This window comes from Acomys minous (assembly GCF_964271855.1).
Source record: "Acomys minous genome assembly, chromosome: 16".
Lineage (NCBI taxonomy): Eukaryota > Metazoa > Chordata > Mammalia > Rodentia > Muridae > Acomys > Acomys minous.
In genome coordinates, this window is record NC_140498.1 from 90607147 (window position 1) to 90747080 (window position 139934).

At 51.7% G+C, this 139934-nt stretch overlaps 2 protein-coding genes and 1 long non-coding RNA gene across 4 annotated transcripts; 1 reads left to right on the forward strand and 2 right to left on the reverse strand.

The window, feature by feature from the left end:
- Positions 1 to 1240: 1240 nt before the first annotated feature.
- Positions 1241 to 89726, forward strand: FBXW8 (F-box and WD repeat domain containing 8). Its single transcript, XM_084764823.1, has 11 exons — positions 1241 to 1667; positions 12049 to 12153; positions 26745 to 26909; positions 29196 to 29284; positions 40021 to 40178; positions 55701 to 55897; positions 58565 to 58771; positions 75166 to 75293; positions 85628 to 85801; positions 87432 to 87542; positions 87994 to 89726. The coding sequence occupies exons 1-11, from the start codon at positions 1356 to 1358 to the stop codon at positions 88136 to 88138; spliced, it is 1791 nt and encodes a 596-aa protein (XP_084620949.1). The 5' UTR covers positions 1241 to 1355; the 3' UTR covers positions 88139 to 89726.
- A 4971-nt stretch (positions 89727 to 94697) lies between these two features.
- TESC (tescalcin) lies at positions 94698 to 123843 on the reverse strand. Of its 2 annotated transcripts, XM_084764829.1 has the most exons (8): positions 123660 to 123839; positions 108909 to 108978; positions 102983 to 103063; positions 101747 to 101886; positions 100126 to 100187; positions 99930 to 100037; positions 96997 to 97044; positions 94698 to 94912 (listed from the first exon to the last, which is right to left on the reverse strand). In XM_084764829.1, exons 1-8 carry the CDS (start codon positions 123715 to 123717, stop codon positions 94835 to 94837), a joined length of 645 nt encoding a protein of 214 aa, XP_084620955.1. In that variant the 5' UTR covers positions 123718 to 123839; the 3' UTR covers positions 94698 to 94834. The 2 variants fall into 2 exon arrangements, with proteins under 2 accessions (XP_084620955.1, XP_084620956.1); XM_084764830.1 differs by lacking the exon at positions 102983 to 103063 and having other exon boundaries at positions 123660 to 123843.
- On the reverse strand, positions 110135 to 115410 carry LOC311586908. Its single transcript, XR_014775687.1, has 3 exons — positions 114504 to 115410; positions 112611 to 113940; positions 110135 to 110409 (listed from the first exon to the last, which is right to left on the reverse strand). It is a non-coding gene; the product is annotated as an uncharacterized lncRNA (long non-coding RNA).
- Positions 123844 to 139934: the final 16091 nt, after the last annotated feature.

Genomic DNA, 139934 nt, shown 5'->3' on the forward strand with positions numbered 1-139934 from the left:
TAATCACTAATTGGCCCCTCCCTGTGTCAATCAGTTTATTATTTGATCTTATTTCTTATTTTTCTACATAACCGTTCCAACGGATTCAGACATTCACGTAAAAAAAAATTTTTACCTCCGTTTTATTTGAATGTAAATTTTAAGAAGGCAGAGACGTGTGTTTGGGTTGAATGTAAATTTTAAGAAGGCAGAGACGTGTGTTTGGGTGTGGTGTGTGCAGATGTGAATGCTTACTTCAGGTTGGGCTGGTTCAGCAGAAAAGAGTACTTGCTGCCAAGCGTGACGACTTGAGTTTGATTCCCCGAGACCCACTGGGTGGAAGGCAAGAACCAACTCCTCCAAATCGTTCTCTGACCTACACACACACACACACACACACACACACACACACACACACACACACTAAATAAAATGCAATTAAAAACTCACTACATTAAAAAATTCTACCTTTGCATCACGTATATAGCAGCCATCTTGCTTGCTTGCTTGCTTGCTTGCTTGCTTGCTTGCTTGCTTGCTTGCTTGCTTGCTTGCTTGCTTGCTTGCTTGCTTGCTTGCTTGCTTGCTTGCTTGCTTGCTTGCTTGCTTGCTTGCTTGCTTGCTTGCTTGCTTGCTTGCTTGCTTGCTTGCTTGCTTGCTTGCTTGCTTGCTTGCTTGCTTGCTTGCTTGCTTGCTTGCTTGCTTGCTTGCTTGCTTGCTTGCTTGCTTGCTTGCTTGCTTGCTTGCTTGCTTGCTTGCTTGCTTGCTTGCTTGCTTGCTTGCTTGCTTGCTTGCTTGCTTGCTTGCTTGCTTGCTTGCTTGCTTGCTTGCTTGCTTGCTTGCTTGCTTGCTTGCTTGCTTGCTTGCTTGCTTGCTTGCTTGCTTGCTTGCTTGCTTGCTTGCTTGCTTGCTTGCTTGCTTGCTTGCTTGCTTGCTTGCTTGCTTGCTTGCTTGCTTGCTTGCTTGCTTGCTTGCTTGCTTGCTTGCTTGCTTGCTTGCTTGCTTGCTTGCTTGCTTGCTTGCTTGCTTGCTTGCTTGCTTGCTTGCTTGCTTGCTTGCTTGCTTGCTTGCTTGCTTGCTTGCTTGCTTGCTTGCTTGCTTGCTTGCTTGCTTGCTTGCTTGCTTGCTTGCTTGCTTGCTTGCTTGCTTGCTTGCTTGCTTGCTTGCTTGCTTGCTTGCTTGCTTGCTTGCTTGCTTGCTTGCTTGCTTGCTTGGTGCAAAGGTGGCAAAAACTAGGCAGAGGAGGGGCGTGGCCGCCCGGAACCGAAGAGCCGCGTTCCCGAAAGTTTCCGGTCAACGTCGGACACTTCCGGCTAACGGACGGTCCATCTGCAGCTGGCCCTCCTAGGTGACGCGTAGGCCCAGGATCGTCGAGCATGGACGAACAGAGCCTGGAGGAGTTCCGCCGGCGCTGGCAGGAGGAGCTGGCGCAGTCGCAGGCCCTGTGGCGGCGGCGGAGACTCGAGGCTGGGGAACGGCGGGCGCGGAGGCCCGAGGCGGGGGCGCGTGGCGAGCCGGCCTCGGGTTACCTGGCGCTGGCGCAGGGTCTGCTGGAGGGCGCGGGCCGACCCCCGGCGTCTAGGCCCGGCCGGGCTGACCGGAGGGATGCGTCCAGCCGCTCTCGTTCACCCCCGGACCGCGAAGCCGCGGAGCCCGAGCCGCTGGTGGACCAGCTCATCCGAGACTTGGTGAGTGTCCCGGGCCAGATGGAGCCCGCCCAACGGGACGGGGTGGGGGTGGGGGGCACAGCAGCTCCCCTTCCAGAGTCCGTGAAAGCAGTGTTGCTCAGCTGGGAGCTTTGCCTGCAGACATTTTGGGGTGTTGACAGTAAAGTGTGTGCGCACTCTTGAGCTTGCAGGATCGCCAACAGCAGCGTTCAAGACAGTCCACCACAGCCCCCTCCCTCCATAAAAGGGCTACGTGGTGAGTTTGAGAAATCCTGCTCTAGAAACGTTCTTAAACTTGTAAGAAAAGTTGGTTTTGGAGAGGAAGGTCGAGAAAAAGCACAGGACAGAATTCATATTCACCTATCTCTGTATTATTTGATTTTCCTAACAACGTGTTAACTTAAATTAAGAAGAAGAAGAAAAAAAAGAAGAAGGTGAAAGGACTACGTCGAAGCGTCCTTTGGTCAATATCTTGCGGAGGTTCTTAGCCTTTAGGGGGGCATTGGTCGAAAGCTCCTTCTCCAGCCTCCTTTACCAAGGCGGGAGAATCCAATCAAGACCCCCTGACACGGATCCCTGGCTTGCAGGTTAAGGGTGAGGCCAGAATAGAAGAAGGATTTAATGGCTTCATCTCTGCAACGTTCCAGCGAGTGGATGTTGTTTAGAGAAATAACGCAATAGAGCTGGAGAGGCAGCTGCGTAGTTAGGAGCACAGCCCGCTCTTCCAGAGTTGGGTTCCTAGTACCCATGCCTGGTGGCTCACGACCTCCCGAAAGTCCAGTTTCAGGAGATTTAATGTCTCAGGCTTCCATGGGCATTTGCACACAAGAGTACAAACAACACACACACATACACACACACACACACACACACACAATTTTTAAAACGGGTAATTTTATGCAATGGACAGTTTTATTTAAATAATACTAGTAGCTTCTGTTTTGAGTTTAAAGTATGTTTCCCCTTTCAACCAAGTGCCTTGTCTTGTGCTCTGATTTGATTTTTAAAATGGCCATAATATGAAGTAGATACTAATTCCTTTTTACAAATGGAAGGGACTCAAAGACAACGTTTTCTGCAGTGTGTCCAGGATTACCCAGCTGATAAATCCTGGGGATTAAATTTGGATTCCTGTATTTTAACTTGACCAGGTGAAGCTTGAGCCAGCCTTCTAGGAGGCCTTGGTGATACGTAGGTTTCTGAGGCACCCTCGGATCTGCTAAACGAGCAGCCCAGGAATCTGCACATTGGATGTTTGATTTGGGTATGTTGGGATTTGGATGTTCTCAGCTGTGTAGCCTCTGTTGGCCCCTGTGCTGGCCAGTTCTATGTCAACTGGACACAAGCCAGAGTTACTGCCGAGGAAGGAGCCTCAGTTGAGAAAATGCCTTCCTAGGATGGAGCTGTGGGCAAACCTGTAGGGCATTTTCTTAATTAGTGATTGATGCGGGAGGGCCCAGCTCATTGTAGGTGGGACCTCCTATGGACTGGTGGCCCTGGGCTGTATAAGAAAGCAGGCTGAGCAAGCCATGGGGAGCAAGCCAGTAAGCAGCACCCCTCCATAGCCTCAGCATCAGCTCCTGCCCCCTGGTTCCTGTCCTGAGTTTCTGCAGTGATCGACTGCGATGTGAAAGTATAAGCTAAGTAAACCCCCTTTTCACCCCCGACTTACTTTGGGTCATGGTATCATAGCAATAGAAACCCTGAGTAAGATAGACCCTAAATCCTATACATGAGACTTTTCAGGTCTCACACTCAAGCAGCATCCCACAGGGTTGCTTGTCCATCAAAGCTTCTGGCCCATGTCTGTCCGGAGATACTGGTGCAGCTGGGCCGAGTGGACGGCGGCTCTTCTGTTGGTTGCCCTCGCTCTGGTGATACTGCAGTGGAAACAACATCAAAACCACGACAGGGGCTGGGAGTGTGGCTCAGTCAGAAGAGTGCTGACCTAACGAGCCCTGGGTCAGCCCACGGTACAAGAAACTAATCCTGCACTGGGGGATGGGGGGAGGGGGACAGCACCAGCAGGAGGATCTCTGTGAGTTCAAGGCCAGCCTGGTCTACAAAGTGAGTCCAGGACAGCCAGAGAAACCCTGTTTCACACACACACACACACACACACACACACACACACACACACACACACACCCCAAACCAAACCAAAAAACCATAAACCCAGGGTATCTTAGTTATACTGCTGTGAAAAGGCACTGTGACCAAGGCAACTCATAAAAGAAAGCATTTAATTGGTGGCTTGCTTACAGTTCTAGAGGTTTAGTCCGTAACCATTGTGGTGGGGAGCAGACTGGCGTGGTGCTGGAGCAGTAGCTGAGAGCTGTTACATCCTCATCAGCAGACAGCAGGCAGAGAGAAAGTAACTGTGGGCTTTTGATAGCTCAAAGCCCACCCTCTCCTCCTGCAAGGCCTCTTACCTCCTCCTGCAAGGCCACACCTCCTAATCCTTCCCAAACAGTTCTACTAACTGGGGACCAAGTATTCAAACATTTGAGCCAGCGGGGGCCATGCTCATTCAACCCACCACACAGGCGTCACTCTGTAGGTCAGCCTGGCTTCTAACTCAGAAGTCCTTCTGCCAGTTCTGGGATCAAAGATGTGGCTGCTGTGTTGGGGAGAGGCAGGGTTTTGTTTTTTGTTTTTTTACATGATACATGTTAGAGTTTTGGGTTTTTTTTTTTAATTTGTTTTTTATTAGTCACATTTTGGAGTGTACATACCTTAACTGCACAGCTCCATGCCTTCTGTAGAATGTGCATATACTCATATCCAAAACACCTGCTCATAGGACTGGGTTCCCAACCTCTCTGCCCCTTGCTCCAGTGTCCTGACCACGCCCCCTCTTCTGACACCTCTGCAGTGTCATCAGGCAGCTTTAGTCTGAGTTCTTGTGAAGAGCATAATGGACGGGTTGGTCCTGTGGCATGGACCTGATGCTGCTGTCATCCAACACTGTGATAACCATAAGTAGTTGGGTTAGCTGTTTTGGCATTGCAGTGCTGTCGGGGACATTCTGTATGTCTGTCTTTCGGGATGTGGACATGTGGTGTTTGGTTATTTGCGCAGTAGTGGAGTTACACGGCTGTGGGCATGCAGGCCATCGTTAGAGCAATCTACCCCACAGACTTCCCATTCCTACTTGTTGGGAATGAATACAACAGAGGCAATGATGTTTTAAATGCTGGTGCAAGGGTCTGTGCGGCAGGATCTGTTTATCGTGTGCTTGTCTGGAGTTTTTAACTCAGGAGTAACTCCTGGGAAGGAAAGTGGAGTCCCCTTGGATCCTAATGCAGCCGAAGCACTGAGTGCAAACCTGCAGCTAGTTCTGTCTCCTGCCCACGCCCCACGCCTTAGCAGCAGTGCCACACTTGGGCCTCTGTTGATTGAGATGGCTCCCGTAGCCCTGGCTGGCTTTGAACATGCTGCAGCTGACAGTGGCCTTGGACTTCTGGTTCTCCAGCCACTGCCTCCCCTCCCCCCCTACCCCCCATGCAGGATTAGTTTCTTGTACCGTGGGCTGACCCAGGGCTCGTTAGGTCAGCACTCTTCTGACTGACCACACTCCCAACCCCGGCTGTGGTTTTGGTGTTGTCTCCACTGCAGTATCACCAGCGCGAGGGCAACCAACAGAAGAGCCGCCGTCCACTCGGCCCAGCTGCACCAGTGTCTCTGGACAGACATAGGCCAGAACCATTGATGGACAAGCACAGCTGAAGGGAAACTGGCGTGCCTTCTGTGCAGCCTTGCCTTATTACCCGAGCCTTTCCATAGCAGCACTTAGCTTTCTTACTTATGGGAGAGGCTTGTGAATACTACACTGGCATTTGGCAGTGTTGGATTGGCCAGCACAAGGGGTGGCACACCCGGGCCAGAATTCCAGAGGCAGTAGACACTGTCTTTCATACCCCTCTCCAAAGCTAGGTTCCTTGTGGGCAGTGGAGGCATTTCAGGTATGCTTATGTAAGCTTCTTTAGTACAGGCTTGTGACAGAGTCGCTTGGTCACATTTTGTTTAGGTAGTGTATCACATCTGACCAACAAAGACACGGATGTCGAACTCAAACTGGCCTGAAACATACCCTGAGATCTATTGATCCACGTAACGATTCCAGGAGGTGATGCTCATTCTGGGCACTGATGTAACCCAGCTGTGACCTCTTACCTCAGTCCTGCTTGTCTGCTGGCTTTCCCCACAGCAGGCTGTCCCTTCTTGAGGAGAAGATGGTCTGCCAGCGCGGCAGTGCCGGGAGAGCACAGCACCTGTTCTGTGGTGCACAGCTGAAGCTGTGTTCTTATTGGTCCAGACTGGGTCATTTGAGCAATCTTGAGCTAGTTACTGGTTGAGATTTGTCCAGCTCTGTGTCCAGTGCCCAGCCCTGTTCGTCCACAGGTCTGTACTCACGGTTGAGCTAGAGCTGGGGAGTCAGTGGTGTCCAGAGTGGACTCTGGCCTCTCCAGCTTCTCGACTGTTAGGATGATGGTAGTAGAAGCAGGCCAGTGTGCATAAGGGTTCTGGGGCCCCCAAACTCAGACTCGGACCCTGCTGCCACCCAGTTGCTTCTCTCCCAGTGTGCTGCACTCATTGGTCAACTGAGCTGGAGCAACTCCCCTGCCTCTGCTGTCTCTTCCTTTCCTATTAAGGCTCAGTTTGATTCCCTCTGCTGTGTTAACTCTCTCTGATCCCTCCAGTCCAAACTTCTCTTTTCTTCTGACTAAAATGTTCTTCTCAGTGGCATTCATTTAAAAAGTGTTATTCATGAACTAGGAGGCCTTTGTTTGGGGGCCCTTTTCCATGATGTGTGTGTGAATTGACTAAAACAAGTTTGGATGTCTTTACTGGAAGGTTCTGCTTCTTGAAAAGGTATGGTATTCATCCATCCATCCATGTATCTACTCCTCAGTCCACACTGTTGATTGAGTGGCTTGTTAGCACCAGGCACTAGTCTAAGCTCTGAGGTTACAGCAATGTGCACAACAGAGAAAGTCTGTCCTGTTTGGGTAGATACTTGCTGGGTAAACAAGTGCTCTGGAGAGAAGAAAACCTAGGCATAGTGGAGAGTGTCTTTGAGGAGCGGGGCTCGGTCTTACCCAGAGCCTCCCCACAAGGCTTTCTGGAAGGTTGAGCAGCTCGTAGAGGACTTGGGGAAGGGCTGGCAGAGATTCTCTGGTGCCAGTGCCTCTGTGGATCTGCAAGCTGATGGTCTCACGGGTCATACTCTGCACTTAGTTTACTGCTCGCAATTCTTCTCTGTTTTAAAGGATCTATGTGTGTCTGTATGTCAGTCTGTGCACAGTGGCAGCATAGCACCAGATTCCCCGGAGCTGGAGTTGCAGGAGGTTGTAAGCTAGCTGACATGGGTGCTGGGAATTGAACTTGGGTCCTCTGCAAGAGCAGTAATTGTTCTTAACCTCTGAGCCATCTCTCCAGCCCATGCAATTATTATAATTATTGTTTTATTTGTTATTAGTTTTGAGATAGGGTCTCTCTGTGTAGCCCTGCAAGTCTTAAAATTCTTTTGACTTAGGAACCCTAGCATACTTGTTTTCACACCAAGCTCCACAAGTTCTGTAGCAGATCCAGATGGTGGGATTGTGCATTCACATATGTGCGGGGCCTCTTGACCAAACAGACTCACAGACGAGGTCCAGCCCTTCATGAACCGCTCTCTTCCAGAGAGCTCCTCCTCTGCCTTCTGTCCAGCCCAGCTCCTGAGTCTCCCATCCCAGCTTTGACTCAGCTGAGCTCTGAGAGCACAGACTTCCTTCACTGGCGCGTCCTTTCCAGGCATGGGCAGTGTGCAAGGCACTGGGCAGGTTAGCTTGTGTAGGTGGAGGTTGTCTGTCCACATCTTTATTGAATACTCCTGCTTATCCTCATAGCTGGGCTTGGGACTAGGTTCGATATAAAAAGAGAAATGGGCTTTCTGTGGACTGCTTGGGAACTTAACCTCCTTTATAGCAGAGAAACAGGAAGACTCCCTGAGCGCTAAGCAGCTGGCTTACTAACGAGCCTGAGATACCTCAGGGACTGTCTCGTGTGTTTATTCTGTTTTATATGTGATGACTTATCTCCATAAAAGATTTACCTCCTCCAATACAGAGGCCTATTCTCATATATTTGCTAATAGCATCTCCCTTCCCCCAGCACTGGGCATGGCCCTGAGCTGACAGGGTTTTATACACACATTAATTTAAGCTGGGTAGTGTGCCGCCTGTACTGATATCAGGGAACTACAGAAGATGGAAGCATACGGAGTTGGCGGCAAGGCTGCCACTCTTGGTATTTGGTGTGCTTTGAATTCCTATTTGTTTGTGCAGGGAAAGGTATTTCAAGACAGAATAGGTGCCTGTTTCAAGTGTTTGAGACTTTCCCCAATCTACCTGCTTACTTTCTCAAGCCACAAGTGAAACTGGACACCATCCACTCCTGCGGTGGGACTGTGCAGTATGTGGGGGTTGAGATAAGCCCTGCAGACAGCAGGCCTCTCCATCCCAGGGTCAGTAGAGGCGGCTGTAGATCTGTTTAAGCACCACCTCGAGAGCGCCTGAGTGGCGGTCGCCCCAGAGATACGTGTTGGGAAGTGCAGTGATTTGGTTTCTTCCCTCTGCAGCAATTTGGCTCTTAGGAATTACCCCTTCTTCTACTAAACAAGAGAAGGCAGATTAAGTTTCTAAGCTGATGGCACAAAGACTGTCCATTTATGGAGCTGGGCACACGGAGGACAGATCATCCTCTCTGGGGACAGATCCCTTCACAGTTTGTCTCAGCATTTTTGGAGTGAATCCAGTAGACTTTGGGAAAATCCAGTACTCACTGACCTTAGCCGTAATACAACTCCTTTGTGTGCTCCTCCCTGGATTTTCCTATCCGTCCATGATTTAGGGCCATGGCTCTCAAGATGTAACATGCACAAAGAAGCCCTGAGAAAGATCTGTGAGCTGTGCCCATGGAATTTTGGGGCACTGGTTTCTGCGAGGTGCCCTGAACATTAAAACAAACAATGTCACATGTGATTTCAGTGTCAGGCGAGTCACTGAGAGGTAGAGATCAGTCCTCGGCACCATGGTGAAAGTCGTAAAGGCACATTGTCACCAGCGAGCTGCTTCCTTTTGTCTAGAGCCTAAGCTTGGCAAGCTTCCTGTCACTCTGGGTCAGCCGATGCTCTACAGTGTCATTTAGCCTTTAGTGTTTCTGTGCCATTCCCTCCTGAGAACATCCGTGTTGTCTGTTTGTCACGGGGTTGCCTGGTGTGTCTTGTGACTGCTCACTGGCTGTGTGCTCCATACGTTCACTGTGCACCGTGGGAGGAATGGCTGCTTGTCATCACAGGAGACCTCCGCAGCAGCTGAGCGAGTGCTTGAGTAGTTGCTGAGCTTGGGCCAGGGTGTGGCATTCAGGTCTGCCAGGCCCTGCCGCAGGGCTGAACAAGCTTGTAATGTCGTCTCTGATGAGGTGTTTGCCATGTGGTAAGCTACAAACACAACAACTTAACACTGTTTCCTCGCTGGAGGGTAGAATAACCTTGGGCCCTTGCCTGCATGCTCACATAGCACCTCAGCAGGTGCTTGGAAGGAGGTCTCTGGCGCTCTGCAGCTACACACCAAGAACTCTTGGGGACGCTTGACTCTGCCTGAGACCACTTGGCCTCCCTAGCTGGCTGGCTGGGGAAGGCTCTGCTTGTCAGAGGCCATTCCTAGCTGCAGAATCGCGTGTGGCTTGGCTGTTCAGGTCAGAGTTGAGGCTAGTGGCCTCTGTACTCAATGCACACTATCTCTGGAGGGGTTGGTGCTTTGGTGAGGCAGCCCCTCTGGCTTAAGGCGGAGTCTAGGAGGGGCTTAGCTGTGAACCAGTTGCAGGCAGCCTGCTGTCTCACCTGGGAGGATTGGCGTGATCCTGCTCCATCAGTGCAGACTGCAGCACGAAAGTCCCTATGTGTCATGAGCTGCCAGTGCTCCTTTGCTGACGGCCCTCCTTTCCCTCCCGCCATTCCCTAACCAGTGGTGGGAACAGAGAAGCTCAGCCACATGGAAGTCGGGAGGAGACTTAGAGGGTTTGGAACTGATACTGTCAGTCATGGGAGAGTTCAGAGGTAATCCTAAGAATGGCACAGTTGACATTCTTACAGTTCAGCCTGCAAACAGTGGCTGGCCTCCAGGTCCTGTAAACAACCTGCCGCAGTCTGACTGACTGTTGGTGTGGTGGCCCCAACAATGCTGGTGGTCATTGCCGCCTGCTGGGTTTCATCTTCTTTCCCCACGCACCACAGCAAACCTTCCAGAGTGGTTAGGTGCCCTTTAGGGGTGGTGATGCTGTTAGGTGTGCTGTGTGGCTCCTCCGCTGATGGACTTAGCCTCACTCTGTAGTCCTCTTGTTACTGCTGGGACTGTCTCTGCTGTAGTGTGTAAGTTACGGGCCAGTGAATCACCAACAGGCAAGTGAGAGACTGACTTGGAAGTCTAGAGCATAAGAAAGAGAAGAGGGGCTAGCATGTCCTTAAGGAGAGTGACACCCAGTCTCTGCGTGCAGAGCACCAGGGCTTGCACTTGTTCTCTGTAGGACAGCTCTCTGTGGTCCTTGGGCAGGTATCCCGAGGGCGTTAGACAGGAAGCCTGCATACCTTCAGTCTGGATACTTGGCTGATCATTTGGGATCTTGGAGCCTCCAGGTTGTGGTCCCCAGAACTGAGGCTGGGGTCAGGGAGAACAGTGGGAGGGTGGGGTCATGCTTTCACAGAGGGACTGTCTTCCATCATGAATGTGGGAAATTGGCTAATGATATACGCATTTGATGGGTGACTGTGACTTCTTCCCAGAACAAAAGCAAAAGATGGCATCTCAAGACCAGCTTGTAGTGTGGCCTATCATAAAGGAGCCCACAGGGAATAGAGCATGCCTCGCTCTGCCTCCCCCTGTCTCGCTCAGCCTCCCCCTGCCCTTCCTTTGGTTGTGTGAGGATAAAGGGACTTTTTCTTCTTGTTTCTTTACTATGTGGCTAAAGTGGTCCTCTCGGCTGCTGCAGAGGCTTCTGTAGAAGGAAAGGCAGGAGGGCATCTGGGGTGGCTTTGTGAACGATAGCCTCTCACCTTGTGTGAGCCTGCCAGGTCACGGACCAGCAGTGACTCCCACAGGGGTTGGGGTGTCTCTAATTGCATCTGGTTGGCAGTGGAGCTCCTCACTGATGAGTGAAGGTAGTCATTGTAGGCAAGGACCTGGCCTGACATGAGTTCCGGCAGCTTTGTTTCCTTAGGCAGGACCCACGCCTCCCACTTATCCTTGCAGATTTTTTCCTGTTTTTCTGTGTTACCTTCCACTGACTGAACATTCTGCCCACAGAGACTGCTCAGTGTCCTTTCCCTGGAGAGCCTTTTTGGCTATGAACTTAGTAGCCTCACTCTATCTTTGCAGCCAAATACCTTGTTTCCTCCTTCAGTCATGAGACTCCTAGTGAGTAACATGATTCTCGAGCGTTCTTTAGCCTTAGTCTTGAAAGGCTCACACTCCTTAATGCTGCAGACACTGTTTTCTGAGGTGGCTGCGTCATAGTGTGGAAACTTGTAGTGAGAGGTGAGTTAGCAACTTGCTTCCAGCCAGCAAGTCAGTGATGTCAGTCAGAGCTTATTAAAGTGCATTTTCCAAGCTTAGTCTGTGAGGACAAAGGCCACGCTGCCACTGAGAAGCACGGCCACAGAGATGGCTGGCAGGTGGGCCTGAGGGCCTTCATGTCACACTTGGCCTTTCCCATCCTCCCTTGGATTTTTCTATGTGCCAGAATCCGCATAACCTTATCTTTCAGCCGAAGCCTTTACCTCATCTCTGATTGCTTACCCTAGGGCGGGAGAGCTCTTGTTGCTGTGCATTAATAAACAGCACTGAGAACTCCTTTGTTTGTACTGGCTAACACAGGTTAAGCACTGTGAGCTCCAAGAGCTTAGGAAACCCTGAGGAGAGGTGGGCCTGCATCTCCTGCAGAGCAGCCTCCACCTTGCTCTTTCCCCATGAAAATATGTTAGTGACCCAGTCAGCGCTTTTCCAGCTGCCCCACCCCCACCCCCACCGCCACTGCCTGTGCTGGGGAGGCTTGGCCGTCCTTCGGGGATGGTGTCCTCCCTGGCCTAGGCCGGCTTTCTTGAGTACCTGTTGCCTCACCTTCCCTTACAAGTCAGGAGGTTTCTGACACACGTAGCATCTGTGCTACTCCTTCCGCAGCATCTTGGGAAATAGTCACATGGATTTCACAGTGACTGAAAGGAGGGTAGATGTGGGGGCCAGAGACCCCTGCTTCAGGTTCTCCCTGAAACAGCCCCGGCTTTGGTCACCTCAGGACTGTTCAGGGGGTGAAAGGCCTGGAAGCATAGGCTGCCCTCAGCCCCTTTCTTCTTTCTCCACAGGACGAGATGGACGAGGTCCCCTTCTTTGATGTCCAGCTGCCTTATGAACTGGCAATCAATATATTTCAGTATCTGAACAGAAGAGAACTGGGGCGCTGCGCTCAGGTAAGTGCTTGCTGACACATGTCCAAGGGTCCCAGGCTCTGACTGAGTGTGAGAGTCTCACACACAGTTGCCAGAGTTGATGAATTGCACAGCAACTTTCCTAAAGAAAGGCTGCCTGGAACTTCATTCCCATGCGATGCATACTGTCTGGGGACTGTCTTCTGCACCAGGCCTCAGTTATGGCTGAAACCCTGGGCTCTGCCTGCATTGAGCTAGCCTGTGTTAATATATCATGTGTGTTAGCACAAAGATGCAGCCCTTAAATCAGACTAGTCATTAGGGTGGCCGCTGAGGGTCAGCCCAGGGTCAGATTGGTGAAGTCATGTTTTAGATTAATAGTCTGAATTGCCCTTTGAGTGGCAATCATACCCTGAGATGAGTGCGAAGACACGTTGAGGGAAGTGCCCAGGACTGTCACCCACATCCTGTTAGCTCTGGAGCATATGCCCATGGAGTGGGACGTTGGCTCGCTTGGTTGTCTGTAGGGGTGCTGTGGGAACCCTTTCCCTGAGGAGACATAAACAAATATCTCCCCAATCCAGTTCCACTAAGTGTCACCTGGGGAGCCAGTGAGTCTATTGGGCTTCCTTACAGAGGTGAGAATAAACCTATAAAGTATAGAGGACCCCAAAGCAGCCACACCCCAGCATAGATGTGTGCCCCAGCTGCATAGGTGGAGTCCCTCCTTCAGCTAAGCCCCCACAGTTAATATGCTAGCTCCCTGGAGACTCCCTGTTAGGGCAGAATTACATACTCAAGGCTGGGAGGTGCAGGAAGACTGTCCAGTGAGGATCCAGTGACCGTCTCCACCACACTGTACCTGAGGGAGGTCAGCAGGCCAAATCAGGCTCCTGCTGGTGGTTACTGCTGCCCTGGTGATAGTGACAGCTGTCAGCTCAGTGGGCAGTGTTCTTTCTGCAACAAGATGCCATGGAGGTCTGGGGTAGGCCAGTGGTCCATATTTCTGGCCAGGTATACACTGGGAGGCAGGATTTATGCCCTAAAAATTGCTCTCATCTTTTTGGCCACAAGCAAATGATTAAATTACTTTTTCCCTTTTATTTTTGTTTATTTTTTAGTTGTCAAAATCTATATGTCCATTATAACTGAGTGCTCAAAGCAATGACTTTGACCCCTAGTGCCACCACCAGTAAGAAAAATAATGTTGCATTTGGCTAATGATGTCACTCAGTGGTAGAGTGCCTGCTTAGCATGCGGCCCTGGGTTTAAACCCATCAGAGCAAAAAGAAAAAATGATCCAATGGGACTGTATAAATGTGGTCAACATGACTCGTGTAAGTCAGAAGTTGTGTCATCATGTCAGTGGATCCAGAAAAAGCACTTGGTGCAGTTCCACATCCAGCATCCTGCTCACACTCAAAACTGCACACGTCACCAGAGGCAGACCCTGGGTTGGGCTTTTCTATGAACTGTCCGCTTTGTCACTTACCTGGAGATGCTGAGCGCCTTTGGTATGTGATCACAGCAGTGTCATTTAAGTAGAGGTGCTGGCACATGTTCTCGATGCAGTGTTTCTATAGCAAACGATAAAATCAGTGAAATACAAACTCACTCTGAAAACCCTGCCAGAGTGTATGTGGTACAGGACTGTGCGTGGCTGAAGAGTATGAATGCTGTCGTCTCCCTCCTGGAATTGGGTTCGTTGTTTTCCAGCTCACACACTGGCTCTGCTCCTGGAGGATGAGGGCAGAGCTAGATCAGCCTGATGCCAGGGCTGGAGCCTGGGCACGGCTTCTGCAGCCCCGCCCTGCACAGTCGGCACTAGATGCTCTGATTTACTTTCTTGTATATGTGCAGGATGCTATTGAAGGAACACTGCTTTTGCATCCATTTTCTGCTCTCCCATTTTGTGGAGAGCCATGTGGACCAGAGATCTTATCACAGTCAGGTAGGAGAGGTCCCCTGTGATACAGTGGGGCTGTACAGCAGGAGAGGTGGGCTTGGCTGGGCGATTATCCTACAGGTGTGAACCATTTAGTTCACAACACACCAGTCTAGATCTCACTAGAGTACTGCCCTGTGTGTCCAGGTGGCTCCTATATATGTGTGTGTGTGTGTGTGTGTGTGTGTGTGTAACCTAATTTTGAGAACATGTGTAAGCATGGAAACTCTTCTCAAGCAGAGCCTCTTCAGTGCACAGCAGTGGGGGTGGCTGTGATGGAAAGCTGGGCTTTCAGAGTTTTTACATGAAGACAATAGTGGATGGCCAGCAGTCAGTAGCATTGGCTTGATTTCTGTCCTCATTAAAATAAACTACAAAGTAATGAATATAAACAGTGTTTTCCTTTGTTCTTGTGGCATGTGTGTTTCTGCAGCAGAGAGAAAGTCCTCCTGTTGCATGGGGGCCTGCTGCTTTATGGGCTGCTTCTGCTCTGACTCTTTCCCTCTTACAATGTAGGCACCTTGGGACGTTAGTGCAGTGGGGCCAGTTGTGTGGCATTGGCACCCTGTACTCATTTTGTGCTCTTGGAGGAACCTGTTGCTTAGATCTTTGTGCCAAGCTGCTCTCAGACTAGCAGCAAGAAGGCCTGACTAGGGAAGCCTCAGAGATGTCATTTTTCACACTCTGTCAGGCTTTGCCTCCTCCCATATCACTCTTCTTTCTCTCCTTCTCTCTCTCCTTTTCTCCCCCCTCCCCCCCCAAATGCTTCGCCTCAGCTGGTACCCTACATACTGACGTACCCTCCACCTTGCCAGCAGCTGAGCACTGGGTGCTGTGTGGGGACTGTGTGTCTCCACAGAATGTCATGAAAACTGCAGGACTTTTTAGGAAGCACATTATCATCCTGGCAGCGCTAACATTTTGCTGTTTATGATTTTGTGTCCATCCTTTTCCATGCCCACGAGAGCCCTAGTGTTTTACCATGCATATTGAGAAGATTGCTAATTTCAAAATCACAAAATTGTCTGGTTTCTATGAGAAAGCTGAGTGCTGTTTTATTGCAACATGGGTAGTTCTGAAGAGGGATGGTTTCTGGTATTTACCAACCCTTTCTGTCCCCTGAGATAGGGTTTCTTCCTGGATGTCCTGGAACCTCCCTCTGTAGACCAGGTTGGCCTCAAACTCAGAGATCCATCGGCCTTTGCCTCCCGAGTGCTGGGACTAAAGGCATGCACCACCACATATAGTCCCAGCATTCTCTTTAGTTTTCTAGGTTGATTTATTCTGTGTGTATGAACGTCCTAGCTACATGCTTCGACATGCACCACTTGCATGCTTGGTACTTGCAGAGGTCAGAAGACATCAGATCCCCTGGAACTGGAACCACAGACGGTTGTGCGCCATCATGTGGGCATTGGGAACAGAGACCAGGTCCTCTGCAGGAGCAACAACGCCCAGCGGCTGAGCCGTTTCTCCAGCTCCCTCCAACATTCTTTTTTTTTTTTTTTAAATTTGAGAGTAATTATGAATCCACAGGAAGCTGCAGACAGGCATGCAGGCAGGTGGTGTGTGTCTTTGTGCCTGGTTCTTCCTTTGATGATTCCTCATGTGCCCAGCAGCAACAGCATCACACGCACTGCTGTCCTTGCCCTCTGTGGCGCCCACTCAGGCTTCAGAGGTTTGCCATGCTCCAATCTATATTTCTAGCTCTGTTCTGTCTTATCAGAGATACAGATCTGTGTGCTCACCACCGCTGTCAACACACAGAGTACTCTGCAGGGATCTCTTGTACCTCACCTTGTCTCCTCTCCACTCCTAGGCCTGGCAGTCAAAGGAATACATGTTGTAGCTTTATGTGTTTCTTAATGTGTAGTTTTAGTAGGAGAGCTGCATACAAAGTAATGTCACAGTTTTCAAGTAAAGGGCAGGAGGTTGCATGTCGAGATCCAAAGCATGGCAGTGCATACCTGTAACCCCAGCACTCGTGAGGCTGGGGCAGGAAGACTGTGTAGGTTGAAGACCAATCTGGGCTACAGAGTAAGATTTAGTCTTAAAGGCAGTAAAGCAAAGGGAAGCTGCAGCAGTAAATCGCTGAAGATTGTGGTGCAACCAGTGAGCAAGAAGCAGGCAGGACCAAAACAAGCTAGTAATTCTGGAGCAGAAGCCCAGGGAGTCAGAGTCAGGCTGTCAGCTTTTACAGGCATGTGAAGCCATGAGCTGGCCAGATGTCCACCTCATTCGCTAACGTTCGCATGTTACAGTGCAGCTCTGATCTTGAAGTCTCTGCAAGTCACAGATCCATCACCAAATGAGGCGGGGCTGCCTCTCACACCACAATGGCACAGGCTTTAGTTCCCAGAAACTCTTTGGTCTGACCTTCCACAGTGGCTTGTGGAAGGATCTTTGCATAAACACAAAGTCGATGCACTCTCAGCAGCCATCTCTAGTCCCCAGCCTCTGTGGTTGTCTTCTTTATACAGTTTAGAAAAAAGGTGGAACCACTCTAGGAGGGTCCTGAGCTACAGGAAGCAGTGGCGGTGGACTGAGTGGTGGCTACTGGACGGCCGTTACCTGTCCCCTGTCGGCTGTGCCACCGCGCAGCAAGTATTTACAACTGAAGCATTCGAAAGAGAGCATAGACTGTGTAGGAGAATAAGAAAGTCAGAGTCTCCTGGGCACAGCGCACATCAGGGGCTGGAGGGTTGATTAAAATCAAAAGCAGTTCTTTCCTTTTTATAAAATTAGGTTTTTAAGAAGGTGAGCTTACCGTTTCCTCACTTTTAGAAGGAGGCCGGGCGTGGTGGCGCACGCCTTTAATCCCAGCACTCGGGAGGCAGAGGCAGGCGGATTGCTGTGAGTTCGAGGCCAACCTGGTCTACAAAGTGAGTCCAGGACAGTCAAGGCTACACAGAGAAACCCTGTCTCGAAAAACCAAAAAAAAAAAAAAAAAGAAGGTTTGCTGTGGGCCAGGTGCCGTTCCTGACAGCAGATGCCAAAGTGGGCAGCAATGATGGAGAAGTTGCTCTGTAGAGGGTGCCAGTCCTCTGCAGTGAGCCCCTTACAGCAGGGCAGATGGAGATGAGTGCAGAGAAGAGGGCTTTGCAGTGGACACTGGACGCGGGGAGGTGTAGTGAACATTTTGGTCTTTATAAAAACACAGAAATGTTACATAAATATGCTTTTGTTTTAATCCCAAGTGTGAGATATGGGGCTGCTTCAGATTTTCCACAGCAGCAGACTCTATGATTTGCCTCGTGCTCTGGCTGGGGCATGATTTTTGCCAGCTGCAGATAGTTTCTGCAAATGGATGACATTCAGAATTCTGTGGACTCTTGAGAATGCTAGAGGGCCCTGGTGGTGGTGGCTGCTGCCTCTCCTCTTCCTCTTCCTCCTGCTGTGTACTGATTGTTGTTGGTTGTGGTTTGTCTAGTGGTCATGTGCAAAGAGACGAGTAGAAGAAATTGGATATCAGGCAGCAAAGATCAAAGCTGCCCCAAGGAAGTAGTCTGCCAGTACCTGTGCTCCCTCTCCTCTACCCTTCTTGCTTTCCTACTTAGTGTGGGGCTTTGGGAAGGGTGGTGAAAGGTGGTGGGTACGAGGACCCAATAAAGCAGCCTGAAGTCAGTATACAGGGAGGGAGGGAGGGACAGAAGGAGGGAGCCATGCAGAGGTCTCGGGCCGGTGTAGCTAGGGTTGTCCATCCTGCAGAGCACCTTCCATGGATGAGGAGTGGTAGGAAGGTCAATGGCTGGGCTGTAGTGCACACACAGTGGCCAACCTAATGTCTTCCTGTTCCAAATGCATCACTGGATCTCTGTACCTGTGTTTGTGGAAAAAGACCTTTATAGATGGGCTCACCAAGGGTCCTGATGAGAGAAAGTGGCTGCAGGGTACCTGGACAGAGACAGGTTGGTGTAGCTAAAAGTCAGGTGCTCAGCTGGGGATGGATACTGTGTAATCTTCCAGACAGAGTGGTGATTTGATGAGAGTTACACAGTATAAGTGGATAGAGGCAGGACTGCCGGGCTGGATGAGGGGGAGAAGGAATGGTCATTTAGGGCGTCTGGAGAGTAAATGCATTTTCTGAGGAGCAAGTTTGGGGATGACCAGTGGTTGGGTGCCCAGCTGAGTCCCAGGTGCTCTCAGCACATCAGCAGTAGTTAAACCCGGAAACCAGAAGAGAAGGGCCATGGAAAAGCGTATCAGGAGTGTGCTTGAGATGACAGTGATGAGTGTGTGGGCTTATCAGTGAGGCAGGAAAGACACAGTTCCTGTTGCCTTTCTTGTCACTGTCACCAAATGTCTGACAACAGCTTAGGGATAAAGGATTGACTTGGCTCAGAGAAGGTAAGGCAGCAGGAGCAGAGAGGGCAGGAAGCAAGCTGGGCTGTACACCCCAAAGCTCCTCCCACTTTTAGCTATGCCCCTCCTACTAAAGGTTCTTCACCTTCCAAAACAGCTGCTCCCCACCAGCTGGGGCCACATGTCCTAAAACCATGCCTGGCACCAAGGAATGAAGACGTTAGAGCAGCAGAAGGGACAGAAGGTGTAAGTGCTACTGTTTGTCATGTGGGGCAGGACTCAAAAATGACCACAGGTGTTGACCCCCATAAGGGGTGACCTTGGTGTGTTGGGAGCATAGCTCGTGGATTCAGGAGCACACAGAAAGGCAGCTGAGATAAGGAGCATATAGAATGCTTTCTCCTCTGTGGTGTGCCCTCCCGAGGTGGACCTGGAGTGTGGACCTGAGGGGAGAGAGGCGCTCCCCGTCTACTGGTAAGCCTGATCCAGGCAGAGATAATAAAGCTTTTTTTTTTTTTTTTTTGAGCCAAGGGCTTTTTTTCCCCAATGTGGTAATTCACAGTAGCGCTATAAAACAAAATGCTGGAGCCACTTTTATTAGCGAGTTCTTGCAGCTGAGGCTCACTCAGGGGCGCTTTGAGCTGGGAATTCCAGTTCCGGGCTATTAAAGTCCATTAGACCTTTGGAAAATCGAGGCTTGTAAACTTGCTGGGTTTTGTGATATAAGAAATCAAGACCAGTAGAAGGGCTTTCCTTTGGTGAGACTTTGCAGATTCACTTGTGGAAGTTGAAGTGCGTCCTTCTGGTTCCTGAGTTAAATCCTTAAAGGCTGTCTGTTGTTCTCTTTAAAAGGAAGAAGCCCCATTTTGTAGTTCCTGATGGCGCTGTGTTAGCCTGGTCATGGGTACAATCGTGACCCTTGTGGAGATCATTCTCAACCCTCCCTCTTATAAATCCTCGAGAGATGTTTGTGTTCTTCTAGAACTTAAACTTTATTCTGAATATTCATTTTGCAGAGCACAGTCACAAAACATCCCTGTGTTCTCAGTTTTCATCCCGTCACAGCCAGGTGGACTTCAGAGTATTAGCCAATACAGCTTGGTATTTTTCTTAGAGATGGTTATAAAAATCTGCTATGGCTTCCAGAGCCCTTCAGGTTCTCGTAGCTGCTTCAGACTGTTTAATGTGACCAGTTGTCCCCTCTGCAGTCTCTGTGTTCCCAGTTCAGATGCCTCAGAGACACTGGGGCCTCTGAGGAAGAGCAGTGTGACCTGGTTGCTAATTTTCAAGGGTCCTTCCTCCAGTGTAGTCTTGTGGTCCAGCTCCCTAGGCAGTCAGAAGCAGCCAGCACACATTTGCAGAAGGCCCAGTTTGGGTGCCTGGAAGTATGAGGAGCAGGAATTGCTGCCTCAGGTTGACATGCTGAACTGGAGCTGAGACGTGTCTGACCTGACAAGGTCCAGAAGCAGATGGGTGTAGGAAATGCAGCCTCCTGTGCCCTTCTTCTTAGAGAACACCACCAGACTACTGAGGCCTGGAGGATCCCCAGTAAAGGATTCTGTTGGTCAAACCAGAGTTTTCTTAACTCATTTCACTGTGGGATCCCTCCTCAGAAGCTTGCCAACATTCTAAGAAAAGCCAGTGGCTGTCAAACTTGCTTTGCACTACCCCCTGTGTGGGGACATGCCTGTGTCCATAGGATCTCTGAGCCATTCTGTGGCTCATAAATGTTTGTTTTGGAGCTTCCCCTGTCAAAAGCATTAGGAATTCTAAGGGTCAGAGTTTATCCCCTGTGCCAACCTATGCTGTTTGTCTTCGGAGAGCCCAGGGTTTGTTACTTCTTGCCTTAACTGCAGCAGACCGAGTTCTAGTGGCCTAGAAAGTGAGTGCCTCCTGCTCTGGAGCTGATGTGCTGCTGCCATGACTGACTGCTCCCTTCTCTCTAGTGCTCAGCCTCATCTTGGCATAGACAGATGGACAGATTCTATTTGGGTAGTCATGGGTAGGCTCAGCTGTGGACCAAACAAGCCAAAGACAAAACCACAGTGTTCTGTCTAGTAAAAACTGGGGCTCCACTTACTGAGCTGTTTTCCTGGTCTTTATGACTTGACCACGTGTGCCCAGATGAGGTTTATCTGGGCCTTGTGGCTGAGGTAGAGGAGTGTGGCCTCACAGTGTGGTTAAGTGGATTTGTGACTGATGGTGTGGCTGTGCCAGCGTGGGCTACGTAATGGATCCGTGTCGGCTGTGGGTGAGGATCTGTGGTTTGTCTTCAGCCCTGCCTTGCTTAGCTCCCCACCCCCTCTTTCATTCTTCCATTTTAAAAAACAAGACACAAAGACCCACAGATCACATTTTCCCAATGACTGATGGATGTGAGAAATAGCTACTTCAGTGGAGGGGAGAAGTGGGGCTCATGTTGTCTGAACAGTGTGGCGATGTTTCATATCAGTAGGATATTAGAAACTTAAGGACAGACAATATCATGGAAGGGAGAGATTGAACTTTGTGTATGTGAGGGATGAGGTACACATGTGCACACGCATGCATGTGGAGGCTAACTTTGGGTTCATGCCTCAGGCGCTGTCTACTTTATATATCTCTTCTCCTCCCCTCCCCTCCTCTGCCTTGTGAGTACTGGAACTGAACTCGGGTCCTCTCGAAGAAAGAAGGGCAGCCAGAGCTCTTAACAACTGGGCTTCTCTTTAGCCTGACCCTTTGAACCTGATCAAAATTGAACTCTGGTTCATGTTTTAAACGACCTTAAAGAATGGTAAATACTAACTTGAAGTTCCTGGTGGGAAAATGAGGAAGCAAGCAAGAGATTCATAGTAGTGGAGACTTCTTAACAGGGTTTTAAGTAGGTGGTGTAAGTACAAGACCGTCCATAATTTTTTTAAAAATTGCCTGCCTTTAATATTCAGTAAATTGAACCGCCGCAGAGGCTGGAGCACACTGTCCCTGAGAGGCCAGGGCGGCATGTCTGCAAGTGGATGAACAAGCCAGTGCAAGGGCTGGGGCGCCACTGGAGGTGGAAACCAGCCTATTACACACGTGCCCTCTGCTCATTATCAGCACCACGGACAGTAGCAAAGCTCCTGGCTCAGGGTGCTGTGCATGGCATCTGACAGCCAAGAGTTGGGGGTCTCTTACATTTTGAGTACCTAATCAAAGAGGGGTAGTCTAGAGTCACAAATATTAGGTAGCGTCTGAGAGGGGGCTATGGATATCAGTCATGTGACAGTGACTGAATGAGAAGGAAGAGAAGGGACAGTGCTTAGCCAGTGAAATAACGACAGAGCATGGCAAAGGTTACAGGGGACTGTTGGGTGGACAAGTGGGGACCTGCTGTCCTCAAAAGGGACAGCCAAGGTGGTTTAGCAGGGTGGAATGAAGCATACTTAAGCAGGCCACCATGTGGCAGGCCAGACTGTTGAGAAAGATAGCTCACCACTGAAGGGACTGCTCCAGATTGCCTGGACTTCTTACCAGCCAAGGATGGTGGGGTGCCTTCTTGCAGTGGGATGTGCTCAGTTGATCTACACAGCCCCCTTTAGTTCTCAGCTTGAGCCCGTGTCACTGGCTCAGAAGGGTGACAGGTGCTTTGCAACTTGTTTGTCATTTGGCCTGACTTTTTGCTGTGGGGCCCACATGCTTGTGCCTGTAAGAAAGGGGCTGCTGTGACATATCCACTCACAGCGGGTATGGTAAAGCCTGAACTGTGTTGCTGCCCCAGTGCGGTCCTGATCAGTGGTGCTTGGCATGCTTTGCAGCGGTGGGGGTAGTGTGTAAGCTGTGGTGATGGCAGTTTGGGGCTGAGATAGGCTGAGCTCATGGATGTCCACCACTTTCTACTTGGTAAGGTTAAGCTACTTTTTGAGTTTTATTTATTTATTTATTTAATTTGGAGGAGAGGGCAGGGGCTTACTAGGTAGCCTTGGCTGTCCTGGAACTGTAGATCAGGCTGGCCTTGAAGTCACAGAGCTCCACCTGCCTCTACTTCCTGAGGACTAGGATTAAAGGTGTGCAGCACCACACCCACCTTGAGTCTTTTTTCGATTTATTTTTTATGTGTATGAGTGTTAGCCTGCATGCATATATGTACATCACTTGTGTGCCTGGTGCCAATGGAGTTCAGAGACAGTGTTGGATCTCTTAGAGCTAGAATTAGAAACGGCTGTGAGCCACTATGTGGGTGCTGGGAACTGAACCCATATCCTCTGCAAGAGCAGCCAGTGTGCTCTTATTTGCCTAGTCATTGCTTCAGTGCTCTTAATTTTTGTCTCATCTATTCCCTAATTGTTGCCTTGGGTTAAACATACTTTATAATGTGCCATTTTACTAACGGTTTTGAGTTACTTTGTTATATTACTGTTACCACTATTGTTGTTTTGATGCTTTGGAGCAGGGTCTCACTGTAGACCAGGCTGCAGGGAAGGTGCAGAGATCCTTCTGCCCCTCCCCCCAGGGCTGCGATGGCAGGCTGCTCTGCCAGGCCTGGCTTTGGGTCTCTTGCTTTTGCCCAGGTTACAGGAAATCATAGTTCAGCCTCATCTCCTAGCACCTCAGATCTCTGCTCCTGTGCCTGACATCTGCAGAGTTTTGTGCACTTGGCTGTTGCCACCCACAGGTTTCTGAGGCCTTGTTCCTTTCTTCCTTAGAGTGGCTGGTTCTCTCACCTGCTCAGATTTGCCAGGGAGCCCTCTAGTGAATGTTTCCTGCAGCCGTTCTGCTTTCAAGTCTGGAACATCTCCCTCAGGGCTTCTTTTCACTTACTTTTTGTTGCCTCTGACTCGAGATCTTCTTCCTGAACTGACTGTCCGTGTCTTACAGCTGCTCCCCCGCCCTTCAGCCACCCCATCCGTGTGTGCTAGGGTTTCCTTTCATGTTTGCTTCTATGTTTCATACTTGAATCTGCTTTGTTTACAGTGGCATTTAGGAGTGCTGTGGCTCTATGGCAGAGCCTGTGCCTAAGGTTACATTTGAAATAGCTGCTCCTGCCTCTGTGGAAGGGGTGAGCTAACTTTTGTATATATGCTGTTGTGGCCACTGAAGTCCTGCTAGGTTAGTGATCTGAGTAGAGACTTCTTAAGTGCCGTGAGCCAGGTCCCCTCCAGCCTTCCCGTCCCAGCAGGTCACCGCTCTGCCTGCCTTGTACCTCCCTCCAGGCTTGCACAGAGGTTTCAAGGTTCAAGGCCAGCTGGAATCTAGAAGTCAGAGCTTTCACAGTTCTCCCCCTAAGTGCCCAGCACAACTCCTGCCTGTGGCGTGCGGGACTCCTCATTTTCCTCTTGAGCTGTTGGGTTGGCATCTTGTCAGATTCCAGCAGCAGAGCCTTCTCAAGTAGCTGCAGCGTTAACATAACTCTTCCTCCTTCAAGATAAGGGCGTGCAAAAACAGGCAAAGAAAACCCCCAAAACCAACAACAGCATGTAATCCCAGCTTTCAGTGAGGCAGAGGCAGGTAGATCTCTGTGAGTTCAAGGCCAGCCTGATCTACAGTTTGAGAACAACCAGGCCTACACAGAGAAAACGTGTCTGGAAAAAACAAAACAAGCAAACAAACAAACACCAACAACCACAAAAGGTAAGGGCTTGCTATGTAGTTCTGGCAAGCCCAAACTCACTGTGTAACCCAGGCTAGCCTTGAGCTCCCTCCCAGTAGTCCTTCTGCTTCAGCCTCCTGTGAGCTACCATGCTGGGCCAGCAGCGTTAGGTAAGACAGTTCTGATAAAGCCTCCCTGGGGCACTTTCCAGCAGTCTGCCAGGCAGGTCAGCTGCTGCCAGCTCTTTAGGAGTTGGGTTTGGTAAGCTCAAAGCCTGCCTGTCCTGTCCCATCCTCCACCCCCAGCACTGCTGGCTGGTGTAGCTTTATGACTGCCCAGGAGCTGGACGAAGAGAACACAGGTTCATCGGCTAGTGCCTCACAGCTCTTCCTGAGGCCAGCCTTTCTTTGTTTTTAAAGACAGGGTCTCAATGTGTAGCTCTGGCTAGCCTAGAACTCACTGTGTAGACCAGGTTGGGCTTGAATTTACACATAACTGCCTGCCTCCTGTGGAGTGCTGGGATACAAGGCATGTACCACCATACCATGCCTCCATCCTTTTCATTTTTATTTATTTATTGAGTATTTGGTCCTTAGGAGCTTTCAGACTTTTCATTATTTACCAAGGTCCTGAAAAAGTGAATAAAAAAATCTGTTGATGCATGTTTAAGTGTGGGTGCATGCAAGCCACAGTTCACATATGGAGGTCAGAGGACAGTCTAAGGTGTCAGTCCTTGCCTTCCATCTCAAGATAGGGGTTTTCGCTTAAAAAATTATTTTGAAAAAAAAATTATTTTGTGTATGGCGTGTACATGTGGTGTGCACATTTGTACGGTATGAATATGTATGCGTGGTATATAAGTGTATATGCATGGTGTGCATAGTGTGGGTGTGTGTGCATGGTGTGCGAGTGTCTATAGTGAGTATGTATGTGGTGTGCATAGTGTGGGGGGTGTGTGCATGGTGTACAAGTGTCTATAGTGAGTGTGTGTATGGTGTGCATAGTGTGGGGTGTGTGTGCATGGTGTGCAAGTGTCTATAGTGAGTGTGTGTATGGTGTGCATAGTGTGGGGTGTGTGTGCATGGTGTGCGAGTGTCTATAGTGAGTGTGGGGGGGTGTGCATAGTGTGGGGGGGGTGTGCATGGTGTGCAAGTGTCTATAGTGAGTGTGTGTATGGTGTGCATAGTGTGGGGTGTGTGTGCATGGTGTGCAGGTGTCTATAGTGAGTGTGTATGGTGTTCATAGTGTGTTGTGTGTGTACATGGTGTGCATGTGTCTATAGTGAGTGTGTGTATGGTGTGCATAGTGTGTTGTGTGTGTACATGGTGTGCGAGTATATATGGTGAGTGTGTGTGTATGGTGTGCATGTGTGTATGGTGAGTATGTGTGGTATATGTGTGTGTGGTTAGCATGTGTGTATGGTGTGTATGTATCACGGTATGTGTGGGTGGAGGTCAGAGGACAACTTTGTAAAGTCAGTTTTCACCTTCATGTGGACTCTGGGGATTGAACTCAAGTTGTCAGCCTGTGCAGCAAGCACTGTACCTAATGAGCCTTTTCCCTGGCTAGCAACAAGGTCAACTGTGTGTGTGTGTGTGTGTGTGTGTGTGCGCGCGCGCGCTAGCTGGCCCTTGGAGTCCAGGGCATCTCCTGAATGTCCTTGTCTCCCATGTTTCCATAGGGCTGCTGCGTCCAGCTTTACCTGGGCTTTGAGGATCCAGACTCAGGTCCTCACACTGCAGCAAACACCTGGCCCACTGACCCATCTCCTCTGCTCCCCCACCCCCACCCCAAGTACTGGGTATCAAACCTAGGGCCTCACACCTCACCCATGCTAGCTAAGCACTCTACCACTGAGCCACAGCCACAGCCACAGCCCGACCATCATTTTTGGTAATGCTCTAATTGCCACCACCGGAAGGAGCAGATTTTGAGACATCTTCACACCCCCATCCCAGCTGGTCCTCCTCAGTCTGTTTTCTCACCTCCTCCTCTGAGGTCTGACTGGTCCCAAGGGAGTGTTAACAGTACAGGTTCTTGTAAGCTTCTAGCCCCCTCTCTTTGCTGAGCGTGAACTTCAGCTTCAGGGTGGCAGCAGCCATGGCCTCCATTTTGCATCTCCAGTGCATGCTGCAGGCTGGCTATGTTGATCTGTGGCTCAGTTTCTTATTTGGCCATGAGAGTCTGTGCTTTGTGCTCTGGCCAGCTTCATACACTGTCCAGTGATGAAGTCAGCCTGCTGCACCCCTAATGAGGTTGGAAACAACATACTGGGTACTGTTGGGATCCGAGATATTTGTCAGATGTAGCAGTCATTTCTCCATTATATACTGTGTCCTGCTCAGGAGCTTGAGTGTTGTATTAATGCTATTACTATTCTTTTATCTATATATATGAGTTCCCCATGCAGCATAAACTTGAAATTTAGTTTATTAAAGCCTTCCACAACCCCGGCGTACAGACTCCTGCTTCTGTAAATTGGTTATGCAAATGCTATCCACAGACTTTTCTGGAAAGCACTATGTGTTTGTGTGGATACTTACTGTGTTCAAGTTTGTTTAGCATTTTGTGTATTGGTGCTTTTTTTCTCTTTCATTTGTTAGATGATAATTTATCACACCATCTAAAATGTGACGTTACATGGTGGTATAACAGTTTTGACATCTTGAGAGATAAAACTGGAAACATTTGCTCGTATTTTTTCCACCTCAGAGTGTTTTGTTAATGAGACGTTTTATGCTGCCATAAGCCTGGGGCTGTAATATAGGTGTTGATTGATTTTGGATGGCAAGGCCTCTCTAATTGCAGATCTTGACATTTGCATCACTTGTGCTGTTCTAGGTGAGCAAGACATGGAAGGTGATTGCCGAAGACGAGGTGCTGTGGTACCGGCTGTGCCAGCAGGAGGGGCACCTTCCCCGGAACAGAATCTCTGATTACTCCTGCTGGAAGCTCATCTTGCAAGAGTGCCTCGCCAAGGAACACACGTTAAGAACCAACTGGAAGGTAGGCAGCCAGGCTGCAGTTGTGGCCTGAGGCTCGTTCCCAGAGTGGAGAGATCAGGTGTGCTAAGCAGCGCCCTCCCTGCCCCCACTTGCTGCTCTCAGCATCCACCTTAGGGCTGCCCTTCTCTCGGTCTTGGACCTAGAGCTTCCTCCTGCTGTACAGGAAAGGGGCTGAGGTGCTCTGTCTGACACCCCTTTCCTGGCTGCTTAGGGTCACTGGAGTCTTGCTTTGTTGGTTCCCCCACCTCTCTCTCTCTTTCCTCACCTCCCAGAGGGCTGACAGGGCAGCAGTGCCATACACGGGCCTGCGGAGCTGCTGCTGGAGAAGAGGTGCTGAGTGCCGTCTGTTCTTCCTCACATAACCCTTGGCTTGCCTCCCTGGCGTTTATCACTTCGAGGCTCTACAGAAATATTAGATCACAGCCAAGCGTTTGCAAAGAAGTGCTTCTGGGGGAGCAAGCTGTCAATCATGTTCCAGGTCTGTGTGAGGCGCAGCAAGGTGGTTGTGGCCAAGCTGCTTTCCCATGCAGGCAGCTGGGAATTGAACCATTAGAGATGGGGTAGAGCTCCACCTTTCTCTCACTTAAAGGTTGATCTGAATAGCCTTTGAGACAGGAAAGCCTTGTCATGATTGCTGCTGACATATCACCTGTGTGTATGTCTGTCACTAGTCACCGTGTAACCTGTAATGACCATTGCACTGGTAAGCATTAGTGACAATGCATCAGTGAACAAGCAGTGCTTCCCCCTGTGGGATAACTAGTTTCATTACTGGTGACATGGACTAGCTCACTCTTTATAGAATGCCAAGCAGGACCTCAGGGTCCCCACTAGATACCAATAGCACTCTGCCCCTATTGTGACACTGCAAGATGTCTCCAGGCATTGCCAGGTGTCCCTTGGTGGCAGAACTGCACCTAGTTAAGAACTAGTCACCACTGAGGAATTGGCCAAGTCAGTCTTCCTTAGCCCAGTAAGCACTACCATCTAAGTCAGATCTGGCTGGCCCCATGATGTCTGCTCCACAGAAGGTAACCAGAAGTAGGCTTGTTTGGAGCCTGTGCACCTGATCAATAGCAGAGGAGTCAGTAGTAGGGAGAGAGAGACAGCAGCTAGCGAGACATCAAGCCAGGTGCTCATCTCGCAGAGATGACGGGAGTAGCCCAGTGGAAAGAGCAGACAAAGGTGGCAGTGGCGACAAATTGTACCTAAAACATCCAGCAGAAATGGCCTGGGAAGTTTAGGCAGTCAGCTGAGCTTCCTGGTGGAGAGAGCTGTCTGCATGGGCGAGCTTCCCATCGGAGCACTGCCCAGCATGAGCTCCCAGCTTCTCTTCTCCAGGGGTTTTGTGCCATAGGAAATCCAGCTGTGTGACCTTTGTCGAGTGGGTTACCTGCTAGCAGCTGGTAACTCCTTGGTACTCAAGGATGAGAGGTTTTACTTGTTTTTATTAATTTATTTATTTAGCGAGACAAGGTCTATTATGCAGCTCTGTCCTAGAACTTGCAGTGCAGACTGAGTTGGCCTCGAGCTTGCAGAGAGCCACATGCCTCTGCCTTGCAAGAGCTGAGATTTAAGTTTTACACCACCACACCCAGCTTAAGGATGAGTTTTTAAAATGCCCTAGCTGCTTGCTGTTTTTATCTCTCCCCAATAGGGAGCCAAGACCATGTTTGGGTCTAAAATGGGGAGGCAGCATCTCTGTTTTCTGAGTTCAAATAACACGTGACAGTTTACCAATATAAAGTACATTTCAGTGATCATGAGAAATAGCCCAGAAGTCACAGGAGGGTATGAATCTGGAACCTGCTTCCGCCCACCCCTCTTAACATCCCACCTACTGTTCCCAAGGAGCAGCCAAGTTCAGGGTAAGAGCATTCCCTTGAGAAGCAGGAAGCTTACTCAGAATGGCATCTTTTCTGCCCCTCCCCCTACTATGTCTGCAACAGTTTCAGTTTCTACTGGGAGTTCTTTTACATATCAGCTAAGTGCTCTCTCCTGAGCTGCTTAATGCGTTTGAGGCATGCTTCAGGCCCTGCTGTGTGCAGGGACACTTACCTGTGTGCACACACTCCTTCCCACCCAGTGACATTCTGGGGACAGGCCAGCATCTCATGTTCTCTACTCCACACAGTGCCTCTGGTCTAGAGACTAACCTGAATGCCCCGTGGCTTGAGTGTGGTCCACAACACAGAAGATGGCTCTGGCATGTAGGTGAGAGCAGAGCACATTCTTAGGGGACTACCCCAAGAATAGTATAAACCACATTCCCCTTTTCCTCACACAGAATCGCAAAGGCGCTGTGAGCGAGCTGGAGCACGTTCCCGATGCTGTTTTGTGTGACGTGCGCTCTCATGACGGTGTTGTCATCGCAGGGTAAGCAAAACCGTGTCCCTTCGTGTCCCTTCGTGTCCCTTCGCATCCGCTCAGTCTTTATCTTCACCCCCTGTCCTCTGCCCTCTGCCCAAGCATCTCGGCTTCAGCTGCACAGTGGGGAGCTGTAGGGAGAGGTCAGTGCCTGTTTGTCTCAGTGTCTGTGAAGAGAGAGGTTGAGCAGGGACAGTTAGTGTTGGCACACACAGACCCTGCTTCACTCTCCTGTTGGCAGCCTTCACTCCCGGCAAAGCTGCGGCCACAAACTCTTCTTTCCCTCGCCTACAGCCAGGCATCTGTGAGTCTCCTGGCTGAGACGGTCAGTGTCTGCTTCTGTGAAATCCTTTGGCTGCTGTTCTGGAACCCACCAGGCGGAATTCTTCACGGCTGCTGCTGTGGAGATCTGGGCATGCGTTTGTCTATGTACCATACAACGAGCTTTACTTTAGGGTTAGGATGTCTCTTGAGCTAATGCCTCAGGACATAAACTTGATACATTTGCTGTGTCAGGTTCTGTGCCAGAAAGTTTCAGAGCCAGTCGGTCCGCGTTGTGAGAGCTGCTTCAGGGCTGCTGCCTAGAGGAACCCGGAAGTAAGCGCCACCCTTGGACTCCAGGAGATAGTCACTAGTCTTCCTTAACGTTACTCTCCTTCAGCACTGCACCTTCAGTGAGCACCGTGTGCAGGCCAGCAAGATGGCCCAGAGCTGCCACCAAACCCAGCTATACCTGAGTTCCACCCTGGGGCCCACGCTTCTTTTACGTTCGTTGGTGGAAGGAGAGAACCAATTTCTGCAAGTTGTTCTCTGACCTCCACATGTGCCATGACACCCCCAAATGAAGGAAATGTTAAAAAAAAAAAGTTAAAGCACCTTTGAATTGAACTTTCAAATGGATTACTGAAGTATTCTATGGCAAGCCCTCCCATAAAGAATTGTTTCTTTTTTACTACCTTTTATTTGCTTACTTGTTTGGTTTCTGTGTGTCTGTATGGCTGCATGGGTGTACACGTGCACAGGTGAGAGAACAACTTGCAGGCTTGGTTTTCTCCTGCCACTGTGTGGATCTCAGAGACCCAACTCGGCAGTCAGGTTTGTAGATGCCCTTACCCACTGAGTGTTCTTGTTGGCCTTTGTGTTTTAAGAGACTCTGGTGGGAGGGCCAGCTTTCTGAGAGACCCCTCAGCCTTTACATCCAGTGGGTAAGCTGTCTGTCTGTCTGTCAGGATGCTGTCAGGCCTGCAGTGTCATTGTGAGGTGAGGCAGAGTGCTTCACTCCATGTCTGAGGATTACTTTATTCTGACTTCAAGGTTCTGCATAAGTGCATAAGATGGTGCTGGGAGGCCATGATGCTGAGCTGAGACTCAGAATCCTCGGGGAACAGAGTTATAGGACTCCCCTTCCCCAGGTCCAGTTAGGAGCCTCTCTGAGCATGCAGCCCTGAGGGGGGGGACACAGGCCAGTGGCTCTGAAGGCAGCTGCCCCTCCCCCCACCTCCCTCTCCCTGAGGATCTGCTCAGCACTAGATAGGCCACCAAAGGCCCAGCGAAGCCAGTGTTCTGGGATCGATTGTGTGAAACTTGAGCTTCAGGTCGGAGAGGCTCCTCGGCTAAGCTCTCTGAGAGAAGCTCCAGTTGACGGCTCCACCCGAGACCCTGCCGTCTTTCTTGTGTGCAGAACATCTTGTGTTTATCATTAAATTTTCATCTGGCGGTTACGATGCTTGTTTTCTGGGTCAGCTCTTGAATCCCTTTTCATTTGAGACAGTGGTGTTTGTGGTTACCTCATTCCCAATCAATGTTGTATTCTCCAGGCTTTCTGCACTTGAGCATCTCTGAGGAGCCTCTTAAAGAGACAGCACCGCCTCTCCTTGCTCTCGCTTGTGGCAGTTTCCTTATTCTTCTTGTTTCTCTTTGTTTGACAGGAGTAAGAACCTGACGAAAGGCTAGGTTCCATCTTATCTCCAGTCTGTGAGTAAGCTCTGTGCTCGGGATTGCTTGTGTCTCCCCACCTAGCATTCTCCATGCACTGCTCTTGCTTTGGCTCAGGCTGCATTGGCCCAGGCTGACATTTTATGGATGGGCCAAGTCCTGGTTCTTCCTGACTCCTTTTCACATAAAATGAGAGGGGCTGAAGCTGAGCACCTGTCGTGGACACAGCAGCCCATTCAGCTGAGCTCCATGTGCAGATGTGTCTGTAGCACCTTCCATCCACCTTCCTTGCTGATCCATAGACTTGTGTGCAGCCTGTGGCTGACTCTTACCTCACATGCACCTGTGTCTGCCTGCACTGTCCATTGCGTCACCTGGTCACGTCTGTTTGGAAATTGAGGTATATAGTAAACGTACTGTGACAGTCACTCTTTCAAAGTATCAAATCCAGTGGATTTTAGTAATTTGCAAGACTGCAACTGATACTAATTACACATCGTTGTCAGCACTCTACAGAGAAACCCAGTCCCCGTTCTTTTGTTTTGTTTTGTTTTTAACACAGGTTTCTCTGTGTAGCCTTGGCTGTCCTGGCACTCTGTTGGTAGACAAAGCTGGCCTCAAACTCAAGAGAGCCCCCTGCCTGTGCCTCCCGAGTGCTGGAACTAAAGGCCTGTGCTGCCACGCCCAAGATCCCCAGTCCCATTCTTGATGGGCCAGGAAGCCCTGCCTCCCTCCAGAAGTTCCCAAGCACTCTTGAGTGAGACCTGCCTCCCTTTCAGTGCAGTCTTCCCATGTCACTCTTCATTCCTTTCTTAGATTTACTTCAAACATTCTTTAGTTAGTGCCTAACTTCCCCCTTCATTGACCCAATGACAGACAATAAAAAGCCACTTCCTGTTTTCTAGGTGTTCTGAGAATGGAGGATGGCAACATAGGATGTACATGTACAGATTAGAAGGCTCATAGTCCCTTAGGAACACTGTGTGGGCCTGCTGCTGACTGGACTGTTCTGCAACACACAGTGTGTCAGCGTTGTGATCATTTCATGTGGATAGGTCTGCAGATTTTTCTGTTTCTGCTTTGGCGCCACATAGTCCTGGAAGTCAGACAGCAGAGGCTGCTGTGGAGCCCTCATTCTCCCTACAAATATGTGTCTGATTAGAGTTTGTCGCCATTGCATGTTCATGGTTTGCTAGCTGGATCCCTTCTGTGGATCTGCTGGGCTTAGAGGAATTTTGTGTCTTCCAGACTCAGAAGCAGCCCTCAGTGCTTACAGTGTGACTCTGTGATCTCAAGTCCCCACGCCACCCCACAAGCTTGCTCCTGCACACAGCTCCCTACTTCTTGATAGTGCCAGAAGCACTGCTGTCCTCAGGGCATCTGGTGACCGGTGCCTTTGAGCCTCCTGGAGGTTTGCTCCTGTTAACTGTAGCCTCCTTGAGCTGGCAGGGATCGCATGTTAGGCATCTTGGGCTCCGCAGAACCTGCTTGAGTGGCACCCAGGAGACACGGAGGACGGGTCTCAGAGTCCCAGATGGAGTCTCTCTAAGCCACCCACCCTACTACATTCTCCCTCAGGCCTTTGCTCCTGACTGACTGAGTCTCCATAGGTCACAGCCATGAAACCAGCATCCTAGAAAATGTGAGCGCCGGCGGAGGCACGTGCCACTGGGACTAGCGTTTCAGACCACTCTGTTCCAGCTAAAATTTCCCATTTCTTAGGGAAAAAAATGTGTTTAAGGTTACTCCCAAATACAGTCTCTTTCTGTCCTACCCAGCTCAGTGGTCACCTGTATTCTCCATGCTCTGATCCTTGTGGTACTGGCCAGGAGGCCCCAGTCTGCATTCTTTTTCACACTTGCATCTGCAAGCTGGGTGGCATCGCAACAGGAAATATCTGGTTTGCCTTTTCTTTTTAATTTTGATTTTTTAAAAAAAAACTTTATTTGTATATGAGTGTTTTATCTGCCAAAGAGGGCATCAGATCACATTATGGATGGTTGTGAGCCACCATGTGGTGGCTGGGAATTGAACTCAGGACCTCTGGAAGAGGAGGTGGCACTTCTTAACCACTGAGCCATCACTCCAGCCCCCATTAATTTTGATTTTTATAGGTGACAAGTCTTACAGTTTTAGGATGTTCTTACAATTATATGTTGGAATTGGCGGTGTAGCTCAGGATAAGTATGTCTGCCTAGAAAACATGATGTCTTAGGTCCAGACTCTAGCACAAAGACAAAGAAGGACAGTACCATTCTGTGAATGTTGTTGAGGGGAATTAATAGGAGTGAAGAGCTGTGACAGCTTCCCTGTTCCGTGGGGCTTGGGCTATGCTCTTCCCCAGTGGCCCCTTGGAAGTTAAAACCTGCAAACAGATGACATCATGGGCTCAGAAAGGTCACAGCACCAGACCAAGGTGTGGGGCCAAGTAGAGATTGCTATAAGTACTGCAGGAGAACCACCTAGTGAGGAGCCTCCCAGGTAGAGCCTGGAGGTCCGGGGAGCCAAGCCTAGGCTCCTTTGAGGCTCTGTGCCAACTCTGCCGCCATTAAGCTATTAGCTCACCAAAAGCTTTTATCCATGCCTGGGAGTGTGTGGTGGTGCTCAGTTAGCTCCCCCTCACTCAGTGTCACATGTCTGAAGCAGCTCATTTCCATCAGCTGGCTTTCTATTCACACTAGAGGACTGTGTTTCCCAGATGTTTAAAAGATTCAGCCCCTTTATATCCTGAGGGATGCTTCAGTCCACCCAGGTGCTTTCCCTCGGTCTCCATGGTCACCATGTATTGTTCCTGCCTTTACTGGAGGAAGCCACGGCTGTGCACCCATGTTTCTACTCTGCAGATGGGTTTGGAGGGAAAACTATCAGTCAGTGCTGCAAAAGTTAATTCTCCTTTCACCTAAAAGTGCTCGGCTGTCCTGTTCCATCTCATCCTTTAAATCAGTGGTTCTTAACCCTCCTAATGCTGCAACCCCTTAATACAGTTCCCCATGTTGTGATGACACCCAACCATAACATTATTTCGTTGCTACTTCATAACTATAAGTTTGCTGCTGTTATAATGTAAGTATCTGATATGCAGGATATCTGATATATGACACTCAATGGGGTCATGACCGAAGGTTGAGAACCATTTCCTTTGAGTCAAGATCACTGGGGCAGATGCCTAAGAAACACTGCAACTTTCTGGCAGCAGGTGAGCTCTGCTGTGTCTCGGCTACAGGCCTGGTGCAGGGTTATTTTCTCCTCTATCTATGGGATCTGGGGTCTGAATGTTTGCTCTTGGACCTGGAGCTTCTTTAGGTTCGTCAACTTTGAGGCGTCACCTGTCTCAGGTGTTGGTCATTCACAGGGAAAGACACAGGGAATGCATGCACACTTACGCACACTTATCTGAGGTGAGTTAACTTACTGACAAGCATCTTTCCTCCACTGTCTCAATGAGTAAAAGTCTACCTTTCCTCTGACTGTGTGCCAATATTGAGAGAGGCTGGGCTGTGAAGCCGTGTGTATTTGCCCTGGATTTTAAAATCTTTTCTGCTGAGGAACTAAAGTCGTCAGGCATGTCGATGCCCTGCTGGCTTTTGAGAAGGCTCCTGGGATAGCAGGGTTTTGAGAGTACAGATTGGTGATGAGGTTGTCACCCATACTTACACTTAAATTGGACATGCTTTCCAGCTTTCTCCTTTTCAAAGAAACCTTCTCCTGGCAGGTCTCCTCTCAGCCTCGCCTCGTATGGATTTTGTGCTGCCGCTTATGGCTCTGGACTGTTTCCCATAAGGAGCTCCGTCACGACCCACTAGGGACCGCTTTTTAAAAATACTTAGAAATTTATTTATTTTCTGCCGTGAGGCATGCGTGCTCTTCTAGTAAGTAAGTCTGAGGTAAGCTGCTGATGCGCAACTAGAGGAGAGCTTTGCATTTATTACATCTTTAATGAAGGCGCTCCAGAATGTCCTTAATAAATACTGATGAACTCATGGCTGCATTTATCCATCTCTGCTTCTCCGGGGAATTATGGGAAGGGCCACAGCTCCAATAACTCTGCATAATCATCATCGACTCTGACTCTATTGATTGTCATTAACCAAGATGTATGGAAAGCAGTTCTAAGTGTGCAGTGCATGCACCACGCAAGGGCCATTAAGATGTTCATTATTTTTCAATTGCTACATCTTACGCTCCTCTCGATGTTTGCTCTAGTGCATTTCCACAGAGTGGCTGCACTGTGGGGCCGAGTTCATTTTGTTAATTGTGCAATACAGCAGTCATGTTCTGTAGAAAACGGTAAATACTCTAGATTTTATTGATCACCACAGAAAGCACAGAGCAAGCGAAGAGTTCTGAAGACCTCCCAGTGCTGAGGGTGTAAATCTCCTCTGGTATGTGGGCGCCACACCTAGGCAGCCTTCAGCCACTCCCCTCCAGCCTGGAGCCAGTAGAGCCCTCATCCAGGTCACAGCCAGCATGAGTAGACTGCTCACAGGACTCTGTGCATAGGAGCAGATCCTATGCCAACAAAGTTGCAGCTGCCAGTGGCTATGGGGCAGCATGGCACTGGCCATGACGTCATGGAGAGCACCCCAGACAGGCCCAGTACCAGGACAGCTTCCTCCTGGGGAGCTGCACTCCAGCTGGCCCCAAGGATGGTCAGCACTAGGTCGGGGGTGCCGCCTTCGGGGAAGGGTGTCCCTCTGCACTCCAGGCAACACTGGTCACTAGTAATCTACTGCAGCATTTGTCTTCCTGGCTGGAGGGGCCACAGCAGCTGAGTCCTTGGCACAGGGATCCAAGCATTCAGAACAGAGTTGAGACTTCAGTTGGGAGCAGCAGCAACAGGGTCCTGTGAAGGAAGAAATTTCAATGATCTTTGTACTCACCCAGGATATGATACTGAGTGTGGAAGGCGGTTTTGGGTCAGCCCAGCCCCACACTCCAGTTCCCACTTCCGGGGCTTTGGTTGCTGCTATCTGACTTCCCATAAAATAGGGTGGTGGGACTGATGGAGGGAATCTGGAGGGCGGGTGCTGTGTCCTACCCAGATGGATGAGCACACTAGGCAAACCACACATTTCTTATGTTTCACTTAAAACAGGCCAGGTTCTTGGGAGTAATGTCTGTTGAAAGTTGTGTTTCAGGGTGTGGAGTAACTTGTTGGTAGCAGACGGGGGGGAGGGGGGCGGCGGGGGGGGGGGGGAAGACCTGGAGCCCAGCTGACCTTGGATAAGCCACTTAGCTCTGTGCCTCAGCATCCTTCCCTTAAGCCCCCCTCCACTTGTCCAGAGTGCTTAGAAGAACCTCGAACACATTTGGTTTTAGTGACTAAGCTGGCACTGGGGCGTAAATCCACCTTCCTCTCAGGGTGTCACATAGGAGGGGACTGGTTCCTCCGCCCCCCTTTTCTTGTGGCCTCTGCTTCGAATTGGCTGTTCTTCATTGGTAATCATTTTAAATTGGCAGTTGCCCTTGTTGTACCAAGTAGCCTGGCTTTGGGAGCTAGTGCCACTCTTTGAACAGGAAGTCTGCCATCTCTGACCTCCATATTTAGAGGTAAGTGCCACCTTGCCAGGCCTAGCATAATTGGGAAAGCACATGGTTCTTCGTGTCCCTGGCCCGTGTGCATCTGGGTACATCCTGACTCTGCAAAGAGGTCACCTCACTTCCTCTGTGCTCCTGCATCAGCTTACGTAGCTGTAGTTGTGCTACGCACACTAGTTACAGCCATCAGCGCTGAGGTCTGGAGGCTTCCTGACAGTGTGGCCGTCATAGTGGTGTCTTAATTGGTTGAGTGTAATTGTCATTAGGCATCGATGGAGACATCTGGCCTTTCCCACCTCCATCCCCACATCTTCCTTTGCTCCTCCTGGTCAGTGTGAGTAAGCACACTTAGACCACACTTAGGAGTTTGTGCAGGTTCCTCTGCCCTAAGCAGTCCACTGGTGAAGATGCCTGTCTGCAGCATGGCTCAGCAGCCTCACGTCCTCTGCTATGACGTTCTCTCCCTAGCTGTCAGAGCGTGCACATGGGTCCTGCAGCTCCTACTCAAATGGGAAATCTGCCTCCAGTCAGGGCGAATGTGCTTGAGTCTCACGCTTCTTTGGCTTTGAAGAACAGAGTTAATTCAAGTGGCTGTCTGCAGAATTCCATGTTTATGCAAATAACTGGGTTTGCCTGATGTCTCCTAGAGCTACAGTTTAGTCTTTTTGGAAGGAGATGCAGAAGTCTGAGGAGGATTGTCTGTGTTCTGGGTGCTTCACTCCCCATTAGTGCTGGGGCTGCTGCCTTTGAGCAAGGAGCGTCATTACCACCCCTTAGGGCACGGCAGTGACCTGCTCTTTGCAGGTACCACTTCTCTGTAGCGTAAGCTGTGTGTGAGGTGCAGAGAGCAGCCAGGTGAGGAGCCAGTGCCTGCACAGATGGCCAGTGGGGATAGCACCCAGCAGCTGAGTCAGCAGGGGAGCCTGACTGCAGGCCTATGGGGCAAGGAGTCTGGAGCAGTCCCTGGAATGAGTGGGGTGTGGTAAGTGTGGGAGGAGTCTGTTTTTGTCCTGTGGGTGACAGCACTGACAAAAGAAAGGCATCCCTGCAGAAGCTAGGGAGCCTATGGGCCACAGCCTCGGGAGTGCCTGTGATGACTCAGCTGTGTCTTGTGGTGCTCTTTGCCCTTCTCCTGCCCACTCCTCAAATGAGGACATAGCAATAGTTGTCTCACACAGCTCGCCTCTGTGTCGTTCAAAGGTGAAACATGTTTTTCTTGTGATATCTGTTCCTGTTTGCCTCAGAACTCTCTGGAGAGGCCAGTGAGCTGGAGCCCTGGTCCCCCAGAGCGTGCCTTCCACAGCCTGCTCCTCCCACTGTAGCCCCAATGGGGCATCATGGAACACAACATGAAGGGCATGGATGTGCTGAAACAGTCCAGCCAGGACTGCCTGGAGCAAGAACATATCATGGTTATGTTTTCTTATCATGTACCTTTCACTTCATTTTGCTTTTGTGAGTCACGGTTCCCTTCATGTGGACTCATAGTCTGGATTCCCACACTAGCCTCCCTGTGGTCTCTGTAGCTGAAACAAATGGTTATGTTCCCATGAAGAGCCCGAGTTGGGCTGAGGGTGCTGGGCTGGTGCCTTGGTGCAGCTGTAGGAGGGGCACTTTCTGTGTGGGGTTCCTCATTAATGTGGTCATCCAGACCACTTCCTGAAGAGCCTGGAGCCTGTGGTGGTGACTGCTCAGGGCCACATCAGTGTGCAGCTTTGGTTATGCATCGTCACTGATAAGGAGTGATCCTCAGAGTGCAGCAGTCCAGTGAGGGAAAGCCTCCCTATTGTGTGCCCCTCCTGACAGAATGGTGTCTGGACTCTGTCCTACAGGTGACCTTTGGGCTACATAACGTACACGGTTACTGTGAATTAGTGGGGAGGGCGTGCTTCAGCATGCTATAAAGAAAACGACTCTGAGGCAGGCAGGACACTCGTTGTCTTATTAAGAAATCTCTCCAGGCACCTTTAATCCCAGCACTCAGGAGGCAGAGGCAGGTGGATCTCTGAGTTCGAGGCCAGCCTGGCCTACAAAGCAAGTCCAGGACAGCAGGGCTACACAGAGAAACTCTGTCTTGAAAAACCAAAACAAACAGACAAACAAAGAGATCTTGCCTTGGGTGCATGAGATGGCTAAGGAGATAAAAGCACTTGTCTTGAAAGCCTAGAGTCCTGTCCTGAGTCTGTCCCTGGAACCTCCATAAAAGTGGAAAGAGAACCAACTCCACATTGTTATCTGGCTTTCATACATGTACTGTGGTATACGTGTACCCCTCCTCCAGCACGCATGCACACACACAGAATACATAGACATGGGCACCTCGCCTAAGATGGCATTCTGTAGCCACCTCAGACAAGATCATGTCCCAGCTTTCTGAGGTAAACTAGATGTTTGCCTCTGCTGTGAGATCCTGAGGGAGTGCGGTTAGGGCCTCGGGAAGACTGTTCCTTGGAATCCCTGTCTCCCTGTACTCCTCAAGAGGCCCCCACAGCTGCTTCTCAACCCCTGCCCTCCTTGCCTAAGGGATTCAGTGGGAGAAATGTAGACTCAGCAATAGGCAGTGCACAACTTCCTTTGGCTACCCTATCATCCTGAGGACCTCATGATTTAGGGGTCACCCAGGAAGTGGCCAGAGCTGCCTTCAGACAGCCAGAACTAGGGCCCTTGCTTTTTTGGTGGGAGGACAGGTGCTCTTCATAGGAAGGCAGCAGTGCCTGACTCTGCAGGGAGTCCTTTGAGCAGATCTGATGTCGTTGGAGTGCCCTAATCAGCTGTGCTCCTGGAGGAGGTGTGAGGAGCTTGTGTCTGCAGGGCTGTTGGCTCTCAGTGTCCCAGCTGCAGCTGTGCCTCTACACGCATGTTTGATGGAATACCAGCACTCATCCATGTTTCTGCTTGTGGTTCTTGCAGTGGGAGGGATGTAGTAGTGGCTTGGTTATGAGAGTAGGAATCTAGCTATCTGTCTATTTATTTTTTGAGACAGGATCTCACTATGTAGCTATGGCTGTCCTGGAACTCACTCTGTAGACCAGGCTGGGCTGAACTCACAAAGATCCGCCTGCCTCTGCCTTCCGAGTGCTGGGATTCAAGGCGTGCACCATTGTGTTGTAGCAGTGTGGGCTGTGTTCACAGCCTTTTGTGGTCCGGTTGACACCTTCCCCATAAGTCACCCATTGAAACCACCAAAGGAACAGCACCTCCCAACCAGCCCAAACCCTGCTGTGTATGGCTTCCAGATTTCTCTTGGAACCAAGAGTGTTGTTCTCTTCCAGATATACGTCAGGGGATGTGAGGGTGTGGGACACCCGCACCTGGGACTATGTGGCCCCCTTCCTGGAATCTGAGTCTGAGGAAGAGGAGCCTGGGATGCAGCCATATGTCTCCTTTGTGAGGATCAACAGCTCGGTGGCAGTGGCAGCTTATGAGGATGGTGAGTACCTCAGTCCTCCCTCCTCCCGGTCGTCCAAGACAAAGCCTCACCCACTACAGTAGCTGCAGCCTTCCTGCCTCCTCCATGCACACACACTGCATGTTCCCTGTCCCCTCCAAGCATGCACACACATTCACAAGCCCGCCCCCGCCCCCTGTACGCAGGGCACATACACATCCGCACACACCCCTGCCTCTCCACACGCATGTCCATGTGCTCCCTCCTGCTTTTATGTGGAGCTAGCGAATAACTCTGGTGCATTAGAAGGCATTGGAACATGGCACCCTTTAAAACTGGTGTTTAATTCATCCTGGAACCATTGAGCTGGATGTCAGTGCCAGGCATGATGAAGCTGGCCAGACTATCTTAAGCAAATGGTGTATTTAGTTTAAAATATTAAATATACTTGGCCTACTTTTCCTGTATCCTCTGCTCAGTCTAAAAGGAATAGAGACAAGGATAGAGAGGTGACCTGACACGTACGGGCAGAACACTGGAAGGCAGCGCCTGCCTTCCCTTGCCACTCACACCACACACTGTCCTTCATGTATTGGCCCTGCCCTGGGCAGACCCTAGTGCATGTGAGTAACTGTGGGTTTATAGAACTGTTGCAGGAATGGTGGACCATATGACATTACTAGCTGATAGAAGTGATGACGTCGCTGGCGTGGTAGCCTGCCTGTCTATTGCTCATGGTCCCAATGTCTGACACAGCCACTGTGTTAGGAAGTTTGCAGCTCAAAAGCTTTGCCCCAGCTAGCCTGGATGTTGCCCCAGTGCATTTCAGGACTGAGTAGTCACACCAGCTCAGCAGGCAGTGGGGTGTCATTTGGTACAGGGGAGCAGAGCTACAAGAGCTGCTAGGGAGTTTTATAACCAGTCAATACTTAACAGTGAAAATTCAGAGCTAAAAAAAAAAGTAAAGGTAGGAATTTTAACAATTGAGCAGAACTTTATTGTTCTGCTTTAATGCTAGTAGATAACCACAGATTATTATTAGCTAAGTTGAGACGAGTGATGTGGCTCAGCATGTACTTGCCTGCCATGCATGAGGCCCTGGGTTCAATCTAGCATCCTCAAAACAGCAGCAGCAGCACAGCACTTGTGCAGCCTCGTTAGGCTTTTCCATGTGTGGTTGGGTACGAAGCATAGCCTCCGCCTGAGCATGCTTGCTGCTTAGTCTGCAGCTTTAGGATACTCTGTCCTGCACATTTGATTGATGCAGAGACTTTTCCATCAGTGGGGAAACTGAAGGCTAGAGAGTGAAGTTGTTGAAACCATAGCTAGTGTTATCTCCCAGCTCCACTGTTGCTGGAGCGGTGTTACTGACAGCAAGCATGCAGACTTGTAACGTGAGCACTGGGCTCATATCTGACAAGCTTGAGAGGAAAATAAAGTACTGCAAGTTAGGTGTGCAGACACACAGGCTCATGGAGACACACATGCACCAAGACTGCACACAAATGTGCATTCATGTAGATAGGAGCAGCCTGTGCTTGGTCCACTCAGGGCACTGTTGGTCTGGTTGTCAGAGCTCACCTTGTGCTTTAGGGTCTCAGGTTATGTTGATAGGCAGCCACTTCGCTGTGAGGTCCAGGATATGCCTCGAAGCTTTGGCTTTGTTTGCTTAGGTGTGAAGACCCTTCCTCCTCCAGGAGCTCTCCTTTCAAGCTAGCAGGCACTACCAGTCGGATCAGGTTGTCAGGGGATTTCTGCGGCACTTTCTGGTCCTTCTCCCAATCCCAGGTGGCCTTGTCCTCAGTCCTCAGACAGATTGACATAGTCCCAAAGAGCTGACTCAGGGCTCACAGGTCTAGATAGCAAGTGTACATCCTCCTTGTCCTCTTCCAAGTGCAGTGGTTGGTGCTTCTTGGGCAAAAGCGCTGTAGCAAAGGACCATGTGCAGCTGCTGTGTTATGCTTTGTGGAGTTAATGAACTCCGGCCCTGCCCTTGTGCCTAAGTGAAGTCCCGAGACCCCTTGTTGAAGCTGCCAATCTCTCCACAGCAGGAGCCTACCTGCAGGAGGACTCTGGGAGAAAGCTAGCCTTTCAGCCTCCTTTCCAGAGCTGTGCCCTGAGGAACCCAGCGCTCGCACCTGGGGGCTGGGATTTGGCAAGGCAATCCACAGTTGTGAGTTTTTGAATTCCAACCCACTGGCCTCATATTTCTTGTGCCTTGTTTCCAATTGTCAGCACTGGCTACCCTCCAGTTTGATTTTACCACTAATTGTGCTGCGCGTTACCGTCCCGAAATGAATCAAATCAAAATGCTTTTCCTGGAGCATTAGCTAAAGCAAGCGAAGGTTCTGAGTAATGAGCAGCTGCTCGTGCAGGGACAGCAGGGACCTTGCCAGGACTCCATCTGCTCCATGCCTGCCTGCCTGCCTCTGGCCTCAAGCCACGACATTAGGGGATGGCAGTGTTCTGGGACCACCATTCCCCACTCGGGCTTCTCTTCAAAGACTGCTTCGGTGAGAAATGAGATGAGACGCTGTTCCATGAGGGAAAGTTGTTGGTCTGTCTATCTGAGGTGGAGAGAAGAGGCAAAACCTGGGGCGCCAGCACTCAGCCTTGACGGGTCAGTGCATCTCTCTCTCTGGTACCGTCAGGCAGGGTGAGGTGGCTTATCTCCTCCTGCAGCACCTCCTGCGCTTGTCACGCATGCACACAGGCCTCCTTGTCTGGCTGGAGCCTGCCGAACCATTTCTCATTTACCAGTGGATCAGGTGGGTGGGAGCAGGTCTGCAAGCTCCATAGCTATAAAAGGTGGGCTGCATTCAACATAGGCAGCTCTGGAGACTGGGTGCTCCTAGGTTTATGTTTAAAAGCACAGAGTTTGATAGTTTCATCAGTGTGTATTTGACTGTTGGTGGTGTCTGAATGCAGTGTGAGCCATGCTCCTTCCCTTTGGCCAGGAGTGAAGCTTTAGAAGTGGAGCAAAGTGACCCAAAGGTCTGTGTGAGCTGTGAGCTGCCTGCCGCCTCTGGCTACGGATTGTGGAGAACTGTTTCTACCCAGGGCCTTTGTCTTGACACCTTTTTCTTGACACTTTTCTTTTAAAGTCCGAGTCATCAGCTCTTGCCTGCTATTCTGAGGCTCAGGAGCAAACAGCAGCACTTAAGCTCCTTTCCAACAGAGAGTGAAAACTGCCGGACACTGTCCTTGTAGAATGTAGTCATACCGTTTGCACAGCAGTGGGAATGCGAGCAGGTGGTTTTTTTTGTTTTTGTTTTTTTTTAATGTGCATTGGTGTTCTGCTTGCATGTCTGTGAGAGGGTGCCAGATCCTCTGGAACTGGAGTTACAGACAGTGAGATGCCATGTGGGTGTGGGAATTGAACTCAGATCCTCTGGAAGAGCAGCCAGTGCTCTTAACCACTGAGCCATGTCTCCAGCCCGAATGCAAGCAGTTTTATCATATTCAGGGGAGAAGTATCAAACTTCTGCTGAGATGGCTCAGTCGGTAAAGGTGTTTGCTGCCACGGCTGATGGCCTGAGTTCTTCCCAGAACCATGTGGTTGAAAGAGAGAACCAAGTCCAAGCTGTCTTCCGACCTATATGCATGTACACCCCCTACACACACACACACACACACACACACACACACACACACACACACACACACACAGTTTTAAAAAATTTAAGTGCAGAGTTGAAAGTGGTTTAGAAGTATTTGAGACATTGAACCATTGAACATTTTGTTTATTTTTGCTTTTGAGACAGGGCATCTCTTTTGGAGTCTTGGCTATCCTGAAGCTCACTGTGTAGATTAGGCTATCCTAAACCTCTCTGTGTAATCCAGGCTATCCAGGCTATCCTGAAGCTCGCTGTGTAGTCTAGGATACCCTAAAACTCTGTATAGTCTGGGCTATCCTGAAGCTCGCTGTGTAGAGCAGCGGCCTTGGAGACATTGCACTTGAGTGTGACTGAGACCCAACACATCCCAGGGTCTTCGATTTTGTTTAGACAAACTGCGGAGACTGTAATGTCGTTGAGCTGCTGAATCACACTGTTGCTTAGAAGGCTTTCCTGCCCCTTGGGGAGAAGAGCTGGGGACTGAGCCTGTTGCATGTGCCTGGGGCAGGCTGCTCCTTCAGCTGAGGCTGCTCCCATGGCTCCCTGAGAAGAATCATGCTGATGAGATGTGTCTTTTATTTTCTATTGCTAATAGTGACCCCTTCTTTGAAGGAGCTGATATTTGAGAGCAGATGGTAAATTACAGTACATTGCCCAAAGTCACTCCAGATATGCTTTGCCGTTCACTCTCAGTGAGCAGGTGACATTATTGCCAAACAGGACTTCACTGTCCCGCTGCAGTGATACTGGTTGCCCCACATTTTGTGCCTCTCTCTGACGTTGGACTGTAAGGGCCACCCCACCTGGGAGTGGTGGTGTGCGCTCCTCTGGTGTCCTATGCTCACCCCACAGATGGCAGTGCGCAGGACCTGCTGCTGTCTCCTTTCTAGGGTTTACCCTGTGAGAGTGGTAGCAAAGCAGTTCAGGAGACCATTTAAAGAAGCCCATCTGACTTCTTTCCTGCCTCTTGAGTTCTGAGAACTGCTGCCTTCAGCCTCTCACCAGCAGGCTCGCTGGCCCCTCAGGATAGCCACCTGCCCTCACAGAATGTTGTTGAGTACATCACTCAAGATAAATAGAAAATGGTTCTTGAAACAACTGCAAATGAGCAATCTGGGCTTTGCTGTTGCTCACGCTGCTGGCCTGTCTCTGATGTTGGCTTTCTCAGTGAGGAGGGAGGGAGCTCAGAGTACCTTGCCTCCCTTCACGGTGGACACTGTAAGCTGCAAGCGGAAACCAAGCCTCTCTATTTGGTCAGGCTTTTAAGAGAGCAGCAAAGGTGGAACTAGAGCAGTGTGTGGCCATGGCTGCCAGGCTCAGCAGCCCAGCAGCAGTGGCCAAGCTTGAGCCCTGTGCTGGAGGCTACTGCTCCACCACCAGGAACCAGCTGCAGGAGAAATGGCTGACTTTGGAACTTGGGAGGGGAAGGGCAAAGTCAGGAGTATATGAAGGCATCACATGCAAAAAACACGGGAGGAAGCCTTTGGTGTTCCATCAGTCAGATCTGGCCAGTGTGAGTGTCAGCATGAGCAAGGACGGTGGCAGATGATGGCCCACTGAGTAAACAGGGATCCACAAGCATTCTAGAACAAGAGCAGAGGATTAAAAAGGGGATGTGAGGAAATCCCTTCAGCTGGAGCGTCAGCTCATAAATATAGAAAGCATGGTAGGAGTAAAAAGTCACTGTTGGTGACTAATACAAAATCAGAAGAAAAAATAGTTTGTGCTAAAACTAGTGGATAAGAACGAGATGAGACCAGAATTTCCTTTAGTCTCAAAGAGTAGCCTCAGGAAAGATTAATTAAAAGAGAGAAGAGCGATGTGCTGTGGGGCAGCTTGGCCAAGTCGTCTTAGTGAGGGGCCACGTTGAGTATCATCACTGCTGGCCCAGACTTACATCTCCACCACGTGCATGAGCGCACAGCGAGACCAGCACACTGTAGCTCTGGCGTGCCAGAGCCTGGCCACAGAGTCAGGAAGCAGCAAAGGGCAAACCCAAATGGAGGGTCATCTCATGAAATGGCTGCCCGTCTCACAGGGCTATCAGCATTGTGGAGAGCTGGGACAGTCTCTCAGGGCCGTACTAGACTAAAGGGCAGTTGGTGCTCTGCTGGGTGTATCGGTGCTTTTTCCTTCCTGTACTGGGGATGAGACCCAGGGTCTGGTGCGTGCTGAGCTGTGCACGTCCTGTCCTGCAGCCTGGTGGAGAGGACAGCCGAGTGAGTCCTGATGGGTTAGGCAGTGGCCGGGGCTCGCAGACAGTGCAGAGGGCTTTACGCAGCGCTGCTGGGACTTTGAGATTGTTTCAGAATAGCAAGTTAAAAAGAAAACTGTGGCCTCTGCACAAGATTTTACGTTTGGAATTAGAATCCATTTTGTTTTAAGTCTCTGTGTGTACACACATATGTGTCATACATGTATACCCTCACGTTTATGTGGCAAGTACTTTACACACTGGGCTTCTGTTACAAGGAACTTAGAAATTGAATCACTCTGTTAAGTATGAGTTTCCAACACTGTCACTTCTTAGAGAAGAGCAAAGATGCGGCCCAAACTTATACTAGTGTACGGGCAAGAGACAGCACAGGACAAGGCAAGGGACACTAGTATGTGGGGTGCGGGAGTTTAGGAGCCGGCGCTGAGAGCTGCAGAACTTGCCCAGGTCAGCGACACAAAGATGCTCTTGCTCTTTCAACAGCATCTCTCTCCTTCCCTCCCCTACCCCCTCTTTTTCTCTCTCTTATTTTTTCAAGACAGGGTTTCTCTGTGTAGCCTTGGCTGTCCTGGACTCACTTTGGTTGTTGCCAAATAAATAAATTTTTGCTAACACAGAAAAGAAATTTTTGTATTTGCTTAAGAGCATTTGTGAGAAAGCTGTACCCAGTCTATCCCTAGTTGTGCACAGCAGTGCTGATGCAGACAGCCTCTGGGTGCTGCAAGACCCTGAGAACTAAAAGCAGAAAGACGTGACGTGAAAACACCTGTACATAATGTATGCATAAAATCCATTTAGTACACTTAGCTGTGTTCCTGGGTCTAATATGAGTACATAAAAATCACTTGTATTCAAGTTAGCAGCAAATAATTAGAAACTGGTTTGTTTGTTTGTTTGTTTGTTTGTGTAACAGGCCTAGATTTCCTAGCCACTCTTTGTAGAGTAGGCTAGCCTCGAATTCACAGAGATCCGCCTGCCTCTACCTCCTGATTGCTAGGACTAAAGGTGTGTGCCACCACACTCAGCTTAGAAACTGGTTTTGTATTAAAATATGAGGGGGAGGAGGAAGGTAGGAGAGATCTGGGAAGTATTGGGAAGGAGAAAATGTCACCAGAATACATGAAAAAAAAATTTTTTTTCCAAGAAAAGTGTAAGGGAGTTGAGGATTAATCCATCAAAATGGTAAGATTTCTGTGCTGGGAGCTTTGTGGAATACGCTGAGGGGACTAAAGAAAGCCTCACACAGAGAGCTACGGTGTCTACAGCCTGCTCACCTGACTGACAGGGATCTCAGGCAGAATCCAGGCAAACTGTGAAAAATGAACAAAAAAGTACCACACCACAGGGCCAAAAAAGAGCTACAACCTAAAGAATATACTTACCTCTAAGATTTACACTAAAAACCTTAGTGACCAAGACAGTGATGCTTGCAGCAGAGTGGACCTGTGCCCCAGTGGTCACACAAAGTCCACACAGAGACCACGCTGGTGTTCGTCCACCCTTTCCCCTTGCCTCTGCTGCAGAGACGCTAAGCTGCTGCAGTGAGGCTCTCGCCTTTTCAGGGGATGGTGCTGAAGTACGCACTGTCCCCTACCTTCCCCTCACCCCCCAACAGCCCTCTACCCCACGTGGTAGTGCTGACAAGCTGCTCAGAGTGATGGCAGTGCTGCATGGAGACCTTCCCAAATGAGAAAAGAAACCAGGGGACTTCGTTAGGACTCAAAACCCTCATCTGTTAAAGATCTCACTAAGCAAAAACTCAGGCATGCTGTTTAGCGCTCTAGTTGGTGTGAACCTGGGAGAGCAGGGCCTAAAATCAAGGCCGACTAAAGTCTTGTGCAGTAGTGCATCAGAGTCACATGAGTGAGTTGTTCAATCACAGAGCAAGCCACGATAGCGCTGGTATCATAGGCATGCACCACCATGCCTGGCCTTACATTTTTACTTGATTAGAAACTTTATATAAATTTATTTTAAAGCCCTTATGTCAAGGGGTGGAGAGGAGTGGCTTAGTGATTAAGAGCATTCATTAGTTGCTCTTCCAGAGGACACAGGTACAGTTCTCAGCACCTGTGTGGTGGCTCACATCTACCTGTAACTCCAGTTCCAGGGAATCTGACAGTGCAGGCACCAAGCATATAAGTGCAGAGACACGCATATAAAACACCCACACAATTTTAAAGTCCTCTTAAGAAAAATTTAACACAAAAACTTGAAGTGAAGCCGGGTGTGTAATCCCAGCACTCAGGAGGAGGCAGAGGCAGGCAGATCTCTGTGAGTTCAAGGCCAGTCTGGTCTACAAAGTGAGTCCAGGACAGCCAAGGCTACACAGAGAAACCCTGTCTCAAAAAACAAACAAACAAACAAATAAATAAAGTTGAAGTGGTATCATAAGCCCATCAGTGTCTTCTGCTTCAGTAGCTGTCAGCATATGTGTGTCACTGTTACACCTATAGTGACCTGACATTACAGGGTTCTGAGTTGTGTATAGCCATGCCGTGACCAAAAGCAAATCAAGGGAGGAAGGCGTTTAGTGGGATTACACTTCAGGCATGGTCTGTTATGGAGGGAAGTCAGGACAGGGACTCCAGCAAGAATCTGGAGACAGGCCTGCTTGCTGTCCCACACAGCATCACCTCCAGCCAGGGAACTCACAGCCAAACAAGTGCAGCAGGGACCATGGACAATACTGCTTGCTGGCTCACACACAGGCCATGCCCAGCTAGCTTTCTTAAATAGCCCAGGGAGTGGTGCCACCCACAGTGGCCTGGGCTCTCCTATATACATGGGAAAAAAGGCCATTCCCCACCAACATAAATGCCCAAAGGCCACTCTGATCTGGCAGTCCTTCAATTGGGACTCCCTTATTTTAAATTTTTAAAGTTTTGTCTTCTGTGTGTGTTTTGCATGTATGTATGTATGTATGTATGTATGTATGTATGTATGTGTGCCCCATCTGTGCTGGTGCCCAAGAAGATCAGAAGAGAGTTGGAGCTCTGGGGTTGGAATTACAGACAGTTGTGAACTGCCCTGTGGGTTCTGGGAATTGAACCTGGGTTCTCTACAAGAGCAACAAACGCTCTTAACCACTGAGCCAACTGTCCAGCTCAGAGACTCCCTTCTCTGGTCACCTTAGGCTGTGCCAAGTTGACTGTTGAGCTAACTTGGACAATGCATGTTTCCTGTTAGAAATAAACAGTCTTTTAAAGAAGGGAGAAAAAAGATCCAGCATTTACTGGAGGGGCCTGGCTTGGCCTGTGCTGAGTGGGTGGCTCTTTCTGTTCCAGGGAGCTTGTGGCAATGATAGTTTTTGACTGTCAGAGTTGAATGCACGTGAACTGTTCAATGACCCTTTTAAAATTTGAGTTTCTAATTTAATTAAAATCCACTATAAAATGATTATGATTGAAAATGTCTCATTACTAGTCAGATTATCATAAATGTGTAACAGGTTGTTGTTCAGATAGCATTACATGTGGAAAGAATTGCGGCATGAAAGTGTAAATGACAGCAATCGTGAAGCGTGTGCTGGTTTGTCTTAGGTGGTGGTGAGCACCCCAGTCAGGGTCCCAGCCAGCATCTGAAGCTCTCCTGGATGCTCCCAAGCCCTCAGCTGCCTCCTTGGGGGTCTCCCTTGTACAGCCTCCTCCGGTTTTGCTGGCTTCTCAGTACGTCTCTTCTTTCTTGGGCTCAGCTCTAATTTTTACTGAGACACTGGGCAGTTAGCAGTGTGCTATTCTCCTCCTTAGCCCACTGTCTTATTCAGGTGTTGTCTCCTGATAGCTTTGGGCTTGAGAGCCAGGAATCCACCCTCCTGCCTCCCTCCCACCTCCCTCCTTGAGCCTCTACTACCCTGGCCCTTCCAGCTTCAGCCTCTGTTCTTCTCTCCCTAACCTTGGTCCTCAAGCCTGTTCTGAATCCAGTCTAAAGTGCACCTTCCAGAGTATTTCCTGCTTATTGTTTTCCTTCAGCAGGCAATGGCATGCGGCCTTAGGGGAAGAGTCTCCTCATTCCACCCTTTTTCTCCTTCAAGACTTGCCTGATACAGCCCTCAGGACCCTTACTTGCACTGATATAAACTCCTGTTCTGGGGAGATGATTCTGTGGGTGAAGTGCTTGCTGGGTAGGGCTCCCACATGCTGTGACCCTACACCAGGGAACACAGGAGCCTAGCCAAAGCCGTGAGCTCCAGACTCGGTGAGAGACCTCTTCACACACGGGCAAGATGAGACAGAGAGACAGAGACAGTGTCCCAGAGAGCACACTTTGATCCTCTCAGGCTTGATGCATGTGTGCAACCTGAGGTGAGTGTACTGTGTGCAGCTAATGAAGGGGCACACACTTATGTTTACTGAGTGCTGGGGGTGCATTTTGAATTTCTGCTAAAATGTTTTTCCCTTGTTGTAGAATTCCCTCCATGTCCTTCTTAACTGATTGTAGAAAAGCATTTACTTCCATAGTGGGAATGGAGCGTGCCAGCTGTCTGTGTGAGAAGTCAGCCTCATTGCGCCTCTCTGAGCACAGCTAATTGATCCTGCCTGTTTAGCTGTCCTGGTGCTGGGACTGCACTTCAGGTGTTAACCGTGTAAGCTCCAGAGGCTGGAGCTCACAGAGGGCGTGTCCCGAAGGGAAGCTTCAGAGACCACAGCGGACTGGGTAGTTGAAGGGTCTTGCGTGTGACTGTCTAAACTGTAACCTCTTTTAGACCCCAGGTCCATGGATCAGATCGGAGGGGAGGGCCAGTGCCAGTGTGTGTTTCCAAAACCAGTTCAGTGGTTATTTACCTTTCAAGCAATTAACGTAATTACCATTGTGCTGAGAAGTAATTGGGGAAGTTCTGCCCTGAGCTCTGACGGCCCCGCCGGGACAGTTTTAGTTGGGACTTATTTTTTTGATGGAAGCCTAATTGCAGTTTTGGCTTTGTGCACACAAACAGAAGCAGCTAATTGTTTAGGCAAATAGCAGATTAATTTAAATATGCATCCCTAATAAAACAAAAATGGTATCCATTATGGTCCTTGTTCCCATGCCGAGGAATATAAATATTGTGTGCAAGCACCATTAGGCGGAGTTCTTAAGGACTGTCATTGCTGTTGCACAGTGGTAGCACTTTCCAGATACGAGTAATCTTTACAAAAGCTAACATAAATCAGCCGAAACTCATTTAGATCCCATTTCGATCCCATTTCTACTATGTGCAGTTTCATTACCACACTCTGGCTGGCCTCCTCTGGGAGGTAGAGGGACGTGCTGCAGACTGGCATGGGTGCCCGTCCACAGCTGCTGAGCAGCCTTTATGTCTCCTCCAAAGCCTGGCCCTCGTCACTCATGTCACTGCTGATGACTTCCTGGTCTAGGCAAGTGCTGAGTGCCCTAGCCCTGCTGTTGCTCATCAAGGTGCAGGCACTGAGCAGGGAGCCAGGGCACTGCCAGGTCCCGCCCCTGCCTACTTGGGGGTGGGGTGGGGGGCTTTGGCCTTCGTTCACTGTCTTCTCTCAGATGGGCTTTGAAAGACAATGTTTCTTTGTCTGCAGCCTTTCAAATTTCTGCTGAGTAAGCCAGTTTTGTTGTAGTCCAGCACTGCCCAGAGTTCAGCATCTTCTCGGCAGCTGTTCAGGTTAGCTCTGGGGAAGGGCGCCTGCTGCCTTTGTTATTCTGTGCGGCCTGGAGTCCAGCTCTTGAAGCTCTGGGCTGCTGCGGGAAATAGGGACAGGCTCATAAGTTGCCAAGCAGCTGCTGGGGGGGGGGGGCACTTTGCCTTTGCCTTTGCTTTTGTTTTGCTGTGCAATTTTCTTGTTTCACCGAAGCCTGAGATGCAGCTGAATGTGGCGGGCACCTTTTCAGTGCCTCCTCACTCTACAGTCTCTTCCAAATACATAGAGGGTGGGCAGGCTCAGAGGACTTGAGTTTGTGTTTTGGCATTGGCTCATCAGACCAGGGCTGGGGACTTGCTCATGGCCCCAGGCTCCCATTTTGTTGTATGCTTGGGGTAGAAGGCCTTGTGGGATGGAGCTGGCTCCGTTAGAGAAAGCTGCTTTGTAGGGACTGGCAGGAGGAAACAGTTGTAGAGATTAGCGCTGAGGTCTGTGGCATACACAAGTAGCCTTGGTCCCCAGTGTTGTCTGGGTTGCTAGTTCCAATCCCTTGTCAGCTGCTTTGGCCTGTGTGACACAGCCTGTGCCTGTCTGATCAGTTTCCCTTCTGTGAAGCTCCACTGGGGTCTCTTTCTTACAACTGAATATTTCTTCCCGAAGCAGGAGGTGCGCATTGGCCAGGCTCTGCTAATAGCACCCCTCCCTCTAGACCCGCTGACTGGGGTGTGCAGAAACCTAGCACACAGCTTGCATTTTATATGTCACCTGATGCCGGAAGCCGAGTCCACCTTGTTGTTGGGGCAACAGTGTGCTCATTTAAACAAATACACATCAGATTTTTAACTATTGTCCTTGGTTGAGAATTGGGTTGCTTTGGTTCTGACCATTGTTGCTGTATCTCCCTTAATAAACACGTGGTGAATATAGACTAGCTCAGCTTAGTGCCTGGGAAGGTCATCTGCTCCCTGCCTGGGGCTGAGGGCGAGTGGGGGTGGGGGGTGGGAGCTGAACAAACCTTATGACTTCCTTTCTGTTGCTGGGATAAAATTCTGACCAGAAACAATTTAGGGGAGAGGAAACAGCTTATTTGGGTTACCCTTCCCAGTCCCAGTCCATCACTGAGGATGGGCAAGGCAGGAGCTGAGGCAGAAACCGTGGAGGAGGATGCTTGCTAGTTCAGCATACATAGCCCAGAACCACCTGCCAGGGAATGGTGCTGCCTGCAGTGGGGCTTCCTATATCAATTAACAATCAAATCAGCCCCACCCGAACCCCATCATGCCTTCTCTGCAGTTCCTGAACTCACTCCTCAGGTGACTCTAGGCTGTATCAAGTTGACAGGTTGATCTTCATAGGCCTACCAGTGAGATGCTTTGTCCATGTCATCAGAATCCCGCTCTGTGCAATAGGAGCTTTCTGTTTTATACCATCCTAAGTGTGGGTACCAGTAACTGACATGGTTCCTTAGTATAGCACAGGGCTCAGCGAGCACCTGCTCCATGTGTGACTTTACCGGCTGCTTTTTCTTCTGGATGATAACCTCCTGCTGTAGCATGGGACGTTCTTGTAATGGAGGTGTTCACTCCTCAGGTTGAAAAATACAGTGATGGAGCTGTGTTCACTGATAAACTGTTCAGTGTGGTGTCTGTCTTAGTGATTCAGGCACTGGGAAGCAGGCGTGGGACTTGTAAAGGCTGAGCAGATGCTCTGTTACAGCTGCCCAGCTGCTACCCTGTGTTCTGACCAAAGCTTCTGGGTTTCTGCTGCTGCAGAAGGTGATGTCAGTAAACGTAGTGACTACATGGGAGACACAAGTGACTCTCCTTCTTACTTCCAGCACTCTGAGAGATACTGGCTCACCCACTCTGCAAAAGCAAGGGTGATGGCAGTAGTACAGAGATCGGGAAGGGGAAATGGCCATGTGGCTCTGAAGTCCTTGGACTTGGTGAAAATCTTGTCACTTGAAGTTAAGCCATGGTGAGCTGAGCATGGATCTTAAGGTCCTAAAGAGGCTGTTCAATAATTGCAAGGAGAACTTTGGCCAGTAAGCCAGCAGAGGAGTTGTGATAGAGTAAGCACATAGTCAAGAACAAGGTCCAGAGAACAATGGAAAAGTACCTAACCAGTGTGGCTAGGAGATGGCCCAGTGGCTAAGACTATTTGCTTCTCTTGCAGACTTTGATTCCCACACCCACACCTATAACTACTGCTCAGGATATCCAAGGCCTATGGCCTCATGGGCACCTGAACTCATGTGGTACTCACATACGGAGACACACATGACTAAAAGTAAAATAGATTTCAAAATGTAAGTAGTCTTAACTTACGTTTTAAAAAAACAAGACCAAATAAATGATAGCTACAAGAAATTCACTGTATGTATTATGTATTTAGAGGGAAATTATTGCTCACCGTGGACTTGCTGTGATGCTGACACTGTCAGTCTGCTCCCTCAGCCTCCCAGTTGCTGCAGTTACAGATGTGTGTCACCAGGCCTGGCTCCAAGAACTCCACTTTAAAAATAAAAACACAAGGGCTATCTCAGACACTGAGGGCTGGAAACAGAAGTGGCTCAGTGGTTAAGAGCATAGTCTGCTATTCCAGAGGTCCAAAGTTCAATTCCTAGCATCCACATGGTAGCTCACAACTGTCTATAATGGAATCTGCTGCCCTCTTCTGGTCTGCAGGTCTACTTGCACATAAAGCACTCATATACATAAAATAAATGAATGAATGAATAAATAAATCTTGTTTTAAAAACCCTTAATAAATAATAAAAACACAAAGCAAACAGGTGTTTTAATAAGAATTAAACAAAGCCAGAGAGCTGGGTCAGTGGACTTGAGAACAGAGGCGCTAACCAGGGACCGAGAGGGACAATTAACTTAAGAAACCCTAAGAGCGCCACATGGCTCCAGAGCTGGTGCTTACTACACCAGTGCCATCAGCAAGGCGTGGCCGGCCTGTTGTACACCTGCAAGTGTAACTGGAGAAGAGGGGATGTTAATGGTGACAGCAGGCTGGGTGCTCGAGAAAGTGCTATTGTGACAGAGGAGGCAGCCTGGAGCTCAGCTCTGCGCTTAGTATTTACTGCATCAACTCTGTTTGAGAAAAGGACACTAGCCAAATCAGCCCTTGCCTAATAGTGAAAGCCGTGTCCGTAGATACACTTCAGGTATACCCAGGGTGCACTGTGTTAAATAGCTTCTATTCCAGGCAGAACATAGGGGGACTTTGGTGGTGTGTCAGTTCTCAGCAAGCCCAGCTCAGCACTGTCACTGAGAGAGCAGTCAGGAAGTGGTTACCCAGCTACTTAGGGCTTCCCCTGTCCTGTCTGTGCGTGTCTCTGTTCTTCCCACAATGGGGAGCACACAGTGAGAAGAGGCATGAGATGCTAAGCACTCAAGGGCTCTGCACAGCAGTTCTCACTGCGTAAAGCTTGGGAGAGGCCATTTCAAGATGAGGCCTCTTGGAGGGGAGGTGCTAGCTCCTAGTCAGTGCGTAGGCACCCACATTGTGCATCTTCTGTAGCACATTGCCTCCTTTTGAGGCAAAATAGAACTTTACCAAAATACATGCCAGGGGACCCTGCCATGGAGCCTTTGGTGACCTGCCTGCCTTCCATTTGGCCACAGTTCTTAGGAGCATGCATACAGTTTGTGTGAAGGCTGTCCCTGTTGCTGCTCCGGGACATTACGAAGTCTTGCAGCACCTAAGCCTGTGTCTGTGTGCAGATGGTATTGTAGAAAATTCAGGCACTTTGAGTTTAGAAATGAAGTGAAGAAGAAAGAGAAGACAGAGGCTGAGAGGAGCCGGTGTCACTGTTCAGCAGCAGGAGAGGCAGGACCAGGGCTGGCTTTATAAATGAGCCATAAAGGAAATCATGCACATTGTTTGTGGAGGGTCTTCCGTACTGCCCGCACACGCGGCTGCCCAGTGGCCTATGCGGGCACTGCTGCCTTCAGAGGCTCGTGGCACGGAGTGACACCTCCAAGTCCTTGCACCAGGAAGCAGTGGAGCATTCAAATAAGGAAGTATACACGTCATCCTCACGTAGTAAATTTGAGAAGGACCGCGTGATTATCCTGTGCCTGTGTGCTCTGGGTTTACCGCTGCTCTCTGCATTGCTCCTTCCTAGGGATTCTTAATATCTGGGACCTACGGACTGGCAAGTTCCCCATCCATCGCTTTGAGCATGATGCAAGAATACAGGCCCTTGCCCTGAGCCGGGAAAAGAACACTGTGGCCACAGCGTCTGCCTTTGACGTCGTGATGCTATGCCCTAACTCGGAGGGACACTGGCGCATAGCTGCAGAATTTGAAGTTCAGAAACTGGTGAGCCCTTTGTATGCTTGTTAGTTTGTATTCTTAGAATCTCTGGGTCTGATATAAACAGAGAGTGGTGCCTGGGGCCATCAAACTCCCAGCAGCCCACTGAGATGGGTGATACAATGTCCTTCCTTCCCCCAAAAGTCAAGAGCCCCTCAGACTGGTGAATTGACTTGCCCCCTGGTTTCCAAGCTCGGAAGTTGTGACACAATCCAAGTGCTGACAGGGGCTGTAGATTAGTGGTAGAACCTTTGCTCAGGCGCCTGAGGCCCTGCTTCCTTTGTTAAATGTGTTTGGGGATGTGCTCAATAAGAGGTCAGAGGTGTTGGACCCCCGGAGAGGGGGTTGTGAGATGGGTGTCTGGTGTAGGCCATTTGCAAGAAGCAGGACATGTTCTTAACTGCTGAGCCATCTCTCTACTGCCAGCTTCTAAAACAAAACACACAGCACCACAGGCAAACATGAGCTGGCTTCAGGGCCAGAGGTTTTTTTCTTACCCATGGTCCCAGCTTCCTTCCCACCAGCTTGGCAGACTTGCCCTGGGAGCTCAAACTCCATTTCTGGCCCAATGCCTAAAGGAACAGCAGTGGTACGTTGTGGTCTGTATGGAAGGAAGCATTCGTGCCACACTGTTGTCTCACCTAGAATTGAGCATAAGTAGCTTTTGAGGACATCTGTGGTAGCCAGTGTCGATTGGGAGCAGGGCTCCAGGATGCCATATGAAGCTGAGCCAGCTCGGGGCTTTGCACAGGGCTCTGACAAGTTCAGTTGTCACCAGTCGTGTTCACCAAGCAGAGACGGTTTGGTGATAAGGCAGTGTTCATCTGTCTGTGCCGAACTTGGCTTTAATTTAAACACACTCATTTTGGCATTAACCAGGGGAGTAAAAGAACTAGCCTCGAGCAAGGATAGATGGCAACTTGGAACTGGCTCCCCTCCGCCTTTCCCTGTGGGGACCTTAGATTTGAATAGCAAGCACCTGGTGTCACTGCTTCACCTCCCTAAGCTTGCTGCTGCAGATCAGCTCTGTGGCTCTTACAGGACCTGTTCCTCTAACAGGACCTGAAGCTCTCAGCGCATCCCAGGGCTGTGGAGAGAGATGTGGACCAGCACAGTTGTGCAGGCTGAGCACCCCTCATGAAGTGTAAATCCTGCCGTGGCAACCAGGTGCCATCCTGAGGCCAACTGGAAGCTTTTGATGCCGTTTACACCTCCCAGCGAATGCTGGCCACTGCCAGTCTGAGCCTCTTAGCCTGCTAGAAATGCAGCTAGAAGCTGAAGTTAAATGGGGAACCAAAAGATGATTTTAGGAAAGTAAGAAATGCATCTTTGTAGAGACAGGAGTGAGCAGTCTCCTGAGCAGTGCCAACTCTCAGCATTATTTTCCAGCCTGGGTGCCAAGTTGCCACAGTATGTGCTATGCATCCCTGGATCAGGCACCCTGGTCCGTGGAGCTGGACCATCTTTGTTCCCTAGCTGTGCTCCCTGAATAACAGTGGCAGTGTTCCCGGGGCTGCAGTTTTAGCTTGGAGCAACTGGCCTTTGTAATGGATCTGCAGCCCAAGATGTTGGGCTGCTCAGCACGGTTTGGGCCCAGGATTAGCAGAGGTACTGGACGCTTGCTCGTGCTCAGTTCCCCAGGGCAGTCTGCAGACCTGCTTTTGAGCCCTCTGGCGTATTGTCAAGGCGATGCTGTCCTTATAGCATGCTTTTCATAATTCCATAGCGGCTCACCTTCCACATCCACGCTCTCTGAGATCACTAAACAGGTGCAGTGTGATGTAGACTGCTCTGGGGAGAAGCGGGTTATTCCTCGAGTGTCCTCTTCCCCCGTGCAGTCAGAGAAAATGCTGACAGCAGTGCAGTTAGTCTTTGCTGGTCTCTACCCTCAGGTGGTCACATGGCACAGGGGTCATTGCCTGACAGGCAGATAGGAGAGAGCTGATAACACGTTTGCATCTTCTGGTGTTACATTTGTGGTACTTACACATATCTGTCTAAATGTTTTTGGACATTTGGAACTGGGGAGTTTTTAAGTTTCCAGTAAAACAAGACAAATAAGGATAGCTCTAATGCTTCCGTGTTCAGGATTTAAAAGACCCAGTAAGGCTAACATCGTGAAATTGCCTGTCTCCCTGCTTGAAGACAGCCATTGTTGTAAGACATACCAAGCCTAAGGCAAGTGCTGTGGCTCTTCCCGTCTGCCGGAGCTTCAGGGAGTAGCCACTGAGAAGCCTCTTCCCTGGTCCTCCAGCCCCAGCTCACCCACAGGGATCCCATTTGGATCGTGTTCTCCCGTGGTTGTATGGTTTTTGCTGTGTGGGTGTCCATAAGCACTGACAGAGGGGGCCCCCTGGGTCACAGTGAGCTTGGCACTCTGGGAAGCATTGCCTATTTTTCCTGAGTAGGAGTTGGACTGGGTTATGTCTCCTGTTCACCTCCAATGAAAAATTATATCTCTGTGGACTTTGGCTTTGTGGCTTCCCTTCTCAGAGTATGCATCGTGTTTTTGCTGTTACTGGCATCTTTTCATCTCAGCAGAAGCCACATGGGTCCCCTGTAAATGGTCCCTCTGCCCAACTGTTCCTACAAGCTGTGCCTATGTCCAGGGTGAATTCCTTCTTGACCAAGCCAAGATGATTTTGAGTGACTAAACAACGCCTCTTTCCGCAGGTTGACTATCTTGAAATAGTTCCAGACACTGGGAGGTACCCTGTGGCAATAGCCACTGCTGGGGACCTGGTGTACCTGCTGAAAGCTGAGGACTCAGCCAGAACCCTCCATTATGTCTACGGCCAGCCTGCCACATGTCTGGATGTCTCAGCCAGCCAGGTTGCCTTTGGAGTGAAGAGTCTGGGATGGGTGTACGAAGGAAATAAGGTACGAAAACAGGGGCTTGTCCATTAGCAAGAAAGAGCATGCATTTAATTTTTCTTAAAGGCAGCTGAAAAAGTACTAAGCTCTTTCTGTTTTGGTTTGGTTTGGTTGTTTGAAACAGGGTCTCCCATATCCGAGGCTGGCCTTGAACACACTATGTAGCCTCCTGCCTTGTCTCATCCTGAGTCCTGGGAGTAGCCCCGTTGTTGTTTTCAGCTAGGCTAGGGCCGTGTATTAGGGTGGCAGAACAATCCAAGCAATTAAACAGAACGTGAGATGGCACGTTTTTTCCTCCACTGCACACAAAGGCAATGAGTGACTTCTGTGTGTCCATGTAGAAGAGTCTAACATATGCATAGATGTGTCTGTAGACCACACGCAGATCTTTGCAGATACAGGATCATGACATGTCCTGTTCTATGCCTAGCGTTTTACTCAGCAGTGTTTCATACCTCATGGCCCAACTCCCCACCCTAGAATTCCAGCTTGTACTTGGAGCTCATCGGCCATGTAGCCAGTGCTCTCGCTGCTGGACGTGTATGTGAGCCACGCTCACTGACTGGGCTGCTCAGGCAGTGCTACACCACATACTGCATGCAGCTTACAGAGATCCTTGTGCAGTCAAGGTGCAGGTGGCCATTGCTCTCTAAGGCAGAGCCAGTAAGACAGTTCAGCAGGAAAACACACCTTGACACAAGCCTGATGACTATCCACTGTGCCCCACATGTGCCACCACACACGCACACACGCACACACACACACACACACTCTCTCTCTCTCTCTCTCTCTCTCTCTCTCTCTCTCTCTCTCCCTCTCCCTCTCCCTCTCCCTCTCTCTTAATAAGATTAGGAACTAAAATGAAAAGTTTCCATCATAGTCTCTGTTGTCACCAGCAGTGCATGCGAGCGCCTGCTGATATGTGTGACAGGGCACGGAGACAGCCTTTCCGTTAACCGTCGGCTGATGCCTGTGTTTTTGTCACTGACGTGCTTACCGTCCTGATTGCAAGCCAAGTCCTCAGTCCTAAAGCTGATTTATAGACCTCACTCCTTTCACTGGGATAAGGGAGATGGCTGAAATTTTGTTTGGCTTTAGGTTCCTTCCAGTTTACCTGCTTTTGACGCCACTGGCAGTTGAGGTCTTCTGGAAAGGAATACCTGAACCAAAGCCTCCTTCTCCTAATGAAAGCGTTCCTTTCCTACACAGCAGTAGTGTGAATTGGAGAGTCAGGCTCTGCACATACACTGCCCGGTCCTGCCTGTCCCTTTGACCCTGTGTGACTTCAGGCAAGTTGTTCAGTCTTCCTTTGCCCCTCTTTAAAATTTTTTAGATTAATATTTTATATTTTATGTGTGCAAGTCATTTGTCTACATGTATTTTTGTGCACCACATGCATGCCATGGGCTCCTTGAGATCAGAGAGCACTTTGGATACGTGGGCTCCACCCCTGGGCTGTGCCGTCGGCTCCATGGAAGCAGTGTGGACTTAGTTCACATCAGTGTTGCTCCATTAGCCCTGGTGGCGTGTGTCCTCTTAGCTGCTGCTCACACTGGATTCCACATATGTTTGAGCTGTGCTCCAGTTACCCACACAAGAAGACTGGTCAAGGCAGCAGAGCCTCTCAGGAGGGCAGTGCCCTGCGCTGGTGCAGACCCAAGGATGCCAGAGTGACTTCCCGGGAAGGGATAGGAGGAGGTGCCAGGCCTTGGTGGTGCTCCTTCTTCACTGCATGGACTCCTGGAGGAAGGTCTTGACTGCTCATTTTCTGTCTGTTTTGCCTTCACAGTTTTGTTTCCTCGTTTGTGAGTGTCCGCAGTGAAGTCAGGTGATGGTGACGTTAATACTGTCTGTTTGAAATCGTGGTATTTTAATCTCTGTCCCACTCTCTCTTCACTTCACTTGCTAATAGCAGGGCTCTCCCACTGAGCTGTGCTCCTCTCTGCTCTTATGCTGTAGTAATCTCATAAACCCGCTCCTTAATTTACCGGATGTGTACATTTCCTCTAGTCACGGAATTTTTTTAATTCCTCTTAAACTTCCAACCCAATGAAAGCATTGATTGCAATTATCAGCAGAATAAGAGATTTTTTTTTAAATTTATGCTTAGAAATGCCTTGCCCCTCAAATAACTTATTACTAGTTTTGTTGCTTTTAAAACAATCTCATTACTATTCTTTTATTGCTCTTTTAAAGTGAGGCACAGAGGTGTGCTGACTATAAAAGTGTTGCTAAGGCCATTTTTCGGTTCTGTCTTTAGTTTCAGAGCATCTTCTTGTCTCCACTGTCTCTTCTGCTTTCTCAGAACAACTGCATGTCAATCATAGTTTCCAGTCCGTGTCGGCTAAGCTGTGTAATGGAGGTTCAGTGGCTCTTTGCTTGTGAACACTGTGACTTGGCCACATGCATTCAGCTTGGCAGTGCTGTGAGCCGCCTAGCAGCAGGCTTGCCTGGAGCTATGCACGCGGGAGACTTCCGTCTGTGCCTCTGGCCTCCATCGCTAGGACTCAGATGAAGGTTTTCTGAGAACAGAGAGTTTGGTCTGTACCTGATACAGGGCTGGAGCTTAACTGCAGTGCACTGTTGATCAGCTGTGCTAAAAGCACACTCAAGTCCAAACGCTGAGATGAGATTAGTTGAGAGCGTGACTCGCCATAGCCTGTAGGAATGTCTGAGAGTGCTATTTCTGGTCACTGGACAATATCCTTGTGCCACATGCTGACCACGCTGGTGTGTTATAGGCACCACCACTGTATGAGCATTGAGTAAGAGCGTTTCGGCGTCCTTCTTCCGTTCACTCAGCAAGCCAGGTCATATGGGCATCATGGACACTCACCACATCAGTGTGTTTCTGGCATGGCAGTACTGAACGGCATCACACACAGACTTCTCCACACTGGCCCTGTCAAGTGACTGAACTCTGTCAATACGCCATTTACAGAGCTTATCTACCTGAGTTTCAGAGCCGGGCTTTCCTCTGTCCTGCAAGCTGGAAAGCTGTGGAGAGTTAGTGATCTCCACATGCAGACTCCAAGGGACAGTTGTTCCCAGCCTTGATCTGGAGGTCAGGACTGGTGGCCACACAGGATTTACCAGCATTTTCTTTGGCTACATGAAGTCAAAGAAAAAGTCTATATTTTGCCTTTACTTTAGAAGTCAGATTTTAAAACATTTTTTTATGTGTATGGATCTTTTGCCTGCATGTGTATTTCTGCACTGTGAGCATGTAGAGCCTTCAGAAAGAGGCATTGAACCCTTGGGACTGGAGACACAGGTGGTTGTGACCGACCATGGGGGCTCTGGGAACTGAACCCAGGTCCTTAGCAGGAGCAGCCAGTCCTTGGAACCTCTGAGCCACTGCTCCAGCTCCTAAACTCTTTTTGAAGTACTTTTATTGTGACTAGACACAGATTTCTCCTGATCCAGGAGTCCAGATGTGGGGAGCACAGGGTGGGAGGTTCCTCCTGGAGCTCTCAAGCTGCTGCCCATCACTTGGTTTTGGAGCCAGATTGATGGTGCTCATTTCTTGCGCATCCTTGTGAGATGGGCCGTGTGCTTACAAGCAAAGCACCACACCTCCATCTTTAAAGTGTAAGTGGAACCAGACAGTGGCACTTGCCTTTAGTCCCAGCACTCTGGAGACAGAGGCAAGCAGATCTCTGCCTTCAAGGCTAGCCTGATCTGCATAGCGAGTTCAGGCCGGTCAAGGTTCCATAGAGAGGCCCTGTCTCAGAAAAACAAAAAAGCCTAAATGGTAGAACTCTGTGTTGCACCTTGCTTTTTCCCACGGTAAAGCCTGTTGAGGTGATGTTGTAAGACACATTTTGGAGCTCCCCGGTGCTGATTTGTCTGGGTTTGGAACTTTCTAGCATTGTACCTGATAGACGGCCTCACCCATCAGCCTGCCACTGTGTGAGTGTGCATCAGCACTAGTGTTTGTAGAGTGTGCTCCTCATCAAAGACCTGCTGGGTAAAGCAATGTGCTCCTTCATGACATTAACAGTGTTGCCAACACTGAGAATGTTCTAGAGGGGGGGACAGCATCCCACCCACTGGCCTCCTGGATGTCCCGCCTCTCTGTAGGCTTTTTGTGCAACAGGGAAGTCCGACTTTTCTGCTCAGTTCATATTTGTATCTGTTTATTGGAAGGCGAATACACGGGCCACATGGCTTTACTAGCATCCTGTGGCAGGGCTGGCAGCCCTCTTAGGCCAGTGTCATGGTGCAAAGGGTGGTGACATGCCCTGGTGTGTGCCTCCCCACTGCTGATTACTCCTTTAAGGGTCCACGGTTCTGTCGGGCAGTTGTCTAGCAGCTGTCTCTTCTTCATCAGTGACGAATAGACATGTGACTCTAGGTTAGGTGATTGGTGCTGAGTGACCAAGGCTTGTATGCTCTCTCCAAGGGCCATGCTTGTTGCCATGGGGCACGAGTGATGGGGCGAAAATGGGGTTTCCCGTCAAGAGGGGCTTCTCAGAACTTCTTAACTTGCAGTAGAAAAGAATTCTGAATTCTTGACACCCATTCTTGGGTTATCAGCTTTTATTGGTAAATGTCTTAGAGGTAGCCATTATTGAGTGGCAGGTGGCAGTAGAAGAAACAAAAGAAAAATGTTTGACCACCTCACTTCATACTGCAGTGCAGTCAGTGCAGCTCTTAACATGGCCCTTGATGTTCAAGCAGTCTTCCAAAATTTGTTTTCGAGTCTCATAGTTGTGAATTCATCAGCGGTGCTTTCGTTTCTGTGACCATTTGTAACAGCTCTTTGCGGTCTGAATTGTGTTCTCTGGGTGGACGGCTAGAGGCAGAGCTGCCGCGGGTGGAACATCAGGCTGTCGAGGAGCCTTGTGCCTCATAAAGGGAGCTGGAGCCCCACTTAGTGCTCTTAGCATCATTCTATGTATCTGGACATATTTCCCAATTTAGTTCTGAAGCACTTGGCATTTGGTGGCAGATTGTATTAAGCAGCACGCGGCATGCATCCTAATCAGGGCAAGGGGTGAAGTCATCGCAGGCTGGAATGTGCTGGGCAAGGAGGCTGGCTTGGGCTTTAGCAGCTTACATCACACTAGGAAATAATCGCCCAAGTCTCTGAGCTGATGACTTCCCACGTGCAGCCAGGAAGAGACTTGGGATTGGCCGCCTGTGCGCTGGCCACAGGTAAGCTGTCTGTCTGGAGCCTCAGGGGTCAGAGTGTGTCTGCAGATGGGCTGTGCTCTGCCGCGTCTTGCCAGAATCAGAGAGCCATCTTTTCTTTTGTTGAGGTTTACATTTCTGAGAATCAAGACTTGATGCTTCACATGCAGGGCAAACAAGTAAAAACTGAAAGTTTATGAAATATTTTCACATTCTACCCCAAAACGTTCTGATTTTCTCATATTTGCTTTGTTGGGGCGTTGCTGGCTAACTCCTGGAGAGCAGTTTTCTGGAAGGAAGGGAATACAGCATTGTTGCCTTCTGCCGCCTCAGTGAGCCGGCTGCACAGGGACAGCTGCGGTGGTCTGATGGCCCCTGCAAAGAGACGGGTCAGAGCTTCCCCTGTGCTTCCCTCTCTATAGTGACCAGCAGTGCAGAGGGGCCTTCCCCTGTGAAGGTGGACACGGTGAACTCCAGGAATCCAGAGTGCTCAAAACCTCAGAGATAAATGAGGAAAAGTGAACAGCCAAGGTTGTTTTGTGTAGGGTTTTAGTATTAAAATAATGTCAATAACTGATCTTATTGGTATTGTTGTTAATGAAAGATGAAGGCAACTCTCCCACGTTTTAGTGAGTGCCTGAGGCATCACCACTGCATCCCAGGGTCGCTTGGGATGATCAGCACCCCTCAACTCCGAGGCCACCAAGGACATGGAGCTGTGCTTCTCGGATGCAGGCAGCATGAGCAGCTCTGGAAGACATTTCTTGTTACTTCTCAGAGGAGCTAAGTGTGACTTAGGATCTCTGGTTCCTAGACAGGTGAAATGACATGGGAGAAGGTTTATACAGGAACAGGGACTTTGACCAGGGGACTTAGTGGGGCTTTTGGAGTCATTTACTTGCCTTGATTTTCCGATTGAGAAATTGAGGTGATGCTTGGCACACGACTGGTGTTCTTGTGTTCATTAGCTTGGGGGTGAAGTTGGAGTTGTACATGCAGAGGCAACAGGGCCTATGGCAGGGAGCCTGGGGTGGCCGGGCCTGCTGGACCCCAGTGATCCCTGGGAGGTGTGGGAGCTTGCCTTAGTTTCTTTTCCTGAGACTGTAGAAAGGGCCATGTGATGAGCTAATACGAGTGCTGAGTCACTGGACAGCCTTGCTGGCAGAGCTAGCACCGCACCACAGATAGCTTCAATCTGTATAAACCTTGCATGGTTTTTGTTGCCACTGACTTTTGTAAAGTTTTCTGATTTGTAAATGAGTTCATCAGTATTCTGAAGGTATTGAGCAAATTTACAAAGCATTTTATGGGTATATATGATGCCCATTGCCCTTTCTTATTATAAGGCTTATGAACTAAAATTAAATTTTTATTTAGAGTCTAATTTTCCCAGTGGCTTCCCTGAGTACATGTAGAATTCCTGTCCTGGTTCAGCAGCCCACACACAGGGGAGACTGTGAACCTGGAGTTGACTGTTGTGATTACTTCCCCAGCACAGATGGGGGATGGCTTTGATTCCTCTGTGCCAGATGAGTCTCAGGGTAAATATTGCCCAGAAAGCAGCTAGGTTTGTTAGTGTTAAAAATCAGCATGTTTCTCAGATAGTCAGGATCTGAGGGGGCCTGGTGGAAATGTTTACACCACATGGCTTCAGTAGGCTCAGTCCCCAACTCCTTCAAGTGTTTATCATATTGAGATAACACATAGCAGTTGCAGTTGAAGACCTGGGCTTTTTACTCAATACCTAGGAAACCGTTTTATTAATGTAGCCCACACCTCTGTCTTCCATAAGGCCATGGTTTAGAGAGTGGAGTTAGCACTAACATCAATTATTGAGTTGCCCGGCTACTTTTAGTGGATGCCAAACTACTTCTCAAAACATTCCCTCAGCAAATAACTGCAGGATGGGTTCCCCTTGCAGCTAGGCAGAGGAAAACTCCAGCTCAGCCCACACTTGAGCAGTTGCTTGCCAAATTAAAGCACTTGGACAGAGTGAGGAGCTGTACTGAGTGTTAAAGTGAGGCTGCGAGTCCTCTGAGGGCTATCCGTAGAAGATGGCCTGCCACCACTGGCTTCTAGCCGCTGCTTCCCTCCACTTCAGGGACGGTGCACTGATGAAGGGCAACTTGCTGTACCTAAACCCAGTTCTATATCCAGCTTTCTTCAGGTCCCTGTCAGTGTCTAGGCTTAGGCAGTGGCCTGAGCGCCTTCTGTTTCTACAGTAGCTGGGGGCTCCACTTCCCTGGTTCCTTGGGTTGGGAACTTGTACATCTTGTTCATAGGAGATTTTGAAATGCACACTGAAAGTGCCTCCAGAGCTACGTCCTTGTACCCCCCACTCCCATTCCTGTACCCCCCCCTCTTACCCATACTCCTGCACTCTCTGGCGCACAGACATAGTACACCTCTGAGCTCCTTGGTAAGGCACACACACCTCCTGCAGCCTCTGCACTCTTTGGTCAAACACATCCACCAATTATTTCCAGTTTTATCAGAAAAATGGCCCGTGGCAAGCACTGTGGGCGAGGCCCTGCTGCCTGCCTGTGGTCTTGGCTTTCACACTCTCGGAAGTCAGACGCCACCGTAGCTTCTAGCTCTCTGCCCACACCTACACGATGACACCAGTCTCTCAGCGCAGCCCAGAGGTGTTCCCCTCTTGAATGTGGGGTTCCTTCTACCCAGGATTAGCCTCCTTTCCCCTCGCCCATCTCATCCTTTCATGTCCTGTCAGCCTCAGTCCTGCACTCCTTCCCCTTGCCCTCAGCACTCAGGAACCGGCAGCTCACGCTTTGAGGTTGTTGCTACCAGCACAGTAGCCTACCAGACGGAGTAACGAGGGAGCCAGAGGCAAGGGCTACACCAAGTTCTTCAACAGCTGGGAAGCAGTGCCCTTAAGTGGTGTGCACAGGTCCTGACACGTCTGGGGTCAGCACCCACAGGAACAGGGCTGGTGGTCAGTGTGTCATGGCCAGGTAGGGCTGAAAGCCTGCAGTGTGTGCTGCTCCCAGAGCTACTGTTGACGCTGATGCTGCTGCGTATGAGGGGCCCTGGGCAGAGGCTTAAAGAGCGGGAACATTGATGGCCAGCCCCCCAGTGAAGCCCTGCTTCCAGAACTCCCTCGCTGAGGAGGAGATGTGCCTTCAGTGAGCCCCATTTCCTTGTACAAAGTGAGAAAAGTGGGGATCCCACCTTCTGCCTCGCATTGTGAGGGTCAGATAAACTGTGCACACAGAATTGTGCTGTCTCTTAGGACTAGCCAGTGTGGGCAGGGATCAGGAAGAGGCACTCCACTGTGGTAGCTGGGGTGAGAAGGGCTGGGCTGTGCCTGGCCTGCTTCCCAACTGGTCCCTGCATAATGTGGGGCAAGCTATTTCAAATGGCTTTCAGTGTCCTGGTGGCTAAGTGCAGGTGGCGTTTGAGACTCTGGCGTGTATTCAGAAGGGCTGGTGGGAGAATTGAGTGCCACACTGCTCTGCAGGTCCCCAGGGACAGCATCGTGGGCCATACAGAGAGCAGAGGTTGCTGTGCTTTAGGGATGTATATAGCAAGTAAGGGCACCTCGTCTGAGGATTGTGCACCCACAGCAAACGCGTGCCTGTTCACTGCTGATTTCAGCCCACTTCAGCCAGCCAGCTTCCAATTCTTTCCATGGTCTGGTTTAGAGACTTTCTGCTTGTCTACTCTCCCAGCCTCTCTGGTTTAATTTGGGGTTAAAACAGAAGTCAGGCTGGTCAAAAGAAAGGTTAATTGGTAAATACCCGAGTTTCCTGGACAATGCCATCAGGTCTGTAGACTGTAGAGAGCTCTGATCACCCATTTCCGATAATGCAGCGTTTGCACCTTAAAGAATTCATGTCCTGGTGTGCAGCCTCGGTTTCTCCCCACACCGTGCATGTGTTGGCCCCTGTCTCACATGCAGCATGTCTGTCTGTGCTGCTTTCTGTGATGAGGCACACCATGCAGACAGGCAATCTTCTGGCACGTTTGCACAGTGACTCTAACCTCTGCTGAACAGCAAGCATTTCCTGTTCCCTTCTGTCACCTGACCATGCTCATGGTGGTCACAGCCTTACCTTCTTCCCCTGTGGTGACGGCTACATAAGGAGATAGCTGAAGCAGGGGGAAGCTGCATCTGCTCACTGCTCTAAGGGGACCTGCACCACTCTGGACATAGAGACCAGAGAGTCCTGGACTCCACAGGGATGCACTCACTCTGGCTCCTCTAGGCTTAGGTCACAGTAGGTGTTGGTTTAGCCACGGTCTGGTCCTTTGTAGACATCTGCCCACATCACAAAGCCCCAAGCCTGGCACAGCCTATGTGATTGGCACTGCCTTCCCAGGAAGAGCCCAGTGCTGGAACAGCCAGGGTTGCAGGTGCATTGGCACATGGTGAGGAGTGTGTAGGGCCTTGCCTACCCAGTGCCTGGTGACACTCAGCAACACCATCCCATCCCTGAAATATCTTGGCCTTGTGGGCTTGTCACTCCAATTAAAACTTAAACATGGAAGCAGCCAGGCTTCTTCTCCCTTTGTGTGGTGAGTGCGGACAGTGCCAGAGCTCGTCATGGAAACTGTTGGGGGCTGTTTTCAGGGAGCTGTGCTCATGTGGGGGAGCCATCTCTTTAAGTGTTGCGTCTTGCTGGGGTGCTGCTTAGGGCACCTGAGAGGCAGGTTTCTGTTTGCCAACAGTTAAGTCACCTCTGAGACGGTGGTGAAAGTCATTCTCCACATGTTCGCAGACACGGCCGCGCCAGGCCTCACGATATGACTTATCTCTGGCAAGGACTTAAAATCGTCTCTGGCTGCTTGTCAAAAATTACATCATATCAGAGTAAACTGCTTTTAAATCAGACATCCATTATTCATGTATATTAACTGCTTTTTTATTTTTTTTATTGGCTGTTTTGTGTGTGATTTACTTTTTTCCACAGCCTCCTTGCCCTCCCCAATTGTCCATCTTTCTCATCCTTTCTTTAAATCTGAGCTCATCTGTGAATTCCCTGGGCTGTGCACTGAGCTTTGTGTGCGAGGCAGCGTGCACACCCTGCTTTGTGATGAAATATCTCGCTTGTTATTACCAAGATGTGTAGCCGTTCCCTTCCTGTCTTCTGTATTTACAAAAATGAGCGCCAATGGCCTGTCCTTGCAGAGCTGCACCAGGCAGCTGAACTGCTGGGTAGACAGCAGCATTTGTGTCTTTCTAAGACAGAGTCACTTGTGGCCATGGTCAGATAGTGTGGATGAGCCGCATGCCTCATCTACTTCATCTGGTGCACGGTCAGCCTGCATTGCGCCAGACACTGTTCCAGAATCCAGAGAAGTAGACTTGAGCTCACCCTGTGCGACTGGCATCTGGTGGTTCTGGGACATTTCTCTCACTTCTGGCATGTGACTGGAGTTGTGGCTAGAGTCTGCCCACAGCAGTGCTGCCACTTCCCTGCGCAGTCAGGGTCTGCTGTTTCTCTGTAGTTACTTAAGTCACTGCCCTCCCGTCCTCTCAGACTTTTTTCTGGAGTGCTTTTCAATTTATTCACTTTGTTATTGAAGCCCAAGGCTGTGTTTCTATCCGGAAATGTCCTCATTTCATTGTCCACCTTGAAAGCCAGTGTAGCCAGATGGCCATGGTTCTAGGTAGAACCAGGCATTTGCTCAATCCCTTGAAGATGCTGCTGATTTTGACACCCATGGATGCTGGTAGGGCAGTGGCTGTGAATGCAATTGCTCTCCCCATGAGGACCCCACCCCTCCCTTCACTCTTAGGAGCTCTAGTCCTCCAGTTCTGAGTCAGCCTGGGAACCCAGCAAAGCCCAGTCTCAAGAACAAACAACAGAACCACCACACAAGGTCATTGCTTGGACTTACTTCTGTGGTTTCATTCCAGCACCTCCGTATGGATTTATTTTAATTTATCCTGTTGGGGGTTTCTTGGATTTCCTTTCAGCCATAGCAAACACTTGGCAGTACCTGTTGACAGCATCTCTGTTCGCTCCATGGAGCTCAGTTTTGATGGGTGTTGGGCCAGTGCTGATCCCCACTCACTCCCCGTCTGCATGTCTGCATTGTGTTCTGAGGAACTGCTCAAATCTAGCTTCCCGCTCACCATGTCTGCCTGGACTGCCCTCAGTCTTTGCTTAGCCTGTCTACTGTGATTCCTAGAAACACAGAGTTCAGTGTCACAGATGTGCTCAGTTTGCTGCCTGCTCTGTCACACAGTAGGTGCTGTGCATGCCAACCCAGCCTGTCCGCAGCTGACCCTGTCCTTTACTGCCAGTTCCTCAGGAGCCTTCTGTACGGCTCTGCAGGACTCGGCCTTTAGTGCGAGCAGATGCTCAGCTGCTATTGATTTGCAGGCACCACAGAGGTTTGGGTGGCTCCAGTGGTTGGGAGCATTATGCTCCCCTGAGCCAAGCTGCCCGGGCCAGGGTCCCATCTTCACCCCACCACCTTTCTGAGGCTCACAGGCTCAGCTTTATGCAGAGATCTCAGTTGTAACATCCTCTGTGCTGCCAGATGCTGGGTCCCCACCCGGCATTGTCAGAGGTCCCCAGAGAAGCTTCTAGCCAGGCTTCCTCATTTCTTTTTGGCCTCAATGTTCCCAGCACTTTTGGGTACCTGTGAATTGTACCTCTTTCTCTTGAGGTGAGAAATGTGCAAAGGGTGGTCTGGTAGCAGACTTGAGTTACACTTTGAGAAGATTTCTGCCAGGTTTACTAGCATGCTGCATTGTCAGACAGCAGGGGCTCCGATAGGCTTGGGTGGGTGGACTTTTGGGCCTCTGCCTGGACAAGCCTCAAGGTCACCCAGGAGGGGAGGGAAGATAAGCAGTAAAGGAAAGGCCTAAACGGGAGGGAAGTCTAGGTTCGATAGGTTCCCAGTCTTGAACCACTTATCACCAAACACAAAGGCTTGCAGATAGCCAGATGCAGGCTCACATCAGGACCATGGCATCTGGTACCTACTGGTCGCGCTGAGCTCTGGGGAAAGGTGGTGGGCAGCAGCATTTCTGCTCCAGGGAGTCAAGGAAGCACTCTCCACTGTGTGTAAGTGCTTGGTAACTAAGCCACACCTGGCATGCCAGGCAGTCTTGGGACTGTTTGACCCTCAGTGTTGGAGAGCTGCAAGCAGATGAACGGTTCAGGGTGGCCCTTGGGAACGCCAGATGCAGCATGCTGACAATAAACATCTCCTGCTCTGCTGCGCAGGGAGAACCCCACATGCCGAGAGTGGTGGTGGGGTGAGCGGAGCCCACTTGACTGGGTGCAGATGGAGAGCTTGAGGCCGGCTCACTCTGTTCAAAACTGACTTCTGCCCGTGGCTTTTCCCCCAAAGAGCAAAGTATATGTGGTAGTGGTGGGAGAGGCTGGCTAGCAAGGAGGCCGAAGAAGGGTCAGCTGTGTCTGCAGTCTCCAAGACTTTGAGTCCAGCCTTCCTCTGTGTCTTTGGAATTCATTCCATCTCTGCTTAGCACGTGCCTTATTTAGTGTTGTTGTTGTTGTTGTTGTTGTTGTTGTTGTTGTGTTTTATTTTTGAGAGGGTTTCTCTGTGTAGCTTTGGCTGTCCTGGCGACTGTGCCCAGCTAACATGCCTTGTTTAGGCAAATTCTCTTTGACTCAAAGGTTCATACAGTGCTAACATCGGAGGGAGAGGCCTATTTACTGCTTACTACGTTCTTCAGGTAGCCTGCGGCTCTGAGCTGGTAAGTCACTACCTTCCCAAGTTTTGGTCAAATTAAAGTCAGTTTGTCAGAACATGGCCACAGTTCTGTCGGTGAGGCTCCAGAGCACTCTGAAGCCATCCCTGACTGTTGGCTCATGCCCACAGACGGGTGACGTCAGCCCCAGGGTTAGGAAGAATGTCCTGTGCTGAATCATGGTTTCACAGAGTGAGTGTGGAGGGGTGGCAAGCCTTGAGCTAAGCCTCTGTGAGGGTGGTAGCCATCTTCCAGCCCTCCTCACCCAGAGCATCACTCACCTTTCCAGATCTTGGACCTGTGGCCATCTCCTTCCTACACTGACCAGTACACCAGCCCTCCTCCTGCTTGAGACACCAGCTGCTAGGACACAGCAGTATGATGGCTCTGGGGTCCCAGAAGAGGCAGGTCCCACGTGCAGAAGAGTGCACAGCTGGGCCAGCAGCAGCTGGCCAGACTTGGCTCTTTGATCTGGCAGTACATCGGCTGCCGTACCCATTCACACCAGGGCCTGCTACATGGAAGAGGATTCATAAATGTGTGTTACTGGCTGCTAAATGTTATTAAAAACCAAAAAGAAACAACTTATTTACCAAACTGGAATTATGTATGCACAGATGCTCTCCTAGCCATTCAGAAGACGCAGAGCACTTGTAGTGGGGACATCAGCATCTGGAAAACACCAGCCTCACACAGAAAGGACTTTCACGTGTGCAGAGCAAGAGAGACAGACCTTCACACTAACAGTCTACATCTCATTACCAGACTGCTCGGGGGGCCTGGGTCCTGGGATGGGTTGCAGTGGGCCAGCATACTCTTCTGCTACTTAATTTACTGCTATCACTCACTGAACAAGGCATTATATTTGAATGAAATGTGTCTTTAAATATAGACTTGAGAGCAGTCAGAATAGTTGAAAGCTAGCATTCTAAAGCTGTGCTTTAGCAGAAACAATTTAAGCTTTCTGAGGGGGAAATAAACAGAAATAGAAAGCTTCCTGCCTGGTCCCTTATGAAGATGATGCTTTCACTCACATAAGGTCACACAGAAGGGAGACATGAGAGCTCATAGTACATTGCCTGCAGACATCTACAGGATACAGTATTCTGCAGGCTTAGCTTTAGGATAACTCCTAGAGACACAGCGGATGGATGGCATCACACGCCTGCTAACCCTACCGAACCTGCATTTGATGCTTGGCTAATCTATCGACTCAGCGGCCACATTAGTGCAGAGCATCTGCTCCCAGACTGCAGCTGAGGGGGGAGTTTCCCCTTCTCTCAAGCATCTCTGAACGCCTCTGAGAACAACTCAAGTGGTCGTGGGTTAAGACTCATCCAACCAAGGCAATAAAGAGAAAAATTAGTCTAATGCATGGTCTTAACAAGAGGGAGTGTGAGCATGAATAATTGATCTCACTAGTCTGTGGCAATCAGATAAAATGAAGTCCCATTTGCTCAACCTTATTAAAAGAGAGAGAGTGTGGGAGGGAGGGAGCCATGGTAAAGGTCGTTAAGGGACTTGTAGCGTGGCAGACCTGCCTTGGAGATGGTAGTGTGTTTTCCAGTCTCTGTGGTCTTTAACTAAACGCAATGGTAAAGGTTCTCTTTGGATGGTTCTGATCCGTTGAATTATTGAACATTTTTAGAAATACCTGACTGCTGACTTAGATGTCTTTATGATGAATTCGCAGAGTCTTTTTGGCGGGGATTATCTCCCCATATCACTCAGGGATGATTCATCCACGTGTCAAAGAGGAACTAGAAAAGAGTAGAGGCTGCTGCTGGCTTGTGTGAGCCTCAGGTGTTGTGCTGTGCCTGTCTGCTGCTGAGGGCCAGCCTTCCTGCTGGGCACACTGGTGTTGTGTAAAGACAGAAAGGCTACTCCAGAATACTGAAATGATGATAAGTAGGTCCAAAATTGGTTGCTTTAAAAAGTTAATAGATCTTTTAAAATTGCTACACCGGTAGGTGCACTTGTACAGGGGGTGCTGTGGCATTTCTGTGCATGCGCGGAGCAGGGCCTGGGCCCGGAGCATCTTACCTCAGAACTGCTGCTTACTGCTGGGGACATTTTGAAAACACACTATCAGGTTGCTGCTTTTCAGTTTTCTCCTTCCACTACCTGCTGAAGATGGAGTTGGTCATGTCTGTATTGAAACAGCACCATTTTTATTATTTTTAAATTATTGAAAACTTTGTGTCATGAGCCTTTGATCCATGGAGGCAGAGGCAGGTGGATGTCTGTGAGTTGGAAGCCAACATGATCTACACACTGAGTTCCAGGACAGCCAGGGCTACACAGGGAGACCCTGTTTTTACGAATGTGAATGAATGGTGAGTGAATGAAGGACGGAAGGAGCAAGCAAGCAGACCCACCTTTCTGTCAGGAACGTTTGGCTTCCGCTGCATCTTGCCTTGTGCACTAGATGTTGAGAAGGTGTTGTGGATGCTGCCGCTACCTTTTGCCAGTAGTCAATCACCCTGGCCATCGTGGTGGTGCTGGTGCACTACCACGGATTCTTGAAGGTAACATGTTAGAAATGTGTGCCGCCATGAGACTGATGGTTCCCACAGTGGAGATGATTCAGTTTGTTAGGGATTTCTCTGGACCAACGTAACAATCTCCACTCATAAGTGATAAGTGTCCGGGCAAACCAGAAAAGTTCACGTGGTCTCCACGGGAATGGCAGAGTCGCTCTGCAAACCCAGAGTGCTCACCATGCACGCTCAGCAGAAGTCAGTGGGAGTGGAGAGGGAAAGCCCTTGCCCTGGGAATTTGGGCCAGGACTGTGTACTGTTTACCAAATGCCATCCAGTTGAGCTAGTAATGTCTTTCATTTAAGAAGCACTCCAAATACTCCTTTAATCTTAGCACTCAGGAGGCAAGGGCAGACGGACCTCTTGAGTTCAAGGCCAGCCTGGTCTACAGAACAAGTTCTGGGACAGCAGGCCTATACAGAGAAACCCTGTCTCAAAAACCAAAACCAAAACCAAAAGATGATTGCAGGATACTGTGGATACCGTGCTGAAGAAAAGGCACACGCCCTCCAGGAGGGCCACACTGTCTGGAGCCTGCAGGCATCTGCTCGCTGGCTTCCATGCCCAGCACCAAATTCCCAAACCCAGAGGGGAGAGTGGGGAAGAAGGGGCTAGCCTGTAGCTCAGCGTGAGCCACCCTGTTAGTATAGTGTCCACAGTGCAGCCTCTTCAGCCCCTGTAAGCTCTTCAGGTAACCCCAATGTAGCTAAGCCCTGCAACCTGTAGCTTTCATTCCTTAAACAAGACAGAAAGCAGGTGCCTGGGCTAGGGTACAGTTTAGCTGTGGGGAAAGCAGGCCGCCTGGCCTCATCATTCGTCTCCGCCTCCCGCTTTTGCTTATACTCGGGTCAAGGAACGTTTTGGTTTTCCCCCTCTTGGACTTCTGTCACTGGAGTGGCCACGTCCTTCCACTCTCAAGCCATTGAGCAGCAAAGCCTCTTCGGGGGGCAGAGTGAAATGCTCTCAGGGGGAGCACGTGGAGAGTGTATGGCCCTGACGTATGGGGCTGACACCTGTGCTTTCTTCCCTCTCAGATCTTGGTGTATAGTCTGGAAGCAGAACGCTGCCTCTCCAAGCTGGGCAATGCGCTTGGAGACTTCACCTGTGTCAACCTCCGGGACAGCCCTCCCAATCTCATGGTCAGTGGCAACATGGACAGGAGGTAAGTAGATCAGGGCTGCAGTGGCCATCATCGTGGCTCTGGGCCGAGAGTGCCTTGTGCTTCAGCCTTGCCCACAGGCCCTGCCCCACCCTCTGACTTGGAGCACAGTCTCACATTAGGTAATAGTTGGACCTGCTGCACCTCTGCTCTGCTTCTGAAACACCACAAGACAGTTCTCTTTTCAGGCAGTTGGTGGACGGTCCAGTGAGACCATTTGGAATATCTTTTGTCTCCTACTGCAGAATTTGTTTGGCATTGAAAAACTCGCTTTCCTATATTAAAAACAATAACCTAAGGGATGGGCCGGGTTGAGCACAAGAGGGCCGCCTGCCAAGTGGTGCCAAGAGTGTACTTCAGAGCACTGTGTGTCCCTCTGGTGACGGAAAGAGACTTGATGGGAACAGATTCCAGTTTCTATTTAGCTGATTAGCGGCCTTCTCTTTAACACATTGGCTGAGGGAGTCAGTTTTCCTGGTTACAGGGGCCAGTGCCAGCCTTCCGCACTGCAGGATTGACGGGTTTGAAAAGACTCTTTCCGTCCGGATTTTAGTTTCTCCCCTTGTCTTCTCCTTTGCTTTCTCTGTGCCTTTTGGCTACTTACCTTCTGTGTCTGATCCAGTGCCCCAGAGAGAGGTAGACTGGACAGGGACCAAGACTGCTGGCACCCCTCCCCAGGGCCCGGCCCGGGGCTGCAGGTGCTGAGCTTGCTCGGCTGTTGGTATCAGCTCTGAGGCAGGGGTGTTTCTTAGTGCCAAATCCCAGAGCTCTGTCTCAGAAGAGTAGCAGCTTGCAGAAATCACTGTTGGGTCACATAGTATTTCCAACCCCTGAGCCTCACCCACTGGCCCTACCCCCAGCTTGAGCAAAAAGGGCCCTTGCCTGCTCTGTGGGGAGGAGGCCGGCATTGGGGCTCCTTGGACAACTCAGAGTGTAGGGTTTGCAAATGGAGCTCTGAGTCCGGTGTGCTAAGGCCTGCGGGGCTGGAGAGACAGCTCAGCCCATAAATGACTACTGGGCAAACGTGACTTGAATTTTTGCATCCTAGAATCCATGTAAAAACAAACAAACAAACAAACAAACAAGGCATGCTGGGCCTGGTGGCACACACTTTTAATTTTAGTACTTGGGAGGCCAAGGCAGGTAGATCTCTGTGAATTCAAAGCCAGCCTAATGTACATAGTGAGGCCTAGGCCAGAAAAGGCGACATACTGAGACTCTGTCTAAAAACAAAAGAATAACAACCAAAAAAGGCATGGTCACATTCATCTGTAACCCTGGGAAAGGGTGTCCACTGCTCTCCAATGGAGCAGATGTCAGGGGCTTTTGGGGACCTCCCCATATCAAGCCTAGAGCTGTGGACTCCGCCCAGAGTTATACACACACTGTGAGCCCTACTGCAGAGCAGGGCCCTTGTATCCTAAGACCTTAGCCCAGACAGCTCCAGGACGGCACAGGCACTGTCAGCTGACACTCACATCCTGTCCTCGGGGACACGTAGGTATTCTCAGGAGAGCTCCTTTTCCTCTGGAGTGATTAGATGAGGAGCCATGTGCCCAGGTCAGAAGGCCCTCTGGTCTGTGTGAGGCCCAACATTGATCTAGAGAAAGCCATCTTTTTGTTGTAGAATATAGTGGCACTGAGTTTTTTGTTTGTTTGTTTGTTTGTTTTTAAAGATTTATTTATTGTTATGTATATAGTGCTCTGCCTGTTTGTACACCTGCAGGCCAGAAGAGGGCATCATATTACATTATAGATGGTTGTGAGCCACCATGTGGTTGCTGGGAATTGAACTCAGGACCTCTGGAAGAGCAGCCAGTGCTCTTAACTGCTGAGCCATCTCTCCAGCCCTGGAACTGAGTTTTTTAAAAGCGGGAAGGTCCCAGGTCCTCAGCCCAGCATCAGTCACTAGATGCCAGGCAGGGACAGAGCCCAGCTGCCCCCAACCTTTAGAGTAAACCCAAGGCACAGGCCTGGCCTTGAATCTCCAATGAAGGCTTACAGTTCCCTTGGAGGACAGAAGGCTTTGCTGGTGGTCAGACCGAGAACAGCACACTGAACCCAGAACCTCCACATTCTTGACAGCCAAGACCCTGCCTCACCTAAGAGTCCAGATTCCTCCATCCTTCCCATGTCCCAGTGTGTAATTTCTATGGAATCCACTGTGGGTAAGTTCTCCCATCTGTGCAGGCCAACCCCTCATAGAGCAGCCATGCCCAGTAGCTAGGAGTAGTCGCATGGGCACACTGTCCCCAACCTTAAGTCATTAGTCTGTTCTTTTCTCCTGAGGAAACAGAGGGTGTTTAAGCTCATTCAGTTCCAGGAAAGTGGTTACAGCCTCCTGCCCCACCCCACCTCAGGGCAGGGTCACAAGAAAACCCTGGGGGCTGTGGGAAGCCTCCTGGCAGAGACACTTCCCCAGGGGGATGCGCTGCAGTCTATCATCTTGACTGCCCTCTGCAGCTCTAGGTGCTTGGTTTTTGTATTTCATCTGTGGTTTTGCTGGTGGTCAGACCGAGGGCGAGCAGCAAACTGAACCCAGAACCTCCACATTCTCCTCAGTGAGTGGAGGAAGCTTGAAGCTGCCTACATAGGGCTGTGTCAAGTGAGACCTTTGCCTCTGTGCCTCTTGGACTCTCTTGTCCAGTGACACCCAGGGTCTGGCCTGGAGCGCATCATGCTCCGCCAGGGAGACAGGGCTAGAGTCAGTGCTGACAGCCGCTGTTGGGTTGCTAAGGTACACTCCTTGGACGGACAATTCTCACTGTTCCAGGTTTAGTTTGTGGGGGGTGAGGGGAGGGGGCAGTGGGTGTACGTGTGCACATATGTGTGGGTGTGTGTAGCACGCATGTGAAGATCAGAGGACAGCAGCAGCTCTCAGTTTTTACTTCTTCCATGCTGGCTATGCACGCAGACTGGCTGGTCCGGGAGCTTCTGTGGATTCTCCTGTCCCCATCTCTCATCTCATCATAGGACGGACCACTGGATTATAGACATGTGCTGTGGTGTCCGGCTTTACCTGGGTCTTGGGGGCCCAAACTCAGGTCTTTATTCTTGTCTGTCAAGCAGTTTACCCACAAAGCCATCTCCCCACCACAAGTTTATCTTCAGAGCTCCTTCCTGCGAGTAGAGTTCACGTGCCATGTGACCTGCCAGCTTAAACGCAGTCAGTTCCAGGACAGTACCCCAGGCAGAAGCCCCTGTGCCGTGAGCAGTCACTGCTGTCTCCCCCTTTCCTTTGGTGTACATTTACCTGTGCATGCCCGTGTAAGTGGTTGACTCATTTCTACTTAGTCTAATGTGTTCAAGGTAAGCCATCCATCTAATGCAACAGCTAATCCAAGTAACACAACATCCGCCCATCTCTTTAAGCTAGTGCACATCTGGGTGGCTTAATTAATTATATCTCTTAATAGTTTTGACCATTATCCTAATTGATGTGTAATTTTTGGTGTGTCTTCAGTTCTTTTGCGTGTAGACATCTGGGAATTGTGTTGCTGGTGTCAGTGGTTAATTGGCATGCTCTTCCTGGGTGCCTGCCCTGGGGTTCTTCAGCCAGTGCTATTATTGCTCAGTCTTTGTGTCCTTGTGCTTTGAGTTGTATTGCCCTGGAGCCAGGGCCTAAGGACCCATTTCCTGTGCTCACAGCCTATGTGCACAGTCCATGGCAAGATGTCTATCCACACCCTGTGTTGGGGGGGATATGGTAGGTGGGGGAGGGGTTGAGACATGACTTCACTGTCTAGCCAACCAGCTTAGCATTTGCTGTGTAGGATTTGAGGCAGTCCCCTGCATCTGCTGTTGAGTTCTGGGATTACAGTCATGTGTTACAACACCCATTCCCAAGTCCTCTTTGGTTTTTGAGGCAGGGTTTCTCTATGCAGCCCGGACTGTCCTGAAACTCATTCTGTAGACCAGGCTGGCCTCGAACTCATAGAACCACCTGCCTCTGCCTCCAAGTGCTGAGATTAAAGGTGTGTACCACCCAGCCTGGGGTTTTGGTCATCTTTACAATTCCAAGCATTGATTACTTACTATGGATCAGGCCTCAACTCCAATCAAGAAAGTTTTTATTATCCCATCCTTTGTATCCTCCTTTTCCTCCCTCTCTCCCATTTTCCCCTTGCTCCCATCTGCTATGACTGTGACTGGGGAAATAAAAATAAGAATTATCTAATAAGCATGGACTGAAACCTAAATAAAACCACTTTTTTCAATTAAAAAAAAAAAGTGTGTACCACTACCACCTGGCTCCAAACCCTATTTTTAATTGAGGTTTTTATTGTTGAGGGTACAAATCCCTTGTCAGATGTGTCATTTTACAAGTGTTTCCTTTCCTTGTTTGAGCTATGTTCTCATGTGTTGACAATGTACTTTAAAGTACGGGTTTTAATTATTGATGGAGTGCTATTTACCTAGTTTTCTTTTATTGTTTGTGCTATCACTTACTTATAAGAAACCATCTCCTAATCCGGGGTTATTTATCTGTTTTCTTGAGTTTTATAATTTAATCTCTTGTATTTGAAATGCATGACCTGTTAGGCAAGTTTGGGTATAGTGCAAGGTGGAGTTTGGCTTTGTGCTTAGTTATCTCAGCATAGTTTGTTGACAAGATTGTTCTTTCCATCCTTGAAAATTAACTGATTATGAAAAAATGTGTGTTCCTATTCCTATTTCTGCCCTGGGTATCAGTCTCACCAGCTCTTGGCTAGACTTAGCACATCTTTTGGTTAGGGTGTACTGCATAGAGTACTTACCCTTCCAAAAGCCAGCCTTGCCCAACAGTCACTGTGGGTGACGGGATGGTGGTGTTTTGTAGGAGTTGGGTGTGGTGCACCAGTGGGAGGTTGACACACGAGTCTCAGGATAGTTTGGGCTCTCTAGTGAGGCTCTCTATAAAAAACAAAATGGGCCAACAGCTGCCCCAGCTGGTAAGAGCATATACTGCCCTTCCAGAGGACCTGAGTCTGCTTCTCAGCTCCACATCAGGTGCTCACAACTGCCTGTAATGTCAACTCAGGGGACCAGATGCCCTCTTCTGGACTCTTGCAGGCACCTGCACTCCCATTGCTCATACATGCACACAGACACACAATTAAAACTAAAATCTTAAAAAGAACAAGACAACATGTGCAACGTAGTTACGTGAACTCTCTGTAATAGTTTTAAAATGCATTGTGTGCGCTTGATGATGGGCACACTGCCCCAGTACGCACTGTGTGCGCATGATGATGGGCACACTGCCCCAGTACGCATTGTGTGTGCATGATGATGGGCACACTGCCCCAGTACGCATTGTGTGCGCGTGATGATGGGCACACTGCCCCAGTACGCACTGTGTGCGCGTGATGATGGGCACACTGCCCCAGTACGCACTGTGTGCACACTGCCCCAGTACGCACTGTGTGCACGTGATGATGGGCACACTGCCCCAGTACGCACTGTGCGCGCGTGATGATGGGCACACTGCCACAGTTCACACTTGGAGGTCCAAGGACAACTGTGAAGTTGGTTCTCTCCTTCTATCCTTACGAAGGTTCTAGGGATGGTACTCAGGGCACCAGGCTTGCTGCAAGCATTGCACCTGCTGATGCAGCTTGCTGGTCCTCACTCATATACTTAAAATGCAAAATACTGGCCCTCAGTGCTATCACAAGCTGTCCCAGGCTGGCTTTTCATGAGCGGCTTGGGGTTCAGTAGATGCTGAAGGGTAGACAGGTGCTAAGAGGTTTGGGGATCACCCCTCGAAGGTTGCTGCTTGTATCTCACGTAGAAACCTCCCACCATATTGGTACTGCTTACCTAGCACTAGACAAGTCCACCTAAAAGTGCTGAGTGTTTCAGTTGCTATGAAAATGGACATTCTAGTAAGGCCGTCAGTGCTATGTGGGTAGACATGTGTGTAGTCTTCCTCCAGAGCTCAGGTGCAGTGAGGTCAGACGGAAGAACAGACAAGCCAGGGTCTGAACTCTGCCAGCTCTGCCACCGCAGGCTGCCTTGTTATCATGCAAGACTGTAGAGTCCAAACCAATAGGAAGCACACCCCAAGGTGTGATTAATCCCCCCCCCCAATTAAAGAGTCTTCTCGCTTCCTTCCTGCCCAGCACACAGAAAGTTGTGGTACACGCTCGTGTGTGTATGCTGCTTGCTGCCAGGGAGCGTGCAGGGCGCGAACATTACGCTCACTCCATCTGCAAGTGTTATAATGAGTTATTCAAAGCTCTTCGCACAGGACCAACCAGAGCGTGCCTCCCTCTCTGTTCCAGCGCGTTTTCCTGCCCATCAGATGGATGCTCCTCTGCTGGAGTCTTTGGAAGGTTCTGGTGTCTTTTGTTTTAATTGGCGGGCTAAAGCTGCCTCCTATGGTGCAGTTTTCATTAGTGAGGGCTGCAGAGAGGGAGTGTTGGGGCTGTCCTCCAAACCCATCCATGAATATTAAACATAAGACAATTATAGCTTTCAGACCAATTATTTTTCTTTGAACAGGCAAAGTTGGTGACACACACTAGATGAGGATTGTTTTTGCCATTGGCCGCTTCTTGTCCCTGGAATCAGTAGACCTGGCACGTGTCTGCCCATTTGCTGGGCTACCTGTTTCCCAGTGTGCAGTGTGCGATTTGAGTGCTGAGGCTCCAGCTCTGCCAAACCATGCTGCATTTTAGGTTGGTCCTGCACTGTCAGATGTTCTGGGCCAATACCTGCTTCCTATTGTGAATTTGGTGGTTTGAGTGGATAGGACACTGCAGTACATGCAGCTCTGTCTGAGATGAGAAGCCGCTGTCTGAGATGTCCCTGTTTCCGTGGCGAACCTGATGTGCTGTGTCTCTGGTGTGTGCTGTCTTGTTTGACGCCATCGTGCTGCTCTAAACACAGCAGAACAGACGGCAAACTTTGAACTAATGGACCAGACGTGTTTGCCTGTGACTCCATAACAGCCACACCATAAACACTCACAGAGGGGCTCCTGACAGACCTGGCTAGCCATCGTGTGTGGGAAGCACTCCACCCCCATCTGTTTCAGGGTTCCAGGGTGCCCAACAGCCTTGGGTCTCTCTGCCTGAAGACAGGCAATTGTGAGTGCTTAGAGGAACGCCCCCACTGGTGCCTGGGAGTGAGTGTTACTTGTAGCCATGATTCTGCATTGCCATGTTGCTGTGTGGCCTCCATTCTGCACCCCCAAGACTGTGATTTTCTGTGTTTGGTTAGCCTGGTTGGTTGTTTGGCGGTGGTGTGCCTTACACCCCAGGCTGATCTTGAACTTGCTTTGTTGTAGCCTTGTGGGATGGATGACCTGAAACTCTTGGTCCTCCTGCCTTCACCTCCCTGGTGCGAATTCCAGACCTGTAGCACCACGACAGACTTCTGTTGTTCCACACTGCACCACTTAACACTAGCTAAGAAAGAGGTAAACTGTCTGAGACAAATCAAGTGTGTGCGTTCTTGTACACCAGAGTGGAGCGGACCCCCTATGAGGCCTGACTCTTTAACAGCATGGTAGTGTCTGGAGTCAAGTCAGACCCCCCTTGGGGCTCTGGTTGCACCTCCCCTCCCAAGGATCTGCTGTTAGCACTTAATTTGTGAGCTGTGCTTGTGGGAAGCATAGGCTGCACCCAAAAGCAAGTACAGTAGCCTCCATGCAGCCCCGAGGTGCACCTGCTCACTTCAGGAGGACTAGTCCCTGACTCCCGTCTCAGCTGAGCCGTTCTTGTCCCCATTGGCCATCTGCACATGATGTAGAGACATGACACCTGCTCGCACTTCAAGCTACTGTGAGCAGGTAGCGATCTAAGCGTCTGCCCCGTGCTCCACTGTTGGCAAGTCCTGTGGCTGCCTGAAGTGGGGCAGAGCTAATCATGCCATCCCCATCCAGTCATTGAAATCCATGGTGTCGTTCATGCTGCCTCTAATTTCCCTGTCAGCCTAATCGTTTTCTAGCTAGCCTAATGATCATTTCCTAGCTGGTAGCTCCTTCCCCTCAGGCTGCTGAAGACTTCCTCATATGCTCTCTCCCAGTCTGTCCTTGGTTCTGTGATTCCTGTCCCCAGCCCGTTACCTCCAGGCCCTCCTTTGGGTGTGATGACCCTGCCCTCCATGGCTCTCACTGCCCAGCATGCTGCAGTCCCTTATTGCCTTCTCATGAAGCCCATGTTCAGGGCCTGTGTCTTCATTCTGCAAGATGGACGCCTGTTTTCAAGCAGAAGTCAAGGTGTTCCATGGCTCGTCACCGACCTCACTGTAGACTGAGAACAGCAGCCTCTCCCTTCCCACAGCTGCTCAGCTCTGCGTCTAAAAGGTCTGCAGTTCTACAGGGCAGTGGGGAGGTGGCTCCCCTAAGCCCCACAGAGCAGTTAAAGGGATATTAGGTTTGTTTTTACCACATTGTTAATGGTGTGTGGTGGAAGGCTGCCCAATGTCTAAAACAGAGGTCCTGAATCTGTACACCAGGCGGACAGGTACGATCTGAGCTTTCCTTACTGTGAGTCAGGGTTGGAAGGTGTGGTCAGTCATCAAGGCAGGGAGTCATGGTGGCCGGAGTGTGTGGCTGTTGTCACACTGAGTCTGCAGTCTCGGGGAGAGGGTTCCTTGCCTTTTCTCTTACTGTGACTTAGCTGTGGATCCCCACTGTATCTCGGCAGGACCTGTTATGAGGAAGGAACCACTGCTGTGGACTCCCTGCCCATCATCTGACATACTTGTGTAATCTTCTCAGGGCAGCTTGTGGGTTTTATGTGTAGGAAGCCCCACATCTTTTCTTAATTTGAAACAAGGTCTTGCTATACATTAGCCCAGGCTAGCCTCAAACTCTCAGTCCTCCTGCTTCAGCTTCCTGAGTAAACCCAGAAGTTTCCCCCATTAGGCAAGCGCTCTATCACCACATATCATCCCAGACACATTTTTATTTGACACCAAATGTCACTAAGCTGTTGAGGGTGGCATGGAACTTGGAGTTCTTCTGACTTAGTCCCATGTAGCTGGTATTACATGCACCTCAGTCTAAGTTGAGAAAACACAGCACACTCTGACACTAACTGCTGTCAAAAACCCGAAATCCTTATAAGATTATATGGTGCCCGCAGAGGCCAGAAGAGGGCACCAGATCCCCAGGAGCTGGCGTTCCAGGAGTTTGTGGTCTGCCTGATGTGGGTGCCAGGAACCAGCCTCTGCTCCTCTCCAAAAGCACCTGCTTTTACCTGGAGAGCCCTCTCCAGCCCCTTGATGTTTCTTATGCATAGCGGTTGTTATGCAAACTGAAGCTCTTGGGGCTGGAGGGGTAGCTCAGCTATTAAGAGCACAGGCTGCTCTTCCAGAGGACCCAGGTCCAAGTCCCTGCACCCACGTGGCGCTAGCAACTGTCTCTCCAGCTCCTGAGGCTGTGAAGGCCTCCTGGCTTTTGCAGGCACTGAATACATGTGGTACACACATACATGCAGACAAATACAAACTATATTTTAAGTTGTTGATTTGGGCATATAAATACTGATGTTTGCTCTGTCTCTTAAATTTGGTGTAATTGCTGATCCGACTGTATCATCTTTCCAGTGGGCAGGAGTGGTACTAATGGTGCTTGGCTGTTTGGAGGCATCCTGGACAAGCAGGGACTGCTTTTCCTCTGTGTGCAGTGCGTGTGAGTTAGCTCATCTCCAGGACTTTGCTGTGGCCCTGTTGCTGCTGTAGGCACTAGGTTGTCTAGCAACCCACCTTCCTGGTGCATGGGAGCTCCCCTCCCTCCCTGGGTTCGTGTATTCAGAGCTCTGTATTCAGTTGCTTCCTACATGCCTGGCCAGCCCTTGCTTGCTGCTCTTTGTAGGGGATTGACTGTTGTTTCCAATCACTAATCTAGAAATCATCTCAATTTTCAATTTTTGAGAATTAAAAAAAAAAAATGAAGCAGAGAACCTGGGTAAGTTGTTGAGACCCAGGAAGCCTGGAGAGACGCCAAAGACTAAGGGAGTGGCGTTAGGAAAGCCATAATGCTTTCCTGTGAAAGGGAAGTTAAGTCTCCATAGCTTTGGCTCCCCAACCCCCAGGCAAGTTTAGTACAATTTGCTCTGAAATCCAACTTTTCTGACACAGAACTGCAACAGCCATCCTCATCCTCCATGCACACGTCAGGTTTGATCTGTGATTATTCCTGGTGCAGGCAAGTTCCCATGATGCCCTCAGGCCTGGAGAGGAAGTGAAGCACAGTCTCACACGTGTGAGCAGACAAAGCTGCTCTCCTACTACAGATGATCCCCCATGGGAGAGCTCCCCGGGCATCTGCAGGGACCGCAGTGCTGGTGGTACAGACTTCCTCCCTAACCCTCACCTCCTGCTGCTCTTCCTTCACCTTCCAGAGTGAGGCTCCATGACCTCCGCAGCGATAAAATTGCACTGTCGCTGTCCGCCCATCAACTGGGAGTGTCGGCAGTCCAGATGGATGACTGGAAGATTGTCAGTGGCGGCGAGGAGGGGCTGGTGTCTGTGTGGGACTACCGCATGAACCAGAAGCTGTGGGAGGTGCACTCCAGGTAAGCTGGCTCTGGCTGCATGCGGACTGTGGGTGCTGGAGTGGTCCTCAGGCTGCCTGCGCCCTCACTGCCACCATCCTAAAAGCAGCTTTGCAGGAGACGAGACCTAGGCCTGGAAAGACACCAATCCGGAGACTTGAACTCCTCTCTTCCCTGAGTAGCACACGTCCTCATGAGCAGCAACCTTGCTGCTGAGGATGCAGTAAGGTCTTCACAGCTTTGTAATGGTCACTGAATTCCCTCACCTTAATTAGCAGGGAAAGGAAAGAGCCAGCAGAGGGAGACTAGTTTCCAGTGTGTGGTCGTAGTGGGGATGGTTGGCACCGGTCCCCCACACACCAGACTCACTGTGTCCAGGTGTGGTCTCTGTGTGGCTTCTGCCTCCTTTCACAATGAAGAAGGGCCCACGGGGAGCTCACATGACCTTGAGCAAGAGTGTTGAGGAGAGGAGGGTCTTGTAGTAAAATTGTTCATGTGAGCCTGCCTTGCTTTGGATTTAGAGGCAGCCTGGGGTTCCCACCTGACTCATATGCCCTCAGTGGTGGAGCCTGCTCTGCAGTCCCCTCTAGCAGAGCTCTGGCTGCTCTCTAGCTAGTGGGTGTGGAATTGTGGAAGTGCCCAGCTGGAGATCTCAGCAGATGCAACTTTCCCACCCCAGATGCAAAACCGAGACAGCTCTGCCTTCATTCTAGTGCAGGCTTGATGGCTTCGCAACACCCACAAAGATAGAAAAGTAAAACCGCTTTCTTTGCTGGCTCGCAGGGTGGTGAATACTTTGTCCACCAGTTTCCATCAGACCAGAGCCCCCATGGTACCACACCGTCTCTCCCCCTACCAGACCCTAACTTCAATGGTGATGCATTATGATGCCACCAGGTGGCGCCAAAAGGCAGCTCAAACTCCCACACTGGACTCAGCACTTGCTCAAATGTCAAGAAAGCCAGTATTTGTTGTAGAAAGCTGGTTCTCTGCGCCTTCAAAACAGCATCAGTCTTTCTGGGCTTCTGCAGTGATGCAGTAGGCTGCCCACACCTTTCCACCACTCATGGGAGCTCCAAGGATGTGAGGTCCCTCACAATATAAGCCCCTGTGCTTTCACATTCCTGCTCACCGTCCCAGGGCACCATTTCTACCCACCCGTTGGGCCTCCTCTCTGTAGGACCTGGTCCTCTCCCAGGACAGCTGTTCTTGCCACAGGCCTCCTTCCTTCCTGGTGGCCTCAGTCAGCACCACATGGTCCCACCTCCTCCTTCCTGCAGAGATGGGCACCTTACCTTTCAGCTAGTTTGGAGTCTCTGAGGCTAGCATCCCTCTGTAGGAGACTGCCTCTGTTGTCCTGTGGCTCACAGTGTAGCCTCAGCAGATACAGGGGCTGTCCGCTGTGGCCCTACCTTGAGGATAAGAGCTCACCTATGCGGCCTGTGGGTCTCTGCGCTGTGCTGTGCTATAGGTTTGTTTCCAGTCGAACGTCCTCACAACCCAAGTACACCAACTTGTTGAAGCCATTGACTGGAATGTGTAAAGGGTGCAGGTATGCAGAAAAGGGCCATGCACCTGCCTGCTTTCCACAGTGAAAGCATGCCTAGAGGGCTGCACCCCGGCCTTACCGTGCTGTTCCCCACTGCTACAGGCACCCTGTGCGCTATGTGTCCTTCAATAGCCACAGCCTCATCACTGCCAATGTGCCCTACGAGAAGGTGGTGCGCAACTCCGACCTGGACAACTTCTCCTGCCACAGGAGGTCAGTGGAGGGGGGGGTGGCAGGGGGTTGGCTGAGTTTGTACACAGCCTGAGAAATGTCTTAATGTGGTTTCCCTGCTCTGTCCCCAGTCACATAGACCTCCCCGGGTGCCACAGCTGTGGACCTTGGGTTTTGTAGAAATTTGGAACACAGGCTGAGACCAGGAGCACATACTGAGTGTCTGTCTGCAGTGTTCTGCAGCTGCTCCTGGTATCCGGGGCAGAGCAGGGCCACAGTGTCACCTCCACAGTGAGGCAAACCCTCTAGCTGAAGCCCCAGCAGATGCTTCCTCATAACATTGTCCTCTGGGCCTCCTCACTTACCTCGGTTTTGTATATCTGCCATACTGTGAGCTCAGAGCCCATTCTGTCATGGTGGAGGGCTAGCCTAGATTGTGCGGCCACTCGCCACAGCAGCCTTGCTGACCAGTGCTTATCTCTGCTTCCTCTAGACACCGTGGCCTGATTCATGCCTATGAGTTTGCAGTCGACAAGCTGGCCTTTCAGAGCCCTCTTCCTGCCTGCCGCTCACCCTGTGACACCATGGCTGGGTACAGCTATGACCTAGCACTGTCTTTCCCCTGTGACAGTGCTTAGGGTCACTCATGTAGACGTGGGAAGGGCCAGTTTCACAAACGTTGGAGCTATAAGGAAGCTCTGCAGCACAGTGGACGTTTGGGGACAGTGACCACTCCTCCTGAGGCCTTGCTGCCTCTGTAGCCACCTACAGAGTTGGAGTCTGTCTTGGCTTTCCTCCTCCATCCGGGGGCTTTGGTGAGACCGGTTATGACTCAGGGTTAACCTTTGCAGGGGCTCCTCCCCCTCCCCCGCCTGTCGCAGCAGTGATACTCTCCCGTCCTTCCACCCCTAGGGACACGGGCCTTCACCTGTGTCTGTGTACTGGCTCCAAGTGGTCTCCTGACCCCAGTTCAGCCATCCTCAGTGGTTTCCACATGGTTCATAATTACAGACTCACCGGAACCTGTGTGAGGGAGGACCGCTTCATTTCACTTGCTGTTCTGTCTGGTACCTATGCTGCGATGGAAACAGCCATCCTTCCCTGAGTGAGAAAGGACCATAGGTTGTTTCTGGCTGCTGGTATGTCTTCCCTCAGCAGATGTAGCTCACCGACTCTGCCTTCAGAGTACCACAGGCAGATCCATATACAGTGCTCAGGAGACCCAGTCAGCTCTTCAAATCCCCACCTTACAGAGGCCACCAGGTCTCAGGAGGCAGAGGTCCACTCCAGTCTGGCAGAGTCCTGGTCCCAACAAATACCAGCTCAGAAAGCAGCACAACAAACAGGTGGACCAGGAAGCTCCTCATTAGGTCTGCACCTCCGAGGGAAGGGGGCTGGCCCCTAAGATGGAGTAATATCGAGAGCAGCCCAGACAGCGTAGAAGCAGGAGCGCCCACTAGGCCTTGGTGACCAGCTCTTGTTTCCCAGTGTGTGTGAGGCAAGTGCTGTCACTGAGCCCCCCCTCCACCAATATGCGGCCGGATGGAGGTTCTCTGGGTAAGACACTCAGGCCTCAGACAACCGTTGTCCAGCTGAACAGGAGCACAGAGCCGGCTGAAGTGAGACTTTCTCCTTGCAGACCCTCCCAGGGGAAGGACTTTGAACCACACATCAGTGTGCCCAGGTGGCAGCTCACCTCCCTCTTGCTGGCCTGGTCTTGCTAGGTCTTCACTCATGCATTCCCAGTGCTTCAGTTGGGCCACTGGAGAAAGTTCTTTCAGACAAATTGGCTGCGCAGGTTGGCTCCGTCCAGATTGTGCAGCCATGAGAAAGCCACTGCCGACCTTAAGAGCAGGCGCACAGATCACTGGAGTGAAGGCAGTTCAGCCGGAGTGGTTTTAAGCAGACCCCCTAACCCCGATTAGGAAAAGCACCCAGGCTTCAAGAGAGAACTTGAACTGGCCCCTCACACAGCAGCTATGGGTGTTGTCTGCTGTCAGCCTCCTGGGAGACACCCCTTCCCCACAGAGCAGCACATGTACCCAGAGATCTGGCTCCTGAGGTTGCTGCTGCTGCATCTGCTCATAGGGTTGGGGACAGGTGGCCTCTGTTAGCTCCCTGTGCTGCCTGCAGATCCAGAAGACACCAGGACACACCCCAGGGAGGCAGCTTGCCTTTTCGCCTTAAACGGCCATGTTTACTCTGTTATTAAAGGTCTGGACTGACTCGTGGCCTTGTTCTTTGTTGCTCCTGTAAGGATGCACAGCACTGGTCCCGGGACTCTGTTCAAGTCTTCTCCAGCATTCGTAGCTCTGGCTTATTGCCCACAGCTGCAGGAAGGGTTGGGGGAGGGACAGCGTGACATGCACATGGGGAAAGTGTGGTCATCCGTGGCTGGGCAGCCTTGCTTCCGCTGAAGCCCACACAGCAGCTCCCCTGGAAAGATGCTCTAGGAACCACCCACCTTGCCCAGCAGTGGGGTTTACCGCCTCAGGACAAAGCACTGAGTCTCCACCCTGAGCTCACAGCCCCTCCAAAAGAGGTGGGGTGCCCCAGGTCACTCATTACATGGTAGCACCACAAGCCATTACCTTGGAGTTGAGAACTGCCTCCCCTGGAGAGAGGCTTTCAGGTGTTAACTGCCACATGACAGTGGCTCAGAAAGTACACCACTACCCATGAGCTCTTGCTTGAAGCAGCAGATGGCACCGGCTGTGGCATTGTGGCCACACATCCCACACAGCCCGGCCAGATGGTTACCTGGCTACTGCGGCAGGCCTGCGGCGACTTGGCCAGCACCGTCTGTGTGCGGTGGCAGATTTCCTCCTGGGCACCATCCTGCGCTCAGCCTCCGATGGTGCCTACTGCTGTGCACTGGGGAACTTCACCCTGGAAAGGGAGAGGAGCACCAGCCCATGCCCAGCTGAGCTCTGCTGTGGCAGCTTCCCTTCCCGGGACAAACCCGCTCACCCACTGCAGCCCTGGAGTGCCACCACTTTCCCTGTGAAGAGAAGGCTATCCTTTGCAGGCGTGGTGTCACTCTGTTGCCACCCTGCTCCAGCCGAAGTTCTGAGCCCTCCTGTAGCTGTGTTCCCGTACCAAGCCCTGTTGGCATTTGTCCAGTTCATAGTGAAGAGCGACAAAGGTGCCTCTGGTGCCGTTGGGAGTGGCCTGGTTCCGGCTCAGGCATTCTCAAGGTCACGGCATGCAAGGACAGCCTTTAGGACGGTGTTTGCCAAACCCTCAAGGTGACTTGCATTTCTCCATCCACCCACTTGGGACACTTTCGGCACAGTGGAACTTGGCCTGGTCAACTGCAGGCCAGTGGGGATGGGATCCAGGCTCAGACCTGAGGGGCTGCCCTCTCTCATTAGCACAGCAAACAGGAATGTGAGCCAGAGCCTAACAGTGATTTTGTTCAAGTCTTGAAGAACCTGGCTTCCCAGGGTGTCGGAATTGCAGGCTGCTCTTGCCTTGCTCTGTCCCTTGCGCATGATTTATGTGTCACTAGGCTGAAGGTACCCATCAAGCCATTTCTAGGAGGTCTGTTATCACACAGCTCTCTGGGAAACCTACCAGATTAGTGATTAGCCTCAAACCACCACCAGACTTTAAAAAAAAAAAAGCAGCAGCTTTCTACGTAGACCACAGTGACCCACCCCCACTTGTTACTCCAGCACCCAGGAGGCTAACGCAGGGGCTTTAATTCTGAGGATGCATCTCTAGAAACAGAAACAAAAGTTGGTAGCAAGACAATGATACACGGCTACATCCCAATTTCAACTAGATGGCTGTAGAAGGGGGAGACAGGCACTCCTGACCTCCACCCCGCTGCTGAGGCCCACACCTGCTTCTCCACCCTCAGCCCCGGGCCTTCATCAGCACCCTCAGGCTCCACCCTGCTGGTCAGTCTCCATCTCTGATGCAGATCACTAACTGTGTTTGATGGATGCATGTACACACCTGTCCCCAAACCAGCCTCAGCACAGACCCTGCTTCTCACTGCTGATGGAAGCGCCTCGTCTGGCTCACATTACACAGGGATGGGGGGCCTGGCTGCAGTTACCCCACCCCCCACCCCCCACCCCCGCAGTCCTGCAGGAAACAACCCACGCGCTTTCCCCCTGCCCTGCAGGCCACTCAGCCCTGTTGCTCCAAGGCCAGAAGCCCCATGGGGTACTAAGGAATTAGTCTGTACTTCCTGGGAGCAGGCGTGCACCAGTTCATGGTTCCCCTGCCTGCCGCTGAGTATGCTGGGAGCCCAGCAGTAGTACTCCAAGTGAGTTGTACGATGGGCATGGGTCCTGGCCTAGCTTGGTCCTAGCCACTGTGAACAAATGAGCTTGCTTCTGGGCCTGGAGAATTGTGCTCCCAGTGAGTCAATCTCATTTTAATTAGCTGTTTGGATTAGCTGTGCCCAGAGCTTCAAAGACATTAGCAAGCCCTCAGCGGGTAGCACAAGCAAGCACGTTTGATGCGCATCCATCGCAGCATCTTCCCGGCTAGAACCCCGGGCACCGGCTGAGGGAAGGCAATCCATTATTTATGAAAACATTTTACATTCATGAACTGCCTTTGTTGAGAAGGACACAACTGAAACAAACTGGACGAGTCTCAGGATAGCCAGGCCCGTGAGATATGCCAAGGTGATAGTTGCCACTGAGCCTGCAGCCCCCCTCACTCACCATCCGGGGAGCACTGGGGAGCTCTGGAAGCCAAGCGTCAGATACTTCATGCATGGTATCTCCCTGCTGACCTGCTGGCTCTCTTGAGCCCTAGAGCCAGCTGAAACCTAGAAGCCAGGAGGCCCCCAAATTGTGGGGGGCACCTTGGCGGGGTTCTCCCCAAAGCTGACAGGATTTGCTTGGCTCTGAGCAGGGAGGTGGGAGCCCCTACATCTGCTCCTGCCGGCTGCTTTGTCAGGGCCTTTGCCAAACTGAGACCTACATTCAGAAACACAGCCCTGGCAGTGCCTTCGGACCTCTGTCCTCACCAGTCCAGAAATGAGTGGGTGGTGATGGTGGCCCTATAGTCCAGCATCCGTCCCAGGCCCAACACATTGAGGCCAGCCCTGCCTGCTAAGTGCTTACACCGAATACCTGCAGTCCCTGAGGCTCCTTACTTGCCTCTGGCATCTAATGTAGTAACCAGTCTCGCCCACACAGACACACTCAAATTCACACTTGCACTCTCTCTCTCACACACACACAGTGCCATCTTAACACGTCTCCCGAGCAGTCTCTGTGCACCTCTATAATTGGTTGCACAGTGTGTTTTGCTTTTAAATCTGAGATGCTGATTTGAACCTCATCCCAGCAGTGGTCCAGGACTCCCTGTCAAGTTACCTTTCCACCACTTCGTGTACATTAACCATGGAATCACCTGTTGCTGAGAAGACCCATCTACCACTTAGAACCACCACAGACAGCCTGCTTGGCGACAGCAGCATGGAAGGGACCCGTAGAAGAAGCCACTGAATCTGGCACATCACCATGGAGACAGCCTGCTATCAGTCATGACAAGCACCCCCAGGCAGAGAGGAGGCTGCAGGAGGTGGGGGGCAGGGTGTCTCCACTGAGACCAGAACAATTTGCCCCGTTCTGGCTGGCAACAGCATTGTTTGTTCAGGCATGAGTCACTGTCCCCTGGGCAGTACTAATGGCAGACACCATTATTTTACCAACCCAGCAGAACTAACATGCATGTGCCAGGACAGCAGGACAGCTTAGGAGGTAAGAGCACTTGCTGCAAGAGCCTGAGAACTTGAGTTTGACTTCTAGGACCCATGTACAAAAAGAGCTGGAGGCAGGGCTGGAAAGGCAGAGTTCAGTTCCCAGCACACACCAGGCAGCTCATAGCTACCTTAAACTCCAGCTCCAGGGGGGTCTGATGCCCTCTTGTGGCTTTGCAAACACAGGCATGTACTTTTTTTTTTTTTTAAACTGAACGTGTGGCCCACATCTATAATCCCTGAGCTCTGCAAGATGGGAGGCAGGCAGGACAGTTGCCAAAGCCTGTGAGCCAGCTGGCCTGGAGTGCACAACAGATGTTGGGAGAGCCCCCCCCCCCAGCCTCAACATGGTGAACAGCAAGAACTGACACCTTACACTACTCCACAGCGTGTGCACACCCATGCTCACACATCACTCACATACTAATGATAATAACAACTTAAAATGTACACATTAGGGGCTGGAGAGATGGCTTGGTGTTTAAGAGCACTTGCTGTGCAGTTATGAGACCCAAAGTCTAGATCCTGGCACCTATAGAACAAGCCAGATGCCCTCACAGCACCCAGTGCCTCCAGCTCCAAAGGATCTGACTCCTCTTGTAGGCAACATGTACGCATTCACACATGTACATACACACAAAATAATAACAACTTAAAAAGTGCTTATAGCCACATCCACCTACACATGCGTGACAAGGACATGGAAGGGAAACAGATGAAGTAAGGACACACCATGACTGCCCTCTGTGGTGCTTAGGGCCTGAGACTATGCAAATGAAATGGCATGCTCAGTGTTGAGACTATGAACCTGAAACCCAACTGAGCACGCCAACAGTAAGAGTTGCCAGTTACCCAGAGAACTTTCCAGAGTCTAGAAAGGCATCGCCCAGTGTCAACAGAAGGAACAAAGCATCGTGAAGGCAACACCTGAGACAGACCTGGAGAGCAAGCACTAACGAGCCACAGGACTCTGCTCCTCAGGCACAAGTGGCCACACTTCAGCTCTACCGGTCCTGCCCCCGCCCCCAGCCGTCGTCGCCAAGCTGAGCTGCTTACCTGCAGTGCGACATCTTGGTCTCCACAGATGCCTGTGTGTGGGGATGGGGTGTCCTGGGCTTACAGCTGGGCCCATGCTGTTGGGAGGAGCCGTGACAGTCCTGGCTGCAGGTGCCCACCCTCAGGAGCAGGTGTCAGCATCCAGCCAGCCCCGATGGTGCTGAGAAAACCCCATTACCTATGTCTCAGGTTTTCTGGAATCCTGCCCAGACAGACAGACTCATCCTGGCTTCCCATGGGTGGAAACAGCAGGTGGATGCCTGGTCCTTCAAGGAGGAAAGAAAAGATCCAGGAACAGTAGCAGGCAGGGCATATAGGGCCTTCCTCACCAGTCTCACCTCAGAATCAGTCTTATGTCACCAAGGACCAGGTTCCTTTAGGGGACGTGAGGGACAGCGGGGAGGCCAAGCTCATTAGGAAACCTTTATTAACATCAACAGAGATAAAAACAGTGGCATCCCACACCCCACAGGAAGGAAGAGTGAAGCGCTACTGCTTGTCACAGCAGCTTAGGCAGAGGGCCTTAGCCACCCCCTTTCTTGCATGGTCAATGGCAGAGGGCGATGGTCTCCATGTTGAGGAAGCGGATGTGCATCTTGGTCTCAATGTCGATCCCCTGCCAGATCTGGAACGGAGGGAGTGGCGTCAGGAAGCGTCCCCACCACTGCCAGACCCCTGCCTGAGCAGCCCTGGCCCTTTCCTCCTGCTGCTGCTTCTGCTACAGCTGAGCCACTGTTTGCTGATGAGAAACAGGCTGGGTTCCGAGGCTGAGCCAAGTGATGCTCAGTCCCATGTGGACTCAGGACTCTCCAATGGGTGGGCTCTTAGAGCTCACATCCCCACCCCCACACCGGGCTCTGAGAATTCCCTACACGACAAGCCTCCTTTTCCTCAGTGCAATTCCAGGGTTGCCCCACCATGCTGCCCGCTTTCCTGACTCAGGCTGGGTCACCCTCATCCACAGAGGACTGTGTAGACTGAGGGGCTGTTACCTGGCAGACTTCATTAAATAACCCCTCCACTTTGGTTACCATAACCTCTGTGAGATAAGAGGCCTTCTGCTTCAAACTTCTACGCAGGTAGAGTGACACTACTGTGGACTGCCAACCCTGGCCAGTTAGGGCCTGGACATTCAGGTCACAAGGCCATTAACCTATAGGACAAAACCTTGTCCCTCTCAAGGTGGTCACGGTCTCTCTAGTTCCTTGGGAATTAGCAAGTGGAGGTTGGGGGGAGGGGAGGCACAGGGAGGCACAGGATGGGAACAGGGACAGAGGGACCTAGCAGGCAGTTGACTTGTATCTCCCTGTGATGTTGGGGTACCACACCCCAGGATGCGATAGGCCTTGGAGCTAGGCATCCCACTGCCCCACCACCACCACCACCACACACACACACACACACACACACACACACACACACACACAGGTCCTGTGGGGACACACAAACAGTTCTACTTCTCAGAGAGCACCCCCAACTGCTGGGAGTTTGAGATGTTCTCTGGGAAAGATCCTGGACTCCACAATGGATTCAGCTAAGATCTTCCAGAGGGCACAGTCACGGAGGGGAGGGGTGGGGGCGGGGCCGCGCTAGAAGGGACCACTCAGGGAGCTAGCATCTGAAGAGCCCTAGGGAAAGCTGCAGTCTTAACTCTAGCCCAGGCTGGCTTCGAACTCAAGATGCCCCTGCCTCAGCCTCAGGTGCTAGCATTGCACTTCTGTGCCGCCATGCCATGTGTGCCACCATGCCATGCTCAAGGCACCTGCCCCTTCTCCTCAATGCTCCTGCACCCCCAGTGCCCTGCATCACACCGCTGGACATACAGATCTCAGTGCGGGCCTGAACAGACCCACACACCATCAGCTCCCGGCCTTCCCTGCCACACACCCTGTCCTGCCTTGGGTGTGGGCCTCTGGCGTGAGACAAGTGTAGCTGCTGACCTCATCTCCTTCCCTGAGAGGCCGGGGCTGTGCTGCCTTTCTGCAATCAGCCTCCCTCGGGTGGGCAGAGGGGCAGACTTAGAGGAGACCCCACCACCACCACAAACAGAACCTTAGAGGCTTCAGTCTCCCTCCGGGCACTGGCCTTGGCAGACCCTGCTCATTCAGAAGTTGGATTGGGAATTCATAGGTCCTCCTGTGGCCTGACCTCCATGCCCAGAAAGCCTCGGAGACGTGATTTTAGCATTTTCTTCTTCATGCTTCCGGATAACTTGGTCATTGCAACAGCGGGGAGCCAGTCTTAGCACCCAGCCCTTGAGTGTGTCTGTGACAGTGAAAGCAGTCCACCAAACTGGCTGCAGATGCCATCACAGGAGGGGGGCCCAGGCTAGAGGGGGCGCCACTTAAAACTCCTAGCAGGATGCTCTAGGGAGGCAGAACTCCCGTCTGCTTGCTGAATGCTGGTCTTCGTCCAGGTGCAGGAAGTTTTCAGAATCTTCCAGAATCCATGCTCTACTGTGAAAAGTGACTGCTCCAGGAAAACAGTGCCAGTGTCCCAAGAGAGAAAGATTAATGTCTCTCAGCTACCTGTGTGCTGCTCAAGTCACCCTTTCTGAGAAGCCAAACACGGCAGTGTGCCTGGCAGGGCCTTCCCATAGACGGCCTGGGGCCTGGGGGCACTTGGGATCCACTGACAACCACAGTTCCACAAGGGCCTCATGGTGTCCTGGAGCCCCCATGCCCAGGCATCTTTCCCACTGGCACCCACCTTCAGGAAGTCCTCAAAGGTGATCCCCTCATACACCTGGTCCGGTTCCTGAAGACGAGATAGGAGACAGAGTGAGTGGCCAGAGTCTCCCGGGTCTTCTTAGACGGGCCGCTCCTCCTCCCAGCACCCGGAGCACAGGGCCAGCATGTTTGAGGTAGAGTTAGAAAAGGGGGGGGGGGTCGCTGGGAATGATGGAGCATGCCTGCAATCCCAGCACTCAGGAAGGCAGAGGCAGGTGGATTGCTGTGAGTTTGAGGCCAGCCAAGGCTACACAGAGAAACCCTGTCTTAAAATACCATGAGTGAATGAAGGAACGAACAAATGAATGTAATGAAATGAAAAGAAAGGGGCTTATTTGTTCCTAAGGAAGGCCAGTCTCTTGGAACCCAACAGAGGCCGAGGCTACAACCCCCAGGAGGTTCAGGGGGAAAACAGTGGGACCTCCAGGCATGGGATCTCCTTCCCAGTACAGCTCACCTCACTCCATCCCTAGAAATCAGCCACCAAGATAGATCCTGCCAGCCTGGGTCCTGCCTCTGCTCCCTGTACTGATAACAGAATTATTCTAGGCTAATCTAAGTTCACAGCCACTGGGGTAAGGGCATGGAGAGCCCTCTGTGGCCACCCTTGTACCCATGAGTCACCATGATAGCCATGGCGTGGGAACAGAGTGTGGCTTCAGCCAGGGGCCTAGCATGCTTGACAAAGCAAGTCCCCAGCTCTGTCCTTCCTATTGTAGGGGCAGAAGAGCTGATGCTAGGGACCCCAGCAGCCCCCTGTGACAGTGAACACCAGTGCAGGATCTCCAAAGGTCCCTGCTGCGTACTTGGGGTCCCCTGCACTGCCCCCAGCATCCCCAGGATTCTGCCATCCATGGCTATCAAGAGGCTAGCCTCTTCTCATTGTGGAAAGGCTACAGGACTACACATAGCCGAGACTAGGACCCCCACAGGAGAGAGCACCTGCAGCTCCCAGCATGCTTGTCAAAGTGTCGCCAGCCCCCATCTACCCTTTGGACAAGTGTCTCTTTGAAAGAGAAAGGAGGTCATGCCCAAGGCCATCTGGGGTAACTGTGCCTAGAGGCTGGGGTGAGGCTGAGCTCAGTGGTACTCTGAGCTTAGCATGGGGGCACTGGGTTCAAAACTCAGAACCCCCAAAATGCAAGTGACCTGACACAAGGAAACAGCAGAGACACACACAACTGTGTCTACCGGCACTGGAAAAAAAGCCCCCAAGGGTGGTTCCCTAAAGGCCTGGGGAAGGCATGGAGAGGGAATGACCTTTCACCTTCTCCTGGTTGCTCCTGGGGGCAAGGGTCAATGCCCTCTTAAGGTTTCTTTGTTTCTTAAAATATTTAATAAAAGCCCCCAGTTTTCTCCTGGCCTGAGCCTGCCTCATCCCCAGGGGCTATCCCACTCAGGTCTTCCCTCTCCAGGCCACCAGGCTCCCAGGCTGAGTGAGGGGAGCTAATTATAGGCTCCCACTGTGGGGAGTTGAGCAGGAGGGTGGTGCTGGCAAAGACAGAAGGCGGTGGCTGGGGAGCCCAGTGGCCCCACCCTCTACCCAGAAAGCTCCCCTGCACAGAGATGGCCTGAAGATGCTACTTAGAGTCCCCGCCCAAGTCAGTTAAGTGGCTCTGGAAGGACATCAAAGTTGACATGGTGGGTGGCTCTCTGGCGAGTGCCATGGTCAGAAGCAGTGTTAGCCATCAGAAGCCAGTGGCTGCCCTGAGCCACAGCTCAGCCCCAGAGTTGGGTCTGGGTTGATCTGGCTGATACACAGCCTGTGCTCCTGAGGTAGACACACATGCCAGGCTCCCTGGTGGCTCTGTCCCCACTGCACTGAGGATCTGCACTTGGGGACGCCTCCACCTCTGAGGCAGAGTAGATTTTATACAAATCAGCAGGCACCAGCTGCCAACAATTTTACTACAGCAAATTAAGCAAAGTCACCAATTGAAAGTGGAGTGGGATGGGGAGCCCTTTAGAGAAGGAGAGTGTAATTAAACCAAATGGGTGTTTGGCTCCCCCACACTTACGAGGGGAGCTCCATTCTCCACTGGGTCAGGGCCCTTCCCTAAGGCGGTTCACATGTAGTCTGGACATTTACCAGGGCCAGTTGCTCCTTTGAGAGAAGCACAGATTGATAGAAGCCAGGAAAGCTACTCTGCCACCATGGCCTCTGGGGAGTGAGGACCTAGTCCTCGGTGACTGGCAAGGGCCCGAAAGGGCAGGTTCCGGCTTGGAGCTGCCTCCACGCTGAAGCTGTTGGCATCACAGGTACATGGAGGCCAGAGCTTTGCTGGAAGCCCCCACCCATGGAGGTAGCCACCCACCCACCCACCCTAGTCATCTCCAGAGGCTGCTGGGATACATCCCCACCATGTAAGAGAAACCTCACACAGAAATATGACAAGCTCCACAGGATCTTTAGTGCTGAGCCTCAGTTTCCCCCACCAGTAGAATAAGGCAGAAACCATGAAACGAAGAACGTACACATATGGCCGAGCCCCTATTCGTCAGTCCCTCCCTCTGCTGTCTCCCCAACACCGGCGGTCTTCCCAAACTAAAGGTGCTGGCCCCCATGTCCAGGCCTGAGAACGCTTCCACTCGGTGAGGATGCAGCAATGTGCGTGGGGCACTGTTACCAGTGCTGCCCCTGAGGGGTGAGAGAGGTCACAGTGGCCCCACCTAAGGCTTTGAGTTCTCCTTCACTGCATCACACAGCCCCCCCACCTGCATCTTCCACGGTGGGGGGGGGCAGAAAGAGCCCACAGTGGTTTCTGACCTCCCTCCTCCATGCCAAGCCCTGATTAGAGCAACTAGCTGGGCACACCTAGCTCCTGCCACGGAGACCTTCTGTGTTTCTTGCGGGGGGAGGGGTTGGTGGACTGTTGCCTCTTGCTCCCCACCCTTACTGGGAGGGGCACTCACCATCTGCCCCACGCACACACTGGCAGCCTCCATCATAGCTCCATCTGCAATGGACCGAGCTGACTCCTTCTCAATGTGAGGGTTCCCGGAGAGCAGCTCCTCCACCACCTGCCAGTGGGGCGGACACTTGGTGACCTTGGGGCTCCACGATGGTCCGAGAAGGGGGGAGGGGCGGGGCCAAGGGAGCACACGTTACATTTCTATATTCTTCCAGGGTGATGCGGCCGTCGCTGTCCGAGTCGTACATATGGAACAGAACTGCAAGTAGCAGAGGAGGTAGGAGCCAGTTAGGTGAAGCCAGGAGGGGAGCCCGGCCCCCTAACTTCCCCAGATTTCCACTCTGAAGCCATTCCAAACTATACACTAGACATCGTGGCAAGATCTGGATGCCAAAGCCTTAGGGCACAAGGGCACAGGGCAGCGGGACCTAGCTGGCTTCTCCCTAGGGAAATGCCTTGAGCAAATGACTTCTCTGAGCCTCAGTTCCCATCTGGAAAATGGGAGTTGGAGGCAGCACCAGCCACCCCCCCAGTACACTTCAGATACACTGACAGGACTAGACAGGTACACGTGACAGGACTGGACAGGTACACATGACAGGACTGGACAGATACACGTGACAGGACTGGACAGGTACACGTGACAGGACTGGACAGATACACGTGACAGGACTGGACAGGTACACGTGACAGGACTGGACAGGTACACATGACAGGACTGGACAGATACACGTGACAGGACTGGACAGGTACACGTGACAGGACTGGACAGATACACGTGACAGGACTGGACAGGTACACGTGACAGGACTGGACAGGTACACGTGACAGGACTGGACAGGTACACGTGACAGGACTGGACAGGTACACGTGACAGGACTGGACAGGTACACGTGACAGGACTGGACATCACATGAGCACACCACTTATCAGGTTTTATCTTAAAATGCCAAGTCCTGAGCCACACTGCCCACATCCTGAATGCTGACTGGCCCTAAGTGGACCCTGAGGGTGGCAGAGGACTTAGCAGGGCCTGGCTGCTTCTCTCAACCTTGGCAGTGGCCCCACAGAGATGAGGTGCTGAGTGGCTGCTCCCTGCTACCCCAGCACTCTGCTCTGGCATCTGTCAAGAACCAAATGCCCAGAACCATGCAGAATATTTCCTGGTAACAATGTCCTAGCTGACCCCGTGGCTGCCACAGTCCACTTTCACAGGTACGCTGTCAAGGTTCATATGTGTTAAGACAGGAGCCCTGAACTGGTTCAGACCTGTAGTGACCCTATCCTCACCCTAGCCCTCAAAGCAAACAAACACTGGGACTGTGGGTACCTCCTGAGCATGACACAGGAGGCCCTGGGGACACTCTGGGCCTCACATTCACTCCAGTGCTAAACATAGCCAAACACTCAGAGCCTGAGAAGGTAGGGGGATGTGAGGAGTCATGGGGAAGAACACAGGGGTGAAAGGAGACATGCCTTGGACCACTGCTCACAGCATGCCATGGGGGAGCAGGTGTGGAACCTGGGGGCTCCCCTGCCCCAGATACAAGGTTCTGTCTGCAACAGAGACCTCAGCCCCACAGCCATCCACATTCAGCCAGCACACCATGCCTGGTTGAAGGCCACACAGCTGAGTGGAGGGGCCCCAAGGGAAACCCAGGTCTCTCTTTATACTACACCACCCCAAAGCCCCCCACACAAAGGTGCAACTTCAGAAAGGCCACCCCAACGCTGCCACTCGTCAGTGGAGACAGGCGATATTCCCTCCTACAAATACCCTCCCACCCCCCATTGGAGAGCTCGGCACTCAGTACGCACATTTCAGCTTCTCCTTTCGGGACAGTTCCACCTGTTCCTCGCCCAGGGTGGTGTCAATGGGCCTGAAGTAGGACATGATGGTCAGGAAGTCCTCGAAGTTGATCTCATCGGCCAGGCCACTGGGTCCCTTGCGCAGGTTCCTGAGGGGGCAGCACGGGGAAGGGAGGACCTCAGTACGTAAAAACATCTCTTGAGAGGCTGGAGAGGTGGCTCAGAGGTTAAGAGCACTGCCTGCTCTTCCAAAGGTCCTGAGTTCAATTCCTAGCAGCACATGGTGGCTCACAACCATCTGTGATGAGATTTTTTTGGTGCCTTCTTCTGGCATGCAGACATACATGCAAGCAAAACACTATATACTTAATAAATATTTTTTAAAATCTCTTGCTCTGACCTCTAGATGTACAGAGTACAGTGGAGTGTACACACACACACACACACACACACACACACACACACACACACACGTAAACGCATGACAGCGTGGCCCTCTGGGTACATGTTCCCAAGAATCTGTGCCGGAGCTGCCTGCCACAGCCTCCTTTCCCCCATTAAATGACAGACCTACCAGTTCAGAGGTCAGAGACTTCATCATCCAATCGGCTCTCTAGAGCCCTAGCAGCCGGGGCTGGAGCCGTGCCCCCAGCGTACCTCCTGCCTTTAGCCTTGGCCCAGGTGGGAGGAGAAACTGAGCGTGAACATCCCGGGCCACAGAAGCCATGAGAGGCCAAGACTGAGCTTGGGGCTGGGGACAGACGCCAGAGCAAGAGCATCTGCTTAGCACGCCCGAGGCCCCTGAGTTCCATCCCAGAATCACCGATAAGATGTAAAAAGCCAGGCTGGAGAAAGCTCAGTAGGTGCCTGCGAACCCAGTTCTGGGGAGGTGAAGGGAAGGGAAGGCCAGCCTAGCCAAATTGACAAGCTCCAGGCCACTGAGAGGTCCTGCCTCAAAATGAGGGCAGCAACCTGGGAAATGCCAGCTGTCTCCTGGCCCCCACCAGCATGTAAGCATACATGTACACCCACATACATGTGAACATGGGCACACATACATAGGTAAAGAAACAAAACCTACTAAGTTTGGAGTCGTCTGTTACACCGCCAGCAATGACTAACGCACAAGTGAGGGAGCCCAGGAGCTGTCCAAGGCCGTCCAGGACTGTCCAGCCCCACCCAGCCTCTGCGTTTAATAATGGGAGGTGGTAGCCCCCCTCAGCCTGCCCAGGGGAGGGAGCACACCTGTTGTCAAAGAAGGCACGAACGATTTTGGATCGGATTGGGTTGAGCTCCAGGTCAGCGACATTGTTGAAGTTTTCCTTGCTGTGTTCCGGGATGCACAGGAGAGAAAGTCACAAGGGATCAGTCCTCCATGCCATCAGACACGGGCAGTACGGCATCACTTTATTTCCCAACTGCCCCACTCTCTCCTCAGGCCTTTTGCCTGCAGATTGGGTGAGGGTGGGAGGATTGGGGAGCCTGACACTTGGAGGAACCTGAGAGGTAGGTGGGACACTCACACTCAGGAGATAAGACCTGCAGAGTCTGGGGGCGGAAGCCCTGCAGTGGCTGCTCTAGGCTCCCAGCAGTAGGATACGGGCCTGACGGGCCTCAAGGAAATGGACTCTGTGAGCCTTTCAGGACCTGGCACCGCCCAGCATGTGCCTGAGATAAGCAAGCACATACAGTCTCCCCAGGAACAAGCCTCAAAAACACCACAGCAGCCGGGCGTGGTGGCGCACGCCTTTAATCCCAGCACTCGGGAGGCAGAGGCAGGCAGATCGCTGTGAGTTCGAGGCCAGCCTGGTCTACAAAAGTGAGTCCAGGACAGCCTAGGATACATAGAGAAACCCTGTCTTCAAAAACCAAAAACCAAAACCAAACAACAACAACAACAAAAAACACCACAGCAGGGCCAATAGAACACCTGCTCCCAGATAAACCAATAGCTGGACTGAGGACTTTCCACGCAGAGGAATATTATGCAGCCAGGAAAAGAAACGGTACGCTGATACCCACTGCAGGAGGATAAACCCTAAGATTGATGACATTGGAAAGGCATTAGCAGTGACAGGTCACATGATTCCATTCAAATGATGTGTCTACAACAGGCTGAGCCACTGAGGCCAAAGGCAGGGGGCGGGGTGGGGCTGAGGAGTCAGATGACACCTAAGAAGTGGGGACAGGCTTCTCTTGGCAGGGACACAGACACGTCTCAGCTGCCTGTCCTCAGAGGAGGAGCACAGCCTCCATTCAGGCTGCCTGTGCCTGTTCTAGGGCAGTGACCTTCTGAGGGACCTAGGGCACAGCCCTGTACGCCAGGGGACAAGAACGAATGCTCAGGAGTGGGAGGGGTTGGCTGATTAAAAACAAAACAAAAGCAAGGTCATTAGGGAAGGGATGTGACACCAGAATAGACTGGGACTGGGCACTGAGGCTGTTTGACTTGGGAGGCCCCACAAATAGTCCCTTGTCCCATCCTGGCTTCCCCTCACAGGAGAGGGGGGCCTCAGGCTCCAGACATGAACAGAACCAAGTGACCGGATCGTTCTTGTTCTCACCACCCCTGCGGCGGCTTCCTGACCCTCCCTCCTGGCTTGTATGGGTGGCACCGAGCCAGACCAGCCACCTTTTTACAGTCACCAGAGCCTAGTGTGGGAAAAGAGCACCTTTAAGACAGCTGTCCCAACAGAACAGGTTCCACCATATGACTAAAAATTAGATTTGGGCAGGGTAGATGTAAAAAGGAATTGGGGGGGGGGTGGTGTCAGGGTGGTGAGATGGCCCAGGGGGTAATGGCACTTGCTGTGTGAGCCTGGTGACCTGTGCTCAATTCCCAGAAGCCACATAAAATGGAAGGAGATGAATTAACTACTTCACACAGTAGGACACAACAACACGTTTAAAAAAGGAACAGTCAAGTGGGTGCAGTGGTTCAGTCTGAGCCAGGGACTTTGAAGCCAGCCCGGGGAACACCGAGAACCCGTTTCAACAACAACAACAACAAATTCAACAGCAGCAGGATGGTGCATGCCTGCGATCCTAGTGCTGAAGAGGCTGAGGCAGGAGGATCACAAGTTCAAGGCCATTCCGGGGCTCACAGACACAGACTGATGAGAACCTAACCAAACAAGGGGACAGAAGCAAGGACACCCACTGCCAGGAGCCTTAAGAACATCACGTTCAGGATGGAAGCTCTACACATGGAGTCTGGTTGCCAGGGTGATGGGGTAGGTGACAGCGAGAAGCTTGCTTTCTGGGATGCTTAAAGTGACAGTGCAGCTTAAATGGCTGGATCGTACATGGGAATTCTGTCTCCCCTAAAACTACTAAAAACCTTCCGGTTTCGCTAACACAACTACAAGCACAGCACGGTCCATTTCCACAGAGGGAGTTTCCACACAGGATAACGGCCAACTGCCCTTGCAACTGGCAACCAAGAGAGGACACAGGAGTTCAGGGCCGATCGTGCAAGGGCTCTGCTCTGCCCCCACACAGTTCTTAGTCTCCAACAACCACAGAAGGAAACAAAGAAACCAGAACCCTGGACGGAAAGAGTCAAGGTTACCACATAGACCATCAGATCCCCAGAGGTCCTCCTCCTTGCTGGTCACTGCTCAGATGACAGTCACAGTGAGCGTGGGAGCTGTGAGGTACCCGCAGCAGGTACTTCACCTGAAGGAGACCTGCCCAGGGTGCCAGTGATCCCTGGAAGGGACAGTCATTTGCCTAGAGTCACCCAGCTGTGGCGAGTCACACTGGAACACCACCATGAAGGGCAGGCACTTAGGCTATCCTGGACACAAACAAGGCAGAGAGGGGAAGAAACTGCCTTCTTTCTAGCCACTGGTGGTAGCATCTGTTATCCCAAGTACTCTGGATGCTGAGGCAGGAGGATGATGAATTTGAGGCTAAGCCTATGCATCTTAGCAAGTCTCTTTCTCAAAAGTAGGGAAAAAAAGGGACTGAGCGAAGCGGGAAGCTCAGTACAAAGCACTGGCTGGCGGCCTCTCAAAAGGGGGGGGGGGGCGGGAGAGCAGCATGAAGCCTAGGGGTGTTTTGAACCATCTCCCTCAAGTTGTGAAGTGCCCTCCCCGTGCCAGGCCACTCACTGTAAGGCTCAATCCCCCTCACACCCACAAGTGGTGACAGTGATGGACCCACTTTCATATACGGAAACACGGAGTCGAAAGAGGCCTAGCCAGTAAGTTGCAGTCACACAGCTGGCTAGCAGAAGCGCTCTGGCCCCAGGGAGGCCCCGCTCCCCCACTTCCTCCAGGTAGTACTTTTTCACTTTGGAAAGACTTAGAGGTCTATGGGCACCCACTCTTGCCCAGCTCCAGCCGGAGCCCCCTGGGGATTCACACAGAGGGTAGGACAAGCCCCCAGACCACAAAGGAAAGCCACTGAGGGCTGGGCTAGCTCTTCTGCAAGGCCAGTGCTGTGGGCTAGTTTCCGGCTGCTTCTGAGGCCCGGCAGAGCTCACAGTGAGCCCCACCGTCCTAGTCCTGCCGTCAGGCTCTGGTTTCTGAGGGCTTCCCCATTCTGAAAGGCCAAGGTCCTTCCTCCTCAAGCTCAGGGCTCTGCCAAGTCCTCCCAGCACTCACTGTTGGGCGTTCCCCATACTGGGGAAAGGGAGGCCTCATTGGGACTCTTCAGAGAAGGGACCATGCCTCACAGGACAAATGTCTTCCCAGGCAAGGCTGGACAGAGAACTGGAGGACGGAAAGGGGGTGACAAATGACAGCTGAGCAGGATGAGCAGAAGGACAACAGGACAGACAGCAACTATAGACTCTGAGTACAACTGCGCACTTTCTGATGGACTAGAAGCGAGAGAGACTGAAAGACACCACAGGGCAGCTCTGAGGGTGGGCAGGCCCCATCCGCTGACTAAGGAGCAAAGGGGAGGGGGTGAGGGCTCACCTTGGTGGCCAAGTGGATGTGTGGCTGTCATGTGCTGGGGCATTTGGGGTGAGGCCTTGGTCAGGCACACAAACATGCAGGAAGCATTTCAAGCCACGACTTCCTGTACGGAAGTTGGGGGTCGGCCTCTTCCCCAAGAGCCCAGTCTGTGGCTACTCTCCTTGCTACAGCCCCAAGGAACCCAACTGGTCACACTGATCATGATACACAATGGGTTGGCTTAGATGCTACAGCCTTCTTAGGGTGCCCCTGGACACCTTCTGTGTGCGCACCCACGTGGGGTGAGGCCACCAACCATAAATATTAGCCATGTTAGTGGCCAGGAAGCTGCCTACAGCACAGAGGTTCCTCAATACCACTCCTACCTTACTGCTTAACCGTCTGCCTTCCCTGGATCCCAAGCTCACCTCTGTGCAATGGGACCTCTCAGGCATCCCCTCCCCCACAGGACTCAGGACTCCTACACCCTCTAAGCAGGTAGACCAGGCTTGCTCCACACTCAGGATCGGGGCACAAACCTGGCCCATTTGCCAGATGCCTGGGAACCAGCTGTGTACATCTGTGGGCCTAATGCTCCGATCTAAGGCCAAAGAAACAGCCTGCTTTACACAGAAGGCCAGGAGAGAGAGAGAGAGAGAGAGAGAGCGAGAGAGAGAGAAGGGGGGAGGGGTTGAGAGGGAGGAGGGAGAGACAGAGGCAGAGGAGGAGAGAAATTGGACCAAAGCTACACAATCAACAGCTTGAGGTTCAAGAAGTTTTGTCTCCCAGATTTCTTGCCTGCACCTCAAGTCTGAGGAGACAGAATTAGACTCAAAGCCTCTCGCCAGGTTAAGGCTGAGTCTGACCCCAGAGTCTAATCCTTCACAATGCTCTGCAAGGTAAACAGTTTGTTTCTGGTCGCTGGCCATGGCAGTTGGCTCAGAACCAGGCCCAGGAGAGCCAGTGAGAAACCAGGGAGGTTCACAGGGTGGCCAGGCTTTTCCTCTGGGCTTAAAGGGCGGAACTGCTGCTCTGCACAATACAGTCAGGTCTTTGATAACGTGTGTGGCAAATTGAGACCAGAGGCCACAGAACCGTCAGACCCATGGAACCTTCCGGGCGACGCTCTAGGCTAACAATGTGCCTTTGTGTGGCAGGCAAGAAAACGTGTGAGTGCACATGGTTCCCTCAAAGGACGGAACAAAACCCATCGATGAAGAAAGATGCTTTCCTGCAACCCGTGCAAGGCTTGTACCCGTGTTTCAATGACGTCACCTTGAGACTCCATGCGTATTTTAGGACACTACTATCTGCTAGAAAGTCTGCGACAAGCCTCTTTAGGGTCTGGTGGCTCCCACCTGTCATTCCAGCTGCTCAGCAGGTAGGAGGATGACAAGTGACTCAAGGCCAGCCAGGGATACAGAGTGAGTCCAAGGCCAGCCTGGGCTATAAAGTGAGTCCAAGGCTAGCCTGGGCTACAGAGTGAGCCCAAGGCCAGCCTGAGCTATAGAGTGAGCCCAAGGCTAGCCTGGGCTAGAGAGTGAGTCCAAGGCCAGCCTGGGCTAGAGAGTGAGTCCAAGGCCAGCCTGGGCTAGAAAGTGAGTCCAAGGCCAGCCTGGGCTAGAAAGTGAGTCCAAGGCCAGCCTAGAAAACTAAGTGTGATACAGCTAAGGGAAAAGAAGGAAAACAAAGTGAGCTGGGCTGTAGTGAAGCCCATGCCTAGAATGCGTGGGCTGTGTTCACCCCCATACCAAAATATAAATAAACACCACAGCGGAAAACGTCACCCACCCCATCTTGTCCAAGGCTGGAATGACCCAGAGGAAGTAAAGTCTAGAGATACACCATTAGGGTGACACCAACACCCTGGCACACAGCTCGGTCAGCTGGCTCTCACCCTCCCAGGATCAGGGAGGACCCAGCAGGTGCTCGGTGTGTGGGAGACTTCAGGACAAGTACAGATCACACAGGACATGAAAAGAGGTTGGACAGGGGCCTGGTGTCTGTCTGCCCTGCCCTCACCCCCCCCACTTCCCTGCCCCCCCCCATCCTCACCACCTCACCCCCCCCCCACAGGTATCTGATCCTGTAGAAGCAGAAAGGGCCCCTTCCTCCCTCCACATCGCGTCTTAGAAAGAGCCAGGAGAATTCAGTCAACAGCTTTGCTTCAAAAACTGGGGCAGCCCTTGGAGCCAGCCCAGAGCCACATGAAAGAGACAAGGAATAGAAAACCACTGCAAGCCCCACCTGGCTACCCATCTTACCGAATGGTGGGCTGGTCCCCGCTCAGCTGCTTGAATCTCCGGTGCAGTTGCTCTATCTGGTCCGAGGAGACTGAGAAGAGGGAAGGGAGGGAAGGGAAAATGAGAGACAGAAGGGGGGGGGGGGGATCAATGACATTGAACTTGAGGTGGTCAATCTGTTTTTTGGTTTTTTTGGTTGTTGGTTTTTTGTTTTGTGTGTGTGTGTGTGTGTGTGTGTGTGTGTGTGTGTGTGTGTGTGTGTGTGTTTTGTGACACAGTTTCTCTGTGTAGCCTTGGCTGTCCTAGACTAGCTTGGTGGACCAGGGTGGCCTCGAACTTACAGAGAGCTGCCTGCCTCTGCCTCCCGAGTGCTGGGATCAAAGGTGTGTGCCACCACGCCCAGCGTATTCTTGTGTCCTCTTCCTCACTTGGCCACTGCCATACCTCTTGTGACATCGCCCTTGACCACACTGCAGCACAACTGAGGGACACAGCAGAGCCTCCCTTTCTGCCTGCGGGGGGTAGCCCTGGGGTCATGTGGTCATTACGAGTGACAGCTCCTGATGGAGGGCCAGGGACCAGCCACTCCCCCAGCCTTTGTCCTCCCTACCACCCAAGAAATAGGAACTTACACCTGACTGATGGCCCACCCACCCCACCCCACCTCCGCCATCCTGTCCTGGATCCACCTGTGGGGCTTGTCTTGGCTGGGAGAGAGCCAGGTAGGGAGAGCAGAAAGAGAAAGGAGAAGGTAGGCCCAGGAGGAAGAGGAAGTCCCTAAGATACGCAATGCTCCTGGTGCACAGAGAGTGGTGGCGAGTGACCGAAGGGGGGCCCACAGGGTCATCTCTGGCTTTACTCTGGACAGCTGCCACTCAGAAGGCTGAGGACCACAGCACTAGCAACCCGATCCCAAGCATGCTGTCCCCACATGGGACAATATCTGTGTACCCCAGGTGCTCGATGCTCAGGGCCTTCAGGTCCTCCTGGGGACCATGTCCAGCTCAGGCCAAACTTGCCAATACAAAACAGTTCCTGGGTTGGGGACCTGCCATACCCACCTGCAGTCACCTCCTCCACCCCCTACCTAACCCACCCTGAGCCCCTACCTGTCGATCTGAGCCCTAACAGCTCTCCCCACCCCACCCCACCCCCGCCACCTCACCACCCCTCCCCCACCTTCCCTCCCTCTGCCTCCAACTCAAGCCTCCCCTCTATTCAAGAATCCACCACACTGTGATCTGATGGATCTGATGCGTCCTCAGCAGCTGCCGCTCACCAGGGAAGACTAGGGAAGCTGCCAGCCCGGGCTAGGCGCCACTCCAGGCACTGGCTCCTCCACCCCACACAGCACAGGCAGGCAGGCCTGCACCCCCACACCAGGGCACGCGTAGTCACGGATGATGGGGAAGGCGAAGCAATATCCAGGACAGTATCTACCTTTCTGGAGAATATTACAGCATGTACAGCACCGGCGGAGACGGCAAGCAGGCTGACCAGGGTCCCCACAGCCCGTGCGTACCTAACAGAAATGACGGGACGAACACAGGGTGCCTGTGGCCTTGTGGTTGTGCTGTGCTCAGAAAGTGCCCAGCTCTAGGAAAGCATGGCCATCCCAGGGCAGTCTTGATTTGGAATATTACAGAGCCTTGAAAACATGTGAGACAGAGTCTTTGAGATCCCAGGCTAGCCTTGAACTCTCTTTGTAGTTGAGGATAACCCTCCTGCCTCCACCACCCAAGTGCTAGGGTTATGAGCATGCCTGGCCACACCTGGCTAAGTATTTCTGGGATCTGAATCTCGGGGGTTTGTGTGTGATGAGCAAGCACGTTACAAACTGAGCCGCACCTCCAGCCCTTGAAAACCCAGTAGGAAGTATAGAGTGTCGATACTTAATGTTCCCCGGCATGGCAAGGGGATGGTCCAACCAGCCAAGGTGATGCTTCCTGTGAGGTTCATGCTGAGCGCCCAGCCAGAGCTGAGCAGGACAGAGCCCGCAGCAGCCAGACTTGAGACTTGTCATGTTTTCAGGCTTCTACCGGTACACTGCTTAGGCATTAGCCATAACAACATCCCCGGGCACCTGCCACAGTCCATATGGGACAGCAGACGCTCACAAAAATATCATTAAGTCATCCTCGGCTCGGTGCCAAGGTCTGGGCACACGCAGTGGTCTTATATATCTAAGTGTGTCCTTTGACACACTTCCCTTCTCCCCTTTTTGGGACAGGCTCTCATGAGGCCCAGGCAGGCCTCCGACCCATTTATTTAGTCAAAGATGACCTTGAACTCTGATCTTCACCTGAGCTCAGGGGTTATCGGCATGTGCTGCCGAGCCCTGTTTATGCCCTGCTGGGGACTGAACTCAGGGCCTTGTGCTCTTCAGCTTCTACTCTTGTTTGTTTGAGGTAGGGTCTCACTGTGTAAACCAGACTGGCTCCAACTCAAAGATCCAGCTTCAGCTGGCTTCCCCGAGCGCCGGGATCAAGGTGTGGCCACCACGCCTATACACTTCTGTTTTGGGGAGGGTTTGTTGTTGTTGTTTTGTTTTTTGCTTGTTTGTTTGTTTGTTTGTTTTTTGAGACAAAGTTTTCCTGTGTAGCCTTGGCTGTCCTAGACTTGCTTTGTAGACCAGGCTGGCCTCGAACTCACAGTGATCCACCTGCCTCTGCCTCCCGAGTGCTGGGATTAAAGGCGAGCGCCGCCACGCTGGGCTACACTTCTGATACGTAATAAGTGGTCAATTGCACTTCCCGAGTTTCTAACAACAGCTGGTGCACAGCCAGCTGAAATTAATTTTAGGAGTATATTTTTATTCACAATATCTAAAATACTAACATGTCAACATATATCCCACATAAAATAATAATGAGACCTTAGGTGGTCACGTAAATTCTGCACCTCACTTTTTCCCTTTTCTTTTTTCTTTTTTTGGTTTTTCGAGGCAGGATTTCTCCATGTATCCTTGGCTGTCCTGGACTCGCTTTGTAGACCAGGCTGGCCTCGAACTCACAGCGATCCGCCTGCCTCTGCCTCCCAAGTGCTGGAATTACAGGCGTGCACCACCCACATACGGCCTGTACCTCACATTCTATTGGGAAGAAAAATGATGGGAAAGATGGGGTGGGGGGATGTCTGGCGGGGTCCCTGCAGCCTGAGACATAAGGGATGGGAGGGCATGGTGGCAGAGGATGTAGAGTTAATGAGTCAGGGACCCAGGACCCAGGGAAGGTGGACACAGGGTGGGGAGTGGGAGGTGGCAGGGTGGGTTTTGCTGGCTTCATCCATTAGGACAAGTTTTAGAGTCTTCACCTGCAGGGACCAACACCTATCACCCATGCAAGACCGAGAGTAGACACAGGAACTGTGGGAGCCATCAGGGGCTCAGATATCAAGAAAAAGTGGGATGGGGGGCTGTGCCTGCTCTCCTGAGGGGCTCCCTAAGCCTCCCCATCTCTGGCTATGCCCAGAAGCCACAACAGCCTGAATAAGGATAAGGGTAAGTGGTAAGTTGCTTCCCGAGTTTCTCATGACAGCTGACCCACATCCAGCTGAAATTAATTTTAGGGATATTTTCTCTTCAGTTCACAGTATCTCAAATACTACCCAAGTCAACATGTAACCCACATAAAATACTAAACGAGGCCTCAGGCAGCCATGTGAATTAGGAGGCTTGACACCAAGGGGCACAGCCAACTGGGTACATGGAGCCCTGTGCCTCACCATTCCAGGCCGCTTCCCCGGGTACCCAGAGGATCAGCCCAGGGACAGGCCAGTGGCTCAGCTTGGAGAAGAAGCCTTGAGCATCTCCTTCAGCAGGCATGCTTCTACCTCCTCCTCTGAGAAAACAAGAGCAGCTCCCACCTCCCAGGAGGTGGCTCCCATGGTGACAAAGCCATCTCAGTCACAAATGCTATTCACAGCACTCCAAGGTGGCAACAGTGTACCTGGCACCAAGGCCACCTGGTCCACTTGTCTCCATGTCAAGCAGCCAACCAGGTAACCTCACAGAAATACAACGTGGACTCACGCTGGGTAAGGGCCAGGAGGAGAGGGTAAAGATGAATAACAGGTGGGCGTAGGGCTTAATTGGGAATGAAGGAATGTTCTGGAAGGGGAGATGGTGGTTTAGAACACTATGTGCAGTGAACCCAACCGAGCTGCTCACTTCACAGTAGTTACACCAACGGTCAGTGAGTGAGTGTGTCTGCACCGTGGAGGGGTTGAAGGCACCATCTGGTGTCTTCCTCTGTCATACTCGCTTTTTTTTTTTTTTTTTTTTTTTTGAGCTAGGGTCTCCTCCCCTCTCTGCATCACCAGCACTGCAATTAGATGCATGTTACTCTTTTTTTTTTTTTTTTTAAACATGGCTGCCAGGGACCGAACTCAGGTCCTTGAGATCACAGGGCACTTTACAGACTGAGTCAGTCCTACACTGGTGAATTTTATGTCACATAAACTTTGCCCCAACTAAAAACAAACAAACAAGCAAAACTCAGAGTCTACTTAGCTCTGGAACTGGCTAGAAAAATGAGACCTGTTAGCCTGGCTGTGACTGGTTTGCTTAGCCCTGAGCAACCCCCAGTCTTCAGGGCTGTTCTGCTGGCTCTGGGCTCCACAGGGAGGCCACCTGGGGCTCCAGACACAGCAGTGACTAATGCAGGGAGCGGGTGGGGCGGGGGGGGGGGGGGCAGAGGCTGGGCTTCCGGAGCCTCACAGGAGATCTGTGCCAGCTGCCCTCTTTCATGAGCACCCCTCCTCCACCTGCTAGCGCGCTGGCAGCCACAGCCCTGACAGGAACCCACCATACCTCCATGGACTTTACAATCTTCTGAGGATGCACCTGGAAGTGGTTTTTCAAATCCAATGGGGAGGCAGGAGCAGGGACCCTCAGGCTCCCTTCACAGGGACTTCAGGCCAGTACAAAGACCATCGATTTCCCCGGGCAGTGCCAGCCCAGCCCACCTCTGCATGGAAACATCATCTGTGGTCACCTCAGGCACCAAGGGGTCCCGCTGGGGTCTTTGTGGGCTTCCTCTCCACAGAACAGATCCTTAGGAGGGGGAGTAAACATGTAACATTGCCTCCACTCCGCCACACACCCTGCGCTCTGAGCAAGCGGTAACGCAGGGAGCTGAGAGTGGGAGAGCATGGCTCTAGCATCACAGTTGGGGCGTGCTGCCTCCCTCAGCTTTGCTCTTTACCGGTGGCCTTATAGCAGGAATAAAGAGAGATGACAGCCTGACAGGCAGGAGCTGAGCCAGGGCTGGGCTCAGCTCTCCTAACAGTGCAGGCAGCACGCCCACTTCCCTGTTCGGGAGGCAGGATCAGAGAGGCTGCGTGGCTCACCGAGGGTCACACAGCTCTGAACGGCAGGAGGAGGATTTGTTCTTCCTGCTGTGTGCTGTGCTCTGTGCCAAAAGCTGTCATCGCCGGGAACAAGGGGCACGCTACATTTCTGCACTAGAGCCGAGCTGTTCAGAAGGGTGGGGCGACCTCTATCCAAACAGACATTTCAGGGAGTGGGCGGGATGCCGGCAGGAGACAGCTCAGCCCCGCCTTCAGAACCATCTCAGCTCCCGATTTATCCCGAGGCTGAAACAAGTGGTAACTTACCTCATACACAGGGGAATTAAGTCAGAGAACCTGGTCCTGCTTCTGAGGACTAGGACGGGCGCCACCTGCTACTACAAACACATGGCGACTGCAGAAAACCAGTAATGACCTGCTAAGCTTAGAAGAAAAGGCTTTCCTGGAGCAGGGCGTAGTGGCACCCGCCTGAAAATCCAGCATTAAGGAAGGAGGCTGAGGCAGGAGGATCACCAGCTCAAGGACACCTCGGTTGCATGACAAGATCCCGGGGAGGGAGGACACACCAGATGCCAGAAGCCAGGAGAGACTGAGACCTCACTGGGTGTTGAACAGAAGTTGCCAGATGGCTAAAGGTAGGGGCTTTAAACCCACTGAGAGACTCATCTGGCCTTGGGTCTAGGTGAGCTTAAACCAAGACCCCCACATGACACTGAACCGCAACAGTAGCTTTCCACATCGGCTGGGTCACACAGCAGTGTTCCTGCTGGACAGTGAAGGAGGCGCCATCTCTGCTGGGAGGAAGGAGGAGGAGGAAGTGAAGTTACTAAGCCCGGTCATAACCCTAACGCTGTGCCAGGAGCTGGTCAAAACTGCACAGCGCTGACAAGCAACCCAGGGCCTGGCACGGACGTGTGGCAAACACTTTCCACTGGGCCGCCCCACCTCAGTCCCACATTGAGGAGTTTATACAGGAAGTGTTTGCGGACCGGTAAGCACCCTGAGACACGTAGCGCAACAACAGATGCAAGGCACTTTGGAAGTCACTTCTGTGGCTCAGGACGCACAGGGGCCCGGACAGAAATAGCCCCAGCAAGAGTTGAACTCAGAATCCAGCCAAACCACACACAAGCAAATGAACAAAGGAAGCTGTTCAAACTCCTCTCGGCATGAGCCTAGAGCAATTTGTTTGTAATTAGAATTTAAAAAATTTTAGTGGGTGTCTTAGTCAAGGTTACTCTTGCTGTGATGAAACACCACCGTATCAAAGCAGCTTGGGGAAGAAAGGGTTTATTTGGCTTACACTTCTATCATTGAAGAAAGTTGAGACAGGAACTCAAGCAGGGCAGGACCCTGGAGGCAGGAGCTGATGCAGAGGCCATGGAGAGGTGCTGCTTACTGGCTTGCTCCTCATGGCTTGCTCAGCCTGCTTTCTTACAGAACTTAGGACCACCAGCCTAGGGAATGGCACCACCCACAGTGGGCTGGGCCCTCCCTTATCAATAACTAATTAAGAAAAGGCCTTATAGCTGCATCTTCTGGAGGCATTTTCTCAGCTGAGGTTCCCTCCTTTCTGAAGGATCTAGCTTATGTCAGGTTGATATGAAGCTAGTCAGCACAACGGGTAAAGGCTTCAAACTAGCTGGAGAGAGAATTAGTGAACTGAAAGGCAAACCTAAGCAAACGATGCTGAATGTGGCTCGGAGCAGTGAAGAAAACGTGAAAGAAGGGTCAAGAGGTGTTCAGAAGGCAACCAGAAGGTCCAACAATGGGCTGGAGAGATGGCTCAGAGGTTAAGAGCACTGGCTGCTCTTCCAAAGGTCCTGAGTTCAAGTCCCAGCAACCACGTGGTGACTCACAACCATCTATATAATGTGATCTGATGCCCTCTTCTGGCATGCAGGCATACATATAGACAGAACACTGTAAACATAAATAAATAAATCTTAAAAAAAAAAAAACAAGAAGGTCCAACATTTATAACAGGAACCACTGAGGAGTAAGATCACTCACGAGGTGGCAATATTTTTGTGATAGAAGATATGAGTCTTCTTTAGAATGAAACAGCATAAACCATTCCCAGGTATGAGTATATAAAAACATTGACTCACAACAACAACAAACCCATTAGACAAAACCTAACTTATCAATAGTAATCTAAAACAGAACACTAGGGGCAAGGGAATCATCCAGCAAGCTAAAATTTTATACCCAGCCCAATGTTCACTCACAGACACCAGCAAAAGAGAGTTCACTTTATAATTCACAGACCCTTGCTGAGAAACCTATGGGAAAAATTTATTAAACGAGAAAAGCAAAATCATTAAGGAATAGTGCTTGCAAGAACAAATGTCTGCCCAAAATAATAATTAGCCAGCTTGTAGGCTTCAGAAGTAAAAAACACATAGCCAGACAAAGTTTAGCACAAAGGCAGAGATAAGAGCTCACTTTAGGTATGTCAAAGATAAGAGATGAGGAAGTTATGGAATTTGGATGTAAAAATTGCCATACAGGGCTGGCAAGATGGCTCGTCAGAGGGCAAAGGCTCTTGCTACCAAGCCTGTGCTGTAGGGTTCGCACACACAAGCTCTGACATGCTCGAGCACACACAGATGTAATTTAAAATACATCTTAGGTTGGAGTGTGGCCTGCTGCAGTTTATTACTCTATAATTAGAGTGATTAGAAAAGCCCTGGACCGTGCGCGTTCTAGGTTCTGCTTTGCTATGAGTGAGGGAGGGGTCTTAGGGATGCAGCCCTGGTCAAAACACAAAAGCAACTTCATTGTAATAGTTTTTTCCCAGGCAGGGTTTCATGTATCCTTAGGATGGCCTCAGACTCAGTCCATAGCTGAGGATACCCTTGATCTCCAAAGTCCTGGAACCACCATACTGGTTTTATGTGGTGCTGGCTTATTGGGCCCGAGGCTCCATGCATACCTAAGCAGGCAAGCTGTGGACCAAGACCATATGTGTGTGTGTGTGTGTGTATTTATTTATTTATTTATTTATTTATATTTGATTTTTCTAGACACGGTTTCTCTGTGTAGACCAGGCTGGCCTTGAACTAACATACATCTGCCTCTCTCTGCCTCCCGAGTGCTGGGATTAAAGGTGGGCACCACCACCGCCTAGCATTTATTTTGCTTTGGTTTTGTGGTGCCGGGGACTGAACCAAAAGCCTCCCTACTTAGGCAAGCACCCCAACACTGCACTGCCCCCAAAGGCTCTCTGCATTTGTATTGACTACTCCTGTCACATGAGGTCAGGGAGGAATTTTCCACTTGGGGTGTCACAGCAGGTGCTTAGAAGTTTGTATTCGGGAGCACTCTGTGTGCTCAGCCCATGCTTGCCGGGGGAACCCTCTTCCAGCTGTGACCCTTGTGGTAAGATATTCCCCACAGAGGGCCCTGAGGCACAGACAGGCTCCTCTTGAAGAGTCTCTCAGAGGCCCAGCCTCCTCAGCAATGCCTCTGCCTCCTGCCTTCCCTTCTAGAGGACCTTAGGCCTTGGCATGACCTCGAACACTTCCTGTCGCCTCCCAAGTGGAAGGCCACTCCTGACAGCATGCCCATCCACAAAGGTCACACCGCAGGGACAACAAAGGACCTTTTTTTGTCCTAGTGCATAAGGTAACCGCTGCCGCCAGCAGAAATGCCCAGTCGACCTTCTGGCTTTATGAATTAATAATTAAGTTGGAGCAAGTGACAGGCTGGCTGATAGGATTGTTCCTCCGGCCCTGGCCCTAACTTGTCCTGAGAGCAATGGGTCTTTCAGAGGTGTGCAGACCTCACATCCCTTAGCTTAAGGTACCAGGGACCAAAGCCCTTGGGGGATTTAGGAGCTCCCGATCTGTGCACCGGGCATTCAGCCTGGCCTGTCATCAAGCCGTCTGGTCTATGTCATCCAGCCGGCTGTCTGCCTCAGCTCTGATTAGCCTCCCTGCTACGTCCGGGGGTGGAAGCATTAGCTCAAAACAGAATGCCATGCCCATACAGGATAGGAGGCCAGGTGGGAAGAAGCACTAGGGAACTCATTACTGCAGGTCCCCGAACGGGCAACCCCAGCAACTGCCACCTGCTCCTCTACAGACAACACAGGTTCCTCTTCAGAACAGATGTGAGGCACCTGGGAAGCCTCCAGGAGATAGCGGGGGTGGCTCCCACTCCAGTCCATATCTGCCCATCACCAAACATGCAAGTTCTAGAACATTCCATAGCTCCCAGAACCCATCCTATCAGCTCGGAGGCCCAGTACAACTCAGTATACTAGCTTGTTGCTATAACATGCCCTCCTTTCCGGGACTCTGCCAGGGACCCGAGGGGCTGCAGGCTCTGTCCTTTACTCTCTGGGGTCTCTCTCTGCCTGCCTGCCTCCCTCTATCCACTGCCCTCCACACCCCTCTCTGACTTGAAACTTCTCCTGAGGGTCTGCTCTGGATTCAGTTTAGCCACTCAGTGACCCCAGGCAGTCACTTTCTGAGCGAAGAAAGCCTCTGTTCTGTCTGTAAACTGGCCACGAGGTTGCCACCCTCAGTGACTACTGTCTACAGGGGCAGATGGGGAGTAGCTGCCGGGTGTGGTGGCGCACACTTTTAATCCCTGCACTCAGGAGGCAGAGAGGCAGGAGGATCTCTGAGAGTTCGAGGCCAGCCTGGTCTACAAAGACATTCCAGGACAGCCAGGGCTGTTACACAGAGACACCTTGTCTCACAAAAACAAACAAAAGTAATTGTTTTAATTCCCCCCCTTTTCAAAAAGATTTATTTATTTATTTATTATGTATACAGTGTCCTGCCTGCATGTACACCTGCATGCCAGAAGAGGGCATCAGATCACATTGCAGATGGTTGTGAACCACCAAGTGGCTGCTGGGAATTGAACTCAGGACCTTTGGAAGAGCAGGTGGCACTCTTAACCACTGAGCCACCTCTCCAGTGCTTCCCCCCCACACCCCATTTTCTAGGGACAAGGTCTCTCCATATAGCCTAGGCTAGCCTCAAACTCATGCTCCATCTGTTGGGCTAACAACAGCCCTGTGTCACCATGCCAGGTACAAGTGGCTTCTAATGTTCTTGTATTGAGAACCTAGAGAAATATGAGGTAAGCCCCCTTTTGTGGGGCCCCCCAGGACCGACAGCCTTGGCCACTGCTGGGGGGAAGTGGCTTTGCCTGGCTGCTCTCAAGGCTTAGTAGATGGTTCAGCCCAGAAGTGTCAACCCCATACCATGCCAGCTTCCCCTCCATCCCTCCCCCACCTCCCACCCCTACCCCAACCAGGACCTGCCCATCCCCCACCCCCATCCAGGGCCTGCAGTGCAAGCACAAGGAACAATGGGCGGGGGCCACTCCCAGACAGTGATACAGACCAGAGATGGCCATTTTGGGAGTCTAAAGCGGGAGGGTCCTGAGTTCAAGGCCAGTCTGGTCTACAAGGGGAAGACTGTCTCATAATTCTTTAGACGGGGACTCAGGGGTACAGCTAACTGGTAGCACTTGCCTAGCATGTATGAGGCCCCAGGTTCCACCAGATTTACAAGACAAAGAGGACTATGGCCCAAGAAATCGCCTCCCGGGGATTGGACCCAATGTAAAAAATAGGAACCAGGCCCTAGCCAGCCTTGGCCCTGCCCTGGAAGAGAGACTCTCCCTCTCCTCCATCTGCAGAGCCTCCATGACCTCATCCGTGCAATGGGCCAGCAGTGTCCCCAGCAGTGGCCTGGAATAGGGCCTCGCTATTGACCACTAGCCCGTGCTTGGTGCTAGGCAATTGGCACAGGCCTGCCAATGCCGCCATGAGGCCTTAGCTGTGGCTTAAGGTTTGCTTCTTCTGGCAGCTTCAAGAGATGGGAGGGACAGACCCTCTGCCTTTCCCAGAATCCTCCTGTCTGCCTTCAACCAGGAGCCCAGGAGTGGGGCATGGGCTAAGGGAGTATCCCAGGCTAGCTTGTGGGAAGACAAGATGAGGTGGGGAACGGTCTAGGCAGGGCGCGGGCTTAGCTGGGAGGGAGGCTTGAGACAATTGATGAGTCAATCAGCAAGCTCTCACTGTGGAGGGAGGCAGCACGCAGCAGCATTAGCAGCAGCAGCAGCAGCAGCAGGGCTAAACCCTGTGCAGGCAGGCAAGCTCGTGTCAGGCCTGTTTTTCATGGGGTGGCTCAGGCTAGCACAGACGAGGCGAGGCCTGGAGCGGGAGACCACCCTCAGCTCAGAGAGGCTTTCTGGGTTATGAAGGGCTCAATGGCCCCACTATCTCCCTGTGTGAGCCTCCTGTGGTCTCACTGCCAACCAGCAAATCTGTGGAGATGGGGAGCACATTTTAGGGTGAGGCAGGTGGTGGTCTGAGGAGAGAGTGGGAGGAGCTAAGGGAGACCGGATCTGATGTGCCCACCAAGGCTGCGTGAGAGTGCAAAGCAGAGTAGTTTTCTGGAAGGGAGACCTGGGAGGCGGCGGCAGGAACTTTGCCCTGAGACAGGGCGGAGAAAAAAGGGACGAAGTGATAGTTGGATTCTCCCATATAAACAGCACACTCGAGTTAATGCAGAGTGGACCAGCAAAGGGAAGGCTTGTGCAAAGGTCCTGGGGTGAGGGAAGGAAAAGCAATCCGCCACGGGCAGCCGGTTCCTCACAACATGTGGGGAAGCGTCTACTCCCAGCTGTGGGGCTGCAGACAAGACACTTCTCTCTCTGAGCCTCAGTTTCCCTCATGAGAGGAAATGGCTGTATCTCCATCACCCTTCCTGGAAGATGTGGGTGAAGACCTACTGGATGTCTTGTAAAGTGCTCACTTAAAGCTGGGCGTGGTGGCGCCACACACCTGTAATCCCAACACTTGGGAAGCAGATGCAGGCAGATCGATGTGAGTTTGAGGCCAGCCTGGTCTACAAAGCGAGTCCAGGACAGCCAGAGAAACTCTGTCTCAAAAAAACCAATAAATAAATAAACTGCTCACTTAGTGTTGGAATGGACAAGCCTAGGTGTAGTGTGCCCCCCACCCTCACCCCCCCCCCAGCCACCCCAGCCACCCCAGCCCCTGGACACTTTCCACAGGTTCTCACAGACATGGTCCTGTCCAATTCCGCAACAGCCCAGAGCCTTCTCCCCTAATGTCACCTCCCAGGTTCACGCAACCGCTCAGAAGTGATACCCAGGCGGGGCACCATGGCCTAGAGAGGCAGTAACCTGCTGAAGGTCACACAGCAGGGATAAAGGGACCAAGACCTACCTCAGTGTGGCTCTGAGGGCTGGGCAGCACCTCGAAGGAAGTGTACTGTTGAGACATCCAACTGACAGGAGGGGACACTGAGTCACAGGGAGCACAAAGGACCCCTCAAGTTGGGCTGCATTCAGCCTGAGCCCGGAGGACTGCTACCTCATCCGGGACTCTCACCTACTGACCAACTGCCTCCTGCCCAGGGCAGTGGCACCTGCTACACACCAATGCTCTTGTCACTGGCTCCTCTCTACCCCCCCCCCCCCCCCCGTTTTTCAAGACAGGGTTTCTCTGTGTAGCCTTGGCTGCCCTGGACTCATTCTGTAGACCAGGCTGGCCTCAAACTCACAGAGATCTGCCTGCCTCTGCCTCCGGAGTGCTGGGATTAAAGGTGTGCGCCACCATGCCCGGCTGACTGGCTCCTTCTCAATTATCTGCTCACCTCTTCCCTGCCCCTCTCCCCACGTTGCTTATCCCTGGACACATTACCACCTATGGGGTGGGTCTGGGTGCTGCGCATCCTGCTTGGGGATATTGGCCTCTCTGGTCACTGCCACATCCTCAAAAACTCTGGTCCATAAAGATCTGTCAAATGGGTAAAAGTACCCAGGCTGTACCAGCCACCTTCCGGGCCCGTGGGACTCCGGAAGCACCATCCCTGGCAGTGTAGCCTCGGATCCGCGTGTCCCGCCCCCCCCCCCCCCACCTTGGACTTTAATTCTGAGCCCAGGCAGCAAGAGAAGCCGCCCCAGCCACCTCCAGGCAGCCACTAAGCCTGAGCCCAGCATCTGTCACCGTGGGAGGCTGGGCCCAGGAAACTGACAAGGCTCCCAGCATGCTTTGGGCCCATCACTGTCAAAACCACAACCCACTGGAATTCCTCCCCCCCAGAAGGCCCCCCTGGAGGACCCAACCTGTACCTGGAATCCCAGCTGTCTCTCCCCGTGCCAGCTGAGGCAGCAACTGGCAATCGGTCAAACTGAGTCAGGAGTGGATAAGGGATTCCTTTCGGCCTCCATCATGTGGGCCTCAGGAGGAGGGTTTATAAAACTTTTGGTTTGTGGTTAGTAAGATGAATTCAGAGAGAAAATACAACGGCGGGGGTAGGGGATGGGGCGGGGTAGGGCATGGCCCTTCAGTCCCAGAACTGGGGAGACTGAGGCTGAGAGAATCCAACCAAGATCACAGCAGCCTGAGCCTCGCATTGAGATCCTGTCTCAAACAGCAGTGCGCACACTCACAAGTGCACACCGTGTGCACACACTCCCACTTGCCTCCCACAGTGTGCGCACACTTCTCACAGACTTTCTTGCTGGGACCTTCCGGATGGCGCCCTTAGCGGGCTGTGTAAACAACTCTCTCTAGGATCCACTGTGCACGTCTGCCTACTGTGTGCGCGGGTGTAGACACTCAGCAGTGCCTTTCCATGACTTCACCCGGCTCTAGGGAGGCGGCTGGCAGCGGGGTCCCCTCTCGGGTGGGGCTGACTGCATGTTTTCAACTCTGCAGCTCCCTCCCGCCGCAGCACCCACGGGGCTCCAGCCTCCCCATTCCACGGAGGAAGCAAACTGACTGGCCCAAGGTCACACAGCCTCGGAAGGGCTAACTCCGGCTTTGTCCACGCGCCTGCACACTCTCGCGCAGGTCCGGGTCCACACGGTCGCTCCGGAGTCAAGTGCGGGGCGGATGGGCGCTTCCCCACGCGCGCCCCGCCCAGGCCTCTGCGGTCCCGGGAGTGCCAGCCAGCTCGGAGGACGCGGGGCTCCGTGCCCAAGCCTGCAGCCCTGGGGCGGGGACGCACGGGGAAGCGGGAGGGTGACCGTCGCCTAAGGTCACCACGGGTAGCGCGGCTCCTCCAGGTCCCGCCACTTCCAAACTTTCCGCCCTGCCCATCCCCAGCCGCAGACTTGCAGGTGCGGCGCGCGTTCAGCGCTCTCCGGGGCAGCCCGGGCTCCGACCCTCGCAGCCTCAGCTACCTGCCCCCCGGCTCTGCCCTGTTTTCCGCCCTGGCCAGGATAGGCTGGGGTCAGGTCGCCTCCCGGGCCACCCTCCCCCGAGGCTGGGGTCCCAGCCAACTGTTCCCGGCCGCTTCGCCCGCACAGCGGCGGGCGGGAAGCCATCTGGAGCAGCCGGAGAGCAAGGCACAGAGATAGCCAGCCACTAGCCCAAGGTCACACAGCGCGGCGGCACGAAGCCGGGGGCTTGCAGGCGACAGTCCCCGCGCGGGCGCCCGGCCACTGTGTGGTACTCACAGCCGGTCTTGCCTTCGAGCTCCCGCACCTCCTCGGACGCAGAGTGGGCAGTGCCCATGGTGCGCGGCGGGGCCCGGGGCGCCCCTCGGAGGCCGGGGACTGACTGTGCTGCGCTGTGCTCGAGCCGGGTGGAGACGCGGGGACAGAGGCGCGGAGCCGGTTCCGCGTGGGGCCCGAGCGGCCTCTTATAGCGGCGGGACGGCGGAGCGGCGCGGTCCTAGCGCTCGCCCGCTTCACTCCCGGCCGCGGGGGCGGGAATGGGGAGGTAAGCACGGGAAGGACACAACTCGGCCATGCTCCTGCCGCAGCCCGGAGGGGTGGGGTTAGGGGTAGCGGGATCGGCATCCCACCGCCCACCCTCCGGGGTCCAGTGGCGGAGCCTCGGGGACTGCAAACAGAGGAAAGCGTGGGAGAGAGCGCAGTGGGAAAGTCGCCCTTCCCCCTCGCCCGGAACCCAAGTGGGCGCGGGGAGGAGCGAGCGCCGCAGGTGGCTGCAGTTTTGCTCGGGAGTGGAGAAAGTGGCGCCGGTGGACCCCGGGAGCCCACTAAGTTCTGAGCTAGGCGGTCCTGCCTGGCCAGTCCCGCTGCTGCTCTAACCACCACCCACTTTCAAAGAGGGAAGCAGTGAGATGCTCGCCGAAGGGCTCACACGGAGCAAGGCGCAGGGGCTGGGGGGTCCCACGGGGTCGTGTCCAATTGATGAGGGAGAGGCCAGTGTTCCGATTAGGAGGGCTCGGGAGGAATTCAACCTCAAGGCTGCTTGGGGGGCCGGCCATGCCTGTTTGCTGACACCGGAAAGGCTCAAGTGCCAACAGTCTGTCCTGGCTGGAAGTGCTGGGGTCCCCAGAATCTTTCACCTCGCCAGTCAAGGCTGTGGGTGGGTCCTGATCTTTGGTGCTGGGGTTCTCAGAGGCCCACTCTGGCCAACCCCGGATTCAGTTTGGCAGCTCTTCCAACAACAGGGGTCCTGACAGACCCAGAGGAACTGGCCCCACAGCTGAAAACCCGATTTACCATCCACTCTGGGCTTCTGATGAGTCCGGTTATCCCCCAAAGGTCCTCCCTGGAGCCGCCCAGGACCCAAACAGACCTTTTTGGGGTTGGAGGGTAGGAAAGGGCTCTCCAGGTCCCTAGGTGTTGGGGTTCCTAAAACATGCCACAGACCTATGCAACTCAGTTTTCAGTCAGAGAGGAGCTGCGTTCTCAGCACCGCCCCACTCTCCCTCGCCGCACCCCCAGCTGACAGTGCCTTTCGTGGGTGCTCAACCCCCCTGTCCAGATCCCCCTCTTCCAACAGGATCTCAGCGGAAACCTCCTCAGAACCCTTATCAAGGGTCCCTCTATTTTCCCCCAGATGCTACCTTAACCAAGTCACCAGCCACACCAGCCACCTAGAGGAAGGCTGGGGTGTGGTCGGCAAAGAGAGCCTGCCCCTCCCCCAGGGCTCAAGAGCAGCCCTCTAGAAAGAGGAAAGGGGCTACAGTTTGACTTGTATATTTGCTCACTCATTGAGTGCATGTTTGCTGATGCCCTACTATGTACAAGGGTCCTGACTAGGTCTTTAAGCTGCTAACAGGGATAAGGCACCACCTTCACTCCAGATGGAGTGGGAGAGTCATGGGAACCAAGCAGAGGACGGAGTGTGGACAGCAGAGATCTGAATGTCCAAACTGAGCGTCAGAGTCCATAATTGTCCCCATCTGTGGCCCCACAGAGACAGACAGCTCTGGGAAGCCTCGTGGGTGCTGTGGTGGCACCCACCCTCCCCCTCTGGCAGCGATATGAGCACACAGCAGGACGCTGTCCACACAAAGCCTGCTGCTCCTGGCCCAGGACTCCTCAGCGTTTATTCAATCTTAACCAATGCTCTTGTTGGCGTCATCAGAGCTGGATAGGTCTGTAGCTTGACGTGGGATCTGGCTGCCCTGGAGAGCGCCATGGTGGCTGGCCTCCCTCCTCCCCCAACACAGGACCACTTCCCTCCCCAGAACTCTCTCAGTCACCAGGTAACTAATTGTCTGTCCTTGTGGACACAGGTCCCCTGGAGCTGCCCACTAAAAGCTAGGGGCAGACAAACCTGTTTGTCTCTGTGCCACTGTGATTTGCAAGTCTGATCCTTAGGGAACCAGAGGGCAGCTAAGCCCAGAGCTGTCAAGCTGGACCCTGCCTTTAGCTCTGCTAGGGGATAATCGTGTTTGCTCAAGTGGGTGACTTCGCCTCCCGTAGCCTCAGTTTCCCTCTCTGTAAGATGGCAAGAGCAGCGGTGCTGTCTGGGGTGGGTGGCTGTGAAGGTTAAATAAGTGCGTATCGGCTCCAAGCGCCAGAAATGACAACGCCCTCTAAGTTGTTCATCCGTGGTGTTTGCCAATTTCCGCAGTGTAGATAAACGCCCTGCGTGGCCAATTCAAGCCAGCAGTAACTCAGCAAGGACTTGCAGGATCCCCCTCTATTTAACAAGATTCTGCACAACCTGCTCATATTCCACCATGGACCGTGGCGGCTCCACGCATCCATGTATGTCATTCGGGCATTGGCTATGGAGAGCCAGGAATGTGGGTGACTTAAGGACCACAGTCTGCACACAGGGATGGGAAAAGTCATCAGTGCTCTCCAGTGGGTACCAGATGCTGGAGTGGGGCGGGGGGCACTGGAGGGATACCAGGGGCACATCCTCGTTTTTTGTTGTTTTGTTTTGTGTTTTTGTTTTTGTTTTTCTAGACAGGGTTTCTCTGTGTAGCCTTGGCTGTTCTGGACTTGCTTTGTAGACCAGGCTGACCTCGGAACAAACAGTGATCCACCTGCCTCTGCCTCCCGAGTGCTGGGATTAAAGGCGTGTGCCACGCTGATGTTTTGTTTTGTTTTTACTGGGAGTCCCTAGTGGGCCATGAGTCAGAATCAGAGCGTGGATGTGATGTGAACCCTGAGCAGCCATCTCTACGGTCCTGTGAGTGTGTGTGTGTGTGGGGGGGGTGACTCTACGGTTCAGGAATACCACAGGGGTACAGGGCACTTTTCTTAACCTAACCACAAACTCCAAGAAGTTAGAAGTGACTCTAAGCCAGCTTGACAGCTGGACCACACGAAATAGGAGACCAACAGCAAGGGTCCTGCCACGCCCTTCTAAAGACAGAGGTGTCCTGGTGCAGGCCTGTGATCCCAGACCTGGGAAGCTGAGGCAGGAGGATTGCTGGGAACTCATAGCCAGTCCTAGATAGATAGTGAGACCCTGTCTCTGAAAAGGGCCCAGCAGGGGAGGGGGAAGCTGAGGCTGTGGCCCAGTAGGGACCACATTAGCCTGTCCTGCAGGACAAGCCTGTGTTTACACTCCCAAGGCCAGCATCTACCAGGCATTTGGGAAGTGGAGGGTGGGGAACTCAAGGTCATCCTTGGCTACACAGAGTTCAAGGCTACCCTGGGCTATGTAAGACCCTTTCTCAAACAAGGGAGGGTGACGCTGTGGGGTACTCTCGAGTGTAGGTCAATGAATAACTCACAGGCCCCACCTTTAATCAGGCCCTTATTAAATGCACTCTCACTGGGACCTGACTCAACAAGGGGACCTTAGGAGTCCCTCCTGTCATCCTTGGGGACCTTGAGACAACTCCCTCTCCCAGGTCACCTCAGGCCTCTCATCCCTCTCAGGCTCCCATCCTCAGCCCCTCCTAGGTTGCAGGACCACCGAGCCCCAAGGATCTTTTTCTCAACTCGTGCTGGACCTCAGAGGGACGATGCTCCATGGGCCAGGGGGGCCTAAAAATAGGAGACTGGGTCTCCTTGGGGAGGACGCTTGAGTGTGCTTCTCTATTATTTACACAGTCATAAATAGTGACCAATCACTGGGTCTGGCAGGGGCAAATGAAAGTTTGTCCCTGGATGGGCTTCAAATCTGCATTGGAGTGGGGAGGTGGCCGCGGCCCAGAATCCATTGCAAATTCGATGCCCTTTCTACGGGACTTGGCAGTTGAAAGATGGGCAGCCTTGGGACCAGTGTACACCGGTGGGTGAATGTGGCTCTCCTCACAGCCCAGTGTACCCAGTCCGTGAGGGGCTCTGAGGAGCAGCCTCCATCAGCACATCACCCCAAACTTGGGACTGTTGTTCATGGGCATTGGGGGAGAGGGGGGACTGGAGAGGGGGGACTGGAGAGGGAGGCCTTGAGGCTTCTCTATACTGACCAGATGGGTCCCCAGCAAGCACAGCCTTGGGGGAGGGGTGCTGTACAGGAAAGAACGAGATGGAGAAATAAGGTCTCGAGTAACAGGAGAGGGGACACTGGCCCAGCCAGCTATGGCTGGCTTGGAAGAGGGGGGAAGGGACCATGAGCCAAGGAATGCAGCCTCTAAAGGCTGAAAAGTGCAAGACAACAGACACACCCCCAAAACCCTAACCCCTCCCACCCCCCTGCCCCCTAGGCTGCAAAAGAAATACAACCAGCACTTACTGGTGGTCCACTGAGCTCCGCAATGACTAGATCTACCAGAAGATAGAAGGCTTGTATTCTTCTAAGCCACAAACAAACAAACAAACAAGCAAACAAAAAACAACAGGGACAGATTCTGAGCTTGTAAGACCCCCAGGCACAGACAGGGTGGGCACTCTGTTTAGTGTGTGTGTGTGTGTGTGTTTGCGTGTGTATGCCAGTTGCCTCAGGTTCTTTCTAAAAGTCTGGTTCCGGGGTCCAGATGTTGCAGCCCAGAGGCTGGGATGCGGACATTTCGAGTCCCACCTTTGTGTGGTCTGAGGTTGGCTGGCTGCAGGTGTGTATGACGTCTCCATTGATCTCCCTGATTAAAATGAACTACAGTTTTGTCCCAGGGCTGTGTGACCATCGCCACAGTCAACTTTACAACATTTTTCTCATTCCCCAAAGACACCTGATGCTGTCAGCCATGATCCCGCAACCTTCCCTCCTCTCCAGCCCCTGGTACTCACCAACTCTGGAGCTGCAGTGTAAACAGAATCTTGCCTGGGGTGGCTTTCCTCACCTAGCTGATTCCACATAAGGTACGTTTGTTTTCAGGGATGGCTGTAGTACTCCTTTCCTTTTCAGAGCTGAATACTATTCCACAATGGGACAGCCTTCTTTGTTTGTTTATTCATCCTTCAGATGATGGACACTTGGTGGGCTCTGCCTTTTGGTGGCTGTGACTCACACTGTAGTGAGCAGTGGTGTACAACGAGCCGCTAGAGATAGGATATGGGGGCTAGGGGACAGTCTTTCTTCCTTCTTTCCTTTCTTTCTCTCTTTCGTGTGTGTGTGTGTGTGTGTGTGTGTGTGTTTCGAGACAGGGTTTCTCTGTGTAGCCCTGACTGTCCTGGACTCACTTTATAGACCAGGCTGGCCTTGAACTCACAGTGATCTGCCTGTCTCTGCCTCCTGAGTACTGGGATTAGAGGCATGTGCCACCACGCCTGGCCCTCAGTCTTTCTTTTTTATGTATGACTTCTAAAGCCAGAGACACTAATGTGACCACAGGGGTGGGGCTACTCGACAAGGAGGGTCTCCACGTGTCAGTGACTTTCCTTACATCATCTCGGACTGCATGGCCAATTGGGAAGACACTATCCCTTTATCATCCCGTGTTGGAGATGTGGGAATGGTAGGTAGGACAGTGAAACACTTCTTCAGACCCACTGAGCCATTTGATGGGAACCCAGAACATCCCATGTCATATTACCCACAATGCAAGCGCCTCCCTTTCATAGGGCTTGGGGAGCAACCTAGGGAGGGGTATAGTCTCATGTAGCCCAGGTTGGCCTTGAACTCACTATGTAGTTGAAATGACCTTGAACTTCAGATCCGCCTGTCTCCAGAGAGCTAAGACTGCAGGCCTGGGCCACAGGAGCCAGTTTGATAACTGGGGACTGGCCTTTCCACTCCCAGCATGCTAGGCTCTCTCCCAGTGAAACTACAGCCTTGTTCAGGTCCCTATTGGTCCTGATGTAGCCAGGGACAAAACAATGCTGGACTTCTTGGGCAGAAATTGGGTCTGATGCACTTACCTGAGATCCCGTCAGAGACTACAGTGTACTGTATCCGGGTGCACCTGGGGCACTGCAGGGGCCCGGCCCCTTGGACCCAAGTGCATCTTTCTCATAGCTTCACTGTAACAGGCCATACATTGGGAGCAGGGAGGGAGTGGGGACTGCAGAGCAACTAGAGACAGTGCCTGGGGTAATTGCCCCTGTCTGGCCTTCAGCTAGGCTCCCACATCCATCTTGATTACCTGGCCCGGAGGATAAGGCTGTTTCCAGAGTCCTGGAGCTGCGCTGAAGGATTAAAGGCATCAGTTGTGTGGGCTGAGCCTGCCACCTCCTTCCCAGCCTGGGGCAGCAGAGGGGAGGAGAGCCCTGTAGAGGGTCCTCCTCTCCCTCCTCCTCCCTCTCTGCCTCCTCCTCCCTCTCTCCTCCCCTCTGAACACCTGCACCCTTGAGATGCACCAAGATGCAGATGATAAACACAGGGTGGGGTGGGGCGTTACATGGGGTGAAATCTGAAGCTAAGAGCCTTCATTAGGGACCAGCCCAGGCAGGTGCTGCAGAGCCAAGGGCCCAGCCTGGCCACCCTGACTCAGCAGAACCCCCGAGCCATTGCTGGCTGCTGACAAAGCAGGGGCAGGAAAGAGGAACTGTTTTGGGCTGTCCACTGCTGCCCAACCCCTTAAGGGCTGCAACAGGACAAAGAAGCAAATGTCACACTCCTCCTTTATCAGCCAGTGGGGAGGTGTGGGTGGGGTGTGGGTCACTTCCACTGGGGGGGGGGGCAATGTGGGCCAAGCTGGGGGTCCCACTGTGTGCAGAGGTAGGTGAGGATCACAGAGCTGGGGTGGGGGGTTGGGGCTGGAGGAGGAGATAGTGCCCCACCCTCCCACTTCTGAAAGGAACGGAGTTGGTGACTCCAGGCAAACTTGAAAGACCCCCCAGGATTAGACAGCCCAACTCTGCTGTTTCCACAGAGGATCAGAGTGGCCCCCAACAGAGGTGGCACTGGATCTAGATTCAGACCAGGGTATGAGGTGCACAGTGGGCTGTGACTTCCAAAGGCACCTCTGGGCCACCTAGGCCAGACTAGCTGGCCTGCCCTGTGTACACATGCAGACACAATGTTTGTACAGATTAGAATGCTAGCCTCTGCTACAGACCTGGGGGCTGAGGGAGGGAGAGCCCAGGGGACCAAGTAGTTCAAGCCCCATGATAAATGCCTCATCCCTGAAGTCTTGGGTCCCATGTGGCGATCACACTTAGATGACATGGGCAAGCAAGGTTCACATTGTGCTGGCTCACCCAGCAGCTTGCTGGCAGGCAGGTGTGACTTTGGTCATCACTGGCTGGAGGCACAGTGGGGAAAACATGGGGGAGAGCATCTGCCATGAGGACAATTTGGTGGCTTCCCTTCATTTTATCTCCTAGGAGCAGCCACCACAGAGGAAGGAAGAAGGCAGGCTTCGTGACATGCCCCCACTCTCCGCCCCCCCCCCCACAGGCATGGATGCAGCCACTAGATATTGTGGGGTTTGGGATAGACCTGGGATTTCTGGGCAGAGAGGAGGGTGTGGCAAGGGTGACCCCAGACCCCTGGGGCCCCATGGAGCAGCAGGACACAGGTACCAAAGGCATTAATTGTCCTGAGGGAACCTTAGTCCAAGGTGGGCAGTGAGAGACGATAGAATGAGCTGGCCCTGGGGTTACAGCAATGGCCCTGCACGGTGACATGGTAAATGCTCCCCCGCCCCACTCCATTTCCCTGACAGCATTTTCTGCACACCAACCAAAGGGCATAGGCCACGGGCCACTCACTGTCTTGGGTCAGCATAAACTCCACATCCACACAAGCGGAGAAGCAGCTACAGGGTATGGCCCCCTTGTGGGGACTTGTGGGTAGTCCCTGGGCAAGCAGATGAGACCCTCCCCCCAATAAAATGAGCAGGACCCCAAGCATGCCCAAATAAGGCTGCTCATTAGCCTCTGCTCTCAGGGGGTGGTTAAGACTTTTGACCAGCCATGCCTGCACCCCTATTAGATGAGACATAGTGACATAGTGAGGGACAGGAGGATGTCCCTAAGGTGATTTCAGGATGTCCAGCTTGATGCCTCAGCCACCAAGCCTGATGACCTGACCCACTCGGAAGGAGAGAACTAAGTCCCTCTTAATTGTCCACACACACACACACACACACACACACACACACACACACACACACACACACAGAATTGCATGTCAAAAATCAAGTCCAGGCCGGGCGTGGTGGCACAGGCCTTTAATCCCAGCACTTGGAAGGCAGAGGCAGGCTGATCTCTGTGAGTTCGAGGCCATCCTGGTCTATAAAGCAAGTCCAGGACAGCCAAGGCTACACAGAGAAACCCTGTCTTAAAAAAACAAAAAACAAAAAAATCAAGTCCAGCATGTGTGTGTGCATGTGCATCTGTGGCTACACGCATGCCATAGTGTGAACGTGGAGGTCAAAGGGCAGACAACTTGCAGGATTTGGTCTTCTCCATCACATGGGTTGCTGGGATTGAACTCAGATTGTCAGGTTTTGCGGCAAGCGCCTTTCCCTCTTAGCCATCATGTGGGCCCCTGTTGGGCTTTGAGCGCATTCCCAGTTGTCGTGGCTACTCTAGATCCCAGAGTATCCAGGCTCTAGCAGGCGTTGGGACCCCAGAGCATCCTGTTTGCAGGCAGGGGACAGCCTGAGGTCTGCAGTAAATAAGAGAGAAATCTGTAGGGGTGGACCTGCCTGGCTCCACCAGGCTCACCTTTGCCACCTGTTCCCTTGTATGGTCAGGCCAGGTAGCCAGCAAATCAGGACTTAGAAAACAGGCTAGAGAGATGGCTCAGTGGTTAAGAGCACTGACTACTCTTCCAGAGGTCATGAGTTCAATTCCCAGCAACCACATGGTGGCTCACAACCATCTATAATGTGATGTGATGCATACTGTATACATAATAAGTAAATCTTAAAAAAAAAAAGAAAAAAGAAAAAAAAAGAAAAAGAAAAAAGGCAACTTAGATCCCCAGCCTCAGCTAGCATACCTGTGGCTTCTGTCCCCTCCTCCCACATGCCCAGAGGCCCCAGACTCTGCTCAGCCTTCTGCAAGGGAGGGACAGGAAACCTCCCCAACAGCTGTGGCGCACGCACGCACACACACACGTGCAGATGCATGCATGCATGGTGAAGGTGGCACATGCCTAGTGGCTGCTCCCAGATGATGTCACAGGCTACCAGGCCCCGCCAGTATTCTCAGGATGTGGAGCACACCTCTGCCTGGCACAGGTCTGCCGACTTCTACAGGCTTTTTTATAAATAAACCTGAGGTGGAAGTGCGTGGAGATGCTAGGGAAGTGGGAGGTGTGTGAAGGAGGCAGCTGTGCTGGGTAGCCACATCCTCCCTCCTGGCTTCGTGGCCGGGGCCAGAGCATCACCCTTGGGTAACCACATCCAGATCCTGACGTCAGGTCAGGGACAGGCACCGCAGTCCTGGGCTGCAGGACCAAGAAGAGCGGAGATACATAAGGACCAGGGAGCCCTGGATGCTGGGGAGAAAACATGAGGTGCTACCTCAGAAGGGGCCCCGAGCCCAGGTGACAGGGTTCACTATCTTCTCCTACATAATAATTTGGGGGAAGAAGTCCCAATGGAGCCCAGGCTGGCCTCAAACTTGTTATGAGCCGAACATACCTTGAACTGTTGATCTTCTTGCTTCTGCCTTCTGTGTGCTGGGCTTACAGGTGTAGGTCACAACCATCCATTGAACAATTTTTAAGTTAGATTACTGCATGTATGTGTGGGTGTGCATGCCCACGGTGTGCGTGAGGAGATCAGAGCACAACCTCATGGAGTTGGTTCTCTCCTTCCACTGTTACGGGGGATGGAACTCAGGTCCCCAGGCTGGTGTGACATGTGTTATCACCCACAGAGGTAGGCAAACCGTTTTTAAGTACGTAGTTGCAGAATGCTGAACACCCAGACTACAGTAACAGGTGTTTTTACTTTGGAAGGTTCAAGAGAATTCTCCTGAGTTTGTAAATGGACAACCGCTGTGTATGAACCCCTCAGTCTCTTCATAACTAACAGTGCTTAAGAACCATGTGTGTTAGTGCATTCAAAACGCTCCCGGGGGCTTCCTTAGCTGCTTAGTGATGCTTGTGAGATATAGCCTACTTCAAGCTAACTCTGTCTGTATCTCAGTATGCAGAATATTACACACAGGTTCTCAGCTGGCCTTGAACTTGTCAAAACTCTCCTGTCTACACCTCCCCTACTGAGAGATGACAGGCACGTGCCCCGGGTCTAGTGCAGAATATCTTTATTTAGTTTATTATGCTGGTAGCTGAAATTGGACCAGCAGGCTGTGGCCCAGCCCAGAATATTATACTTTAAATGTTTTATTACTATGATTATTTTTTACATTTAGTATCTCTATGTGACCAGGCTGGCCTGAACTTGGCAATCTTCCTGTCTTAGCCTCGAGTACTGGGGTGACCAGAATGGACCACCACCAGGCTCCATCTGCTCTGGACTGCCACCAGCCTACAGCACCTGCCCAGCTGGGTGAGCCATGTGCAGGTGTCCACCCCCAGGCCCTCGGCCTCCCCCTGGGGTCAGTGTCTTCTGGGTCTGTGATGGCCGTGCTGCTGGCAACAACTAGGAGGCTCCAGGGCCTGCTCTCGGGTTTTTTCCACATCACTCACTCCCAGTGACTATATAGGAAGTACCCACAGCCTTAAGATAGTACTACTGAGCTCACAGCCAGACCTCAAGCTTCCTCAACCCCTGGTGGGTCCCCAATACAACCCCCAGAGACACGGCTAGCCTCTGGGTGCCCCGGCTCTGGATGCAACAGTGTTTCACTTTAAGATGACAGCAATGTCATCCCCAGGCAAATGTGTGCTTCCGGCAGCTCCGAGGCCTCAGAGGAGAAGAGGGACACTGCCCACGAGAAGGTGAGCAGGTACCTGTCCCTCTGCTTTCCATCTGTGCTGTGTGGGCACAGGAGGAGCTCGAAGCTGGCCAGCCAGGCTTGCCCCCCTCGGGAGTCACCAGGAGAGGATGTGGAAACTTACCGCACCCCCACATCTTCATCCCCACAGAGAAACTGGGGTTCCCTGGAGGGAACGGCGGAACCCTGGCCATGCAACCAGCTGGCGGGGTGCCTGGTTCATCTTGTGCCCTGGCTTGCTCCTGGCTGTGCTCCCAGCTCAATGGCCTCCTCCGGGCAGGTCACCGGGCAGGGCACCGGGACTTAATGAGCTCCACTCTGGTGATGCTCTTAGCCTCGCTGGGGGTGACTCATGCCTGGATGCTGCAGGCAAGGAGTCTCACTGTGAGGGGGAACTATAAGGCAGTTGCCTCTGTGCCCTCACTCACAAACCAGCACTGTCCAGGTCTACGTGGCTCCCTCAGGGACTGCTGTCCCCAACCTTACAGCCCCACCATCCTCATCTGAGAACCAGGGAACTAGGCTTGCTCAGCAGAAATACCCACTCCAGCACCAGGCAGAAGCAAGGCATGAGAGATAGCACTTACCTGGAGCATTTTAGTGGGGAGAGTACACAGGAGGAAAACCTCGATAAACAACACCTTTGCTTGTCAGTGCCTAAGCTGCCAGCCTGTGAGATCAAGGAGATAAGAGGCCAGCCTCTGAGCATCTTGGGCTGGCAGCTTCTGGAAAGGTGAAACGGGGTTGCACACAGACACACAGCTGTGCCCCGGCCTGTCACAGAGTGTGGGCGTCTACCTTTTGTGTGTTTCACTCACAGCCGGAGTGAAGGAACAGCAGGCACCTTCAGGGAGAGGAGATCTGCAAGCACAGCTGGTGTGGGCCCCAAGCAGAGCTGAGCAGAGCTCTGGGCCCTGTCTCTCAGGACTGTGCCAGCCCAGGCAAGGTCCTCAGCCTCTTCGTGGCTCTATCTCCTTTCCTGTGGACTGGAAGAATTCCGAATATATCCATCTATGTTGGATGCTGCCACAACGTGGGGCTCAGGTGCTTCCTGCCCGTGTCCTGTCACACAGTGACTGTGTTTCGGGTGTCAGCATCTCTGTGTCAAGCGCAGCTCTCAGGAGGCTAGCTCATTCGGGCTCTGGGAATGGAGACTGCCATGTTCTTTGCAAAGAACGGTCTTGCCCCTCACAGACGGACCTCACAGCAGGTGCAGAGGCTCGAGCAGCCAGGCAGGCTGAGTGAAGAGGCCAAGCATCCCAAGACAGCCTGGGCTTAACAGTGAGATCAAATGAAGACACAAAACCACTTGACAAAAAAAGGGGGTGGGGTTTCCACTGGAGAGATGGCTCTTCCAGAGGTCCCGAGTTCAATTCCCAGCAACCACATGGTGGCTCACAATCATTTGTACTGGGATCTGATGCCCTTTTCTGGCATGCAGGTGTACATGCAGACAGAGCATATATATATAATACAACCTTTTTTGTTGTTTTGTTTTTGTTTTTTCCTGAGACACAGTTTCTCTGTGTAGTCCTGGCTGTCCTGGACTCGCTTTGTAGACCAGGCTGGCCTTGAACTCACAGAGATCTGCCTGCCTCTGCCTCCCGAGTGCTGAGATTACATAAAATAAATCTTTAGAGGCAGGCAGATCAGTGGGAGTTCAAGGCCAGCTTGGTCTACAAAATGAGTCTGGGACTCTGTCTCAGAAAATCAAGAAAAAACAGTTTTGGTTTTTTTAAAGGAGCTAATTAAAACAAACAAAAACCCAGGGGGAAACCACACACTGGCCTCCAGCCTTTGTGAGTGACCACACTATAATTCCTGTGGCTCAGTGGTGGCTAAGGCTCCTGCTGGGTCAAGGGAGTACAGGGACCTAGCACTTAGCCCGTGCCTGGAAAGTGTTAGAGCCCCATTCCTTCAAGGTGATAAGTCTCAGCTGAGAGCAATACAAGTTGTTTCCTTTGAAATTCACACCTAGAACGAGAGAACTTTCTGGAGCCTGACTTGACTTGCAGTGTTGGGCTATAGAGGATTGACCGTGTGAGGACGCCTGCATTTTCCAGGATGACATCCAGGACAGTCATCCCTGCTGGGGACCAGAGTGTGCTGCAGAAGGGAGGGACCACAGCACTGTGGAACCTTGCCCATGTGCAGCGTAAGGTCACTTCTTCAGCATTTCATTTCTGCAGGGGTGATGGGTGCTGCTGGGGGGAGGGAGAGAGGCATCTCCTGACTCTCTGCCGAAGCCCGCCAGGTGTCAGGCAGAAGTGCCAGCTGGTTTCAAATGCATCAGGGCACTGAGAGATTAAAAAAGGAGCCAGGACTGGTGGCGCACGCCTTTAATCCCAACACTCAGGAGGCAGAGGCAGGTGGATCACTGTGAGTTCGAGGCCAGCCTGGTCTACAAAGTGAGTCCAGGACAGCCAAGGCTACACAGAGAAACCCTGTCTCAAAAAACCAAACCAAAAAGGAACAGCAAAAATGCATGTGTGTGTAGAGTCACAGAAATGGGTGACCCAGCGATCAGGTCTCGGTCACAGTGTGGAGTGTGGAGACAGAACCCAAGGCCATCTGTGTGCTGAGTGCATGCTCTGTGGCTGGGCTCATCCTCGACCACATTTTTTTTTTTTGAGAAGCACTTAAAGTACATTTATCTTTATCTGTTTATTTACATATTTATGTATGCATGCATTTGTGTACACATGTATGACTGTGTATGGGTGTGCATGTGTGTGAGAGCGAACAAGACAGTGTGTGTCTGTGTGTGTGTGCATGTGCATGTGAGAATGCGCGTAGGTCAGAGGACACAATCTATGGGGGGCAGGGTTCTCTCCTTCCAGCACGTGCCCAGCTCAAACTCAGGTTTCCAGGCTTGGTGGCAAATGCCTTTACAGCTGAGCACTCAGTGGCCCTTAATTTTTCAACGCTGACTCAGCAAGACAGACATCAGCTGTTCCCCTCAGCACTCGCAGGCACAGGTCACGTTCTTAGTAGGACAGCTTTACCCTCGGCAGGTTCTGACAGAGCTCGTGGGACGTGGAAGTTTCACAGGGCCTTGTGGCATGCTGGTCCCAATGGCTGAGGCGGGAACAAGTGTTCACCAATGCCCAAGTGGAAGGACAGTGTCATCTGTCATTAGACGGTATTCTTCCTGGCTGGGATCTCGACCTGACGCCGAGTGAGAAAGGACCGATATCGAAGGCCATGTGGCCACCGTTCCATAGGTCCAAGTGTCCACAGGAAAACAGAGCCACTGGAACAGAGAGCAGCAGCCAGGGTTGAGGAGGGGAAAGTGGCTGGACAGAGTGGCGGCACTGTGTCGTGTGCTTTGTGCGGAGGCAGGGAACCACCTTGGTGTTCACTGACAGAGGAACAGATAACGGAAGCGTGGCATATAGACATGGCGGCGTGCTATTCAGCCTTGAAGAGAGATGAGACCATCTCTGAGCTGCAATAGCTTTGGAAACATGTTTCAAGAGATGGCATGCACCTTGGCTGCCCTCAGCTAAGGAGGGAACCATTGTATCACACAGAGTGCAGCACAAGGCCACCAAGGAGGCTGGAACATTCTGGAAAAGAACTCCCAGTGGCATTTATGTAGGTTATTTGGTAACCAATTAGACATCTCAGAGTGTCACTTGTTAGAGCGACAGTGTGTTAAAAAAACAAACAAACAAACCCAAAGGATCAAGAACTAGTGTGGCCCCGAAGTTGGCGGTAGGTAGCTTATGACACTCCTTGATGATAGGACAGGCAGATGGGAGAAAGGACCTTTAGGTGGGCGTGGTAAACGGTGTTGGGGGCCAAGAGCACTGCTGGGTTTTATAAGGCCTTTGCTGTTCCTGTGTGCTCCAGCCTCAGTTGACCAGGCCTTGCTTCTCCCCCATGGGACTTGGGAGCTGGGGTCCTGGTCACTATTTCAGAGTTTGTGGTCCCCACAGCTGGTGGAGGACTATGTGGGACACAGGGACCAGGAAGGACTCTGGGTGTGGACACACGAAAACCATGGCGCCCACTGGTCTTTTATGTCCGTCCCTCTGGGGAGGTGTCTCTGAGGCTCCGCTGGGGTTAGGGCGGCCCTGGATCTCAGGTCATTAAAAAAAGAATGTGTACATTCCAGTGCACACGTGTGCATCTGTGTGCGTGCAGGGGGGGGGGTGCGCAGGGGACCACCTCAAGCTGTCTTCCTCAGTAAGGCCACCCACCTCCTTTGAAACGGGCTCTCACTGATCTGGAACTCACTAGTTCAACCATGCTGGCTGGCCATGTGCTCCTGGGGACCCTGTGGTCTCTCCACCCCGTTCTGCACGGGAGACTGTGTGACGAGGCCATGCTACTTACTGTGTCCTGATGGCACAAGGCTGGGCAACTGTTGTCACTGTCCCCAACGGCCATCTTTAGTGCCAGCTGCCCTGCTGTGGCATGTGCAGGGGTGACCTGTGGCAGCTACCATGCAGGGACCTCGCATGCTGTGTGAGTGGCTGCAGTAGACCAGTCCTGATCTGTTCATGGAAACCTGTACACTTCCTAAGGGTGTCCCCTCCATCCTTAATCTCTTCGGACTAGATGGGGAGAAGCCCCAGTGGACCCTTGGCAGCCACCATCCTGGGCCTCCAAATGTCAGTTCATCCCGCTTCCCTGCAATCTCAGAGCAGGAAAAGTGCAATGGTGCTCGAGGCTCAGGGCTTTGGGGTCTATTTATTACAGAAGTGGCATTGACTTGGTACAGTTGTTGTTAAGCGGCTGCCGCAGGCTGATACTCTAATTACACAGACTTAGTATCCACAGAAGGGAATGTTCTGGAACCCCCCAGGCTTTGGGATGTTCAGAACACTGAGGGGAGCAGCGCAGTGAGGCAGTTGTGTATGTAGCATGGCTGCGAAGGGCTGAGCTCAGTGGTGGTTTTCCCACTTACCCAAACAATGGGCCTAGGCTTACACAGCAGGACTCTATCGTAACTAGGGCCAACTCCAGCGGCAGCCTTGAGTGAGTGGGGCTGCCATACCTTTTAAAATTAAAAAAAAAAAAAAAAAAAAAAAAAAAAGACAAGAGATGACACCCAGCTCAGGTGAGGCATTTGGTGATCTGGCTCTGCCAGCCACGTGGCCAGGACACTGTTTAGGCCAGTACCTTCTGTAAGCCAGGACGCGCACGACAGCCATCAGTGTTTTCCAATAAAGAGCCCTGTGGTTCAACCTCTGTACGTATTCCCTCCTTCTGCCCACAAAAGGCCAGATAAACGGAGAGAGTAAGGGCTAGGCCTGGACGAGGGCAGGACACGCGCTTCTGAATGAAGTCCCTGGTTATCCGGTGACTGTCTCCACTTCCAGTCAG

What these genes read in the sequence shown, in the direction of transcription:
- FBXW8 (XM_084764823.1), top strand. Translation starts at nt 1,356, where the DNA reads ATGGACGAACAGAGCCTGGAGGAGTTCCGCCGGCGCTGGCAGGAGGAG. An exon ending in ACCAGCTCATCCGAGACTTG is followed by an intron (nt 1,668 to 12,048) that starts GTGAGTGTCCCG and finishes CTTTCTCCACAG; the next exon opens with GACGAGATGGACGAGGTCCC. An exon ending in CGTTAAGAACCAACTGGAAG is followed by an intron (nt 26,910 to 29,195) that starts GTAGGCAGCCAG and finishes TTCCTCACACAG; the next exon opens with AATCGCAAAGGCGCTGTGAG.
- TESC (XM_084764829.1), bottom strand. Translation starts at nt 123,717, where the DNA reads ATGGGCACTGCCCACTCTGCGTCCGAGGAGGTGCGGGAGCTCGAAGGC. An exon ending in GCTCGAAGGCAAGACCGGCT is followed by an intron (nt 108,979 to 123,659) that starts GTGAGTACCACA and finishes CCCTCTTCTCAG; the next exon opens with TCTCCTCGGACCAGATAGAG. An exon ending in CCTTTGAGGACTTCCTGAAG is followed by an intron (nt 94,913 to 96,996) that starts GTGGGTGCCAGT and finishes CCTCCGTTCCAG; the next exon opens with ATCTGGCAGGGGATCGACAT.